Here is a 144,179-nt window from a genome sequence, read left to right as displayed (position 1 = left end):
TGACCATAGCAGCATCCCAGATGTCCTGTACCTTTTAAGTAATTTAATTGTGATGCAGCAACTTAGAGAGCCTCTGGGGAAGAAACCCCAATGAAATGATCACTGGGTTTTTATACCCTCACAGTCTGTGCACTCATGCTTCAAGCACCTCTTGATCCAATGGTGGTTTTGGTCTGGGGTTTTCCTGTTGTTCACTGGGTCCTGCAGAGTCTCTGTGTGACTGACCATCCTTGCCTGGCTGGTGTTGCAGGTCCCCAGGCCCTTTGCAGGCAGAGGGTCAGTGCTCCTTCCTGCTCCTTGCTTGTGGTTCCAGCCATGCAGGGCACAGTGAGCACGTCACACACCAAGCAATCTGAACTGGGTGTGCTGCTCAACAGTCCTCCTGCTAATGTACTGAAAGGAAAAAGAAAAAACTCTCAAGGCATTTAACCACTGCCTTTACATACAGGATTACTGCAAGTAACAAACATAACAAAATTAAGGCTACCAAGATTACCATAGGGCAGAATACAAATTCATAAATTCTTGTGCATAAATACTCAAGTGATTACAAATACAAAATCACCAAGGACTCTCAGAAGTCTTTTACTTATCAACTGATTGATCACCCACTCTTCATTTGATGTGAGAATTGTGTATCCAGTTTTCCTTACCTAAAACTTAAACAGCAAAACTTGAAACAGCAAAATAAGGAAATTGTAGGAAAGTATATGGCCTTCTCATTCTGGTGCTAACTTGGATTTTCTAGAGAATACCTTAATTAAAACTTAATCTCCAGGCTATATATTATATACCTGTATTTCAGATGGCATGTGCTGATACAATTGAGCAGCACAATTTTCTTTTCTGCTCTTACATGCTCTTTTTGCATCTAAAAAATATACTGTATCAACAGTACAGTTTGAATGCAAACAAAGGTTGACTTCCTTCATCTATTGGGATGCTGAAAAAGCCAGCTGTTAAATTATTTACAATAAAATAGCCATTTTAAAGTGGTATTTGCAAAAGCATAGTCAAGGGGCCTGGCATCACTGGGTGAGGGGTCACTGCCTGTTGGTTAATCACCCACAAATCCTGCACAAGTACTCAGGGTCTTCATCTAACCTATTCTGGTTTACAGGCAATATAGGAACGTTATATGCAGGCACACATGCTTTAAAATTCCTTTGTCTAAGTATTGGTCTATCTGGTTTTGGATACTTTTCCCAGCTTCCAGAGGAATAGGATACTGTCTCACAGAGGCTGGCATGTCTGCCTTAGTTTTAATGCACATGGGTGGTTCCCCACCTGTAGTGGTCTTACTCCAGAACTCTCATAATAACACAGCTTTCAATATTTCTAGTATCTTTTGCTCTTTTTTGAAGCTCTCAGTAACCACACCCAGTGCCATTATTGAATCCATTCCCTCTGGTGACACATGCAATTCTGCATCTAAGGCCTGTAGAAGGTCAACAAGCACACTGAGGAATCTTCTACTAATACAAACCTTCCCAGCACACTCTTATATCCTATCATTGCTAACACAGGCTTACTTAAATTTTTCCCTGCCCAGTGGCTCCATGTATGCATACTTTGTCTGTTAAACTTTGTCTGACCCTCTTGGGGCAAAGTTTAAGAGGATAATGTGGCTCCTGTATCTATCAGAAATTCAACAATGACACCCAATCCCCACATACTACTACTATATGTCCCTGTTGTTCTGGGTGTTCTCCACAAATTGTATATTTCTAATTGTATGGCTCCCTCAAATTCAGTAGAATTGCTGGCCTCTAGTCATTGTGACAATATATCCTTGCATAATTACTCCCCCACTTGGTTGGAAAGGCCATTCTCTTTGCCTATGTTCTAAATTTCCACAATAGTAACACTCCATTTCCACATTCCTTTTCTGTCTCTTTCTGCTTTCTGGTTTAGGTCCACTAATTGTATTTGGTTGTCTTCTCTTCCATTTTCTCCCCTGAAGATTTCCTGTCATGGCAACAGCCATCAGATTTTCCACTTTCTCCAATTTCCCTTTTCTCCTCTACTTGCTTTGCCCTCTGTTTTTTTCTTTCTCCCATCACACATGAATACTGCAACACATGAATTTTCTGTAGTGTTACTCCCTGCCACCTTGGCATATGCTCCTTAAATTACTTTTGGCTGTCGGGTGCTGCCTGACCTACAAAAACACTAATTGCAAGTGTACCATTAAAGTTTTGTGAAGCCATTGCCCCATATTCTAGCAAAACCTGTTGGAGGCAGCCCCCAAAATCTCTAGTTTTGTTGTCCATTCTCTGTCTGCAATTCCATTATTTTAGTCCAGTTAACTTTTCATTCCCCATGATCATATTGCTTCAACCAGGTTTTGAACTCTTGTCTGATATGCAGGCCTGTCCTCCACGGTATTATAATTCCAATTCAGGTCATTCACTGGCCAGGGGCTCCTGTTTCCTTCTGTTGGCAGTGCCCATTCTGCTTTGCTATTAATTACTTTTTCCCTTTCACCAGGCCAGAACAGTTCTTTCAAAAGCACCTGCATGTCCCCCACAGCTTGGGTCATGTCCAGTACATATATTACAGCTGAGCACATTTCTTGCTGCCTTCCCTCAGCCTTAGCATCTCACTTTCCTATAATGCCAAATCACTCGGACTCCACGGGTGTTTGATAAACAGGGAGTAGCCCCACAGGAGAAGTTAGATGGTGTTGAAGGAGTATTTAAAGGACAGGGCGGTGCCGAGGCAGAAAGAGCGCCGGCATTCCTGCTTTGGATTTGAATCCCGCGATCAGCAGGGCGGAACGCCAGGGTTTCTGCTTTGAGGCTCCGCCAGCGTCACCATCGGTTCGGCTTCCCTCTGCTGACTTCTCATCCGTGCACTGCTGCTCCAAACATAACAATAATCCATGTGATCTGGGAATCCATTTTCCAGACACTGCCGCAGGAAAGTTAATTTGTGTAGATCAAAAAGTGCCTTGCGCTGGCCATTGTTCTGCCGCTACAGGTTACAGCCGGCCGATGCTCCTGGCACAGCGCCACTGCCTGCTCTTGGAATAACAGCAATGCCGGACACGCTGTTAACCTGTGAGTGATTTAATCGCCGTGCACCTGCGGGCCTCTGGGGAAAGACCCTCCCAAAAAAGATCACTGGAGTTTTATTCCCTCACAGTTTGCACCCGCATTTCTCACAGCTCTTGGTCCAGCGCTGGGTTTCGGTCTGGGCTCTCCTCACTGTTCATCAGGTCCCTCGGGGCCTTGCGGTGACTTGGCCACCCCCTGGCTGGTGCTGCCGCTCCCCTAAGGGCCCTTGCCCATTCACAGCTCGGTGTCTGGATCCCCAGCCACTGTCCCCAGCCAAGCCACACCGAGATTATCTGCAAGGTGCGTTTTCAAACAGTATAAACCAGTATCCTATTTTAAAATATACAGTATATTCAAGAATATGTACTAAATGTATATATAGATACATATGTAGACACATATAGGCCATATACAAACTGATACAGAGCACATATATGTCAGTTAAACCAAATCCAACAAGGATTTGTCCCTATTCTGGATTAGCAGAATATTTACAAGGCTGCCCTAGTACTTTCCAGTGCTACACTGTTTTCCTAGCTAAAAGCCAACTTCCCCCCTTCCCTTTTCCTAGCAGATCTGTGACATCTTTTATTCTATCAAGATGTGAATAGCAGGTGGAAGAATATTATACTTTCAGATATGGACATATGAATCTGAAAATCCTTTACATTTCAACCTAATTCTAAAAGGGATCTAAAAAATAAGTGGTTCTATATAGCAAGAGAGATTGATATATCATATTATGATTCTGTTTTAGACTTGTGTCCTTTCTTTACACATGACACTGTACTTCATAGAATCTCAGGGCTGTCTTGCTTGGGAAAGATGTGTACAATGTCCAACTCTCAACACAGCACTGCCAAGTCGAGCACCAAATCATATCTCTAAGAAACATATTTACTGTTTTTTAAATATCTCTAGGGAGATATTCTTGTAGACATTCTGTTCATAAAAATGTAAAAGGAGTAATCTAAAAGCAGTGACATTAAGAGTCAAGGACAGATGCAGCTCCATTACCAGTTTTTGATCAGTTAGAGTAATTTTAAGCACCATTAAAATATGAACTTTTATAGGCTATATTTTGTCATTATCAACTGAATGTTCCAGTGTTGGTGCCTGCACCGGACAGAAAAGCATCTCACAACACAAGGATTTGTAGTTCTCAATTTGAGGCGGTGATTTAACCCCAAACACGAAGTCTGGCTTTTTACTGTAACAAAAATGTTTCACATTCTGAGGAGTAATTCACAATGATGAGGACACACAAGCACCACAACTTGAAAATCGTGAGCCTTTCTAGTGTTTTTGAGCTTCATGAGAAAAACTAGCACACGCAGCACACTGTGTATTTTGCACAGAAACGAACAGGTTAAATAATTTGTTTTTCCTTAATGTGATAAACTGCGTACAACCCCTAACCGATTCCCTTCTCACCTCCCTGTAAAACAGGATCTACCTCTAGGCTGAACTAAATCTATGGCTTTTTCCTAGTGCACACTTGTCCACGGGAGTCCTTTACCAGGACATTACGGCAGCAGCGAGTATCCCGCAGAGATCAGCGGACAGAAACGCTCACAGCCCCTAAACAAACCAAGGGCCACCTTTCCCTTCCAGGAGCTGAACCTAGGACCCCGAGCCTAGGACACCGAGCCCCGGCGCGGAGGCCGGGCCGCTCCGGCCCCTCACGCCGCGGCGGAGGCGGCGCCGGGCGGGGCGGTGCTGCCGGAAGCGCGGCGAGCTCCCGCCTCCCGCCGGGGTCGGGGGTCAGCAGCGCCCGCCGGCTGCGGGCGCCCATGGAGGGCTCGGAGGAGGAGGAGCCGGGGCCCGAGGGGCCGCTGCAGCAGCTGCTGAAGCGGCAGCGCAAGGAGAAGCGGGAGCTCCAGGGTGAGGAGCGCTGTGCCTGGTGCAGGGCGAGCGGGGAGCAGGCTGGGGAGCGGCGGAGGGAACACGCGGGGCCGGCTGGTCTCGGCGTCCCCTCTCCGCCTTCCCTCGCAGGACGCCCCGCTCGGCAGCGCGAGTAGCTCGGAGGGGCGGGAGGGACGGCGGCGGCTGTGGAGAAGGAGGGAGCAGCCCTGGCAGTGCCCTCGCAGGGGGACGAGGACGGCGGGAGCAAATGGTGCGTGCGGGCAGCGGTGCGGCAGCCGGGCTGCGCTCGGCGTGAGGGCGGCCTGCGGAGCTCGCCTTGCCCTGGCCTCGGGAGCCGGGATTTAATGCTGGGCTATTGGCGTGATGTTCGCGGTTTGGTACTTTGATTTCAAGTTGAAAAAGGTGTGGTCGTTTAAGGCATTTTAGATTGAAAAGCCTGCACAGGGGCTCTTCCTGCCCAGCCTGATATGTTTCTTCATTCCAAGTTTCTTCATTCTTCATTCATTCAGGCAGTTGACCTGAACTGAATTTTCATGTCCTGTCCATCCATAATGAATGGTCTTACGGTGCTTCAATATAAACTTGTAACACTTTGCGTCATTTGACCTACCCTATTACAATATATTCGTATAATTAAGGCGGTCTGATAGATGGATTCTGTTGAGTTTCATAGTTGTTACATCATTTTTGTTAAGCTTTTCTCATTGCTAGTGTATTGATACGGCCTTTTCCTTGTTTGGTTTTTTGGTATGTAATGAAATAGGCCCATCTGCAACCTCTTATCAGAGGGTTAAAGAAGAAAGGACTCAGGTTGCATACTGTCACTAAATCTATAGGAACTTACTGTTTTGAGAGACCTGTTTCTCCCTCAAATTTGGTTGAAATTGAAGAGGCTTAGGAACAGGCATTGCCAGAGGTGGCTGGGGTGCATGGCACCTTCACTGGGAGTGGCTGAGGAGCAGAGGGATTTTACACCTAGAGATGGGGTGATAATGGCAGTTCTCCGCTACCCAATGGTGGGAGGGGTGTCTGCAAGGCAGAGTCCCTTTCTTCCCAGTTGGGAGAGGCAGCTGGCTTACAGGTAGGTACGTTTGCCTACTAGTAAAATAGATTCCTGGTATGTGCATTGAGAACTGTTTACCAGAGAACAAAGCTGTTGGTGAGAATTAACACAAGGTGTATCTCAACCTCTGAAAATCTCAACACCTTCTCTGGTTCATGGTACTTGTCTCCACAATCCCCTCCTCCCTTTTCACTACCCTTACTCTCTCCTGTGTATTTGTGTGTGCCTTTTATGTTCTGGATTCATTTTTCCTGTATTATGTTAATTTTAAGGAACAATGCTGCTTTTCTGTCATAAGCAGCTTCATCTGTGGGGCTGAATGCTTAACATAGATCTTTCAGTGTAAGCCTCTTCCTGCCTTCCTTTGAAAAGTTTCATTATCATTGCCATCATCTTCAGCTCAATTGGGTTAGTCAAGGATGAAGGACAAGAAAATGTACAGGTGATGAATAGCAAGCAGGGTGTTAAATAATTGCTGATGTAACTCTAAAACAGTGAATACAGAAGTGGCAGAAGTAGGGGGAGTGTTCATTTAGGAACACATGAGAAAACTATGGGGGAATGTGGTTCTAGTTTCTACTGTCTAATGGATGGAGCCAGACTCATCAAAGAATGGAGGATGGACTAGAGACACGGGCTGAAGGGCAGCAAGAAAAATCTTCCTGGGAAGAATAGGGGAAAATATTTTCATAGCAAGAATCATTAAATTTTGGGAAAAAAGTTTCCCAGAAGGATTGCAGAATGCTGACCCCTGGAGACTGCACAGTCACCTGAATTAATTTCAGGTGCATCTGAATTGGCATAACCTGATGCAGCTTTGAATTCAGCTCCACTTTGAGAAGGAGGTAGAACTAGGTTTCCATTCAACACCATTTCGAACCAAAGTATTCTGTGATTTTAGAAGTGAAGCGTTGACTTACAGCCTAGAAATACTTAGGAGCTTTACTCAAGTTAAGATTTTTTTTTTTCGATACCCATTTTGCTCTTAGAAAGTTTGTCTTAATTAGGATGGGTAAACTCAGTTTTTAATTTTAGTCTGCTGTGTAATTTAAAAACTACGCATTTTCCTGTGTGATTTGATATTTTGATGCCCACATAATCTTTCTCAAGGCAACAGGCCAAAGTCTGCTGCATTGATGAAGTTCATATGTATTTTTATTAGTAACCTGGCATAAGTTTTTCTCTTCTTCAGAGAAAGAAAGAAAAGAAAAGGCAGTTTACATCTTTTAAGAAAAAATATAGCCATTTGGAAAATGTGAAGATAAGAACCAGCAGTCTCACAGCTAAACTATTATACTGATTTGTTGATGTTTGTAAATTAGTTTTTCTGGGTGACTTGCAGTCATTTTCTGCAATGATCATAGAGTACATATTAAGAAATAATGTTTTATTACACTGCTTCTCTAACAGCAAAAATTCAAGGCATGAAAAATGCTGTTCCCAAGAATGATAAGAAGAGACGAAAACAGCTGGCAGATGAAGTTGCTAAACTAGAGGCAGAACTTGAACAGAAGCACAAGGAGGAATTAAAGCAGCTGAAGGAAGCTTCACCTGAACAGAATAAGGTAGGTGCCCTAACTTCAGCTGAAGTTGTACAGGTACAATTTATGTTAGGGCTTTTTTAATTTTTAAAAATTATGGTGAAATAGTAATTCAAAGCAGTTATCCTCTTTTTCACAGTATTAGTAACTCTTTTTCAACTTAGGAACGTTTTAGCTGTTACAGTAAGTGGGCAGTGCTAGAAGGGGCATGTAACAGTGAGGGATTTCTGTTGTTGAGCTCTTTTGAGAGAGTGGCTTGGTTGCCAAAGAATCGCTGTAAAAGATATTTCAAAAGCAGGTTTAATATAAATTTGCAAAAGCATGACATAATTTGATGGCAAGATTTACTCTGGTACTGAATCCATGGATGAGGCATACAAGAAAACTCCTTACACAAATGCCAAGCTGTAACAGAAAGTAAATGTAGAGTGGGGGGAAAGATGCACCACCACAAGTAGTATTTTGTGTTGCTTTTAAGGCTACATGGGTAACTCAGTTATGTTAGAGAATTATTTTTTCAGGATACTGTTCTATTGCCTCTCTGGTTATCTTATGTAAACTACTCAAGTATTGAAACCTTCAGCAGGTGTTTGACTCATCCAGTGTGTTTTGTCTTGCAGTTTTGTCAACAGTGTGACTGATCTTTTTGTATAGCTCATACATTTACTGAGTTAAGTTTGTCATTTTCTTGAGAAGTTTCAACTCTCTGTCTTTTTCAACTCCTGGTTATGCTTTGATATAGAGGATGGACCCTTCTGCTTTAATTTTCACAGAACTTACTAATGGCTGTTTGGATACCTCATAGGCTGGCATGGTGAGGAAAGCTTTTCCTTTCAGCCAGGAAGCAGTGTTCACCAGTATGTTAGAGAACATACAGCTTAAATTTGAGGTGCACATAACTCTGTTGGGACTGTAGAAAGTAACAAAATGCAAGACAGTAGTTTGGGATGTGAAATACTTTGATGGCTTCTCTGCTATACAGGGATCTTTGTGGTTAAACTTCATAAAAATACCCTGGAAGAAAACTTAAAATTGTTTCAGAAGATGCATGTCTTCGTTATTGTTTATACTAATAAGAACATTTGACTTTTTTTCCCTTTTAGACAGATTCCATAGCTGATGGGGTTGCAAATATAGAGCTTGAAGGAGTAGAGCAGCAGATTCAGCATCATCGAATATCAAAAGCACAGAAGAGGCGGGTATGACTTCATGTTAAACATTTTGCAAATAACTGATTGATTATCTTCAGCTAAACTTAACTGTCATAGCCAAAGGTAAACGTTTTTACTGGGGACATTACCTGGGTAATTCTGTATTGATGCTGTACCTACTGGATGCTTTGAGAATCTCTTAAACTGCTGCCTAGACATATGTAATGATTTTATAAGTAATTGTACTTTTCTACCCTCAGCCGTGAGCCAGTAGAATAGGTCAGAAAATGGGAACCATAAAAAAAACTTGTAAAGCAAATTATTTTTTAAAGACTTTCACTAAAAATATTATTAAAGAAGTAAAGTAATTGAATTAAAATACTGTGTGGAAATTATGCAACTAGTGATACTTTATACATTTAACGAAAGAACATCAATACTGAAGAAAATCTGTAAAATATCAAGTTGCTAAGAAACACTACCTAATGTCCTGTTCTGTTAGGCTTAGATCTGGTTAAACATCACATGTTGTGATGGATTAACATTGTCATTGTACCTGCCTGAAATTGGGTCATGGCCAGGGGAACACTGCTTTATTGCATATTTCATCCCCTGTTACATGTCACTATGAACATGGCACCATGTCTAGGCAAACCAGGAACTCTGGTCTAGTTTTCCCATATTCTTATTGCCTAAACCTGTCTGGTCTTGATTTGTAGTGAATTTTAAGCATGAAAATGGAAAGATCATTCTTCATACTGCTTTCTTGTTTATTTGCTTATTTATTTTGGTTCTTGTTCCCATGTTAACATCAGCATGAACTTATGAAGCATTCTAGGAAAGTAATTTTTTTTTTTGTATTATTGCATCCCTACTAATATTCTCTACATGCATTCTTATCCATCCTTTAGGTTAGGAGCAGTCTTTTATGATGTAGAGTACCTGTCCTGAGGGAGTTTCAGTCTCATGGCATGAGCTCCATTATGCAGTTGTATACTTAACTGGTAGATCTCACACTTCTTATGAAAGAGCAGTATTTTCTGAGTTTAATTAAGAGTTCCCATACTTGAGTGTTGAAATAGTTGATCCTGAAGAAAGCATTATGATTAATAGACTATATAAGTGTTGTAAAGTGTTATTTTGCATGTTGATTTAATTAAGATTTCTCTTGTCATATAATTTTGGGTGTGGTTAACTGTGGAGGCAGTTGGGACGTATTAGTCACTTAGCATTTGCTAAATTTTGGGTTTAGGAGGTCCCCAAGATCAGTCTGAATCAGGTGGTACTGATTCAGACAAATATTTTATAGATAAGAACGTACTGAGAAAGCATTGGAAGAACTAGAAGCAAGCACTAAGCCAAGAACTGTACGGGCATATTCTAAATTTTAACATTTCATGCAATTTTTGTGTGTTTTTAATCTAAGGAGAAAAAAGCTGCTTTGGAGAAAGAAAGAGAAGAAAGAATAGCTGAAGCTGAAATACAAAATTTAACTGGTGCTAGACATCTTGAAAGTCAGAAACTTGCCTGCCTATTGGCAGCAAGGCACTTAGAGATTAAACAAATCCCTTCAGATGGCCATTGCATGTACAGAGCTATTGAAGATCAGCTCAAGGATCACCAAAATTCCTGGACTGTAGCAACTCTGAGGAACCAAACAGCAAAGTATATGCAAAGTCACTGTGATGACTTCTTGCCTTTTCTTACAAACCCTAATACTGGAGATATGTATAGCAGAGGTAAGATTTTAAAAACAATTATAACTGTTTCTGATAAATCTCAGTCTCAGTTACAGCTTAATTGGGACTTTTATGGTTTTTGTAACTTTGTTACTGTATTGTGTTCCATGGAACACAGAATTATGATCTGCTATGAAACTTGGTACACCTGGATCTCTAATTAAGTATATATTTTTAAATTAATCTAGGAAATATTATTCCCCATTGGAAAAAAAAAACAAAACAGAACAAAACAGAACTTGCTGATTACTAGATGATGTGAACTCATTCGGGGATGTGATTTTGTTATTATAAACAGCTTGTCTACCAGGTTGGAATTATTTTCTTGTCAAGTTTAATATTGGTGTTTTCAATGTACACTGGAAAGCTGTTAAAAATGGGTGTGAAATTCAATCAAATCTATTTTATAATAGTTTGAATAGATGCATTTTCTTATTCTGTCTTGTTTTTTTCACTGCAAAGTAGTTTGGGACCATTTTTTACAAATAGACTAAATTAAAAAATATTAAGAGTTTTAGTGTGAAGTAACGGTGTAGGCTGAGTAAAAACAGAGTTTATGTACCTCTTATTTGAGCAATATATGATTTATTCATTATGCCTTGAACACCACAAAAATGACTGCATGAATTTCATTAACTTAATGCTACATTTGTTTAATAGTCATTGCTGTGGATTTCATGTGGTCACTGGGTGCTGTCTTTCCCATGTTGACAGAGATTAACGTCACAGGTTAGGTGTGTCCCAGGAGAATACTGAATAAAATTCTGCACAGCAACAAGGAATTGTGCTTTTCTGTTATAAAGGAAATGAATGAGAAGTCATTCTGAGCAGTCTTCAGAAAATCTGAAGATTCTTCTTTCTTAAAATCTGTAAGGTTCAGAAGCTTGAGGGTTTGTAATTTACAAACTTTAAACTTGGTATCTGTAGAACATGATCTGAAAAGATTAGCTATTTACAGAGGGACTATTAAGAATAAATACTTCAGAGGTTAAAAACAAGGCAGCTAATCTGGAAATTTAAATAAACCTAGCCAACTGTTTACCTACATGCAGTTGCAAGATTTGAAAAACATACCTGACACCTGGCTAATTTAAGAACTAGATACACTACTTGCTGTCACATTCTTTTCTAAAGTTTCTAAACATCCTCTGAAACTTGACATGAAGGAAACTGTGTGCAATTTCATGTGTGTTGTTACCTGTTGTTCTCTGAATAAAAAATTAAAGTATTAGCTGTACTTCTTTTTTTACTCTTTTTTATCCCTCTCTTCAGTCTGAAATTTTCTTTTCAAAACAGAATGAGTCTGGGGGTTTTTTTTGACAACTGTTTTTCTCTGCTTTTCTTCAGTGAACTTATGTATTTTCCTTTATAATGTGTTTGTACTTTTCTGCCTCTACTTTGCACAATCAGTCTTTTTCCTCAGCTGCTTGTTCTTAACCAAGACAAGTACTAAATGTTGTCTTTTCCTGCAGAGGAATTTGAGAAATACTGTGACGATATTGCAAATACAGCTGCATGGGGAGGTCAGCTGGAAGTAAGTATTGTATTGATAATTTTTATTTGTGAAATTCTGAAGTGGGTGAACACACCTTAAAAAAGGGCTTCCTTAGAAAGAATACCTGAAGGCATAAGGAAACATAGTTGTAAATAGCTTACTAAGAACTTTTTCTTGTGGTTATAGGTTGTTTTCCCACCATCTTTCTGATGGTGCACCACTGTTCTGATGTATTTGACAACATCCAAGTTAGTGAATTCATTTGGTATAAATATCATTAGAAAGACTGACACAATGAGTGGGGTGTATTGTTAGCTTGCTGTCATGTAAACGAGAACTTGTGCTTCAAAAAATACATATGTATTTTAATTTGTTTAATTTTTTATGAGAAGAGTTAGCAAATTAATGAAACTAGCCCAATGTTGTATCCTCTAAACAATGATTAAGGCAATCTGTTTTCAATTAAGGTTTTAAAAGTTAAAATAATTTTGCTTATTTTAATAAAGCATAATTTCTGAAAATATTTCTAATGTTAAGCTTGAACCATCTGCTAAAATTAAATGCCTAGTCTTCCTGTCTCCTACCTACTTTGTCTTTAATCTTATTACTAAATTGTTTTTGCCTTAAAGCTAAGGGCTTTGTCACACATTTTACAAACACCCATTGAAGTAGTGCAGATGGATTCTCCTCCCATTGTTGTTGGTGAAGAATATTCAGGGAAAACAATAACACTTGTGTAAGTATGCAATTTTATCACTTAAATTTAGTGCACTTATTTATGTAACAGAGGGCTCAGCTTTGATTCTCATCTGCTCTTTTGTTTTCTGTTACACATCTGATGTTGAAACAGTGCTTGAGTAATGGTTGTGCAGATCAGAAATTGTTTGTGATTGACACACTTTGGAGAAATTGTAATTAGACAGTGTCTGATGTGTATCAGTCGCTGATTTAGAGAATGCTGCAAGGTCATTTTACCTGGTAAATACTTACAAAATAATAATGACATTGATACAAGATGGAGAAAACTTTTTTCCTTCTTCAGGGTATTTGTCAAACTGTGCCTGGAAGTCACCAGAAATAAAAATTGTCTTTATTAATACTCTTCTATGTAATGATCCTATATGTTTTTGTTGCTAAAACTTGGCTTTATTTCAGTTGTCTTCCAGTGCTGTTACTGTTTGGCATGATGTATACTTTTTGTTCAACTGAACGCTATTTCTGTAACTTTTTTTTTAGGTATATGAGGCATGCCTATGGATTAGGAGAACATTACAATTCTGTGAAAGTTCTAACAGACACTGCTCCAGAGAACAGCAGCTAGCATACAGAAGTTGCACATTCTCATGGATAACAGTTGCATCGTGATGTGTTGGGCTCCAGGAAATTCCCAGTAAGACTGGAAAGTAAATGGCATGGATTAGAAATTAAAAAAAAAAAACATACAAAATACAAGACCCTGCAAGGTTTGACTGTAAATCAGACATGGCTCTTGATTTATAACAAAACCAAACCAAAACCACACAACAATATTTTGAACTTATTGGTATTAATTATGTTTAGAAGATCTTCTGTAAAATGGTGGCTGTGTAGATCAGGTTTTTTACAATAGAGCTTCCTCCCAATACTGCAGAGAAAATATCAAGTAGTAAAAATTCGTTTTGGTTAATCTGCATTTCTGCTGAAAATTTAAGGTTACCTGAAAAATTTAAGGTCCCTGTTCCAATATTTCTGTCAGATTTTCATGATAATGGAAGAGTTCAGGCATTTGAAAGAACTGATTGTACTTTGCTTATGGAATATTATCTGCAGTGTTTCTGTAGTCCTATTAGGATCTAATTTCAACAATGTAGTATTGATTCCCTTCTTTATTTGGGCAGAGAAGATGAGGAGGTAAATCCAGCAGCAGAATATCTTGGCTTGGCTGAAGGAATTGCACAATCTTTTTAAAGACTTCCATGTAAGATTTTTACCAAGTTTCTGTGTAGGGGGTTTTTTGAGTTGGCAGTAGGAATTCAACTCTTGTGCATTGTTATTAATGACTGTACATTGTACTGTCAGTGCAAGTTAACTGCACTGTTCATTCTCCACAGTCTTTCAGCTGTGCATTTCGGTGAATCCGAAATCTCACAGAGCTCCTCAGTGTCCTCACCTGAGGTACTGAAACTCATCTGGACTTATAATTTCTGGATCTGCTGATCTAAGCACTTTGTCATGTAAAGTGTGATGTTTTATAATGCTTAAAACAACTGGTTGCACACAAGCTGTAGAAATAATCACCTTGGGTTTTATCAGTAACTAAAGTTGATCTGGAAAAGAGTTAAGTTTATTTTAATTGCTTCTTATGATGCACAGAGACTTGAAACGTTTTAATATGGCTTGACTTTTTACATTAGAAATGTAGATTGTTGTCTGTAAATGCGACTTCAAAATGAGGAGCATACTGAAACCAAAATTTTAATGCAAATGTTTTTTAACAAGTGATTTTGTTAATTTTTAAAAAGCCTTAGTCAATAAAAGTATTGTATTTTACTGCTGCTGAGTTGGTTTGGAGAAAAGTGGTTCGTGAAAAGATTAAACACCTTTGCCCTGGTTTGTGGATTATGACCTAACAGTGTGTATCTTGTAGTAGTTTAATAAAGCTAGCCTGCAGACTTACATTCCTGGAACTTAGAAAAGTCTGCTCTTACTTAAGAGGGAGATAAGTGATCACTTTATGGGTCAGATTATGTCTGAATTAAAGCACTTTGAGAGAGAGGGGGTAAAAAAAACAGATCATTACAGCAGGAGTTTTTGGACAGCAATTCTTTAGGCTGGTGCCTGCCAGGAAAACAAAGTATTAACCAGATCAGGAGTTTTTACATTCTTATTTATCTGTTATAGTGTAATAAATATAGCTGGTTTATGCACCAAACCAGCTGGCTACTGTAAAATTTGGTTTACTACCTTGATTGTATAAAATGATGGTTTTAATTTCAAACAAAAAATAGGATACAACAGCATGGAAAAAATGTTTCTATTCATAATTCCATTACAAATTTCACTAAAAATAATAAAAAATACTCTTCTCTGCTTTGCTTAGAATTGATGTGATATAAAATGTACATGCTGCATTTTATAGATACACAGTTCTTTGGTTTATTTGGGTTTCAGTTTTGTTTGATTAATTCAGAGAGAAAAGATGCCAGAATTGGGGAACACCTGTACCAAGAGTTTGTCATGTTGAAGATGTTTACAGTTTGTATAAAGTTAAGTAATTTAATATAGTGAGTGAAAGATCCTTGCTTATGCTGTATGGGACTTGCCAAAAAGTAATAAATTGGTTTATTTGTGGCAAATCTTGTTGGGGTGTTTTATTTTATACTCAAATGTTCACTTATTTCCTAGTATGAATAAGCTTACCCGTTTAAGTTTTAGCATCCTATTGTAATATGAATTCTAAAACAATTGATTGTATTCAGGCAGACAGTGCTTCACTCCATATGAAATTGTTTCTGAACTGAATTTATCCTTTGCATTTTAGCAGTTAAACTTGGGCTCTTCTGAAAAACTGTATTTGAAAATCCTGTTGAACTTCAGGGGTCTTCTCACAATTAAGCTTCTAACTTTTGTCAGATTTCATTTTTCTCTGCAGAATAACACTATTTACTTCGAGTGTGTTGCAGTAGCTTTCCTTGCTTTCATCTGTAATTCAGTTTCTTCAGCTGCTATTTCTTTTAAGGAAAAGGGTATTTTTTGGGGTATTTTTTTGCAAGATTAATTAAGATTAATTGCCAGCAGGAATACTCACATGAACAGGGGGGAAGCTGTCTAGTGGTCTGCAGTAAATTGTGTATAATATTCTGAAAGGGAAGAACATATTTGTTGTTGAAAACAGTGGTTACATGTGGCTCTTAGTGCTTGTCCTTGTACCCTTCACTTACTCTGCACCAGGCTCTGCTTTCCTGTCTAGCTGTGTGGGCTGCAGGCAGCCCCAGAAAGGGGGTTGGAGGTGGGTGGCAGCCAGAGGGAGTGTAGACCTGTCATAATTTATTTAAGCAGTAAATTAATTCATCTAATAATTTATTATTCAGATAGTAAATTAGTTCAAGGATTTTTTTTAAAGAAAGAAATTATATAAAATGCAATGAAGCAGTGATGTCCCTTGTGCACTTTTGTATAGTTCTCATAACTTGTTGTGTTTGTGTATATTAAAATATTGCAGAAAGCTAAAATGGAGCTTTTTTATGTTGAGGGTGGCAGAGCAGTGGGACAGGCTGCCCAGAGAGGTTGTGGAGTGTCGTGAACGGCGGAAGAATTGCAGCACACAATATGCGTGAACAGCAAATCTCAAAGTTTATTGATCGCTCACATGTATTTATATTGGTGTTAACGAAGCTTATACATATTGCAAAGCTGAGCTCATTATTGGTTAAAACACACATGAATCAACCACACCTACTTCTATGCTCTAATGATTATTTTATTTCTATGTTTACGTTCTTGTGGCTATTCTACCTAGGCTATCTTCATTTTTCTGGCAAAAGATTTTCTCCCCCATCTTCATGTTGCAGCAAAGGTCACCATGACCCTTGTCAGTGATTGGACACTGACTACTTAATCCCCAGCTTGTTTCCCCTAACCTTATCCAACAGTATCACATCAAAGTGGCCTTTCTCAGCTAGCCAATTATCCACAAAGCTCTCCACAGTGGAGTCTCCCTCTCTGGGGACATTCAAAACCCACCTGGTTCCTGTGTAACCTGCTCTGGGTGCCCCTGCCTTGGCGGGGTGCTTGGACTGGATGATCTCCAGGAGTCCCTTCCAGCCCTGGTGATTCTGTGAGACAGTGAAGAGGGAATTTGTTCCACAATCACTTGCTTTGAGGCAAAATTGTCAGTAGGAACACTTTTTGCCTCTTCTCCGTGCTCTGTTCTTTGCAACAGGCAATTGAACAGGGGCTGTGATGGGCTCCAGGAAAAAAAACCCAAAAAACAGTGCTGAAATTTTGGGTGTATGCCAAACACATCCCCTCTGCTCCTGTGACTGAAGGAGTGAGATGTGCTGGCAGCGGTGTGAGTGGGTACATCTGCTTCCTGTGGGATGGATGGTGGCTGACCCTCAGCTGGGTTATGCTTGAGTGTAATGTGAATTACAAGGGTGGGAGTTCTGGAGCTAAATGCACGGGTGGAGTCGATGTGGTTGGGAGGGGCCCTCCCTCCCTCTGTGAGTTCGGGCTGTGAGTTTTGCCCGGTTTCTCCCCCAGCAGCCCTCATTGCCTTGCAGCTGGCCGGCAGTGGCAGAGTGAGGACAGGCAGCGTCCCTCTCCCCTTTGCTGGGCGGCGCGGGCGGTGGCAGCGCGCACACACGGAGCTGTGCTCAGGGCAGTCCTGCTCTGGCCCTGCAGGGCTGTGCTGCCTTAATCAGTGCCATCTGCAGGGCTGCAGCTGCATTCCTGCCAAAGGAGCCAACCATGAATGGCCCGGAGATGGCCTGAAAGCTTTGGTGAGAGTGGGCATCAGAATGTCCCATCTGCATCATCGGGGTACTTTGGGCTGGCATCTGTCATAGGCCACAGAATTGTTGCAAGTTCAGCTTTCTATTTTTAGCCCTTGAAACACAGCCTGCCTCCCTCTGTCTGCCAGTGGATCTCCTGGGATGTATCTATGAATGATGTATTTATTTATGCCTGTGTTTATTACTTAGTCTATAAGAAGTTAAGCAGACTTAAAAATAGGATCTGAAACACAGAAGGCATTTTCTCTACTTTCCTTGGCTTCAGTGAGAATGCTAACCCACCAATTCCTTGTTCTGAGCAACTAATAAAAGCAACAGATGGTTGCTTTTATTGATTGATCACTAGAGGCATATGATAGATGTACTTTTGAATACAACTAAAATCCAATTGCCTCTGTATGTTAGAAACAGTTATATCATAAAAAGAATTATTCATGCACAAAAATATTTGGTAAAATTCAGAATAAACTGATGTAGTCTGTGTTGAAGATTAAATAAATACATCAAGGTGTTAATTGAAAAACTTTTTTCTATTTGCAAGTTAGAAAAATTGGAGTGTATAAACTTATATAGTAAGCAGATTAAAAAATATTCCCAGGAGCTGTATTTTCTACAAAGGCTCCCTGAACTTCATCAGTTCTGCAAATGTTTTGTCATGATGTGTTGTAGGAGTTAGATACGTTAAGAATCTGACGTGCTGTGTTTGTCCAGAAATGAAAACCTTCCAGATGTGAGTAATGCTGTTTTATTTTTTATTGCTATTTTTTTTTCTTTTCTTTTGAAGGATAGTAATATGAAAACATTTGAGCACAATCTCTTATTTGAAATTACTATGTAAATCATGAAGATGCACATTGGCAATTGCATTCTGGAAGGTATATGAATATTCTTTTGAGAAAGCTAAGGATGTGGAGATTTTAAACAGTTCTTCTACACACATATATACACACACATATATCCTCTAAAATCAAAATATGAATAAAACTTCAATAGTATTAATATGCAATAGTTTGTCATTAAATCCTAATAAGGCTCCATTGAGTGGGGAGTGAGGGACATCTAATGAGGAACCATTTTTCTTTTAGATGTTTGCAGAATATTGGAGCACAAAACAAAAACAAAAAACAAAACAGGGAAAATAGTTGTGAACTGAGGATGCCTGCATGAGATGCACAGAATTATTCAGTGTTGAGGAATATTCCAGGTGCTGCTGGCTGGGTGTGCTGCTGTTGTGCCCTGGCTGGGGGGAAGCAGCTGGAGCCCCAGGCAAACAGCTGTGAGTGTCCTTTTGCACTTTGGTGCTTTTCAACAGTTACACCATATTAATCAGCAGCCTCCAACACTCAGAGTTTGGTGAGCTCCTTGTGAGAGTGTTCTGTACCTTCACTGGCAGCTACATTGCATCTTCTTCACTGGCTGGAACTGCAGATTGCATCAATGGATTTTAAAAACTTAATTTTTGATCTCTGGTATATTTGTTGGTATTAGACATACTGTGCTTAATGTTGCTGATTCCATTGTAGTGCTTGCTGTCTGATCTGCTGCTTGTGTGTGTTATCCATCTGCTTCTGAACATTTTATCACAAGTTTTGCAAACAACTGAAGAATTAGAGTCAACTTGAAGATTTTTGAGAAAAAATACAGGGGGCAAGGGGCTGGAGAATGTAGTGCAAGAATGCTTTAAATCCAAATTGAAAAACTGCTGTTAGGTAAAAAACAATGAAGATACTATTAAGGAAGATTATTCTCCTGATCTTCCAAACGTTTACATTTTAGATTGTACATTTTAGTTGTGACAAGTTAAAATTTTGTTTGTTTTAAATAGAAAAGAAGGTGGATGTCAGACCTCTGCAAAACTTGAGTACATGCTGTCGCTTCTAAAAGAAACTTAACTTTCCTTATCTTAACAAGTGATATTCCCCCTCTTGTGGAAGGACACATTACAAAAACTATGATAAGGGTCTTTTTCTAGTTAGACCATTTGGGAATTATGTTATTTTTCATGAAACATTTTTGATGCTGTCATAATTATCCACATAATTGCTATGTGCTATCCTACTTGTGCCTGATTGAGAGCCTTCTGTCTACTACTCTTGCCACAGACATCACTGGAAATAAAAAGAAATGTGAAATAGCTTGTGTGGATACAGACTCCTCAGAAAGGACAGGCTGGGATGGTGAGGAGGAGAGGGATTGCTTGGTGCTCCTCTGTGGGACTGGTGATGGGGTCTGTTCATAGCTCATGGGTCAGGAGCAGAGAGGGGTGGCCTAAGTGCGCTTGTTACATACCAACAAACATATTTCATATTTTTATTAAGTTTGCTGATAGTGTGGGCATTTTGCACAGTTTGAGCTCCCTGCCCAACTTTTAATCTAAAAATAAGGTAAAGCAGACTAAATTTGAACATTTTTGCTTTGTAAATACAATTGAATATGAAATCTCATATTCAAAATCCTGTGTCTGAAATTCTGTATCTTTTTCCTGCAAGACTTCTTTATGCATTTGAAGAAGAGCACACAAGACAGGTTATTTGTACAACATAAGAAAGCAAGTCTCAGTAGAGGATTTCTGCTAGTCTCACTTCATGCCATGTGAGGTACGCATCACAACGATGCATGTACCATCAAAGTTTGTCTGATGCACAAACTAAGCTATTATTACTTTCACGGAGTGGCCTTTCCAAAACTCATTAAAAATATTACATGAGTATTGAAATAGTCTTTATAAATTTCAAATGCATCTGCAACAATTTGCAATCAGAAAACAAAAAAATACAATTTTGCTTAGCCCCATCCCTGTGTTCAAGACCAGGTTGGATGGAGCTCTGAGCAACCTGGTTCTGGTGCAACATGTCCCTGCCTGTGGCAGGGGGGTTGGAACAAAGTAAACTTTAAGGTCCCTTCCAACCCAAACCATTCTATGGCTCCATGATAATTTCAAGGGCTGAAATCTAATATGCATTCTAATAAGGGGTGAAAAAAATCTAATCCTATACTGCACACTGTAAAAATAGATGAGAACTACTGACTATTATATTAGAATCTAAGTAAACAGGGCAAGAACAGAATTAACTGCTAAAGGTATAAAGCTTAATTTTTGTTTATTAAAGCACTGTACATGTTAACTATATATTGTTCAGAGTAAACTAAATTTTACAGAGTTTTTAAATTTACTCTCAGTAAATTTTAATTGAAGAGCCTTAAAAATTATAAAAGTAACTTTGCTTCTAATTTTGCACATAGTACATCTCACAAACATTTCCTTTTGAAGTATTGAAGTGAGGGAATAGGTAATCCATAACTATACTGAGTAACTCAAATGATATTTTAAATTTTGGAACTAAGATTCTGCATGTTGCTCACATGCACATGGACATACAAAAAATACATGGACATAAAACATACATTCTACATATTTGGTACTTCAGTTCATTTTCTAAAGTAATGACATAGTTAAATTTCTGATATCAGGGCTGAATGTATCACTGGCACACAATGCACATGACATTCTGTTCATTCAGTTAATGGCTTCAAGGATAGTTTAACCAAGTGTATCTGGCACACAATGCACATGACATTCTGTTTGTCCAATTAATGGCTTCAAGGATGGTTTAACCAAGTATTTGAAGAACTGTACACCGAGATTAAAGATATGTATTGAATAACTTTTTATCTCTTAAATATAGTCACTTCTTTTTATAATCATAAAAAGCATAAATCAAAAAGCAAGGTGGTGGATGCAGGGTGGGAATATGGGTTTCAAAGCTGGGAAAAAAATAGTTGAGGAAGTTATTAGTGGCCTCAATAACATATTTTAAAACTGAGCAAGTACCTTCCAACAGTTTACAAAATACTAAAATTTGATCACATTTTTCTAAATGCAGTGTAAAACAAATGAGTAAACATGAAGCATGATTTTCAAAGAATATTTTAGTTTTAAAGGGATCTCTGGTGGTCCTCCAGACTGACATCCAGCTCACAGCAGCACTAGTTTCGGATAGAGCAAATTATTCTGTCTTTCATTTTATGAGCATCATCTTGTATGTGGAAAAAGGGGAGGGAAGGAAACTGAGAACTCCGTAGACACAGTCAGAGGAGAAATGCATGTTCTGTGTGTTTGCTTCAGGCTGCAGGTCCCTTGTTTCTGTGTCCATGCCAGTCAAAGGAGCCACCTCAGAAATTTTTTATCTGAAGGTTTCCCCAGTTTGAGCTGAGTTGTCCAGTTTCTTCAGGCTCAGTCTAGGTCATAATGAGGGAGATGTTTGCTTGGGGTTTTCTGATCACTTGGATTGATAGAGCCAGCTGACAGACTAGAACAGCTTTGAAGGTATTTCTGCCCATTCAGCCTATTTATAATACTGGTGTGTTGTATTCAGTGGAATTAACTCACCTTGTTCCTTTAGACAAGTCTTTCATTCCATCCTTATTGTTAACTCTGCCTTTCTTATATGAGCTATCATGCTTAGTGCTTTTCAGATAAATAATTTTATTGGAAAATAGCTAAAGAGTTACAGAGACTGTAATCTCCTTCTGCTAGGGATTGTTCGAGTTACTGAAGCATTGGTTATCAGTTGTTTCTTGAGACTCCCAGAGCTCTCAGCTGTGTACCCTGGTGGTTGTGAGCACATTCCTTGGCAAAGAAATCTGCTTACCATGTTTGGGCAGATGGGGAGCAACTCACCCTTCATTTTCTGGTTGAATTTCAGTTTGTCATTTTTGGTTTGCAATTTTCCATTTCCAAGGATCTTTTTTTCATTATCACACCTCCCTCTAGTTTAGCAGCATCTCCACATTCATTAAAGCAGTTTTTATTTCTTGCACCTCTGTTACAAGACTGAACTAATGACAAAGTTACTAATTCAAAGTTCATTACTAATGAACTTTGTCACACAGCATTAGCTATCTCTCTCAGCAGATGCCTTGAACTTTTATAATTCTCCCTGAGCCTTTCTACATCATGGAACAGTCCCAATGAGCATGGAGTGTTTCTGACACACTTTGTTATGTGGCACCAAATACTTTGCTAGTTGGATGTAAACTACACAAGTTATTACACAGAAATTGCTCATTTCATAGGCCTTTCACCTCTTTCAAAAAGACTTCTCCATCTCAGAGTAGGTAATAATTTCTTTGCATGTGCAATTCTTGTTGTGACTGCCAGGAAGAGTTCCACCCATACAATGATTTTTTTGCAAAATCTGGATTTCATCCATGAGTATCTGGTCTCAGGCCAGGGAGTTAATATCAAATAGTTTGCAGCAGAAACTCTCTGTTATAACTCATAGAGTACGTAATGAAAAGAGTGACTTAGAAATGGAATGTCCTAAATTCTTTGGCCATCTCCCTCAGCCATCCAGTCCTCAGAACACATTTGGATTTTTATTTACTTTCTGAAGTGCTGATAGCCCTAATTTTTCCCAAGATCCTCTTAAAGTTATAGAGTTTTGGGAGTAAAAGATTTGTGTGTTGGATAATGAACTTTCAACCCCATATGAAATGACATAATGCTCTTGAAAGAGACTGAGGTGGATATGCCTCATTCCAAATGTGGGTGACTTAAAGGGTCTCATTATGGAAAAATAAATGGAGCTTCATACTCATAATTACTTTAGCTGACATGTTTAGCTGAGCAGCAATAAAACATACATCATCTTAATATATATTGTTAACCTTGCCAATGATTTATACCATGCAAGATGAAATTACCTCACCCAGTTAGAGAGAATGAAGTCAGTAAAAAGCAGCTCAGGATAATTAATCTAGACAAAGTGGCAAGTAGGTTTTTCACTGCTTAATATATGCTATTATGAAATATTTAAATACTAAAAGACAACATGAAATTCCTTTCTTTTAACCATAATTGGTCATGCTGTGGATGTGTTCAAACAAAAAAGATATTTCAGATATTTCATAACAGTAAATAAACATGGTTTTATTTCATTTTGACAACTACATTAGAATGTGCAGATTTTAAGCTAAGATCTCCAGCCTTGACATTCTTCTGATGAATCATGGATGCAGAGCAACAAACAAGAGAACTTTGCTGTTTGGGGTGTGAGTCTGAATACACTTCTGCTTGGGAGAGAAAATTTTTCTTTAGGTGTGTTTCTTGCAGTCTTTTCTAATCTGAGAGAAGTCAGCCTGGTGATGACAGGAACAGGGAATCTTTGTAATAAGAGAAAATAAAATTTTGTACTCCTCTACCTTTTCTCCTTTTCTGTTTAAGATGATTATTCTTTACATAAAACATGCAGAATTTATACATCTTGGGATATTTTAAAGCACTTTAGCATAAAAGGAGATAATTATATTTTATTGTCTAACAATATCCTTCTTTTCAATTTGGCCCTCAGGGCACTTTTTGTAGCATCATTGTGCAAGATGGGCTTGTAAGGTTCATATACTTTTTAAGTATTCCATAATGAAAATCAGATGAGCAATTTCACACACAAAAAAAGAAAATAAAGTAGTAGTTCAAACCTAAGATTTAGAGAAAAAGAAAGTCCATATGTTTTTAAATCTTTTGTCATTGTTGTTTGTCATTTTGTAACTACTTGGAGCAATACTTAGTCCAAGATTTCAAATAGAACATGGTTGGCTCTTTAGTCATGGTTAGGCAGTTGCTTAAGGCCACCATCACTTATGTTCTGTATGCCAGTGAACACAGGAAAACAGAAATTTCTTCAAGGCAAAGGCCTGATTTAATAAGCTGGTTTCTTAAACCAGCTGCTTTCTTAAAGTTTCTGGTTACTCCTAGCTTTTGTTTATGACTGAGTTCTAAAGGACATGCTCCTATGCAAGCCTAATTTTTATGATGTGTTGTGAATTAAATTTCTATGCTGTCAGTGGAACACAGGTGCATCTTTGTGCTTCTTATACAGGCCACTGATTTGCTGTGGTAGATAAGGCCATAGAGGTTAAATGTTTTGTCATCAATATGATGAGTTGTACAGAAGGAAAGGGAATGGCATTATAAAAGGATGGGGGATGAGAAAATGAGATGGAACTGCAAATCTCTAGGAAGCGTTTGGATGCACAGTTTCCCGAGAAACAGGGAATCCTGGACCTGTTCAGCATGAACATAAATATCTATGGAAGTAAATTAATTTTAAAGTGGCCAAAGTATTTGGATTTTAAAACTGTTATTTTTCTGGTTCTGGATAATCTTAGAGAAGAGGATTTACAGTACTATTCATTGAATGAATATTTGATTGATTTCTTATACAGCTTAACTAAAGGCTTTATTCTGGTTTATAATTTATAGTTTTATAAAGCATTTTAAAGACATCAAATATGAATGCATTTTGGGTCCCAGTGTAGGCAATGGGAAGGAAGATTGAGGATGGTCAACACCTTGGAAACCCAAATCTCTTAAGAGCCATTTGAATGTGGAGCTACTCCCAGCCAGCAGTAACATCTGGATTTCACAACAGCTTAAATAACTTTCCAGATGGATGTTGCTTATGTTCCCATTTCCATAGACAGGGCTGACACTGTGAAAAAGGAGTGAGAAGCTTGAGGATCTGTTTACAGCATCTCTACAGTGCTTAACTTGTTCTTACTGGCAAGTCATCCATTTCATGGAGCTTGAGAGTTATGGAATTGTCATGGTTGGAAGGGATCTCCTGAGATCGTCCAGCATAACCCCCTGCCCAGGCAGTTTAAATCTCTTGGCACATGTCCTGGTTCTGGCCCAGAGCAGCAGGAGGTGGAGTGGCCAAGACTGTAATGTTACTCCATACCAACTTATGTCATTGCCAGGGGTGGGGGAAAGGGATTCTCTCTGTTTCCAAGATGGAGGACATTCTTTTCCAGTGGGAAAAAGCATGGTGTGGTGGGGAAGAGTCAGATGGCATTTGTTGTGTTTTTCTGTGTAAACTGTTTCTTTATCTTATACCTTTTGTTGCTGTTATTGTTTGTTTTCTTATCTCATTGCTGTTTCCAGTAAATTGTTGTTATCTTAACCCATGATTTTCATCTTTTATGCCTCCAATTCCCAGCTCCATCTCTGGAGCAGAAGGGGGAAGGGAAGAAGGGAAGGGTGAGCAATCAAGCGGTATGTGGTTTGGGAGAGTCCTGGTGGGGGCACTGGGGTGGGGAGTACCATTCCTAAACCACAACAGTATGTTAGCTGTAGATAGGAATCACATTTGGTTTCTGAAGATGCTACACTGAATGTTGAATAGAGAGTAATATGAAGAGTGTCTTGAATTCTGAAGGAGACATCACTAATCTGCTGGATGTGTCACACAGTGGGGAAAGCAGGCAGAAGGCTGCTGCAGCCCCTGCCAGGCTCTCTGCTGGACCCTGCTCTGCTGGACCCTTCATCCCTCATGTGCTCCTCTCATTTTAAAGTTTCTGAAGCAAGCTGAGGGCAGTTTGTCCGGCTCAGGAGGGCTGTACATTTGTACAGAATGGAAGTGAAGCTATGTATAAGTGTTTAGGAGTGCAGCATGAGGATTTTTAGGGGTTTGTGGGGATGGAAAAACTTCTGGGACAGCACTGAAGGGCTGAGTATGCAGAAAAAGGCAGAACTGATGTAACCTTATCCATACTGACTTTTGGCTCTGGTTTTTGAACTGAAACCTCCTCCAAACTTTGCTCAGTTTGCAGCCCAAAAGATGCCGGCAGTAAGAGAAAAATGAAGCAGTGTGGACAGTGAAGGGTCCAATTAATTTTCTGGCCCTCAGTTACTTATCAGCATGGATGTTTTCTATGAAGTTCAATCCTAGTTATAATATAATTTATACTGCAGTATAAATAATAAGTAAATTATAAATTAATTTCTTCTTCCTAAATTAAAAATAACCTAGGATAGCATTTTGATTTCAAAAAGCTTACGTTTTCTTCATCAACATTATTGTCCGCTCCCCACTCAGGGTTGCATGTGCCATGACAGATAACAATGGCCCTGTCCTAAAGATCTCTACATTTAAATATTTTGTCTTGAAGAAAAAATTTGAGTGTAAATTGTGTCCTTGGAAGCTTTTGGGCCTTCAAAGCCATTTAGAAAGAACCAACACCATACAGAACATCTGACAGAAAAAGAATTCAGCAGTATAGATTTGTGGAAAGTAATTTTGAAATGTTGGTGTTGCACTGGTGTTTCCTCAGAAAAAATGTGCAGCACCTCTTATTTTCAGAAGAAAAAGAATATAAGCTGAACTGTACACCTGCTAGAATAGAGACAATGCTGTGCTCCTACCCAGCCTAGTCATGGCTTGGACGCTGTTGCTGTGCCACAGAGCAAACAGGGAATGCACTCACTAGATCAATCAGATTGCTCTCTTTGGTATTGTTTACAATAATTGTTAATTAGTTTCCCAGGATAGTACCTCATTTGCGGTCAAAATAAAATGTACACCAGATGGAGAGAAAATGAATTCCAAAGCAGTAATCTATTTATATTCATAATTATTCCTTGGAACTCTAATGGTGGTGGTTTTGGCTGTTTAAACTCCAGCAACAGATAGATCAAGCAGATGACATTGCTTAAACATTATTCAGGATTTTATTGGATAAACCATAAACAATTGATATATGATTGCTTTTTGACTGGCTTCTTTCATGTGTATTAATTTGATATTGTAATTAACAATTTTTCATTTAGAGAATTTGAGTTCAAATTTAAAGTTGCAGAAAATATTTGGATGCGCCTAAAGTGTCATTTCTAATATGTTTCAGCATTTTTGCTATAAGTCCTGCTTTTCCTTAATTCTGAAATTGGCTTTTAAAATGTGATGTATGGATGTCTTGATTTAGAAACAAATACATTCTTAAAAATGAAGACAAAATACTAGGTATGGAATGTTTGTAGATTTTGTGTCAGTTTTTTTCTGGAACAACTTTAAACTTAAAGAATCTCTTAGACCTCATGGAAAATAGTAAAAAAGCATAAATTACTTTATCTTTAGAAATGATATATTTATATCCTGCCCATGTTTTTATTCCTGTGGGCTATTTCATTTGGAATCAAGATTATTGTTATATTCTTTTATGCTAAGAATCTGGTCATTCATGTCATTTCTCTCTCCCGTAAAATTAGAGGGTTTTGTTATTTCTCACCCTTTTGAAAGAATCATGTTGTTACAAAGACAAAACTGATTCAGGAAACATATTCCTAAGTATGTAATTAGTAAGTAATTTCAGTGGGAATCTCAATGTGCTTGAATTTAAGGATGTGCTTAGTAAGCTTCTTCAACTGATCCCAATTTACTTACTTTGGAATAATTCTAGTATGTCTATTACTTCTATAGTAAGTAACTTTAAGGATAAGTAAGTCAAAGTTCCATAAAGTGGTGCAGATTTTTTTTCCCTATGCAGATATTTTTTTGTGCTTAGAATAAAGGATTGCTGGAATGCAAGCTTTGGAGACTTTTGGCTCTGTGGTGGAGCCTATGGGGACTTGGGTCTTGATATTTTTGCTTTGAAAAATGAAACTGGCTGAGAGATGAACTTTTATACTGCTGTACAAACTGTGAGGGGTATCTTGGCTGTACTCTAAATATTCTGTCACCTTTCTGAATCTGAACACTTCAGTAAGAGGGTGTTTAAGGAACACTTAATTCAATTTTGGTTTTTATGTAGAATAAAAATGTAAAAATGACAAACTAAATTCACATCTCTGTCCCATTAAGATGATGTTAAGAAGGCTGTAGTTGGTGCCCAAATATATGGAGGTGACAAAACCAACAAAACCAGAGTTGGTCAGGGGACTTTATTTGTACTTTGCTTTTAAAGGTCTTTAGAAATCAACATTTTATGTGCAGATTGTATTCCCAAATAAAGAAGATCAGACTATTTTCATCACTGTCTAAAAATATAACATTAAATATTATATAAAAGACAATTATTTAAAATATGTAAGATCCTATGAAGGTTTTTTTTGACATTCACCTAATTTATGTAATATACATGATGCTTTTCTGTTGGGTATGGGATAAATGAAAATCCATCTCTGACAAGGAGAAAAGCATATTAATGAAGTTTATACAGTACTGTCACGGATCAAATATTCACATGGGCACTGGCACAATGTCTTGGCTGTGTAGGATTACAGGTTAAACATTTAGAAACACATACAGGTTAAACATTTAGAAACCTTGGGAAATAAATGTACGTAGATAATTCTGTAGACCACTAAAAATTATCTGTAATTTATGTAAAAAAATTGTTCTGTCCAGGTTTTATTGTTAAATGTACACATTCTAATTTATGCTGAAATGTTTGTTCTGTTTTCTTTTTCAAAAGCAGTTTTATTACAGCATGAAGTTTGACAGTGTTTCCTGTCTGATATTATATGGACATTGGTTTAAGTTGTTGATGTTTTAAATAACACAATTTACGAATACATGTAGAAATGAATAAGGCAACATCAAAATGGTAGATATTAATTATACTGGCACAGATGGAATAAGTCTTTGGTGGCACACAGGGGCCTCATTTATCAGCCACTGGGATCTAGCATGGCTTGAGGCAGCAGAAAGTCAAAGAAGAGTTGGACAATGGAATCATGGTGCAGCCAAGTGGGTGCTGTCTCTAACAGCTGCCCAAACCTTTGGGCTCCAGTGTAGGTTCTCTTCACTCCTTTGTAGTTCTTTCCAGCTGTGTAAAGGATGGTCATGAGACATCTCACTGCTTTAGCTTCTCATGAGCTGCTGAGTAAAATTTCTTTCTTCCATTTATGGATTGACAGAGAGCGTCTGAAATGTAAGAGAGGATCAGGATCGTGCACAGAGCTCCCATGGACACCAAAAACAACAAAATGATTGTTGTACCTGACAAAGTTGTGTCAGCACAGGGAGGTGAAATTAGTCTTGTTTCTCATTCAAAATGCATAAGTGAGCATGCCAAGTTTCTCCCTCTCATTCTGGTAACTAAGTTTTGTGTAGAAATAGTCCTGAGGTGTGTTTTGAAGCAAGTTGGGGTTTTTTTAATTACTGTATCTTGGAGGAAGTTTCCCCTCTCTCCAGTGAAATCCTACTGCAATTTCAGCTGTGGCAAAATTAACTCAAAGTAATTATAGTTTGAAACAACAAATCTATGCTATATATGCCTTATTTTATGCACTGTTCTGCCCAATGTCTAACTTAAAATACTGCGCATTTCTGAATGAATGATTCATTTGAGGGAAGTAATTCTAAACTGGGAAAGTGTGCAGCTGATCAGTCATTAAGGAACCCCCAGTGAATAATTACATCAATGCATCTGAGCACATGGGACAGGTTTTAACAGGGTGGAAGGGAAATGCTTGTATGGAATATGGGAGTCAGAACAAAGAAATCTTGCAAAAAAGGAGGAAAATTATTTGTAAACCAGTGTAAAAGAAGACAAAGGCAACACAAGAGCTAAAAAGTCTAAATTTTAGAAGTAGAAATGGAAAAGGAAATATGATGGGGAAGTAAAAAAAATGGTTTGTCATTTGCAAAGATCAGGAACTAAACTAAAGCAACTGCTAAGCACCTGACTCAGCAAACTATCCAGCCATATGCTCAAGTGCATTTTTACTTAACAAAGCACTCCACAGTCAATTAAGCAATCACTGGGTCAGGAGGAGTCTTTCCATAACAACTATGAGAATTTAATCTCTTAGATTTTATTCCTTTTTAATTTAGTAACATGTAGGTTTTGTGCTCCCACTGTTTATGGGATTAGACAAAATGAGGCTGAGACAACAAAGATTTTTATAGTTTCTATATAAAATTCTAAATGCATGTATAATGAAAAGCCCTCTCTTTCTGTTTACTTTACAAAAAGTATTTGAAAAAGTTGCATCAATTGCAAGGTTTCTGCTTTGGAAATATGGCTTAAAAATACAGAGTTTGAAGTATGTAGGAGAGAAAATTGGCATGAAATTACCTCAGTTGTCTGTACTCCCTCTCTGTAACAAGAAAGAGTGGTAACTTTATAAGATTTGGAGCTATCTAGGACAAATATTGATTATTTGGGAAAGTGTAGAGTTCTGCACCAGTTGTTCAGTAGCAGTGGTGCATTTCTCTTGCCCTGATGGGCATCCCTGCTCTCTCAGACAGCCCAGAATGGTCTGTGCCAGCCCTCTTTATCAGCTGCCCTCCACTCTCTAGTTGGTGCCATGCTCATATTCCTAGGAAAAGAAAATACTGTGTTGTGTGATGTAGATAATTGCCTTAGAGACCCAGGAAAGAGATCATGTTCAAAACTTTGAGATATTTACTGAGACTACCTAATTTACTATTATCTATTGGTAAATTGTCTAAACTAAGTAACAGCTGATAATTAAAAAAGCACATAACTACTGCCTTTTCTTCATCAAGGAGGTCATTAGCAATCACATCAGAAGAGGAAAAGAATATATATCCTAATTAGTGAGGCAGAACTATAAAGACAGAATGTGTTGTTCAAGGTCATCTAGAAGAGATGTTTTTTGCTGTAAATATAATTAGGACAAATTGTCCAACTCATGGAGTCGAGTATATGCAAGCATGATCATACATGGAATTAGTTTTTAAGATAATCAATTGTTTAAAATAGCACTGAGATGCATAAAATGAACAAGTCAACAATTTGGTTGACTTTTCTTCTCAATTCTGTAATATTGTGCAAATTAAAATGGACTGTGATTTGGGGACTTTGGAGCTGAGTAATGGGCATTTTAAATAAAATATATGGACTCATCTATATGGCCTAAATGATTGAGCAAACTTTTTTTTTTTTTTAGTTCATTTTAATGGATTCTTAAGCACCTGGCATGTGAGTCATGGTGTTCTCAGCTATCCAGCACCAGTGCACCAGTGAGTTGTTTTTGTTCCTACACTTCGGAAGAAATTGCGGGAAGGGCAGCAACATTCCTGATTTCAGGGCACTTGGCAAGTATACTGGGAGATTTAGTTTGAATTATTTGTATACTTTTGAAATTTGGAATTATTATATTTTTATAATCTATGGATGCATGTATGGGAAAGTTTAAAACACATTCTTTCAAACTGAAGTATTTTGTGTGTGTCTAGTCACTAAGTCCTAGGCAAGGATGAGAATTTTTGTTAAAGTAAGCAAGATAGTTCAGTGCAGCTGTTTGTTGTGTGACTTTTCTGTGGTTACTGTCTTGTAGTAGTGAAATCATTTAGAGAACTAATGTTCTTATGTGTCTGTATATCTTTCATGCCTATTTCTGGAACTAGTAAAAGCTGATGTTACAATTCATTATTATTATTAGTACAAACCTTTTTGTCTACTCTTTAATTTGGAAGCAATCGATTTCCTGTATACTCACTCATGATTATGAAGTCAGTGTGGCAAACAACAACTTTGGGGAGAAAAATCATTAAAATCACAAATTTAAGAGTAACCTCTTTTTTATTCAGTATCTAATATACATTCTTCATGTGAAAGTTTCTATTAAGCGTGCAGACTACTAGATAGTGGTGTCATAAAATATCTTTTCAGGTATTTTAAATTGCAATGAGGTAAGAAAAGACTGCATGGATATGTTAATACTTTTGAATTATTTCTTCTCACGAACTGTTTTAGCTTTCTCACAGGCTGCATGGAATTTGCTCAGCTGTGATCCTGGAATTCTGTCAGTTTGCTGTCTCTTGGGGCAGGAAGATATTAGCTACTTAAATAATAAATTTTAATTATTATACTTCATAGGCCTTCCTTTCTGAATGGCTGTACTTTCTGTCATATGTTGTAAAATCTATTACCATTGTGATTTATATTATGACAGCCTACAGTTCTGGATTAATATGCTGATTTATAAATACACTGTTAACTTAGTTTCCTCAGTGAGGTAATTAAGTATCTGTTTCAGCTGGATGAAATTAATTTAACGAGTGAAGTATATGGATACTCCAAAATTGCAGGTTTTTCTGATTAATGCTTTTACTGACTGATGTGTCACTCTAAAATACTTAACAACACCACCCTTTGCTGTAAGAGAGGATAGAAATGAGGCACTTAGAGGTTTTTGCATAGGGAGAGAAGAATGTGATAAGGTATTTTATCACATGATGCAAAAGAAAAGATTTCATCTGCTGAAGAGTCTGGAGGCAAGGTATTTCTGATTAACCAGATAGTGATATCCTCTCTCTTTAGATTGCCAGAACAAAAAACTTAGTATTGAAGAAATGTTATGTATTTTGTGATAATCTGTGATTTAGTATTCATTCCACTGCCATGAGATGATGTAACCCTCTATAGAGAGGAATGCAGTGAGGGGGTCAAGCACAAGAACGGTTTGTCCCTCCTGAGCAAGGTCCTGAGCACCTTGATCTGGCTTTGAAGTTATCCATTCTTTGGGGAAGTGTTTGGATGAGATGGCCTTCAGGTGTTCCCTCCCCTCTTAAATTATTCTATGCTTCTCAGGTTATCTGGAGATAAAGTCCTTCAGGAATGCTTCTTTCATGCTACTTCCCAAATCGTTCTCTCATGAGACAATCCGTAATAAGTGAGCACCTAAATGTTCTGTGGTTGATGACATTATGCTCTTCAGGTAAATGGTAACTTGAGGAGTTGCACTTCTTGAACATAGGTACATTTTAGACCTATCTGCTGTTTGTCTAACTCATAAGACTGTTGCACCTGAATTCCAGGGAAAACAGAACCCTCTCGTGGGAGGTGTTAAGGAAACTCCTGTCTGACCACCCAGGAGTGACTCAAACAGTCACAGTCCCATCACCTGAGCTGGGACCAAGGATCCTTCACAGAAGGAGGCCCCAGTGACCCCATGAGTGCCCTGCACGGTATGTGATTCCCTACACACTCCATACTCACATACTCCAACCAGGTTCTCCAACTGGCTCAACCCCAGGTTTCTCATATTAGTCTTAGAACTCTGGATCCTTAAAATAATTTAATCATGGTGCAACAGAATAACCTCTTGTGCTGAGAAGGGCCTGAATAAAGGACTCCCTGGGGCTTTTATAACCTTACCTTAGGTGTGCAATAGTTTGGGGTCTTCCTGTTGGTTCATTGGCTCCTGCTGTGTCTCAGTGCCAGGTCACCGGGCTGGTGTCACAGGTCCCCAGCCCTTTGCAGTTCATGGCCTCTTGCCACAGGCTCCTGCCACCCACAGCTCGATTTGCAGCTGGCTCTGCAGCTGCACCCTGAGCTGCCTGCATTGACTGTATTCTTCTACAGGAGCTCAGGTTTGGCCCTCCCAGCTGCATCTGTGCCCCAGTGTCCCACAGCCTCCGGTGGGCCAGGTCTCAGCACCATCACTTACAGATTAGGTCTCAGACGTGAGAATGGATATTCTTCAAGATGTGCTTAAAGGCTCAGTACACACTGCTTTGAAATGAAAGGATGCCCAGAGTGAGCAGCAGCTTTGACTCATTCTCTGGAGGCCAAGGCTGGAACTGAAACCAGTGAAGATCTGCTTCTGTGGTGTGGTTACTCCATTCCACAGGCTGCTGAGCACCCACCGGTCAATAAGATATGCAAGAGAAGGGGTCACTTGAGTTTGAATTTTTTGGTTTCCTAAGTTGAAAAGTTCTCCTTTATTTGTGTGGCTTATAGGCTGGCTTGTGCACTCAATAATCCGAAAATCTGGTTATTGGCTAAGTGAAATAATATGAAGAAACCAATGCCTGTGATTTAAATATTTTTTCAACATGCGTTTTTGATGTTGAAACCTTAAACAGCATTTCTCTTGCACAGACAAATCTGTGTCAAGGGGAAGGGGTTACCACAAAATATTTCTGTAAAACGCCAGCGTCTGTGTATATAGATTTATGTATTTTGGCTATCAGGACATTTTCTCTAGTGTAAGAGTTCTGTTTCTAGTCTGTTCTGTGGCACTTAACCCAGTTTAAAAGGAAAAAAATAAGCTCACTTTTACTAATTTGAAGGTAACTTTCAAACAGCTGCAAGTAACAACCTTAAAAGGAAATGAAAAATTACATTTCTTTACAGATATTTTCCATAAGAAGTGGACACTACTATGTTTCTTATTGTCATTTTAGATATGCTAAAATTACCCAATATAAGTTGCTAATATTTATTTTTTTAAATTTCATTAGCACCTGTATGGCAATTTATTAGCAGACAGCTAATCTTATCAGGATCAGAGGATCTCATCAGGAACAGAGTTTAAGAGGACGGTTGCACTATGCCTTTTTTTCTTTTTTTTTTTTTTTTGCCTATTCTACACTCCCTTCGCCATTCATTAGGTGTGCACAGAGCAGACTGATCCTGAGCATAAGGAGCTCCCATGGTTCAGTACCTTCCTAATCAAGCAGATGACCTCCTGTCTTAAATTTCTGACCAGTAAACACATTGAAATTTTTTTGATGCTACAGATATCTGATTTTCAACTAACTGTGTTAATGAATTATATAGTTAATATCATCCAATTCAACGGCACAGCGTCAGATGGGAGCAGCGCTCTCGCATCCTGCGGTAGCCGAAGGGAAATACCAGGCGAAGCCGCTCGATGTCAGTGTTGCTTCACCGAGTTTTGCTAGCACAGCGTCCTTAAAAGAGCTGAAAAGTCCATTTTACAGGGAAGATGTTTAAGTAGAGCCCAAGCCTTTTGAGCCATGCCTGGCTTCTGTGTTGCCTCGGTGTTACTGTCCCCATAGTCTTGTAAATTATCTGTATGATGAGGGGATGGAGATTATAGCTTTATGTGTTTTGTGAAGGGTGAGAATCGTATCTTTCTCAGTTTAGGTCCACATTCAAGTAATTGGTGTCGGAAATCAGTGGTTTTGAAGTTAATTATTACTGAAAATGCATTGCATCCAAGCATGGGAGATAAATTGGCAAGCTTTTGAGTTTGTGGATTTTGTCTGGCTTTCATACAGCAGAATTTCAGAGGAGGAAGATATTTAAATATCATTAATAAATGATTTGCATACTTACACATACGCTTCTTCTCTGCCTAGTGTTGTGGTTTAACCCAGGTTTATGTAATACATGTGGTTGATAACCTACTTTTTTACAAATTCTCAAAATTCAGGAACGCTGTTTTGACCTGTGGATTTCTATCACTATTTTTGTGTTGTTGCATTTGTCAGCACTCTGTTTTAAATCTAGTAGCTTGTATTATATTCCCATGTGCTATGTTCTGCAATATAAGAACTGCACGATTTGGTCTCTTTAAATTATTTCCTATTATCCTTTTTTTAAAACTTCACTTTCATTCCTATCCAGTTGTGCTTTGTCAAAATACTTTAAATTTTTCATAGGAAAAGATTGTCTAGGAATTTTAGCCATAGTTGCTAAGGACACAAGCTTTATGTGACCAAGATTGCCTGTCTTATTTTCCTAAGTTCTTCATTTAGTATCACCTTATTCCTTTAGCCATACTTAACTTATTTGACAGAAACAGAGCAGTACCAAAACTGAGTTCATAAAAATTTTTGGTCAGGATAGAGGACAATGATGAACAGCAATTAGTTTCTGCACAGAATAGAAAGGTGAGGAAAGCTCAATCATTATGTGTTCATTATATATTAACATCTAAATCTTAAGATCCAATATGTTTTTGCCAGTGGCCAGCCAGAAGATGTGTGTAGTTTTGGATTAATGATAGCACATCCTTCCCTTTACCCAGTGATGGTGGAAAGGAGAACTTCAGGAAGTGAGTTGGATGCTCTGGATGTTCTTGAGGGGAAAAAATTATGCATAGCAGCAGGAGCACAGGTTCAGTTAGTTCAAACTGGTTTAATGCTGGATGTTTGCAGATATTTAGTTCCTTCCTGATAAAACTTACGAAGATCAAGTCCCACTGCAGAAGCACAGAATGGACAAGGTTGGAAGGGAGCACAGTGGGTCATCTGGTCCCACCTCCCTGCTCGAGCAGGGCCATCCCAGAGCACACAGAACAGGATTGTGTCCAGATGGTTCTTGGATATCTCCAGTGAGGGAGACTCCACATGTTCAATTTTTCCATCTATGCCTGTCTGAGGTGTGAACAACATCATTTAAGTTCTATGAGTGTCTGTACACATAAGTGTAGTTTTTGAACTTGCCTGCCAGTTTATGTGACATCTAAAGTCAGTTCTCATGCAAGAATCCAAAGATTTCCTTCAAAGATTTTCGTGCTTCCTTATGAACTGGGGTTTAGGGCTTCTCTGTAAGAGTTTACCACAATTTTTTCCTTTTGGGGTCTAAATTGGACTAAGGGGTCAGATTATTATTTTTTTAACTCTTTGAGGCCAGGACTAGAGAATCAAACCCCTTTCTTCATATATCCACCATGTTTGTAAACTTCCCATGTATGTAAATGTTAGAGGAGCTGAGGTTACCCCATTTATTTTTGGAACTTGTTGCAAATCAGGATTTAAAAGCCCACCATATCTGATTCATGATGCCATAATTATCTCCTTCTATATACTATCTGTATTCTAATTTTTTACTTATGGTAATTATCTTTTTAGCATTTTACATAAATATTCTGCTAGAATTAAATTTTTATGCATTTCCAGAACAAACAAAGAAACTACTATGGTAATCACTTGAAGATAGGTTTTACTCATATGAGATCATCAAAAAAGCCAATTGTGAAGCATCTAATATTACAAAAGTATGTGAGAATACAGTGACTTAAATGTATAAAACCAAAGGTTTCTCATGCTTATCCTTTGTTGTTCCAGAAAATGAAGTTTTATTCACTTGTTTCAGAGCAAGAGAGGGTCTCAGAATCCTGATAGCTCAGGTACATCATGAAACAATTCAACCTGTGGAAAGCCTGCATGGTCTGGGAGTGTATAGACTAAAGATTTATAACAGCTAATGGGAAGGAGTTTAAACACTGTGTGTGTGATACAATGTGTTTCCATTAGGATACTGAAGTGTTCTAGAAAGTGGAGGGGATTTTATGTTTCTTTAAGATTCAAAGGCTGTAATATTTTGTAGTGAGGTACAGGATTGTTATACATACTTATATATCAGTTTTCCCTTAAAAATGTTGATTTCTCTGGGGGTTTGTAACTGAAATGTTGCTTTGTGTCACAGGTAACTAGGATTATTTATTAATTTCAGAGTTATAATGAAGAATGTATTTCAATAGTGATAGTATTATCAACTTCAGATTTATGGATAATGCAGTTTTTTACTTATCAAAAATTATTGTTGGGGTTAAACAAAGTTTCCACAAAAATTCTACAACAGCTGTAGGATGTTTGAACTCATGCATGCACACACTTACAGAAAGATACCATCTTTTGTTATTGGTAGGGGATAATATCTGTTGATAATGGAAATCCTAGGTGTTCAAATACTAATCTGGGAATGAGATAAACTTGTCCAGTTTAACTGACTCTGCAATTAGGAGGTGGGAAAATCTCAATTACAGACCTTTTCAAACATCGTCAGCATTTTGGTGCAAGAACTTTGAGGACTGGAGAATATGTTCTTGTGTGTTTAGCCATGGTTCTTTGGTTTCCCACTGTGGGTTTTTTTGCCTGTTCAGAATATCCAGAGCTTTTAGCAGACAATGATAAAAAAAAAAAAAAAAAAAGAGGCTCGGCTCTTTGGCTTTTTTACAAAAGTACCTATATTTGGGGATATTTTTGCACATGCATACTTATGTGTAGAAATGTATTTTGATTTTTATTTCATGGTAAATACTGTCATAGTTAGAAGTACTGAACATTTCGTCAAAACTAAGCAGCACCTGACTGCTGAGTACCTCTCATTGTAGCTCACATAGTGGATTCCTGTCCACTTCTATTGAAAGGAAAATATTTGTGTTGTGAAAACTTGGCAGGCATAAATGCCTCAATTATGAAATCCTTGAACTGCACTTTCAAGTTAAAAAAAACAAAGAAAACAAAAAATACAAACCACAAAAAGAATAAATGAAAATAATTGATGCTTAGAGGTTTATTCTACTGAACAGAAGTAAGATTACCTGTCTTTAAAAAGGTGTATGTTGTTAATGGGTGGGCAGGGCAAAGAGTAAGTATGCCAGGAATAGTTAAAAGTAAGGGTCTGTCTCATGCTAAGAAATTCTTTCTTTCTCTTCCTTTTTTCTTTTTATCTTTGCAATGCTATGGGACACAGTTGTGGACATCAACTGAATGTCACTCAGCAGAATGACTTGATGCTGATGATTTGTCTTTGTGCCAGTCTACCTGTTGCATTTGGAAGCAGTCTCATTTTTCTAAAATTGTTTTGGATGGAAAATGCTTCAGGGTTTTTTTGCTTTAATCTAAACATTAAAATGTAAATTAATTTCTATTTTTAAAAAAGGAAATATTTAAAAAATATATTGATTTTTATTGCTTACTACAGAACAGTGATTGGGAAGACACTTCACCCATATAATGGATCTTGCATTTCAACTTAAATTTCTTTGCCATCCAGAGATACAGAAAACTTAGAGGAAAGCTTACTGTGTCCTTGCTCCATAGCAGTCAAGGCATTTAAATGCCTGAACATTTAAAGCTCCTCTATGTCCCTATCACTTTGTGTCTGAGCACTTTGTATCGTACTCAAGGTGCATGACATTATTACAAGAACAAATGTTACTGGGTGAACAGTCTGTGCTGAGAGAGCCTTTGCTGAGTGGACAGCCAAGAGCAGAAAGGACTAGCTTTGAACAAGAATGATTCTCACAAGAATTTTTGGCACTGCCCATGTGAAGCTGATACCTTGCAGTCCCTCGCTGCGCTTTGAGCTTGTTACTCTGAAGTTTGAGGTTTCAGCCTACAGAGAGATTCTGTGTATGTTTCTGGTAAGGCTTATTGCTACCTGATGTTCTGCATTTGCTACATAAACAAGCTTTTTGTGTCATTTAGAAGACAAAATGCTGGTGGAGTAAGACAAGTCTTCTAGCACGAGCTTTACTGAGATCTTAATGCCTCCCGCCTGTGGCCAGAAAAGCTCCCCCAGGAGGGACAAGGCTGCTCTCCCAGGCTTGGCAGGGAGATGCCTGCTCTGCTGGGCACTTCTTGCTCAGATTAGCATAGCCCAGCCTATATCACACACACACCCAGTAATACCTCATTTTGCCACTGGAATGAGGCCAAAAGCACAAGCATTACAGGGATATAAAGCGGGAAGTTACTGGAAAGAATCACAAACTAACGTGAGACTAGACCAAATTTTTGCAAACAGCAGAAAATGGGATCTTTGCTATAGACAGTTCTTGCATTTAATGTAGCTGTTTATATGATTGAAGCACTTAAAAGTGTTTTCATTGAGTATAGTTACAGAACAGCTGCAGAAATCTTAAGTGCTTCTGTTCATTTTTTTTTCTTTGTAGTTTGGAACTGAAAAATCTCAGAAGAAAACTGGACACTGACAGAGATCAGGGTGATTCCTCAACAGTGCACACTTCTGACAGAGGCACTGCTTTTGTGGGGTAGGAATGATGACAGGGGCAAAAAGGAAGAGAAGTACAGTCTGGAGGAAGATCCAGGCTGTTCGCTTTGAAGATATCAAAGCCTGGTGTATGAGAAGGCTGCCTATCTTGACATGGGCGCCTGTCTACAACTGGAAGGAAAATTTGGTTCCTGATACTGTTTCTGGGATGATGCTAGCCATCCAACAGGTGACTCAAGGTACAGTTAACTCATTTCAAATTAATATTTTAAGTTTGTCTGGTCATATCTAATGTTGATTGAATCCAAATAAAAATACAAGGAAAAATATATAGTCTTAACTCATTTATAGAGTGGATGTGTAAATGTGGAAAGAAACTCATTGTGATACTTCAGTTAATTTCTGTGGAACTTTACTATTTATCCTTCGACATTTTTTCAAACACTGACTATGAAAGGTGAGAGAGCAGTAACTCCATTCATACAGGATATATATTATATACAATGTTTTATGAGTTAAGTGACCATCTTTTTCTCTATTTCACATGGAAAACAAAATATAACTCGATGATAATTGCACTATAAAGTATGCTGTTGTGGGATAAACACATGCATGATACTATTACCTGTAAAATTCCAAGGAATTTTAGGAAACAGCAGGAAGAGGTCACAGCTTTCTGTGCCTAAAGAGTGTTCCTGCCAGAGACATTATCCGGGGAGAGGATCTGTGGCATCCATAGCTTGTGTGCTGATTTAATTGCATTACCTACCACACCTCTTTTCAAGCAGCAATACAAAGCAGGGGTGGAGCTAGACTCCATTTTACAGCTTAAAAAAAAAAAACAAAAAGAGAGAAAAAAAGGCAGAAAAAAGGAAAAGCTTCCCAAACTCTGCACAATGAGCTGCAGAAACTTTAAGTTCCATCTTGCTTAGTAAAGTGATTCCTGTGAGGAAATAAATGCTTTTGTCAGATTTTGATGTGTCTTTGATAGTGTCACCTTCTTATGATAATCTCTTATATTTGTCTCAGACAAATCACAGCTTCTTATCTCAGATGGACTTTAACTCCTTCCTTCATGTGAATGACATCTATTGTTTTCTAACAGTCTTCCATATTAAGTGGGCTTAACTATCATTCATGTTGTTAAACACTCCTTTAATTGAATTATGCTGCAACTTGAAACAACTGATTTGTATAAGTATTTGTGCTTCTAGAGTAATTAGGAACATCTGCATTGGCATGATTTAACTTTGGGAACCTTAATACTGTAACTCTGCAATATATCTAATTTCACTGGTATGTGTGCAACAATTGTAATTAAAATGCTGCTAATAACAGTATGTTGAAATTCATCAAAAATGCTATGTTAAACAGCATTTCTGCAGTGCTGGTAGTTTTAGCCAGGCTTTTAATGTTTGACTCTTGTACCAAGAAGTTGTTTACTGTCACAGATAAATCTGTGAAGACAGAAAATCCAGGTTTGTGTTTTCTGGTTTATTTATAAGTACTCTAGAAACAATTTTATCCTTATTTTATGCTGTTCAAAAAGAAATACTTAGAAACTCCCAATCTGTTTTTTCTTTCTCTGCTTGCTGCTTCTCAAGATTTTGGAATGATTTTAGGGGATGAAATAGGAAGAGAGTTAGAGACAAAAGCATTTCATCATGTTTGTGGTGCTTTAATTTGAATGCAAATATAAGCCCTTTTACTAGTGTTGTAAGCATTCCAGTTACCAGCACTATCCTAATATTTTCAGATGGATGAAAACAAGTTCCATTTGTTATATAGCACAAAGCCAAAAAAACCCCAAATATTGGGAGGTCATATTGTGCCTGTTTTCTTCCACCCTCAAGATAAACCAAGAAATTTTGTAATGCAATGCAAGGCAGAAATTCTAAAAATAGTAGGAAAAAAAGGTAATTGGTGATAATTGATTTGTTGAGCATAGTGTCAACCTCAGCAACAGGTTTAGGCAAATCCAAGTATAAGGAAATAAACCTGAGTAATGGGAATATTTGGAAAATTGTACAGTTGTATTCATATGCAGCAGTTTTCTGAGTGATGAAAACTGCAAACTCCAGGGTGGAGAGCAGTCCAATAGCTTGAGAATAATTAAGAAAGGCCTTGCAAATGAGCTGTGTTTTTCATAATTTCCTTCTGTGGGATTTCTTACTCATCTGGTATTGATCATATTCAGACTATTCAGGTTGGCAACTGCTCTGATCTTGTGTAATGTGTTTGTGTTCCCACTTCTAATCTAAATTTTAGATAAAATTGCTGATTTCCCTTTGTATTGTAAGGAAGAAAAGATGAAAGTCACTGTCCTTACTGTGCTGTAGTGAAAGCAACAAAACTGGGCTGGGGAAAAGGAGACTGAGGGGTGTAACAAGATGGAAAGTGAAGGCATGGGACTATCATAATGTACTGCTGGGCATTTGTGATGAAAGACTCATTGCTGAAACCAAGCAGTCATTCTGAAAATGTTCCTGTAGTTGTTTCATTGTCTGCTAAAAATAATAAATAAATATTAATTCAGAAGTCCCAAAATTCAGGGATCTTTACCTTATGAGACAATACTTGTATTTTCTCTGTATGTATCCCCTAGTTTTAAAGTCCTTTATCTACTTCTACAGAATATGGAGAAAGAAATGTCAAAGATAATTATGTTTCTAAAAATTTTATGAAAATATCACGTAGGAAAAGACCCTACAAGTTCTAACAAAAAAAAGCCTTTTCAAATACACCAATTGGCACAAAGGTCTAGCTGGACTTGCACAGTCTCAGACAGCAAAGCCAGCCAGCCACAAGTCAAAACTAGTAAAAGAAATCAGGCTTCATCAGTTCCAGCTATTTAATATTAGTTCCAAGTATAATTTAATAATGCTGACAAAAATCCTTATTCTTACTTTGATACCTAAGGTTGAAAAAATAATCTTTAAATCTAAAATGAACATCATGATGCAGTCTTGAAGTTTGTTATACACCGTAATAGGAAGTTAAGAAATTTGAGCTTTTATGTTGTGGTAATCACTACATAATTTGTCTCCAAAACTTCTCAAAACTCTGTTATTGATAGACCAGAGCAATATGTCTCTAAATTAGCATAATAAATACCTAACTTTCTTGTTAGATTAACATTCATTGTCCTCTTCCCTTTCCCTTTAAAACTTATTAATACCCCATCAGCAGTCATTCTCTGAAGAGTCTTTCCATTTAATTTTGTATCCCTCATCCTTGCAAACAAATTCAACTGCTAGATCCATGTAGATGTCTCATAAGTGCCTAACCTTTTCCCTTTCCAAACTGAAATCATGCTAATAAAACAAAGGGTCTGCTGTGCAGGTAAGCAGTTCTCAGCAAGCTGCTTCTGTGTCCTTCACTGGTCAATGAAGACTTAGTTGATGGGAGTTAATGAACATTAAGTTATTAGAGAGCATCCAAAGGAGGGTAAGGAGGATGATTAAGGGCCTTGAGGGGAAGCCAGATGAGGAGCAGCAGAGGTCACTTAGTTTGTTCAGCCTGCAGAAGAGGAGACTGAGGGAAAACCTCAATATGCTTTGAGAGGAGGTGGAAAGGCAGGCACTGATCTGTTCTCTCTGGTGACCAGGGACAGGACTTGAGGAAACTGAGTCAGGAGGGGTTTAGGGTGCATATCAGGAAAAAGTTCTTCAGCCAGAGGGTTGCTGGGCACAGGAACAGGCTCCCCAGGGAACTGGTCACAGCACCAGCCTGTCAGAGTTCAAGAAGCATTTGGACAATGCTCTCTGGCACAGAGTGTGACTCTTGGGGTGCTCTGGGCAGGGCCAGGAGTTGATGGACTTGATGATCTTTATAGATCCCTTCCAACTTAGTTTATTCTGTGATTCTATGCTTGTGAGAGGTGGTGAATGACTGCATTTACATCACTTGTATTCTTTTCTTTCATTCACTTATTAAGTTGTCAATCTTGACTGACAAGTTTTCTCACTTGTGCTTTTCTGATTCTCTCCTGCATCCTTTGAGGAGGAGTGAGTGGCTGGATGGGTGCTTAACCGCTGGCTAGAATCAACCCACCACAGGCGTGATTCATCTGACTAAATCTAACCATCTGCTTTGTTAAGGTTGATTAATTATATTAATAAGTTTCCTCTGAGTGTAACAGGGAAGGGCTCAAGTGTAGACACTGATGAGGCAGACATCAAAGTTTAGTGTCTTAACCATTATATCCATGTCATTGTGGGTAATAAACAGATAAAGAGTTCATGTTTAACAGTTCATGGTTAAAGGCAGGTCTTACTCTTTTCTTTTCTTTTCTTTTCTTTTCTTTTCTTTTCTTTTCTTTTCTTTTCTTTTCTTTTCTTTTCTTTTCTTTTCTTTTCTTTTCTTTTCTTTTCTTTTCTTTTCTTTTCTTTTCTTTTCTTTTCTTTTCTTTTCTTTTCTTTTCTTTTCTTTTCTTCACCCATTGACCTGTCACAATAGAATTATTTGTGGGTTCTTTGTGTGACTCCTACCCATACTCATAAAAGAAGAATACTTCGATCAGCCTGGGTCTGAATTTTTCTTGGTTTCTTTACATGATAAAATTAAGATGCATTATGATGCAGTCTTTCCATGTAGCTAAATCTCACTAAACTGTCATCATGTTTTTTCTGTAGCCTTCTGAACATGTGCTATAGTCCCATCATAGCTCTTCAGAATGCATCTGCTTAGCTTATTTACCCAGTGGTAACTTTTATTGCACCAAGCAAATTATTCATCTTTACTTTCATGGCCTTTCATAGGTGATCTTTCCTGATATTATTTATTCATTACCAAGCTCTTGATCCATCTACCGATAATCCACTTGGCTATTCTTCTTCGTTCAGTCTTGTCTTTTCAAAAAACCAGCTTTTTACTCAGGATTTAAATTTTGCAGTGTATATTTTTTGGTAGTCATTCCTCAGTATTTTGCTATTTAGAATGTGGGATTTAGGGTTTGTTTTTTGCTTGTTTTGCTGTTTGTTTTTTCCTGGGCAGAATTATGCACACTGCTCACAAAGACTGGCATATAGAAACCATGTACCATGACCCATCAGTAAGCTTCCCTGAATGTCCCTGAATGCGACAGAATTAAAACCAAGTTTATTTGAAAAAGTTTATAAAAGAGACCCTCGGTCATGCAGATGAGTTAATTGCCAGAGGAATTACTACCCAAGTTAGTCTGCTTGAATATATACTTTATTTTTTGAATATATATTTTAGTGTATGTAACTTATTTATGTTCTCTATACAGGTAGGGGACACAAATGTGTCTGAAGTATTTTGGTAATGAAATGCTGTGAAAATTAAGTGCTCTGCATAACACCTGAAGTTGTTTTAATCTTTCTGGATGTAAATTACTAATGTAGGTACCTAACTTCAGACTATGTCAACCCTTCTCTCAGGCCTCTTCCAAGATCTCTCTTGAGGTTTTGATAATTATAAACCTCATCTTCAAGCTATTAATGACCAGACTGTCTCCTGCTTACACAAACATATGATTTAAATTCTTTTTTTTTGACAATTTTCTGGGTGATGATAATACTTATACCCTACACTTTTCTTTATAACAATTTAGAGCTCTTTACACTTACCAGTAATAGAAAAGTTTATAGGTAGGGAAATTAGACACACAAAAATGCTTTTGCTCAAAATAGAGAAATTACTTGTGCAATACTACACTGAGAGTTTATGGTGCAAAGAATTCAGGTTTCAGTAGTTTGCTACTGAAATGCATGTCTAACAGTGCAACTGAGTTAAACCCCTCCAAAAAACCTCAAACCTACAAGTGCTTTTACAGCCTTTAAAGAAATAAGCACAAAACAAAGGCATGGTACTTTCTACTGAAGTATTTGGTCTGAATCGAAGCCTCAGTGCAAAATTAGAACTTTGACTCAGTTTCCTGAAGAATGATGACTTTTCCATGAGGGAAATGGTGAAGCACGTGGATATATAACTGATATCAAACAGAGAAAATGAAACACATCCAGACTGAAGGCTGAGATAGGTAATTGCCATCTCAGGATTCTGAAAAACAAGGTAAGTGGCATTGTGGATCTGGTTACATGTACCCTAGATGATGCTGTCGAATTTGGAATTCTATTCTCTGTTGATAGTGAGTATAGTGTTGTACCCCAGTTACAAGTCTGTACTGCAGATGAGGGACTGGACCAGATGCAACCCATGGTGCTGTATTTCTCTTTAGTAATAATAATAATGAAAATACATGTCCATATAGAGCAATAAAGGACACCAGAGTGATGGATTCAGCTATGCATTTCTGAAGCAAGGCTGTAGGACAGATGATGGGTTTTACGTCAGATTTATGTATGGGTTCTAAAGACAAATCTGCTGCTCTCAGTTAAAGTTGGTTTTAATGGTGTGTTGGAAAATAATTAGCCTATTAGCCAGGGAAAAAAAAGTCTGCTGCATGAATTGGGAGGTGCAAAGAATCTGATGACCACTGGCGGTGCTGTCTGTTGTTCCATTATCACAAATACAGTGTTTCATTTTGGTTGCCTCTGTTCATAGATGATGATCTCAGTAGAAGAAAAGGCTAGGAGAAGGAGTAGAAAAACAGAGATTATATTTGGGAGAAAAATGGCTCAGGTTAATTAAAACATGAGAAGGTTTTTTCTTTATCAGGAAAGGCATTCAAATTACAAGACAGTTGCAGCACATAGAGAAATGAAAATAAAGTAACTTGAATCTGTTTAGAATTAAAATTGGGAGTAGTTCTAAAAATATTGTATTTAATTATTGGGTTCAGAAGATGGATCTCCTTATCACATAATCCCATTCATGGATGTGCTAAATTCAAACAATTGTGTTTGGCTGTCATAAGGGGGAGCAGATCACAAGGGAAGGTCTTGACAATTTTATGCTCCCTTTCAATTTTATGATATCTGAGCTGCTGCTTTTTTTTTTTTTTTTCAAAAAAAAAAAAAGAGAAGTTTGGAACTTCCGTATATATATGAAAAAGTTAAGACAAATGTGTGGAAGTTTCAAAATGAAAACACTGTCACTCTATTTCTGATTCAGTCTTTGCTTGCTAAGTTGTGGAATCATAAACATTTCTCTGTTTCTTTTGAAATAAATATTTTTCTGTATATTATATTGCATGTACTCAGTAGCTGCCCACTGGAAGCATGAGGGTATAAGATTTGGACTTTCAAACTTGCCAGATTGCAATGATGCTAGTGGTTGTAGTTTTAAAACAATACATTTTTTTTTTGTAGGCAGCTAGTACAGGGATATGATTAATGTAGAATTTATATATAATATTATACATTTGCTGCCTTTCCTGTGATCTATCATGAACAAGAAATGCTTTGGCTCAAGTGGATTTTGGTGGGCTGTTTTTTTGGAGGGTGGAGGGCCCTTGAGACGTATTTCCTCTAAAAGTTAAATATGTAGATGGCATCTGATGAAATCAGTATTGTTATTTCTGCCAACTTCTTTTCTTTTTCATTCTTCAAGCCCAAGAATAACTCACTGAGTCTTGGTGTGGTTTGTATGTTTTAATTAAACTTAATTTAATCTGGAGCTGGATTTATTGCTGAACAACTAATTCCTTAACACTGGCTGGAGATCCTGACATTAAAAAAAATTAACTATACTGCCTTCCTGCATTCCAGAACTGGTGCCCAGAGTTTTGGAAGGCATGATGCCAGGAACTTATATAATTTTTTTTCCTTAGCTTTTCATGGAGGAACCCCAGCTGTGTCTTCTCAAGAGTGATAGTTGCCAGGGGTTTATTTCAGGTTCTGATCATAAATGTAGGCATAAATATACTCTAAGCTCACTAACTGGAGCTAATAATTTTATTAAGGGGTAAAGCTGCCTTGTAAATATACATCTGGCTTACAAATAACACGTGTAGATGAAATAGAATAGGCACATTTGGAAACAGAGCCAGAAAAACCTCCTACAGAATGCATTGGAGAATCCATGTAGCTCATGATTTCTGGAAGAGTGTCCAGTTGAACCCTGTTATAGTTCTCTCATGCAAAGAATAATGATGTAAGCAGAATATGAAATTTAACATGTTAGTGAGAAAATGTGGGACAATGTTTCACACTTTACAACTCTCCAGTGGAGCAGCAAGGCACTTAGGCTGCTGTGCGTGCAATATTTTCTTTCTAATGTCTATAAAAATTCTTCCAAGTTACACATGTGCTGATGCAGACCTGTCTAACAGACTGCTAGAAATGTGAATTCAGCTTCTGGATGCCCTCTGACTCCCCTGGGGCCTCCTGTCCAGGTGCACTCTGGTATGCACACACTGCGTGCCCACATGAGCTGGGGGGATCCCTGGGCTCTGGGGTGCCTGAGCACCATGGACAGAGACTGAGCAACCCAGGGAACATTGATCCTCAAAGGAAGGAATGACACCATACATAATCTTCCCAATCAGAAAACTGTTCGTGTTCAGATCCTTGGGCATTGGTTTCCCAAAATGGATGCCCTTTTCATGGATTTCAGCAAGTCCAGCTCATCTGGATTAAGGCCTGAAATCACTCATGACAGGCTTTTGTTTCTCCACAGCATTGATGCTTCTCAGAAGATCACCTCATAGTTACCTGCTTGCCAGAAACTTCTGAAGGCTTCATTCTCTGCTTATTCTTACTGAAATACAGAGATTTTTACCTATAATCCACATTCAAAATCCTTCTTTTTTCTGGAGGTGGCCGAATTCTTCCAGTATCACAGCTGGCTAGTGGATAATAGAACTCCCTGTGAAGCAGTTTATAAAATCTTTGTGGTGTTCAGATATGGTGCTGAATTTATCCTAAAGGGATCTTAACATTTCATCTCAGATTGTCTGTCTGAGACAGTAGCTGATAGCTTTTTTTTGAGGAGCTCTATTGAAAGAAAAGAAAACACTAGGAGTTTTTTAATGCTCTGTTTTGTATGTATCTATTACATATAGAAGGGTCAAGCTGTCTTGAACAGTGAAATCATAAGCTGGTCATGCCATCCCCTTATTTCTTGTACCATAATGCTTGCATATTTTCCTTTTGAACATTAAGATACAATTGTCAGTATCTGGAGATCTGTAAAGTGGCAGAATAGCACAGTGTTTTCTCAAATCCACCTTTGAAGTGCTTTTCCATGGTACATTGGGAGAGCTGCATTTCAGAATCTGTGAAACACTGTGAGTTTGGGTGCTATGGCTAACACAGCTGAAGTGCTTAACTCTCACCAGGCTGAAGGAGACAGCTGCATGGGAAGGACCTGCACTGAAGGATCCTTCAAAAACAGAGGGGGGTTGCCAAATCAACATTGTGTGGTCTCTGAAAGATTTATGGTTCATTTTTGAGGGCCTGTCCTTCTATTTTGTCTTTACATTCTTCATTTGCCTCAGGCTTTGAATGACAGAAGAACCAAGGAATGATTTTAAGCTCTTGGTACTTTGTCACCAAATAAGTGAGACAGAAGGCACAATCCACTTGTGCAGCCCCAGCAAATGTGCATTGAGAGAACTGATACTGAGCTGCACAGTTTTTGGAGGTTAATGATACTGTTTCCAAAAGATCATTTTGTGTTAAGAGCTTTTACAAAGCCATTGTTAAAGAACCCTCCAGAACTTGCAGGTTTGTGTAGGAAAACTTTTCTGAAATATAATATTAATTGTTTTCCTGTGGTGGAAAAAACTTTTCTTGTTTTTTCTTCAATAGAAGTTAGCTATCCTGGAGTTAGAAATTAAATTCTGGGATATGAGTCATTGGTTAGTTTGATTTGTTAGTTCTCCAGGAAGTAGTGATAGAAGACTGATTAAATATGTGTCAATTCTACATTTTAGGGCATCCTCAGAAAATACCCTTCTTACTACATAATAGAGCTTTTTGAGAAGAGGGAGAAGAAATGGAGAAAATCTATTTTTCTGAAGCATTAGAGAGTGCCCACAATAAAAATGCAGAGAGCATTTTTGAGTGGGATAAGATGAATTTGTGTCATTTAGGGTTTCATAAACCTGGGGTCTGACCATCTTAGAATAGACACACTTAAGAGTAAAAGGTTACACTTACAGAAAGTTATTTGAATATACACTCTATCAGAAAAACTTTTAAAATGTATATAGCTTTTTACAGTAAATATTAAATGATACTAATGTTGTTACTCCTCAAATTAATTATAGGCTTAATACTTTTCCTGCTTCCTAATTTAATTTCTGGTTTGCACCTAGTATGTCCAAAAGATGTGGTAGAGTTTTCCTGAGAACAGATGTATGTATCATGAACATATTTCCAGATGCAGAGAACTGTTAACTAGTTGACTATTCTCTGGTGATTCATAGCTCTTCCTATGGAAAATATTTTTTATTGCTGTAGCTTTGGCACTAATCTAATTAGCAGAAACTTCCAACTCAAGCTGAGACCTTTCTCCTGCGGCAGGAGATGGCCTTGTTTCTCTTTGTATCAAGTTTGTTATTTTGCAGTTGCTTGCAATGACACCGAGTGTTCAACATTTCTTGCTTTTCAGCCTGATATGCCAGAGGACTGGAAAGCACCTGGTGCTAATCACAGGTCATGGTTTTCAGTGAAAGTGTGTCCCACAATGTTATCTTATGATAAGGAAGTAGTTAAAACAAACAATATTAATGTACTGTATCTAAACTTACTGTTCAATATTTGTTTGCATTTCTTTTCATGGAATTTATATTCTTATATGAAAAGCTTAATGTCACTGCCATGGGGGTTTCTCCATATTACCAGTGAAGATTATGGGAGATCCTTACTTTATGATCTATTTTCTTTAAGTATTACTCTATGGAATGAAAAAAAAGAAAATAATGTTTCCTGTATTTTGACAGGAAAGTTCTTGCGCAAACAGAATGCATTGCAGTGAAGTTTAATATGAAAATTAATTAAATAAGCGTAAATATACTACTGATTACATCTTGAAAAGTATTTGAACCTTTAGAGCATTTTATGCCTAATAAGAAAACCTGAAGTTTTTACTGATTCTATTTTATAATGCCCCTCTGCTCTTACATACTTCAGTAAGTGCTACACATGCTTCAGTAATGGGAGTAAAAACCCAACAAACAGAGCCAGGACTCAAGTCAAAGGCTGGTAGTTTTAGCTCTGGCCTGATTGCCACAACCTCACCATGAAAAAGAATGACATACTACTTCTAGAAACTTAATACAAAATGTGAAAAGTCCAGGCATGAAATGGAGAAAAACAAGGGCCAAATTTAAGCTCAGATTATCTGCCTGTAAACAAGTGATATTTATCAGCAGCAGATAATCTGGATTTATAACTATAACCAGGATCAAAAGGCTCTTCCCAAAAACCTTCTAAAGTACATATCTGGCTCAACATTAAGTACGGAACCTTGTGTATTCCCTTGTGCTTGGGAAGCACACAGACAGGTCACTCCATTTCAATTATGTTGTTATAATTAAAATGAGACTGAAATTATACTGATTTTTCTGATTCCTTCACTTTTTGGATAGTCAAATAATTACCCTAGCATAATGCTTTGTTGCAAGCCTGGAATATGTGTGTGAATAGTATTCAACTAGTAAATTAATTCCAAATTTTCTCTTTCTGTTTGGTTTTGTTCACTTTCAAAATGGTTAAAATGGAGGAGCTTTCCAGTGTTAAACAAGATTTAAAAATTTCTTTCTCCTATTCTCTATTCCCCCCCCTCCTCCATGCTCAATTTTATCTGGATTGGGTCACATAGTTCTCTCCTATGCTGTTTTTATTCTCCTCAGGCACACCCTTCTGTGTTGCTCTTGGTTCAGAATCTTCTTTTACCTCTATTGATCATGTGAACATGGACAGTACACTATAATTTCAAAGAGCTTTCTGGATTATGATACTGCTGTGCTAAGAGAAAAATACAGAAGTGACTCAGTAGATGCACTCATTATAAGGCTGAAGAGCAACCAAGTCCATTTCTGTTTAAAAGAAATTTAAAACTAAACAGATTTAAAAATATCTGTTCTCCAAGTCATAATTGATAGTGCTACTTTGCTGAGCACAATGTGGATGAAAATGATCCATGTAAGGTTCACCTCAGCAAAATCTTCACTGTGAGGTTTTTCTAAGAACAGATGAACTGCTTCTCTGAGAACTTGATACTTCTGACCTTTTTGTATTTTCTTGCCTCCCCCCTACCACCACGTGTGCTTTGTTACAGACTCAAATGAAAATGTAAGAAGGAGATTTTGAATAAAAATGTTCAGAATTGCCTCTGAAAACCCATGAACAAAGACACTCTTTGGCACTCTCCATATTATCAAAGCCCCATAACACCAACAATTCAGGCAAATAATGCTTTCTGGAGCAGTTAGGAAAGCTCAGTGAGAAGAATGAATCCTACAGGTTTAGTTTTCTTTGGGGATTTCACATGTACACAGAAGGCAACTCCATTGCACAGATCTGAATCTCCTGTCACAGACCACAGGTGCTCGTTCTCCCAGAGCAGGCACCTCTGCCCTAGGCTGGTGAGTGCACTCAGGTTGAAGGTGGACTTGAGAAAGGCATCTTGTGTGTTACACAGGCCAGTCCTTTCTTCCAGACTGCATGATGAGGTATTCACCAAAATTTATGGAGCAACTGTGCAAGGCAAGTGCTCCTGCTCTTGGTTTCCAGAAGTAAGAGCTGTGAAATGGTTGTGGAGCCTGCTGATCTGGAGGAAGTCTGGGGAGTCTCCTTCTGACGACTTGCAAGGAGCCAGTGCAGTCTGATTTGCTGTCTTAGGTATCTCAAGTTGAAAAGCAACCAAATCTGCTGCTTTGCAGGAATGTTTCTGTTGAAAGATGAGTTCCTGTCCAAGACTTTCTAAGAAAAGGATGGATGCTGTCCTCTGTAGCTAAGCAATGAAGGTAATTAGTAAGTCTATAAAGTTAAACCTGAACCAATTCTGTTCGTTCTCCATCTCAACGTGAAAGTCAAATACTTTCTGTTTCTGAACTGACAGATTTACATGATGGAAGAAATGTTAATGTCTAGAGGCTTATAAACCCCAGGCACCTAAAGAAGATGAACTCTGGAATAGTTTTTTTGTTTAAGAAATTAGAAGAAAGCAGACTGAAGGGGCTCTATCCAAACCAAAATTACAGGTTTTGAAATATTTGTAAGAAATAACCATCCCACCGCCTGGAGACTGCCTGGCAGTCTCAAACCCACGTTTGTGAGGGTGGGGGTAAGACATTGCTGCCTCCTCCTGTGAGGCCTGGCTATTAAAAGAGGCTTGGAACCACTAATGGAGACAACTTGGAAACATGGTAGGATATGTGGATTTGGATGATGAAATGAAATAACCTTCCATAGTTATTTCTGACCCTTATTGTACAGTACTTCACATACACTCTAGGTTTTAATAAAGGAAGGTGAGTTTTTCCTGCTCTTAATAAAATTGTAGACATTTCCTCATAAAAATAAAAAACAACAAAGCAAACAGAACAGTTTTATTGTCATACAGTGAAGTAATTATCTTTAATTTTCTATAGGGCTGGCCTTTGCTATTTTATCTTCAGTCCATCCAGTTTTTGGTTTATATGGATCTTTTTTCCCTGTCATTATTTATGCCATATTTGGAATGGGACGTCATGTTGCAACAGGTAAGTGTCTGTCTGCTAAAGTCATTTTCAAAAATAAAGAACCGCATACTGAAATTTATTTTTGTTTAAAGGTCAATGGAAGGACAAATATCTATCATTAAACAGAAATAAGATGTTTTTGTGCTTCTCTTTACAACCATTTTTTGTCAGTTTAAGTACTTTAAAGAGCCTCATTAAGAATATACTGGAGTTACTCCTGCCATTATAATTTAATATTGCCCTAACACTTCCTTTGTAAATGTAATTTAGTAAGAGCTTTGTATTTTAAGTTTGCTTTAGAAATCTGCTTCAGGCTAAGAGTTTAACACAGGGCTCTGCCAACAAGATGTATGTAAATGGAAATGAAAAAGTTCGACTGCCTCTTAAACCACAGAAAAGACACATTACTTCTCACCTGTCTAAAACACAAATCCTGCATTTCTCAGGAAAAGAAAAACAAAAATGACCTTCTGAGCCCATTACCTGCTATTGCATTGACTCTCCCAATAAGGACTCTTACCTCTTGCAGAGCAGTTGGGCAGACAGTGAAAGATGCTGCCTGGCTACTCTGCTGGTAGTTGTGAGTTACTTGCTTACCCTCAGCAGAGCCTCACCAGCTGAAGAATTGAATGGCTTTGTGCACCTAATAGGTTGATGAATGCTCTGTTTCTGAGCCCAAAGAAATCAAAATTATAGAGGGCAGCTGGAAATAATACTCATTAGATTGAACCACAAATCCTTTACTGTGCAGAAGTGGGCACTTGATGGCCCCTGAAGTTTGCAAGAAGGGTGAGATGGGCCCAGCAGCCACACACAGCATGGCTGGGTAAAGGGAAGCAGCCCCTGGGGCTGCCAGAAGATTTAAGCAGGGAGGGGTATCTCTTCCTTGAAGAGGAGAAAATCTCCTGAAAGGACAAAGGATGGTTCTGGGTAATTGCACTCAAAATGAACTTCGCAGAGTCTGATTGCACACATGTATGCGTGTTCTACTAAGAAGTTAGCAACACATTTTGAGCACCCTTTTTGATCAAAAGTACTTGGTTGCATTATTAAAAAATACAAATCTGAACAGCTGTAAATTGGCTTAGAGAAAAAGGAAAGTTGAAAGTTTGTTTTCCCTAGATGTACAGAGAGTATTTGAGCCTTTTGATGTCCAAAAAGGATCTGTAGATGTGTTAGTATCCTAATGTTGTAATGACTGTATTCAACTCATGTCAAAAGGGAAGCATTCCAAGAAAAGGTGGAAATTTAGAATCTGGAAAATAAATTTTACTCCTGAATACAGATAGATTAAAACTTTAGCCTATATTAAAAAGCTGTTTCAAAGCAAAAAAAAAATTAGAAATGTATTGTCAGAAGTTTGTTGGTGTATGATTATTAGGAAGACAAGAATCTATTATGTGTAGGAAAGATGGGTAAGCTCCTGGCTGCCATAAATTCTAGTAATGAAAACAGTTGATAAAATAGGTAAGTATGCTGTTAAGTCTGATGTTTTATCCTTGGGAGGGAATAGTGTTCAGAGAATGCCTTGCTGAGTTAATGTCTGCAAATTTCTGCATGGTCCTTGGTGTGGAAATTCCACATTCCATTCATAATTCTATTTCAAAATTTAATCTCAATAAAAAAAAAAAGGCAACAAAAGAGTTTTCTTGCACATATGGATTTTTTTAAATTAATAAATTTGAGTGACATATATTGTTGATCTTTTCAGAAGAAAGGTCTCATGCACTTGTTCCCCCAGCCTGGGTTAAGGCATTGTGGTGAGTGTATAGGAGCCACACTGCCTGCCTCAGCTGCTCCATAATTCCTTATGGACTTTGGAGACAACCTCTTCACTTACCAGAATTTTCTGTAAGATCTGTGATGCTCTCCATATGTACACAGGCTGTAAAAGTGTTCTTTGTTAGTGAAGGCAGTCATGTTAGTATGAAATGGGAAATCCATCAATGGCCCTGTTCAGTTAACTTTTATTCACTTGAAATGCCTTTTCTTTGAAAAGGCTGATCTACTTGAAGAGATTTCGCACCTGAGCAACAAACACATACAGCTTTTCTTGACTTTTGTTAACATAATTGATTTTGAACCATTCTCTGAGACACTTTCATCTGCCATAAACAACACATACACATCTTTGATTTAGGATAAAATTTCATGTAAGCTGTTTTCAAATTTAATTTTATGCAAACAACTTACAACAATAGAATGGCCGGGTTTGGAATGAATCTTAAAGGTCTTCTAGTTCCAACCCCTCTGCCATGGTCAGGGACATCTTCCACTAGATCAAGTTGCTCAGAGTCCCATCCAACCTGGCCTTGAACACTTCCAGGGATGGGGCAAAAAAAGCTATGTATAATCAGACCCTATTGGAGAGGCGTTAATGTGACTTCTGTAAAGGAAAATCATACCTCACTACCTTCTAGACTACTGTATGAATGTCAACAAGTGCATGGAGAAGGGATATACTTTGAATATAAGATATCAGAATGGTCAAACAGCTACTGATAAGGCTCCACACCAAAGGTTACTAAAGAAATTAAGTTGTCCTTGTGATAGAAGAAAAGTCCTTTTATTAATTATTAGCAGGTTGAAAGATATGGAGCAAAAGGCTGGACCTCATGGTCACTTTTTGGGGTGGTGGAATCCCTGGTGGGTTCCTGAGGAATTCATGCTGTGAGCTTTACTCTCTGAAGGCCAAGGTGAGGGCAGGACTGTGTACACCAGGTCCTGCAGCAGTAGAAAAAGGGTGAGTTCAGAGAGAAATTGTTTTAGAAGACTTTTAAAGTATAGATTAAAGAAAACAGTACAGCAGATACTGAACTTCTGCAACCTGCTCTCAGACAGCATTGCAAAAGGAGACATTACAGGCAGGTTCAGACAAACCTTTGACAAATCAATGAATGCTAGTCCACAAACAAAATTAAAAAAAAGCCAGCTAAGGAAATACTTCACTAACACAACAGCTATGGATGCTGGCAAAAAGAGCAATGGCCCAGAGAAAATGGGCCAGGCTTGTGTGCTTTCCCCAGGTAACACATCTGACTATCACAGCTGGAGGCAGAGTACTGGGCAAGATGGGCCATTGTTCTGACATAGCAAGATACTCCTGTGCTCTAATAGATCTGCATGTTTATGTCTTTTAATGCTGAATTGTCATCCTCATTTATGTTTGTGTCATTAAATGGGCTTTATCTCTTTCAGCAAATAAATGTTTTTCTCATAATTTTCCTCCATATATTAGAGTGCTAGGTACTATTTAATGGGCTAGGTACTATATGTGTAGTGAGAATTAATTGCCCTAGACATTTGAATGGTGAACACTTGGGATTCTCAGACAAATAGCTGCTTGATCACATCCAGGGTGAGTTAAAAGCATTTCTGATAACTTGAAATAACTTGAATTAATTTAAAATTGTTGTATTTGAATGTCTTTTGTAAACCTGTCTTAACAAATGTGCTAAAAAAAGGATTTTCATTTAATTTGCCTGTATAAATGGTATTTTATGGGAAGAAATGTGTGTTACATGGAAAAATTACTTTAAAATTGTTCTTATGATGACAGGAATGTAAAAAATGCCACTTTTACTTATAATGGCCATTTTGAAAAAGAGATCATGAGTGATGAGTACAGACAGATATACAATTATTGATGACTAATGTGTGGCTTTTTTTACAGGAACTTTTGCTTTAACTTCCTTAATATCTGCCAATGCAGTTGAGCGTCTTGTTCCTTCAGTCAGAACTAATTTCACAGCAAACAATAATTCAGGAATTTTGTCAGAATTTGAAATGCAGAGGATTGGAGTTGCAGCAGCAGTTTCATTTCTAGGTGGAATCATTCAGGTTGGTGGTGATCCCATTTTCTGTATGCTACTGATGTACTGCCTTTTTTACAGCTATGACATTTATAAGAGTTTTTATACTTCTCTGAGAAAAACTAATGAAAACATCTGCTTCAATGGTCACAAATGATGAAATTAATGCACTTTAAGAATTTGCTATTCCTTTGTTGAGATGTAGTAATTATCTGTATACATTCTCTCAGTGTTTTACAATATGAAGCAAAACCACCTTCAGTCAGCTTTACCATAATACTCACTTGCAGTTGGTGTCCCTTTTCCTTCTTCAGAAACAAACATGAATCAGCTCCTGGTAAGCACTGGCATATTCCTGAGGCTTTCTGTTGCCCTTGGCTTGAAAAGCAATACAATATCCAATAATTAAAAACAGTAGGGAAAGTTTTAAATTCTCTTTAGATTCACACACCCATCATTAAAGTGAAATAGTAAAACAGATGTCTTCAAATGATTCTCTAAAGTTTATTTAAATGATCAGAGGTCTTTTAAATTTCTTCTTTTTTCCTATTCTGGCTAAAGGGGCCAGGTTTCTTCGTCCATTGCCAGTTGCTTAGGTTTTCAATGAAGGCTTCCCTCTCTCCTTGTAAATATTAAAATAGAAGTTATGTTCCAGCATGTGACATTGCAACACCTCCTAGGTAGCTGGGCTCCTGAAACAAACCCAGACCCCTCCACCTGGTGCTTTGGATCCCTCTCCCATGCAGAGGATGAGCAAAGGGGCCCAGAATGAGATCTTTGGTGGCCTACGTGCTTGGCAGGAGCTGGGGCGTGTACTCTTGTTAGTCAGTAGGAAATATCAAGAAACATTGTTATTTCTGTTGTGTTCTTATAATTCTTTTATTGGCTTATGATGAGAATTCTTTTATTGGATTATGAATTGGGGTAGGAGCATGAGGGACAGCCTACAGGCAGCAGAGCTGATGCAGATTGTGCCTGGCTGTGCCTGCATGTGCTGTTCCAATGTGCAGCCCAGCACTGGGTTGGAGGCCAGAGTAAAACACTTATTTCCTAAAGAAATGCCTTGAAGCTGCTAATATTGCAATATGCAGGTGAAAGTCCTGATCAAGGCTGAGATTAAACTTTGGCATCTTCCCAGGTGTTGTTAAGTGTGGGAATCTATGTCTCTCATCAAGATTCCAGTCTCCCAACTAACAGTTGCTGCAAACCCCCGATAAGCTGACAGGGCACATCTTGCTCTTAATGGGTAGCTGAATCAGCCACCTTCTTCTATTTATCAGATTAGATTAGAAATTAACTCGTGGCCTGAAATTAATGTGTGTTCTGGGACAAGATGAATAGTATGATGCGTTTTGAGGCAGCAGCTTTTCATTGAAGACATCCTGCAATACAAAAAGTTGGATTTTCTGTGTACTTGATATCTGGAATGGTGCTGCTCTGGGAAGGGAGTAGACCTGGGTTATGTTATCTAAATAAGACTTATGTTATCTAAAATAAGACTTTAATTTTTCTGAAAAACAGTCAAAATGCAGTTCTCTAATCAGCCACTAATTGCACAAAAACAACAGATGCTGTGACTAATCCCTACCTTGGGCATCTTTCAGACAAAGGATGAAAAGTCCTTGCCAAAACAGCTGTTTCTTTCTTGGAAAGAGTAGGTAAAGAGCTGTGCACCCTTGGCCTAAAAAGCAATTTGATGTTATTTTTCCAGTAGCCTGGCGAAGTACTCCAATCAGCAAGTAATGTTAAAATAAGAGAGAAAACATAAAAATTAGTGAGTAATGGAGGGAAGGTGGGGCAAGGGGGGAGCTGTTTTTGAGATGAACTGCTGTTGGCTAGCTTGTGTTTATTGCAGACCACAACTGTGCATTTGTGTGTGAGGCAAATTCTGAGCAGCCTCTGTGAATTTCAGTGTCATCTAGACATTAAATAAATTAGCACTATTTTCTTATCATAAGACAAGGATAGGTAGAGATTTTCACAATTCAAATTAGGGGCTTAGCTGCTTAAGTTTTTCTCCAAGTAATAAATTGCAGAGTCCTGAGCGACTTCTGAAATCTAATGTTTGAGGAAGAGTTCATAAAAGAGAAAGAATATTTAATTATATTAAGAGGCATTCTGATGAAGTTAAAATAGTATTAAAATAGAAAATAAGTAAACATAAAATAAAAACTGCCATTACCAAACCCATTTAATATAATGAATTCATTACTTCATTTTAAAAAGCAGAATGGAAGACATATGAATTTTTTTTATGTTTGTGTAGCTGCTACTCTATAAAAATAAACAGGGTGTGGAAAACAAATCAAACTAATAGAAATCTTCCCTGATATCAAATATTTTGGAGGTATTGATGAGGAGAGAAAATGATGGAACATAGCAGACATATATGGAGTAATTTTGTAATTAAAATTGGATGTTGCCTTTATAACTTTAAAAAAATCCTCATAAGAGTTTTTGGGTAAGATTTTTTCCCTATTAATATATGTGCAAGAATGCTTGCATAAATATATGTGCCTCTAAAATAATCTCAGCATACTAAAATGAAATTCAAGATTAAGATTTGCTGAATAAATAGAGGAAAGCTCCTTGCAGATCAAACTGAGGAAAAAATATCCTAGGAAAAACCTGAATTCTCTTAAGACCACAGTGTTATAGACTTCAGTTGGGCTATTCTTCTCTAGAGGAGAAATAGCTGCTTATTGCATTCCAGTCTTGTAACATTTTTTATGAGCAAGTTTTTCATCTACAGTATTTTAAAAACTAACTTGTAATTAGTTGCTGATATACAGTGTTGGATATAAAAATATTTCTGGTTTTCAGGAGAACAAATTTACACAGTCTATTATCAATTTTCTTAATAAAAAAGAAGCACATTTGAATAAGAAGGGCATTTTTTTAAGGCAATATTCTTGTCCAAATCTCTATTACCATGTAAGAAAAATGAAGCTGCAGTATTCGGTTACCCATAGCTCTGCATGAGGTAAAAACATGAGTCTATTATACAGTGATAGTCAGGGAAAAAGTTCATTTTTCTTTTATAGTGGAAATACCTTATTGCAGGCTCTTACTCTGTATTTTGAAAAATACAAGTTTTCAAAAGGGAGTTCGGATTCTCACAATTATGGTAAAGCATACTATGTGTTAGTACAGAAAGACCATAGAAAAGACTTTTTCAGGTCCTGGAAGGAGGAAGGTTCACTGTGCACACCATGAGAATCTACCAGGCACTCTCAAGACACCAGAACGAACATAGGAGCTGCAGCTCAAAGAACCAAAAGCTGGTGGTTTACCAGTCAGATGTCTATTGAAACAGGCCATGGAGATTTTAAACTGGCAACTCAGCTGAGCTGAACTGTGTCTGACTGCTGTCTCCAGAGGGTCCATAGAAGTCTTCACTTTTGCTCCCTTGGAATTGGGAGATGACCAATATAATGTACTAAATGAGAGGCTCACAGCCTGCGCTCCAAGAGATGCTCCCATGTCTGGCCTCATCTCCCTAGCCCATGCAGCAAATGATCAGAAAGGGCCCCACCACTTTGTCTGCTCTAACACTGGAAAACCCCTTCCAGAACAGTGGAGTGTTGAAGGGTTTAAAACTCACTCTCCAAAGCTGAATCTGTGCAGCAGGCAACACGATGTCAGTCTTCCAATTTCTGGGGACTGAAAGTTCGACATTAGTGATTTCCAAAGAGCTGTTAAGTGATAAAAATTTTTACTGGCCATGGAGTTAAATTGACTACATGTTGAATGGAATTCTAATAATAATAATAACAGACTGAGCATGTTGTCATGGGAAGAAAGTATTGAAAGTGGACAAGAACCAAAGGTTCTGAATAATGAACATAGAGGGCTTTGCTTTTTGCAATTGCTTACTTTTCTTCTCCTGGCTAAATTCCCATTCTCTTCTACTTGTCAGAGTAAACTTATGGAGCAGTAAAGACAGCTGCAACAAAGTCCCTTTGTATTGTCTCTCTTCCATTTTGAAATTTATTTATTTTTTCCATTTTTTTTTTTTTGGGAATCACACCTTCCCCCACTTCTGTCTAATCACTTCATTGTATACATTTTTTCTGTGGTCTTTTCTCCTTTACTGTGCATTAACTCAAGGCTGCCTTCCCTCACTTTATCTTATATTGCTTTTTCTTTTCTCTGAAAGGTCTTGATTTTATTTATATGAATTTATTCAAGAATTTATACCTTGTGAAAGCAAAATTCATCTCAAGAAACTTACTTCTTAATGAACTTTTTTACATGGTATTGTGTACTGGAAGTGCCACGCAAATAAGCAATAGCCAAGTGCCTTTCAAACCACTTTTATATTGTATATATTCCTTTCCTGAAATCTGCATTTATCCTCTAGGAACTAAGTTCTTAAAAATTAAAAATTCTAGATACAATTCTAAAATATATTAATTTTTTTTTCTTTTACAGGTTAAGAAAATCTCAGTATTATGATAAATAATAAAAGGAAAAAAATTTTGCTTGTTGTTGTTCCAGCGCTTTAGTGGCACTTTTCTCTGTAGTTTGTCTGCATCAGGGACAAAAAGAAACCATAAAATATACCAGAAAATAAAGTGGAAGACCTGCAAAAATGAGCATCACAACTAATAGCCAAAATAAAGCAGATTGTTAGACATTTCTTTAAGAATATTGAACTTTCTACACTTTGGTCAGTGTTACTGGGTGAAAGGTTTTATGACATAATGCAATATAATGTAATTGAGTGCTGTCAGCTTAGCTAAGTTTCAAATGGTGTTTATTCAAAATGCAGTGGCAGCCAAGCTTAAATGGCTCTTGCCCAGCATGGAGGGTTAATTGTAGAGTCAATCTGGGCCTGTGTAAATGCTAATAATAATTTAACTGTCAGGAAAATTCACATGCAAATAGATTTGGGAGGCTTGTTTCAAAACCTTTTCCTCCTCACGATCCAAGCAGTTTCTGTCCATTACTCATGTTGCAGGGACAACATGAAGTTCCCATATCAGCTTGTGCTAAAAATTACACCCTCCACCCAGAATGTTTCCTCTTCTGGTTGCTTCATTTTTAGATCCTCTCCATGGAAGATGTATGGGTGCCCATCATATTTATTTAGCTACCATATAAATAAAGAGTAGGATGTTCATGCTCATGAAGTACTGCCTTTGTCTCTGGAAGTCCTGAGCTGCCTTCTGCAGGAAGGAAAGGGCACCAAGTGTTGCTTGTTCAGTTGAGTGGCTACAGAAATTGTCTAACTGAAACCACAGCCATGGTGTGCATGTATTTTACATAGCCCACGGTTCCATGCAATCAATAAAAACTGTGTTTGAAATGTGTTCTTTTAGTTAGTACCTGTGAAGCATCCTCTTAAAATGCTGAAGATTAAACAAAAAAAAAAGTAAAAAACCAAAGTAGATCTGAGAGTGATGCTAAAATGTCTAAGCTCAGCAATCATTTTGCTGTAGATCACAATAATAACTTTCTCTGAAATGCTACTAGTAACTAATACTTCTCTGTGATATTATGTAGTATACAGAATTGTCTTTGTGGTTTTGATTCCATAGCTAAATAAACATCCATTTTCTTGGAAACTAAGCTATTACACAGTTAGAAATTTCACATTCAGACAATAGAAACCAATTTTAGAAAACAAACAAAAATTCCTAAGGGAAGGGAGAATTGAATTCTTATTGAACTTTGCTACTGTGAACAATGCTTTAAATATAGTAGTAGACACACTGTTAGAACAAACAGCTAAACAAAATATCTGAAATTAGTAATTATCAGTTTTAGGCCTGACTAACTAAATTACTACTCATTGAGGGTACACAGCAATTATCATTATTGGAGTCCAATCTTGAATGGCAATCAATGTTCCAATTGCTCATAGTAAAGAGCAATTTACATGCTATTAGTAGGAAGTAGAAGAAAAATCTCAGATTTAATCTCTCAAATGGAAGAGGATATTGCTCACTAGAGGTTTGTGGTTAATTAAAAGCCACTTATTTTGATATTTTTGTTTCTTTTGTACTATGCCCAAAGCTCTCTGCATACAGGTGAGTTTTATGGTGAGAACATGAATGGTGTTCAGGCATAAAGAAAGATAACATCTGAAAATAACAGTTTAAGCTTCAGAAAAAAAACCCCAAACAAACAAACAAAAAAACCCCAAAAACCCAAACAACAACAACAACAAAAAAAACCCCCAAAAAAAACAACAACAAAAAAACCCCCCAAAAAGCAAGGGAGACTGCGATATATTCGATATTTAGTATGGTAAACACAAAATGAACCTCTTAGAAAGTATTGTAACAAACAACTCTGTGCCAAGAGCATGCAACTTATCAGGGAGAAGAGCAGCAAATGCAAAAGACTGCAGAAGTTAGAAACTCCAAAACTCATTGTGAGGGGAGATAATGTCAATGTAACTTAATGTGGATCAGAAAAGCATGAAATGTTGTGTAAGCCACAGTAGCAGCTGTAGTCATGTAGCAACTTCGTTCAAAGAATTAAGAGTTATCAAATCTCATACTTTGGAGGGAAAGAATGTTCGAAGCACAGGATAAGGGGAGAAAACAGTTGAACACAATACCTAAAATAGTTACAGATCCTGCTGTAGTTTAAATTTCTGGATTAGGGGTCTCACCACAAGAGTCTCTATAGCACCTCATAAATTTGATACCTGTTGAAATTACTAATTTTGAGAATACTGATAGTGACATTATGGTAATCAGTAAGCTGGACCAAGATATGGCTCTGGGCCCATTTAGGCTGCATAGCAGTGGAACAAGTCTCAGAACCAGCCTCACTTTTTGAGTTTCTGTACTTGTAGTGTTCAGTTGATATTTTTATGGTGTTTATTGTGCTTACATATTTGAGCAGGAGAGAATATTTAGAGTTTCTCTGAGTCTGTTTTTATTACTAAACTAGTATTAGAGTCTGGTAAACTAGTGAGTAAAATAGTGCAGGTAAACCCACAGAACTTCAGTGGGTTCCATTTTCAGATTGATTTGTCTTCCAAAGGACTTTTGCTTTGTATCTTTAGCTCATTTATCTTATAACTTATTAAAAGGACTCTGACTCATTTTCCTATCACCAAGAAGCTGCTGATCCTCCTGCCTTTGCCTTTTAGGTAGTGATGTTCATGCTGCAGTTGGGCAGTGCCACTTTCTTGTTAACAGAACCTGTCATAAGTGCCATGACAACAGGAGCAGCTAGCCACGTCGTGACTTCGCAAGTGAAGTATCTGCTGGGAATGAAAATGCCATATATATCAGGACCACTGGCATTTTTTCATGTGAGTTCAGTGAAAGAGATGAGATTTACTTCATTAGATAAAATTTTATTATATGCACTATTTGTCTCTGTGGAAGAGTAGGGAATTTGTTATGCACATGTGTGAATGAACAGAAGATGAATCTTCATCTTGCTTTAACTGTTTGTAAGACGAGATTTGGAAAACCTGATAGAGAACTAGCAGGGATGGGTACAGTAATTAATTTAAACTATGTTTCTTAGGGTATCAATAATCCCTTTTATTATCCTGAGCCATTATACACTCATATAGGGAGGGTAATCTCTCTCTGGGTCAGCATGTGGAAGGAATATAAATTTAAACGTATTTTCTTCATATGCTGCTGAATGAAATCTGACCATTGTTGTGGTAAAAGGAAAATGACCCATGATTTGTGCATCTCCTAAAATTACTCTAGATATGTTATTTATTATTTTATGACACGATACTACTTTGCCATAAACACAGCAAGTGGACGGCTTGAAGGTAATTTTTATAAAATGCAAGCTGCATTTCATGCAGTATTGTTGCAAATGAGGGGTAAGGCTGCTTAAAGCATCACCATCAGGGATATTGGTAAAAAGCAGGTATGAGTTTAATATGAACTTATGGAAGTGTGACTTTAACAGAATTCAGTGACAAGGTTCATTCTCTTACTGCAAGGATGAAGTATTCATAGGGAAATTACATTAGTAACAATTTAGAATAGATTGCATGGAGACCGAGGATGAAAAAGGGTAGGGGCACAAAGGGTATGGACACAAAAAATAAGGTGTGCAAAAGGGTTTAACAGAAATTCATCACTGAGTAATTTAACATTTAATAAGTAATTCAATGGGAATTTTTATAAATATAACCGTGACTTAATTACAGTTTCATGATAACAACATTCACACCATAATAATTTCACATGCACACAGGTGGAGATATATGCATGTCTGTCTGTGAGTGTAAAGGTGCTTATCAAAAATTCCCCTCAGCTTCAGGGAAATACTCATGGCAAATGGCTGAGTGTTTCTCACCAGGCAGGGGTTGCACCTCGAGGAGTCTGGGTGCATGTGTGTGTGTGTGTTTATCAGCTCAGGGGTTGTACCTCGAGGAGTCTGGGTGCATGTGTGTGTGTGTCAGCCTAGGGGTTGCACCTCAAGGAGTCTGTGTGCAGGTGTGTGTGTGTGTGTGTATCAGCTCAGGGGTTGCACCTCAAGGAGTCTGGGTGCATGTGTGTGTGTGTGTATCAGCCCAGGGGTTGTACCTCGAGGAGTCTGGGTGCATGTGTGTGTGTGTGTGTGTGTATCAGCCCAGGGGTTGTACCTCAAGGAGTCTGTGTGCAGGTGTGTGTGTGTGTGTGTGTGTGTGTGTGTGTGTGTGTGTATCAGCTCAGGGGTTGTACCTCAAGGAGTCTGTGTGCAGGTGTGTGTGTGTGTGTATTAGCACAGGGGTTGCACCTCGAGGAGTCTGTGTACATGTGTGTGTGTGTGTGTGTGTGTGTGTATCAGCCCAGGGGCTGTACCTCGAGGAGTCTGGGTGCATGTGTGTGTGTGTGTGTGTGTGTGTGTCAGCACAGGGGTTGTACCTCAAGGAGTCTGTGTGCATGTGTGTGTGTGTGTGTGTGTGTGTGTGTATGTGTGTGTATCAGCACAGGGGTTGTACCTCGAGGAGTCTGGGTGCAGGTGTGTGTGTGTGTGTGTATCAGCACAGGGGTTGCACCTCGAGGAGTCTTGGTACAGGTGTGTGTGTGTGTATCAGCACAGGGGTTGTACCTCAAGGAGTCTGGGTGCAGGTGTGTGTGTGTGTGTGTATCAGCTCAGGGGTTGCACCTCAAGGAGTCTGGGTGCAGGTGTGTGCGTGTGTGTGTATCAGCCCAGGGGTTGTACCTCAAGGAGTCTGGGTGCATGTGTGTGTGTGTGTGTATCAGCTCAGGTCTCGCTGTGATGGTCTTTTGAGTATCGCAAACTTGAGGATTCCCAAGCTCTGAGACGTGCCCCACAGAGAAGGAGAGCTCAGAAGAGCTCAGAAGGCCTCACTTAGGACTGTTGTGTGCAGGGTCACAAGGTGATTTGCTTTAGTCATAGTTGGTTTCCAACCTGGCCATAACCCACGCTGGCAACTACCGGAGTTTCCAAAACATTTGGAAATTGTTTCCAAAATTTCGGCAACAATGGTGCTGTTCTACTTGGGCTCCAGCTGAGGCAGGGAATGTTCCAAGGCTGTCAGGGGATGACTGACCACCCTTTGTTCCCCACCTCAGCCCCACAGTGGGTGTTGCTGTTACAGCACCTGGTCTGCTCAGGGACACGTCCCCACCTGGCTGGTTTGGGCAGGGCCAGGAGGTGATGCCCCACCACCAGTGCCATGCTTACAGCCCTTGGAATGTACATATTTTTGGCCCATACCTTAAAGAGCAAAGCTGAATAATCTTATTACAGAGTCACAAACATATTCTTGATGGTAACTTATTCCAGCAAGCCCTGAGTTTCAGTGCTGTGAGCATAATCTTTTGGCATTATTAATGTTACAACAGTGCCTGTCAAAATGATATTTTGCTCATAATAAAACTGTATTTACTTGCTGAGGTGATATCTACATTGCACTGATAGTGAGACTTCATCTAGGCAGCCAATAAATTAGGACACCTTATTTAAAAGCACTGACTATGTCTTTGTACCCTACTATGTGCTTTATTTTTTCTTATTATTTGGAAAATTTGTTAATGTGAAATCTTGATTAGAAGATGTTGCTTTTTAGAATATTTTTTCATAGTCTTTTATAAATTTGATAGCTTTTCATATGGATAATACATTTCTTAAGTTTTTTGCAGGAACAATTCATTAATGAAAATTAGGAGCATGTAATAAGCACAAGTAATTTATCCATTTATCTTGTACAGATATACCTAAAAGTGTCATAGCTATTTTTATGAGTGATCAGTTGGCTTATTAGACTATTAAAAATGGTTCTTCTTTTTTTTCATTATTTAAAAACCTTTTCATAAATGATTCTTAATATAAAATGTGAAAAGTCTCCTTTTTGTGGCGTTTCCATGGAGACTATACTTACATATAGGAATATTGTCATCTTGTAGAGATGACTGGTGTTAAGTACTGCAGCCAAGGCATAATCAAAATACACATTATGAGCAATAATAAAGAACAGCAGTGATATGAAGAAATATTTCCACCTTGGTGTGCTGATGATATCATAAATGAGGTCATTCAAATGCTTTGAAAGAAATCTATTCCCTTATCCCTTGTATTTTTAATGCATTTGAAAAAAGTTCTTTGCCTTTCTCTTCTCTTTTGAAATCAAACCCCTTTGAAGATATTCCAGAGAAAAACTCCTGTTTTTTTTTAAGATACTGAATTGCTCTGTAAGTTGTGTGAAAGTAAATGACCAAAAAAAAATCTACTCTGTACAACTTGAAAGAATGATAAAAAAGGGGCAATTTTACTATTTAAATCTTTTAATATTTCTGGTGTCTGTTCAGACTTATGAATTGCCTTAAGAAGGTCCAATATCTCAATATCTCTGTCAAAATACCAGAGCTAGACTTAAACAATATTTTTCTTCTGTGGTTGTAGTTTCATGTGAAAATTATATTAATTAGATATAAGGTATTTTGCGCATGTATCTAGAGAGTGAAAGGCAACTTTGGCGTGTCTCTCTGGACACATTTTTCACTTCAAATTCTCAAAATCCAATGACTGGTGCTTTTGTTAAATTTTTTTTCTTTGTCCACTCCAAAACACCTCCCACTCACAAAACCAATTGCTTTGCCTCAGGCAGCCTTTGGGTTGGCAAAGCAAGAATAAGAATGTTTAATAAAGTGTGATAGGAGAGTTGCAAGCATAGCAAGCCAGTGAAATGAATTCTTTATAGCATGTGAGATCATGGTTAAATACATAGGAAGGAACTTTGCATATGGAGAACAAATCTTGTACACTGGCCCTGAGCCTGTGGTATTTCTGTGTTTACACACAGGTTATGTAACAATAAATTTTGTTTTCCCTGTACATAGCTTGTCACATTTCAATTGAACTCCATAGTGCAGCATTAGCTGGTATTTTGCAAATTGAAAAGGAAAAGTGAAGGTGAAGAAGAAAAACAATGAGGGAATAATGCATGTGAGATCTAACTTTACAAGGGAAAAGTGTCATCAAGTTTTACTCAGCATCTGAAAATGAAAGAACATACTTGTACTTGCCCCTTATTTGTGTATAGATATATTTCTCTTTCCACATGTTTCTGAGAAAATAAAACACTGCAAAATGAGCTGTAATGTAAGAAACTTGCTTTGCAAAATGGGGTCTTCTGTGGCTGTGTTGCAAAATCCTAGTGTGGTTTTGCTGCAAATCTGAAAAAAAAAAAACCCCAAACATTCGCATTCTGCTATCAGTTCTTTCTTTTCACCCTTTTTTCCCCCAGCTATCTCTACAGTTTACTGTATTTGCCTGTACATTTTCCCTCCAGTGTGACATATCTAAAAAATATCAGAATGAAATTTTTTTGAAAATGAAATTAATTACTCTTAAAAGGTATTGTCTTAAATTACATGTTCCTTTAATTCCTTTGTTTGCTTCAGCCTCTATACATATTTTAGAGCTAATTTTTTTGGGTTTCACGTAGGCATTAAAAAAAACAACTCAGAGCATTTCATTAATACATCCAAATACACACCCATTCTAGAATATAAATCATTCCAATGTTCAATATCACCTCAAAACTGATGGTTTCCCATGAGAAAAGGAACATTCAGTGTCAATATATATATGTGCAAAGCTCAAATAGGTTTTGTTTCACTTAGGTCAAAATTTGCATTGATTAGAAAAAAGGCCACTGATTGCTCATAATATTCTTACATAGGTTCTATTAAGAATATTTACACAAAACTAGCAATGAAACTAAAAACACAAGAGACAAACAGCTCGATTAATATATCATTGCTGATTTTTAAAATATTTTAAATTATAGAATGAAAAAGATTTAAAAAAATATTTTAAATTATATAATGACAAAGATTGCTTCATACACTGCAATATCAAGATAAATTCTGCTGCATAATTTCCAAATTACATTTCTGATTAAAATATTTGTAAATACTTCTTTTGAATCAGATGCCAATGCTGTTGGAAGCTTGAGGTTTATGTATTTAGATTAGGATTTATAGTTTGATCTTGGATGAGTACAAGAATACAGACAGAATACAATGTAAAATGTACAGTTTAAAGAGATGTCTGTGGTATGTAATTACATTCCTGCTAAGAGCCACATGCTCTTTCTTTCTCTTGAAAGGGTCTCCTCATTTCACTGGTCATACCATGAATTGAGTGGTTTTAGGTTTTCAGAAAAGGGTTACCCAGGAACCAACTAGTCAGAAGAGTGGAAGCTCCTTAGTCTAATGCAGTAATTAATTTAATACTAATGCATTACTGCCAGAATTGTTTTGGTGTGCTACAGACGCTTTGGGGATAGGGCTGTTTGGGCTACTGAATTTGAATGGGCTACAGAGTATTTATTGGTAGTTCCATTATTTTTCATTTATTGGCTGATGTAGACTGCATACAGAAGGGTATGACTTCAAAGAAACACCAAAGGATGTACTAGGCAGTTCATATAAAGATTTTGTTGCAAAATCTGAAAAACCTATGGCAGAGGTTTACAAGATTTGGCCATATATTTTTAAAATTAAATGGAAATGCCTTTTTTATTCAATTTGAAAGACAAAAATTCTTGAAGCCTGTGTATATTTCTTCACTAAAATTTTATTTATTCACTCAGTATTTTGTCTCACTTTGTCCCGGAAAATTAGATTTGATGCCATGAATACAGATAGCTAATGCTGACACTTTAATAGCCAGCATTCATTTCAAAATAAATCCCATCTTTCTGACTTCAGCAAGTAGGAATCAAACAATTTCTTCCCTTTTCTTGCCTCTTCATTTTAGATCTAGCTCAGTCTTTGGTGAGTTCGTGGGCTCAGTTTTCAGATTGCCTCCTTTTGTGTTAATTAATCACAGCTTCTGTTTGGGCACAGAGCCAAGTCCTGTGTCCTCTTGAAAATGCATTCTTGGAAAATTATGGGTACAGATCTAGTCCCAAGCCACTCAAGACACAATCCACATATTTTCTGATTACAGTGGGGCAATATGTGGCTAAAAACTGTGGTTTAATTGCCATTCTTCAGATTTGAGACATATCTAGATCATATTACTTAACAAGTTGACTTTAAAATATTTTCCTGGTTTCTGAGAAATGTTTGTACTGGGTAATATTGTGCATCCTTTATTGAAACTCCAAGGGCTACATTGGCTCTTTATGAGGAAAGTTACCTTTCTAAAACCATATTTAGGTTGGGTTTTTTTCTTAAACCATATTTAAGTTGGGTTTTTTTCCCTTTCTAGATTATGAAAATATCTTCAGAGAGAAAAAAATCAGGAAATCATTTCAATTGACTCATTCTTCAATATGAGCATCACTTCTTTAATGAGTGACAGAATCAGAACAGTAGAAATAAATTCTATCATCATATTGACTACCTTTCTGCTAAAACAGAGTTCTTTCCTAAGATAATTTTTCTAGTATTTTTCCCTGTCCAATATAAATTTATGAATTTGACCTCCAAACTGTCAAAACTTGTTAGCATTTTACATGTATTTGAGAATAAGTTCTCTGGAGCAGAAAATTATTAATCTTTATTTTGACAAAACTACAAGTGTCACTTTTGATTTAGTTTAGTGGTCGTCTTAGTCATTGCCAGAGAAAACACCTACTTTTTAGTACTGCTATTATTATTTCAAGCTTCACTTGCTTTATTTTATTATCCTTTATGTTGGGGTTTAAAAAAAAAATTATTTGTGATGGTGTCTAAATCTACATCCTAATCTTCCCTTCTGTTCTCTCCATGGTTTATATTTCAGTATGCACAATAGTTCCCAGAATTTAAATGCAGAACTCAAGGGACTGAGCCTATCTTGTTTTTTCTCTTACAGCTTTAGTAAACATGTGTATTGTATCCATTTTTATGGCTTGCTGTTCTTTCAGGCAATATTGCTTTTCTTCATGAGGTCCAAAATTAAATTGTGATGAGATCTCATGATTTCTTTATCAGGATAGATGGTCTCTCTAACTTTCTTCACCCCTTCTTTTACAGCAAACTTGTAATTTTTTCATTGCTTTCTGTTAATGTACTACCATACTGAATTATGCCTTATTTCCTGAACCCACAAATTCAGTACACAGCAAAAATTACAGTTCACTGTGTCATCTGTACTGGTGCAAAGGGAACTGCATTGTCCTGAGCCTGTTACTTACAAGATGGTATTAATCACCCAAGAGCTCTGTTTCTCCTCACCATTGGTCATTCTGTTCCTGTTCTGTATTTCTGTTCTGCATGTTCCTTATAATTCAGCAGCATATTTCCTTTATTCATCACAGATCCAACCACATTTTTCTAACCTGTTTTACAGCTGATTGCAGCACATATTAACTGCTGAAAAACTGAGCTCCATAGCTCTGGCCTGGTGTCCTCTTTCCCTCTTAACTCTGCAGTGAGTGGAAAAGGAACAAACAGGGCTAAGCAGATAACTTCAGTTGTTTAAATAACCAGTAGCATATGTATGCAAGCTTGGCAACTATTTAGTGTGTGCAGCACCTGGACCTGACCAAAGCATGCTCCATGGAGCACTGTGTAAGGAGCAAGGGCAACCAAAGGGGGGGCTGAGGATGCCCTGCTGAAATTACTCTGGGAAAAAGTTACCCTGGAAAAATGACCCAGAGGCTGCAGAGGATGCCCTAAAGGGGATGCTCATCTTGAAGGTTCCTGTTGCATCTCTTCCCATCCAGCCACTACTACATTTTTCTTTCCCTTTTCTTTTTTTCTCTCCTTCTCTTTTCTCCTCTTTTCTGTCTTTTCTTTTTCTTTTTCAGAAATAACTTACTATACTAGCATTGGTGGATGTTAAATACTATGGCCACTACAAATAAACCTTTGTGCAAGAAACTTTTCTCAACATTTTTATGTGACACTCATTTACCTCACTGAACTTAATGAGACTGAAAAAGGAAACATATCACATTTATTTGAATTTTATAGCTTGCTTCTACTAATAGAAATTTGTAAATTAATATATACGAATATTAATTGCATTTCTTTTTAAGTTTTCAAAAGTCCATAAGAGTGGTAAATTGATGATTTTCTTCTTTGTAAAATCTAAAATACAGGCCAAAAACTTGTCCAATGACTCAGCTCCTGCAGTGTTGATTCAGGTCTCACTCATTATCTGTCTGAAGTTGTGAGAAGATGCCACGGCATGTGATCCAGAATATATTTTTTGATCTGTGATATTGTTATTTGCTGTTCACTGTAGATTTATGCCTATGTGTTTGAGAATATCAGATCAGTTCAATTGGAGGCATTACTTCTCTCCTTGCTGAGCATTGTGGTACTTGTTCTTGTTAAAGAACTGAATGAGAAATTTCACAGAAATATAAAAGTTGTTCTTCCCATCGATCTGCTTTTGGTAAGTACAAAATTATATATCAGGCTTTTTCTTACAAAGCTTTCAGTGGCTCAATCTGCTGAAGTTTACTGTGCTGTCTGTAGTTACCCACACCCACACCTGCCACTTATTAAACAGCTGATTTTCATGGCTGTAAGTTAATTGTAAAAACAGGAAACAGTTTGGCTTAATAATTAAGAAAGAAATTACATAAGCTCCCAATTTGTATAATATTTTTCATATGTTTACTACTTTTTACATAATCACAAGAACATAAAGCCTAGAATGTTAAAGAAGTTTCAAATAGAAAATAAAAAGTAACTGGCATATTGTATCTCCAAGCAAGTCTTGTGCTGGGTAGCTGTGCCTTAGATGTTGCTTGTGATTTATCTATAGCAAAGTTAAATAGCTATGCTATTGCTTTCTGTCAATTTACTAACATGTCTTCTTTTAACAGTTTTTAGTTTTCTTTTAAGTAAATTAAAATTAGCAGTTGCATTATAAACCCCTGCTTTAAGGATTAAGCTGTAGTCAAATGATCAGCACCAGATCACCATTAGAAAGTTTCTGTTTTTCTCTAAAGCTCTAAAAGAAAATGCAAAGTATGAAGGACAGCTCGTTTTCAGAGTGCATTACTGCAATTACTCTTCTGTTGCTGGAAACAAAAATATTTACAAAGGCAAAATACTGGAAAAGGAGGTAGTGTGGTCCTGGTCTCAGTGTTACCTTTTTAAAAATATTGGATAAAATGTACCAGCAAACTAAGGATTGCAGCCTGGAGCCCTGTTCTATTGGGAACAGTGTGTTCATCTCATTTGAAATACAGGAAATTAGATGGAATCTCCTCAGGGTCAAACTTTATACTCCCTCTGCAAGATTTCTACCTGCTAGAACATGAAAACAAGAGGCAGACACATCTTCTGCTGTGTTCTGTGCTGAAGTCAACACTGCTAGTCTGGATTAGATGTGCTCAAAGAACATCAGCTGGATCAGATTGTCAGGAACACCTAAATTATGAATTCATGCTTTAAGCTGCTTAGATGAATGGCAGTGCTCTGGGGCAGGTGCTGAACAGAGGGACTTTGAACACTGATTGCCAAGGATCCTGAGGCTTTATAGAGAGCCATACAAAGCTCTTTCATTAACACAGAATGTACAAACTGCACTATAGTCTCACACCACTATTGTGTCCAAATCTTAGCTTCTTTTGACTCTCACACATTTGCAAAAAAAAAAACCAAAACAAAAACAAAAAACAAAAAACAAACAAAAAAAACCAACAAAAAAAAAAACCCCACCATGATAATACTTTCCTGTCTTACTGGATTGATCTAAGGATAAATGTATGAACAGTGCCATATGCTTAGGTATGGCAATAATAGGGACCATGTCAGAAGCAACAGAAATGTAACATCTTTTTCTGTTTGAATCAATAGATAATTGCTACATCCATTGCTTGCTACTATGCTGATATGGAATACGTCTACGGGATAGAAGTTGTGGGAAATATTCCTAAAGGGTAATGTGGGTTTATTAGCTTGTGGTTTTTAAACACTTCTATTTCTGAGAACAGTCTCTGAAAAGGTCAAAGGAGTTTCTGAAATAAGAAATGGTAAAAATCGATTTTGTTTTTTTCTGTCTCCTGAAACACTCTCTTACAACTCAATCCCATGTTAACAAGTTATATGTGCATAGATATCATCAAAAAATGCATCCCTATGCATTTTCATAGCTTTTTATTGCTTTATGGAATAAAAAGTAGGTACTAAGTACTTTATGATGTATGACAGGATGGCAGGACGCTCTTTACGAGATTATTGCAACCTGCTTTTTGAGGGTTGGGTTGGGTTATTGTAGCAGAATATTCTCCACCCATATAGTAATTTTAGAAAATGCAGTTTCTGAGAAAATGTGAAAGATTTAATTATGCTTAATCTAGAAAAGAACATTTTTACTGTAGTTAATTATACACTTTCCTCCATGACCTTGAAAAGAAGGCAAAAAAATTTCAATATAATTTTCTAGAAAGAGAAATTAGATTAAATGTCAGAGAAAATGTTCACATGCTACAGGTTGGTATGGAAGAGCACAGCTGTTGTGTACACTCCTGCTTGGATATAGGAGGGTTTCTCTAAATTTCACAAAGTACGAGTCCAAGAGAGCATGAGTGCATGTGTGGCAGCTTGCAACGAAAGAGATGAAATAAGGGACATTTCTGAGAAAGAATACAAAGAATACAGTTTCTAAGTATTTAGAGCATGCTATGAATCTGAGACTAAAACATGGCTAAGTGTGACCCTTCTATGTGTAATGAACAAGTCAACTGTATTTGTGCAAATTTAATCAGGAATTTATTTTCTGTCTAACCTCATATAAGTAGTGTTGAAAAACAGAAGCAGAGCCTGAATAATTCCTGCATATTTTTAGGAATTTATCCAAAATATCTAACTGCCTTGTCAGTGGAGAGCATCAGAAACTTTAAGAGCACAATTTGGTTTTCAGATGGTGTGATTTGTGCTCTGGAAAGACCAAAGTCTTTTCGAAGAGTTCAGAGACAATCTGTGGTGATTTGGTTCATAACTTGAGTAGTTTTATTGCAATCCCCATTAGATGGAATAAATGTCTGTATTGTCAGTAACCTATGGGAATACAAAATTTTTAAAGATTTTAATTTAACTTTACAGGAAAGCCAACTATATTAAAAAAGGAGAAAACATACAGTAGTCTCTTCTCTGAATATTACAAAATTAGTGAATGATTGCTAATTTTATTTATCAGTTGTGGAGTTATTTTATCAACATCTCTTTATAATTTCTCAAATTGAAGTTTTCAAATTGAATACTCCATCTGAAACTGTTTCATCTTCTACAAATTCTCTTCTGCTGTTCCCAACAGAGAGATCTTATTAATCTAAAATATTGCAAAATGTCACCTTACAAGTTTACAAGTAATACAAAAATTAGCTGTTCCTGCAGAGATTGTTTCTGTGGTATTCACATAAATTGCAAGTATATAGAGACTACGTATCAAGTTTTTCAAAAATTACTGTCTTTATTTTTTATAGGTTGCCATCACCAAAAGCACCACCCATGAGTGTCCTGCCTGAAGTAGTCACTGAAGCTTTTGGAGTGGCACTGGTTGGTTATGTAGCCTCACTAGCTCTTGCTCAGGGCTCTGCTAAAAAGTTTAAATACACTGTGGATGACAACCAGGTAAAGCTCTTTCTCCTTAGTGTCACTGAGCCTTGAAATCACCATTCAGGAAAAATGTTCTAGATGAATATCCAGTAGGAAAAGTTATGTTCCATATAGCATCCTAACAGCTTCTAGTGTTTACAGTAACACCCAAGTTTTGTTTAAATTATCTCTGCAGAATTCCCTCATTGGTTGAACTGCTCTTTTGGGGAAGATCATCCTTCAGGATAATTTTGTAATGCTACATTCAGTGCAGCATTTGGGTATTAATGCATTTTTCACTCCTCTAACATGAGACAGCTTCTCCTCTGGCAGTTGAGCTCATATAGACAAGTTGTGATGTTAAATCAGCCACCATAAATGAAACAAAGCAATTCTGAAACAAAACCAGGTACTTATAGTCCCAGGACTTACCTGATGTTATAATAACAAATTATTTATTTATGCAAAGTAGAAGTCTCACCTGAAATAAAAGTTTATTTGTATCTAAGAAGCTGGGTGAGTTCAGAGAGTGCTGCCAGATTTACAGCCAAAGGAGATTTTTGTTCCGAGTTCCATTTTGCAGAGGACATGCTTAAATAAAAGTGGGCAGTCTCTACACTACCACAGTGCTTGTCGTGGTGGGTGGGTAACTCCAAGCCTGCTGCAAATCCATGGAGATGCTAATTCAAGCACTGTGGGAAGAAAGGCTCAATTTCAGATAACTGGCGCTAGTACTGTGTAATGAAAATGTTGCCTCCACCTTTATGTTTGTTAAGTGGTTTGGGATAAATGGCATAGGGTTGAATGAAGAACAGTTGTTTTGCAGCTGGAGGTCTATTTGAACACTCTATCTTGACAGGCTGGTCTTGCTACATCAGGTCCTGCCCTTTACAACTTGTATGCCATTGGAAAACACAGTGGGAACATTCTTGGCTATACAGGTCTTTAAAATATTTCTCAGTTTGAATGCATTGGGCCATGAATTTCCATTGATGCTTCAGAGCCATCTATGGAGCAGAGGGAGAATGCTTTGAGCTTAGTGCAGCTCAGACTTCAGGGAGACACACTGCTTTGTTTCAAGGCACTCCATGGAATGCAGCAACCTCTGTGTCCTTCTGCACCTTTGGAAGTCTTGTACCTTACACAGGTTCATTACTGAAGTCTTGGAAACTCTGTCTATGTCCACATCCAATAATGGATCACAAGAGCAAAACCTCCATGAGAGGAGAGCAGTGAGGTGGTGTGGCTGCACTGCCTTCAAGAACAGTCACAGTGCTGGGCACGGGGGCCTGTGGGGGTGTGAGGCTGCAGGGTGAGCTTTAAGGGAGTGCTGCTCTGTGCTGTGAACACAAACTCATGAGCTGCTGTTTTCCTGGCTGGATACAGCACCATTTTCCTACACATTTTCCTCAGCAGACAACTTGCTCCTTAAAGTCTGTGATGCTGGGTGGCCATGGTGTAACACTTCCTTAGAAAACACTGCTCTTAGGCTGCACATACACAGTGGCTTCTCCACCTTTTCTTCTATGAATCCTTTGTTCAGACATGTCTGCATTTTGACTGTGAACAAACATCAAATACATTTGTGATGAAGGGCAGCGTGCATAAAGTATGGCTACCACACCACTACACTTTCACTAAAACATGCTCTAAAGGAAAAGAAATCAGTGGCTGTCTTTTTCCGGTGAGCCATGCACCAGAAATGATCTGGACAGTTTCCAGACACCAGTACTTGGGGCTCTGGCCAGTTAAAAAGCAGACATGGATCAAGATGGAAATATTTTGGTTGAACTTAATCTTCAAAGCTTAACAATAGCATTTATTCTTGGAACAAAATGTCCCTCCTGCTTTTGATGAATCTGGTTCAACAGCTCTATCATTCAAATTACTTCTGAGTTGGGAGAAGACCTATTCTGTTGGGAAACCCTTTGTCATGTACCTGTGGGATTTTTTCCCTCAAAAATATGTCCATCCTTTATTATTGCTAATATTTGCATAGGAGACTCCTTTGTCGGCAAGAGGCATTGAAATGACAGCACAATAGGAAAAAACATCTTCTATTTAACAACTTTGCAGGAATTTTTGGCTCATGGCCTCAGCAACGTGATTCCTTCATTTTTCTTTTGCATACCAAGTGCTGCAGCGATGGGACGGACGGCACTTTTATACAGCACGGGCGCCAAAACACAGGTAATGAGTTTGAAAAACACAGGCTGTGAAAAACACAGGCTTAGAGTGAAGTATGTCAGAGAATTAAAGCTGTGATTCTGCTCACTGCAATTTGTACTGATTTATCCATTGTATTTCTCTAGCCTCCCTTTTCCTCTTTCCTGGGTATGCCTCTGCCCTGTCATTTTTAACAATCTGCATGAAATTGCATCTGATCAGTGATGTCTTCCTAGGAAAGATAATGGTTCCATTTATTAATTTTTACCTGTTTCATTCAATATGACATATAAGGTCTGTGGCAGCAAGGAAGTTAGGAGTTGTATTTTCAGGCTGCAGGAAACTGCATAAAAGCCCTTTCAGTTTATGTGAATTTGTCAGCATTGTAACAAAAGTGCCCTCTAATGGTGTTTAATGGATTTAATGCTACAGTCTAAACCGAAGTTTAGGAAAAAAAATCACATTTCATTTATCTGATTTAATTTATCTTCTATCTGATTTCCAAAATAAAATGAAAGTAACCTTTAGAGCTGTTTGTTAAAAAAACACAGTCTCCCAGCTTCTGCCTTGTGACATGGTGTGCTTGTCCTATCCCTCAGTGTACACTGAACCCACAGAGATGACATTTAGATTTTTGAGGATGTTTGTTGCTATTTCCTACTGAGGAAACTGAACTCACAAGCTGTTGTTACAGTAGCTCAGGAAAGAGGGGACTGTAGTTGCTGAGAATGATAACTGTGACCCTGTCAGCCTGTCATCTGTCCAAAATGTGCTTGGGAACAGGAGAGGTGGCAAACCACCTGGGGCACCCCTACAGCATTGCCTCTTCCTCTGAAAGAGGAAGGGGGGCCCTTCAGGGGCAGCCTGCCAGATCAATTCATGTCCTTTGCTAGTCTCCCAGGTAGCAAGTGACAGGACAAGAGGAAACACCAACAGGCTGATCCAGGGAAGGTTTAGATTAGATATCAGGAAACTTTTCTTCACAGAAGGGGTTGTAAAGCATTGGAACAGACTGTCCAGAGTAATGGCAGACTCACCATCCTGGGAAGTTTTCAGACATTTTGTGAATGTGGCACTTGAGGACATGGTTTAATGGTGAACATGGTGGTGGTGCTGGGTTGATGGTTGAACTTGATGACCTTAAAGGTCTCTTAACCTTAACAGTTCTATGATTCAATGATTCTAATTTCATTTTATAGCTGTTTCTCTTGCCTTGTCTTGTATAAAGGACAATTAACTGCAAGGAAAAAGTTCATGAGGGACAAGACTAAATACAATCCATAGGTAGTTTCTCCTCAACCATGCCTTGCAATTATTTCTCATGCAGATGCCACAATATTAAGGAATTATACAGAACTTTACTCCAATAATCTACATCTTAAATAATTGCTAATTGGCCCACAGAGGACTTTGAACTCACTTAATCATAATGAATAATCTAACAAATAATAATCTTGAAAAGTATTTATATGAAAATATTTTAGCTACCACTTGGCTATTAGTTATTTCATGTATTTTAATTGAATTTTATGTCATACAATGAGCTGTCATCCTCACAGACATTCTCTTCTGTAATCTGTTAATGTCCTGAATGTACAATTTACAGTTGTACTGCATCATGCTGGCTTTTCCATGGAAGATTTGAGGTAACTTTTAGACCTATAACCTTGAGGCATATGGGGTACTTGAGCACCCTGGCTCTGGTACATGAAGGGAAGGACCCTGATAAAAGGTTATTCAATACATGAAATGGAAAAAGAAACCACTATAATTGATTTCAAGGCAGCAAATACACAATAAAACCCTGCTTAGTTTACCCATTGGTTTCACAGTATAGCAGTGCCTGTGTCTAGGAGTGTGGTTATGAGTTAGCACTATGAGAGTATTTTATTATGCATAACAATCTCTCCCTTGCCTTCCTGGAAAGCAACATATCAGCTTAATGCTTTTCTTTGTGGCTGTCCAGATGAAGAGATGACAAGATCATCACTTGTAAATATTGGTCAGGTCATAGGCAGAAAGAGGCCTTTCCTTAACTTAGAGGGAAGTCAGTTTGGCAGAGCACATGGAAGAAATGCAAAGAGCCTTTCAGGGGCACAGAGGAGTCCTTTTTTCTCAAATGGCTATACCTGGATTGCAGTTTTGTCCTCAGTGATATATTTTCCTGGGAGAAAAGAGAAGTGAGGAAATCTATCATGGACTAGAAATGTCCTTCAAATAGAATCAACACTTTTTTTCTTGCTCTTCAGGAAGGCAGAAAGAGGGAAAAGTTCCTTGTGACTTTACCAGCAGATTTTCTGTCCCTTTTTATGTAAACACTCTGTCTATCCTTCTTGATGGTATTTTTAAGTACACCATGACTTTAATTTTCTAGTGTTTTAACAACTTGTCTGGTTTTGTTTTTAACAACTTGTCTCTTAAAATGAAACCTAATTATTTTAGTAAAGAAACATATTATCAATATAAAAATAAAGTGAGCATCTGTCTACTTATCGTCAAAAACCTTCTGTGAATCTGAACTGTATATTTATAAGAGCAGAAGTACTCAGTGAGCACTCACAGCAGAATAGGACAGTGCAATTTTACTGTCATTTTCCATCAGATTAATACCATATATACTGTGAAGAAATATGTAATTATTAGTCCATATATTTTTTCTGAATTTATATTACTTGCATTAGTCATAATCTTTAATGTACTTTTAAAATGGTAACTACATTTTCTTGAGTAAATACACTGATATTAAAACGAAATTGTTAGTGGTTTCTGGTTTAAAAATAGTTTTCTTTTAGTGTTAATCCCAACAAAAGAAGTCAGAAGTCTTCTCTTGTGGAAAAAATGATAGCATACATAATTCTTGCTTAGTGCTATGACAGATCTGTTATTTAGTACAACATGGGGTGCATGGCTATAAATAAGTTGCAGAATGACAGTGGGTGCTGAGAAACTTCTGGGATGAGACATTGCACACACACGTTCCACTCAATACCCAAATGTGAAAGTGTTGCTCTGATCTGTGTCAGGGTGCTGGCAGCAGGGCCAAGCACAGATGTTGAGATCTCTCAATATCTCATCACTGTAGTTGATTAAAGGTAATAATCAGAGATTAAAATTGAAATTATATGCATCTGGAATCCACAGATACATTAATAGCTAACACCTTCAATACCTGATTCTTGACTTTGTCTACAATATTTTAAAATTAGTCCTTTTCACAATTTCTTTTGTTGTTTTTGTTATTAGACTGAATGATCTGCAACTCCTGTTTATTGTTTTAGGTGGCTTGCCTTGTCTCTTGTGTATTAATTCTTGTGGTGATCTACACAATTGGACCTCTGCTGTACTGGCTTCCTATGGTAGGCTACTTAACTTTTTTTAAGATTAAGATGTCAAACATTTTCTAAGGACAGTTTCTTTCAGGGAAAGACAGTGCAACCTTTAAAACAGCTCTATTTAATTTCAGTGGCCAAAAGAATAGTAAGGGTATGATAAATCTCAAAATCATAAAGTACAGAGGTGACAGCATAAGACATATAGATTTTAGACATATATAGTTACATATACAGGCTATCACATCAGAGTATAGAAGTGAATTTCTCTTCTACTTACTTTTGGCAAGTAGCTTACAAAAAATATACACCCAGGTCGCTGTGGATTTGTAAATTGACAAAGTGTCGTAGAAATTAATGAAGATTAATGATATTTCTCCTGATATGCACATGATACACAATTTTGCTTTTCAAATAAATATGGCACAAATTATTTTAAATAGTGATATAAGTTTAATGACAAAAAGATTACAAAGTATTCTTGTATCTCTGTCGTACATCTATGCTAATACTCTTTAAAGCAGTGTGGCATCTTTTCACATAAGCTATATCTAGCTTTTGGTATTACAAATTAATAGTTAATTTTAACTAGAGGCATGTCAAAGCTGCTAAATACAGCTCCAAAATTATCCACGACTCTGCTATGTATGTACATGAAGTTTTAACTCAACTATGTTTTAAACTTGCTTTGTGCCATTGTTTACATGGTGTCATGCAAGTTCTCACTTTTCAAACACAGATCCTTTTATAGCTTATTTTAACCATGCAAAGTAAGGACACTTGAAGAAGGGTACACAATATGTCCTGGGTTTTTTGCTATAATTCTTCTCTACTTTCATTTGTTTTGATATGGATTATAGGTAAATTTTGACCAGTTTCCTGTAGGTTTTTCCACCCATATTTTAAAAATACTTTTTGGTTTTTGCTTTCTTGATAATTTATTTCTCTTCTAATATGCTTTTTCAGCCCCATCTATGCACTGTAAGTCCATTGGTTTGTACTCCATTATTTTTGGCTCTAGATGATTTCTTCATCCATCTCCTCCTCCTTCCTGAGTCAAAGAACAAAAAAAATATTTTTTTTGCTTCAAAATTAATGGACCTTTGGCCTAGAGGCCTTCTCTAGGGGAAGGGAAGGAAGTGAGGAAAGTGAGTTACAATTCTTCACTGCATAGAAGTTGAGTGACGATTTGCTTTTGAGTCCTTCAGACTGTGACAGAATGCATTTGGTCTGATGAGGCATGGAAGAGTCTTGAGTAGTCCTGAGGTTTCTGTCATTTTTCTCTCAGTTAGGTAGCCTGTAGATTGCCTTCACAAATGAAATGGGGATAGGCTGGTTGTTGCTGTTAGCAGCTGTCACAAGGACACCTGTGCTTATCCCATTTTCTAAACACCTACCAGGATTTTTTGTAATTTAATTATGATATTGACTGCTAAATAAAAGAAACAGCATTTGTTTTCACTAACAACTATGCAAATGGCTTTTGTGTTTATGTCTTTGCAGTGTGTGTTAGCAAGCATTATTGTTGTGGGCTTGAAGGGGATGCTAATGCAGTTCCGTGACTTAAAAAAATATTGGAATGTGGATAAAATAGACTGGGTAAGTAAAACTTAATCAAAGGAGGTTTTCCTGAGACCATTTGGCAAACATCTGTTAACTAAACTTTAACAGTTCTGTGGCCCTAGAAGAAATAAGTGCAAGATATTATTAGTAGTACTTTTTGTGCACCATCAGCTCAGAATAACAGCAACTGTAATATCAGTTGTATTAAAAAATAACATTTTAACAAATGATAAAGAATCAAACCGATGCTAGAGATGTGTATACAGACAGATCAAGTTAATATGAGCAAATATCTGTCTAATTTTTATGTCTTTCCCTATCTGTTTAACATGCTTTTGTTATTGTAGCATTATTGAAGAGATTTTGGTAGCATCCTATCTTCAGGGAATAGGGAATGACCACACAGGTCAAACAGAACTGGAAGCACTAGTGGTGCAGGAAGATAAATACTGAGGGGTGCTGTAGGTAAATTGCCTTAATTCTTTCAGATTTTGCAGAAATCTATTCTATCTACTATTTGAACACAGTGAAAGATTCTGCACTATAAGAGGAGGAATACATCTGAAAAAGAAGATAGGTGAAGAGATAGAGTATGAAAATTTAGTTTAATGCAAAGTCTAAATAGTCTGAGAGAATTTGCAAGAATTCCATAGTAAAGATGAATCCTGGATATAAGAAGATTCCTGGATTTCTCTTCTGTGGGAGACTTTGGGTGCAATGGCCCATTAGTGGAACCAAAATTTCTGCTGATGTCCTGCATATTTGAGTTAACAATATTCAGAAAGGTATTTTGGCCACATAGTCCTTGTCTGTGGTGGGAAATACAGGTAATTGGAGTTGATATGACTCTTTTGAATCCACCAGTTACTTAGCATTCTATAGCAGTAATGGTTAAAGTCTAGAAAGAATAAAACTTTTTTTTTTTGTTAGACTACTGCACTTTAGTAAGGGAAACAGAGCTCAGTAAGCAACATCAAGTTTGTCTGTGAGATTTTTTGCACTTGGTTGCAGAAAACTACAGGTTAGAACACTTGTTTTTGGAGGTTTCTTTTGTATTATCCAGAAGAAAAATTCTGTATTTCCTGAAATATTTTCTTCCTCAAGCAGTAAAATTCTGAAAATATTTTCTATCTCTTTGTATTTGATCTTCAGCTTAACCCATATTACCAATGACAGAAATTATGGATGATGTGGATCAAAAATTATTTTGGGAACAATAGACTTAAAAACATTTAAGTCATTAACATTTAAACATTGGTAGTTATGGGAGATAGATATATCTTCTCCATCAGTTCATTGAAATAATAAGTAGCTACATTTTCCAGCAGGATATTTTGGAATCTCACTAGATTTGACGTGTCTTCACAGATAGACTAACCTGATTGATTTTTGCTTTCCTGGTTTTGGCAGAAAAGGTTGTGTGAGTAGTTAGTTATTACATCTCTGACATCTGTCATCATTTCTAAGAGAGGTTATAGAACGGGGGAGTTTGCTGGGTTCATCTTTTTGACTAAACATACTTGAGCAATGATTTATCTTCAAGTAGTTTTACCATCAGTCCTTAGCTTGACAGGATAAATCATCTTGCCTTAAATAGCATAGTTTAAAGAAAGGCTATAAACATTGATCTTGCATTGCTGCCTGCTCTGAGGAGCCCCACCAAGGCCAGTGATTTGTGTAACTACACTGGTTATTTTTGGCCTGAAAGGATTCACCCCAGTAATTGACAGAACATTAGAAATGAATCATTCTATCACCCAGGTTATCCAAAGTGTTCTGAAGATAGAAACCCTAACAAAACATTTGGAAATAATTAGCAGTTGTCCTTTCTGGAACTGATTCTTTAAAGGGTGTGTGTCATGTAGAATTGAAGTCAGGTTTGTTTTGGTTATAGGTCTGGCAAATGATTGTGCATGGAAACGGAATATTATGGAGTTTGTTACCTTGTTCCTTCACACTTCTTTAAGCATCTCATTAGACACAAATGGGATGAATATATTTATTTGTTGATTAGTTCTCTATAAACATGATCCTTTTAAATGTAGAAGGTATGATATTGTTCAGGGGTTGGAGTTGAGGAAATTCATTGGTTCCTCGAATCACAGGATATTCTGTGTTTCTATGAAATGTCTTCTTTCAGCCATGGGTGGCTTTTTCTTTCAGATTTACATCCTGCCTCTCAAATCACATTTGATTACTTTTCAGCTACTACCCCATTGTCTTTATTCCAGAGGTTTCTTTCCTGCCATTTGAACTTCAAATGTCTCCTGCTTCAGTTAAGGTCTTCTGTCAGTCCCTACACCTTGGCTGGATGACTTCAACACTCTCAGATTAATAACTGCATTATTCCACTATATATGTTATATGCATAACTGAGAGTGATTAGTCTTGATCTTATTTTCTGCTTTTTTTGAGAAAAGCCAGGAAGTTAATCTGACCTTGTCTGTAAATACATCTCACTTCTCAGGTCCTCAGGTCAAAAGATGATTTCCTTGTCCTTCCTGTAAGCCTAATTTCTTATGCAGGCCAACTTTACTAGCTTGCTGTTTTTATTCTCCAGCTTGATAGGGCTGGTGATACCTGTGATATTCTCCTAGTATTACTAAAAAGGCCAGTGAAGTTCTTGTTAACTTTTGATTTTAAGGCTCAGGATCACAGATAAGCTGCCTTTTAAGACAGGCAAAAATACTGCCTGGCAATGGACTGCTGAAGAAAAATGTTCTCTTTGCTGTTAACAGTTGGACTTGAAAGTAACCAGAGATGGGAGGAAAATATTTCAGAAGGTGATGTTCTAAGTGAAAAATTATAACAGAATAAGGATCACTTTCATGAGTTAATTATATACCAGGGATTTGAGAAGTTCAGCAATGAAATAGTCTGGCATTTAAAGAGAAAAAAAATGTTTTAAAGTTACATATATGTCTTGACCAGAAAATGACCACAGCTGAGACAAAGCCAGGTTGCATGCCTGACTTTTAAAGCAGAAAGAATGGCCAGAATTTATGGTAAAAATGACACATTCCCAACATGGTGTTGTGATGAGAGGCAGGTATGGATGCATGAATCATAATTGTACGCACATATATTAATATTAAAGGACGTAAGGAATGCTACTAATTCAGCAATTAAAGTAGATCCAAGAATGAGGGTCTCATTTTTGACAAGTATCCTCCAAGATCTTGCCATTGTGAAATTCTGGGACACGTATCCAATAACCTGTCAATCTATTTTGTCAAAACATTTAGAGAAAAGGCCCTAGAAAGGATCTTCCTTGAAATCTGGAGCTCATTAGTGCATTTTCTTGGGGTTTTTTAGAACTTCAGATACTATCCTCAGGAGGAAGATGACCTCTTAAATTTGTTCATCACACATGGGTCCTGATTCGTGAGAGAGCTCTGAGAGCTCTCAGGGCTCTGCTATGCTTTACAAAGAGAGAGCTCTGCTCTGCTTTCCTCTACAAAGTAGGAAACCATCTCTTCTATGAGAATTATTTTACATCAATGATTCTATCTTATGGCATCCTAGGGAGATTTTCTGTTTTTCCTGCCTTAGTGAATATGCTAGTGTGAGTTATATTACTTGTGCTGTAGGTGGTATCAAAGAACTACAGTACCACTTTAGGATCATTTAGGATCATTTATATTGGGAAAGACCTTTAAAGAACCATCTAATCCAACTGTTAATCCAACACTGCCAAATCTACTCCTAAACCAGGTCCCTAAGTGCATTAGGTAGCTCCCACCCTATGGCTGTGGTGGGCTTCACTTGAATGCCAGGTTTTCATGAAGGGTGTGCTGAGGATGAATGCACACATTAGTCATTTGTCTGCAGAAGGATGTGGGACCATGGCCATGTCACTCAGTCCTTTGAGCCCGAGCCTCCTCCAGGACTCCAGCATCTACTGCTGAGACAGTTTTGGAATGAGCAGGACTTTAATGGGTTTCTTTTGGCTATATGCTGGAGGGCCTCTGTTTGAGCAGCTCATCACAGCCTCACATTACAGACAGCACAGAACTGGTCAGCTGAGACATGTTCATCTCTTCCTCCATTAAGCTACAGCATAACCAGGTAGGAGTTAGATGAACTGCATCCTAAATTTTATCCATTCTGATAACCAAATCCATTGATTATGGTAGGAGACTAGACAGCTGTATTGCAAGGAACCCTACCCATTCAGGCAACAGCTGATCATCTCCTCAGTTTGTAATGAAACAAGGCAAGTGCATAATCTGCTTTTAAACTGGTACATAAACACTTATTATCACCGTACCTTAGCATTGCATGGCTTAGCCCTAGGTTCAGAAAGTATTCTGCAACTTGTTTATATGATTTTTTTCCTACCAAATGCAGATTTTACTGTCATCAATGGTGGAAGATTAGACTTCATGAAATGGAAAGTCTAGAGGAGGCAGCTGCTATACACAGTCACTGTACCTCAGTGCTTCTGATACTTTCTGATACATACAGGGGTTGACAAAAATCTATTTCTTCTGCTTGTTCATTTTCTCCCTCTTTAGAGTTTTTCTTTAAATTAGTACAGTACTTTGAAGGTGGATTTTGTTTTGGTTTTTGATATTAGCATGTGCCTATAACATATTATTGCTAAGATCTGAAGATTGCTTAGATTCTATCTGTACTGGGGTATGCAATAACCATATTGAAATAAGCTGCCAAGGATAACTTTGATAGTTTTATCACTTCTATGTTGAACTTTGCAATAACCATGAATTAAAAAAAAAGAAAAGTCTATCAGATGAACATCCTTCTACAAGTTTGATGCTACCCTAATTAAAGTAGAACTGTTTCCAGGCCAATGCAAAGCACTGAAAGGGTGGTTGATTAATGAGAGTATGATTGTTTTGGCTCAGCCTCTACAACAATGGCAGTCTCTGATTACAGTTAAGATGTAAGGTACTAGGCTGCTGGAGAGGCACTTAACTAGCTTCCTCAGTAGTCAGCAGTACTTAAACATTTCTGGCTTTGATACTTCCTATGCAGATTTTGTATTGAGTTTTTCTGCTGTTTTCTTCTGAGACATAAGAAGTTTGCAGGCTTGCAGCAGTGATTTAGTCAGTTGTGATGAGGTTCAGGTCTGCAGCTGAACTGGATTGCACTGGAGTGGATTCAGGTATTGTCAAGGATTCAGCCTTATTCAGATAGTCTAATTCTTGATCTCACTGATTTTCAGGTTTTCAGTATTTCTGTTAGCCTTTTCACATCCAGGTGAGCTTCTTTATAAATGTGTATTGGATTTATAAATCTTAGCATTACTTTCTTATTCATTAATCAGACCTCAATATCTGTTGTTCATAAAGGTGGTCTTTGCAAATATATGCACAACACTTCACATAAGATGTCATGTCAAAATACAACTAGTGATTAGGGACAGTTTCAGAGGATGAACTACCTCCTTACCTAGCAGCCCTCCTGTTGAAGAAACTGAAAAGTCTTTTGCAGTAGTTAGGAATCTTGAAGACGAGGGAGGAAAAGGTTTCTCAACAGTCTCGTAACACTCTGTCCTCTGTGAAGCACAAGTTAGCATCGTATGAATTACACTTAATAATTCATAAAATAACAGTTCTGAAATCTGCTCAAGCAAAATCCCTGTGCTTGGGCTGAAAGTATTCTATTGTCTCTGGCTTTCGTGAGTTAAGTGAAGGAATCAGAAAAGATAATCTTAAAAATGACTGTGCCATTGAAATGTGATCTGTTATTGTGCAAACATGAACAAGCAGCACTGTAATTCTTGAAACGGGCACCTGTGGGGATCAGTATATCCAGAGAAATGAAAATACTTTCCAGTCTTTTTTAACACCTTTTATATAAAGATTAGATGGCAATCTTGGCTTAAGGCTCCCTCAAGGAAAGAAAGATGTGCTTTATTATACCATTTAGGTTGGTATAAGAAATCGAGTAATTTGTACTTTTCTTTTAATTGTAAAATCTGCATGTCTCATAGCTATACACATCATTGTAGTATGGAAAGAAAACTAATCATTTCTGGTAAGAAAATAATTAAGGAAAAATTGAAATGTGAAAGATTTGTAAAGTTTTTCAAAATTTCTTTTTAAAGTGACCTTAATTTCAGATATGCTTCTGAGTATTTTTTAAATTTGTATTTAAAATTAATCCAAAATTTTAGTAATCAAATATTGAAAGATGGGGAGGTAATATGAAATCTCACCATTTCCATTGGAAGGAATTAATTCCCCAGTAATTTTTATTTGTAATAGAGTTGTTTTAGTCAGCTGTACTCTGATAAATGCCACTTTTAATCAGCCTCCTTGCCAATCATAATTCCCACTTGTATGATTAGTGGAAGAAAAGCTCTCTGTATGTGACCTCATTAGGGCACCTCTTTATGGGAAAGGAAAGGAGGATTTAAAATCTATGCAGCTAAGAAGGTGATGAGAATTTGCAATGTGAAAAATAAAATACAGGTTTCCAAAACAACTGAGTTTATTCTGACTTAAGCTGTTAGCAGAAGTACAAATGCTATTTTAAGTAACCCTGGAAGGAACCTCTGTGAGCACTGGGAAGAGTTGTGCCATGCTGCATGTGGTCCCCCATGGGGAGGCATTACTTTAATTGCTAATTCAGTCTTCAGTATTGCCAGTTCAAAGATCCAAATGTTCACATCTGAGAAACTAGCTTCATTTTAAAAATCTTTATTTCTGATTCATAAAATGCACATTACCATAAAATTTGAAACTAATAACTTCTTTTTGCTCCTCTCCTTAAAGAGCATCTGGGTTAGTACCTATGTGTTTACAATATGCTTTGCTGCTAACGTGGGACTGTTGTACGGCGTTGTGTGCACTATAGCAATCGTGATTTTCCGCTTTCCCAGGTAAGAAACAATTTATTGAAATGTTCCACTAGCACTTCATTATGTATTCCTTCTGCATATTGCTTCACAGTCAGGATAGACAGACGGTATACTAAATTTAACAACTAAACTTCAGGTTTTTAGTTGCAGAAAATTGCAAGATAAGACAATTCAAAAGTAAAAGTCACATCTGTCCATTTACCACAGACTAAGGAATCTCTAAAACATTTTATAAAATGGTATTGTTTTGTGATTTCTCTTATTATTACACATCTGTAGGATTCATTATGTGAAGGTAGCATAAAATCAACTGGAAGATTAATAATATTTTTTTCCATTAGATATTTATTTGCTCCTTAAGAAAAAAGTATGTCTGGCAAGCTTTAGTAACTAAGAGCCTTTATAAACTCCTATGTTTACCATGTTGCACAGGAATTGGTAGTTGACAATTGCACTGCTAATATAGATTAATGAAACATAACTGTACAACTATTCTAATGTCTAACAAAATGTGTAAGTTCTGTGCATGGCTTAGAAAAGTCAGGACAAATAAACTAGAGCCATCAGAAGTTTGTTTTGTTTTGTTTTGTTTTGTTTTTTTAATTAATATTTTTTAGTTGCTACTTTGGATCATGAGTCAAGGGAAATATAGCTGAGGTTCATGATTGATTTGTGCTACAGAATTAATCCACAGCTCACCAGTCCTGGAAATGACTTGCTGCTTGCATGCAGTTGTTTGCATGAACACTGAATCCCAGTGAAATTAAGCACAATATAGACAGCTCGATTAAATGCTTGTTAAAGTTAATGGTGTTAGACATTTGTGCACAGCTTTATTCTCATAGAATAAGTTAAAGAACCAGCATGAAAATAGTTCAAAATTTCAAGGCAGTTAAAAATAATGGGAGATTGCTTCTGCTTGAATTAACTGATACTTTTGTGATAACATTGTGCTACTCAGCAAACTAAAATTTTGATAAATTCTGTAGTAAAGCAAAAGGCAAGTTTTCATGTTGTTTTTGTCCTGAGCCTGGATGTTAGAGGCTCTCCAAAAGCAGAAAGTGATGGACATTTAACACAAAAGAGCCAGATGTAGAGGAGATCTCAGTCTGAACCTGCTCTTATTAATGTAAATAAGACTCTTCCCACTGATCTCTGTGTTCAGTAAAGCTGCACATGATTGTCCACAACATCTAAAGGCATGGAACAAGATTGCAGCCTTAAAACTGGCATGGCATAGATGGGGTTAACAAGAAAATGAGTAGTAAGCCGTGCAGTCATGAGTAGAATTGTTAGCAGAAGCGAAGCAAGGAAAATACCATAGATTATTTATTGTAAAGTTTCTGTTCAGATGTCAGAGTGCTGGATGTGGTACATGTCATGTATCAGACTGTATTAAAAGCAGCAGCAGCTACAGCTCCATTTATGCAGAGATGAGAGAACAGCTGATGTTTGCAAGGCTCATTTATCTGGCCCCAATACCTGCAAATACTCCTTGTACGTTGGTGCATCTGTCTCAGAGGATAGATAGTTCCATAGTCTTCTTCAGTTAAATGTGTTCCTGTAAATGACATGTTGAATCAGAAGATCCTAACACTGAGCTCCCTTTCCAAAGCGATTTTCTCTTTCCTCTCTGTAGAGAGCATAGGAATACTGATGCTTTCCAGTAAGTCCCCCATTTTGATAGCTAGAGTGCAATGTTCTGCTTCATCATGTAAAGATGTGTCAATTTCAATGACAAATAAAATATCTTGGTTTTTCATGACCCACAACTATTCTACATATTTATTTTCCCTTTCCTCACAATATCATTTTTGCAGGTTAAAAATATTAATTAAACTTCTTTACTTTTGAAGATATAGATTATATATGAGCTACCTTGACTTGAAAGTAGCTCTGGCCAGCAAACAAAAATTAAAATTAAGATATTCTTCATAAGCAAATTAGAGAATTTAATTATTCATATATTCAAAGTGATCTCACAATTCTAAAATGAGCTTTTTACTGTTTAAGAGGATGATTATCAGAAAAGATAAGGTCTGTAATCACAAGAATACTCCCAGATTGCATTTTTGGACCTTTAAACTGCTATGCTGTAGCTTGGGGTGTGTGTCTTTTTTGTTTCTGCTCAAGACTACTAATGATTAACTGTACAGATTTTTCCCTATATATTGATCACAGAGCAAAGACACTGAATTTGAAAAATATGAAAGAGGTGGAATACAAATACAAAGCAGAAGATAATTGTGTAAGTTAATTTCTTTTTTAACTTTCTGTTTGTGTGTGTGTTTCATGAATTCAGATTTGTTTGTTTTCTCTAGTTAGTTACCAGATCGTAATCGGGGAGTCAAGGGAATGCTTTTATGATATGACCACTTGAAATCTAAAGCCAGGATAATATAATAATATAGCTGGCCATCAGAAACTGGAATATTTTCATGGTTCTGCTGCTTGTCTGCAAAGTGAAGTTAGGCAAGTCCTCTTAGATTTATCTATCTTAGTTTATTTGTCATTTATAGTTATGAATTGCTCTTTCTCAGTGTTTCCTAATTCCTAAATTTAAAGAACTATCTTGCCAGGAATGGCAAGGGCAATCTCAGCAGACAATAGCAGTCTCTGTATTATTATCACTTTTCCTGAAAGTCCTTTGGTATTTTTATCATCTCCAATCTATTTTGTGAAACTGTTTCTCTCACCAACCCCTCGTGACCAGATTGTTCCAGAGGACATCATAAGGCTGGGCAAAGAGGGGCAGCACCACAAAATTGTTACAGACTGCTTCACAAATTTCATCACCCTGTGCATATGAAAAATGGGTGAAAGGATCTCTCCCAAAGACTGCGCCTTTTAAATCTGGCTTCTTACAAACTTAAACCAACCAGTCAGATTATTTTGGTTATTTTCATTGCAATTATCATCAAAGTTGCTTTTTGCTCAGGTCTGTGGTAAGAAGAGAAGGGTAATGACCCAGAGAGGTGAACTCCCTCCTCCAAGATGAAATGGCAGGTCAGCAGCCAAGAGAGAAGTAGAACCATGTGTCTTAGCACAGAGCCCCATCACCAGGACATCCTGCCTTTTACACTGTGGCAGTTTCTCCCACGTCCTTTTTCCCTTCTTAGTGCTGATAGAGGGTCTTATGTATCAGTAAACTACATGCTCAGCAGGTAGTGCTTCACCATTAAGCAGATCTTCTTTAAAGAATTTATTATTTCTGGCAAACGTCTTCCATCAGAGCTGTCTTGGGCTAAAAATCTGAACTTCCAAGGGCTCAAGGGAATTTACTGTTTTGGCATGCTGAGAAATGTTAGAATGTGAAAGGTACATAAGAATGGGGAGGACTCTGAAATGTGAATGAAAAACATTGTTGTTGAGGCTGGATCAGCTGTCAATTATTATATCACTTTTCATTCTTAATAAAAATGTTGGAGTAACTTTGTCAGAGATGGGTAACAAAAATTTGATTTACCTGCTGTTTTTCATATTGGTCCATGAAGCACTTTGTACAAATTCCTATACATTTTTTTTTAACCTTAAAAAGCTGGTCCCCTGCTTTTTTCCCCCCTAATTCAGTAAGATTAATGCCAGTAACCTAATAACAAACTAGTGTCTGCAGACAGTGGGGAAAATAACATTATGTTAGAGAAGCAAATTGCTCAAGAGCTATTACACAAAAAAAAGAAGGAAAATATGCCTTTAATTGAATTTAGAGTCACTGGGTTGCAGCAGGCATTTAGGGTAATTTTTAATGTATGAATGTTAGACTGATCCAAGTTTCCCTGGCAAGTAACTGATTAGACATAAACAACAGGACTTTTAAACATGAAAATATGCAAGCTTAATGATCTACCCTGCCATTAAGGATTTATAGGGGTTATTTCATCAATAAGAGAAAAGACACTTTAATGTGGAAAAAATCAAAGGGTATTTAGAAAGTTATGTGAAACACATTTCATCCCAGGCGTCTGCTGGCACTGAACTCGCACCCGAGCAGAGGCAGTGCTGCGCAGAGTGCGCAGGGCAATCGCCCCGGGCCTTCCGAGGGGTGGCAGGAACAGACACCTGAGATGAATTTCCTGCTTTCTTAGCAAGGACAAAACAAAGAGGAAGTTCTGTTGTTTTCTGAACAGTTCTTGTCAACAAAGAGTCAAACCAGAGCGAGGAATAACTGGCTGGTCAAATTTAGGCATAGTTGACCTTGTCCATTCAGGACGAAAATTATACCCAAGTCTGCCATTTGCTTGATCTGGCCTTATGATTTGAGCCTTTCAAGTTTTGGACTTTGTGCTTATGGAAGCTTGATCATCACAGGATTTGATCTTTGCACATCAGTCTTCCTTTTCTCTTATCTTTTATCTTCTACTTTGCCATGGCACTGTGTCCACTTGTCTCTACACCAAGCTGTCTATAGCATCATTTTTGTGGGAATCTGTGGGATGTCAGAGCATTTCTCCATTCAAGCATATACCATGCTTTGTTTTGCCCTTAGTTTAGAGCTCTATTCCATACAAACAGATACATTTTAACTGCCAGTTGAGTTTTGCCATGTATCTGACTGTGGCAAAACTCATTTGTGGTATTTTCTGCAATCACATCCATAGGTAAATTGCGCAAAGTCCCTACACATAGTCTGGGGTTCTTTGCCTCAGTTGGGATGTTTGAAATGTTTCCTTTATTTCATGGTCACTGTGGTGGTGTCTGAGAGATCATCTCATTCCCAGAAGTCTGAATAGCAGTCTATAATAAGGAGATAGTTTATGTGGTTTGTGGTTCCATTTCTGTTTTGCTTGAAAGTCTGTTGGGAAAACTGCATATCTTCAATGCAATCCCAAACAATTTTTAACTACCTAAAAAATGGTCCGTGTCAGCTCCACTTACTTGTGTTTGACTGTGACCTTGTTACATGATTTTTGTTAGGAAGAAAGAGAGTATTTTTTTGACCTTTTTCTCTTGAAAATTCTTGATTTTTGCTTCCATTGTCACACAACCTGTGGAAGATTGGGAGTTCAGTAGAAGCAGCTTCTACAGAAGTTCCCCTACCAAACCAGTCTTTAAGCATGTCTTACTGCTGTCCAATATATTTATATATAAATATTAATTTTCTTACTGTCTTTAAGCATGTCTTACTGCTGTCCAATATATTTATATATAAATATTAATTTTCTTACTGGCTTTTGAAGATGTTTTATATGTACACCTTGAGAGAAATAGCACTTGTTTTGTGCAAAATGTCTCCCTCTTGTACCTGGGGGTTTCGGAACATTATCTGGTGTCTTTCCAAAATTGTTCTGCTGTGTAACATTTATGTTTTGAGCTGCACAGTCTGACTGAAGGTGCTGGTAAGCTGGTTGTAGTTTATTTAGTGAATAATAACTCAAGGGCAATGAAGAGTTCTTGTGAAGATTATTGTGTCGGTTGTAGAAATATGCTGGTAAAGCTTTAAATGTGCCACTCAAGGTTGATCTGTATCCATGAAATATTTTCATGGAGAACTGTCTCTGTAATAAGGTCATCTTCAGATGAGCAAGATGAATATTGCCAGCTTTCCCCAGACCACCTGCAGTGTTTGCCCTAAATCCTTGTGTACTTTTTGCAAGATGCGTTTGTCTAATAAAATATATTCCCTGTCTGCAAATGTTACCTTGCCTATGCTTGGGGATCACACCAACTGAAATAATGCTATTATAATTGTTAGCTAATAGTTCTTAGTATTATGCCTCATAATGTGTATGCTTGTTTTCACGCTAAATAATATTATAGATAATTTTCATTATATATTACTTGTGTTTCCATTCTTCAGTTATGTGTGAAGGCTGATCAATAGAATTATCTATTCTCACAATCCAAAGCTCCTCCTAGGTTAATTCTCAGGTATTTTCAGTTTTTTTAAAGAAATGAGTCCGGGGTTTGTTCTCTAAATCCAAGAGGAACTTTTCAGCATTATGTTTATTTCATTCCCCAGGAATCACTAAAACAGGTAAAAATAGTTTCAGTCAACAGCCCGTTAGTCTTTTTGAATGCCAGAAAATTTCACGCTGACCTGTTAAAGATAATCCAGAAGGATGGCATGAGCAGCCAGGTATGTGATATTGTAAACAAGGTGGGATGTGCTTTACGCTTCAGTAATCACCATGACTGGCTTGAAGATTGTGTTTGCTTTCTTTGCATTTCTTAGAGAATGCAATCAGATACTGAAACAGGTATAAAAAAGCAACATTAGAAATTATTCATTTAGGATAAAGCTAATTCTAATCTTAATCAGATTCAATATGGACTATTTTTGTATTATTACTTGAAAATAATATCTCTTTGATTTCTGCATGTGATCCTGTAAGAGACATTAAAGTACTTATCCAAAACTCAAAAATTTCTAGAAGAACTTACATAATCTCAGCTGATATAAGGCTGAGACTTTAGAAAGACAATGAGTAGTTACAAATATGCTTGAATAAAATGTGATTTTTTTTTTCCTGGAGATAAGTCCCTGAGAGATGGACACTTCATTTCTAACTATAAATAATTTGGGGAGCATTAGGAAGAAAGTGGCTGCCTTTTTTCTCAATGGTATTGCTTCTTTTTCCTCTTTTGCAGTGATTGTTTTAGAAAAATAAACAGTATACAAATTAGGTATATCACATTTTTGGAGAATATCCCTGTAAGTACAGTATTTTCCAAGTTCATCTGCACATAACTACTGCAACTTCCTGCAACACTTCCTAAAAGGGAAAAGATAAATTATCATTTTTCTATCAGTGCCATGAAGACATTCCAATATGATACAATGCTTACTGTAGACAATTTCATCCAGTTTGGCAAATTGGGCTGAGAAAATCCAAGCTGTGTCTTAGATGGGTTGTTAAGACAGCAACACGTGTCTCCCACCTCTGCTGTTCCTTGACAAGGAGTTGTGCTACCCGTATGTACTCAGATGGGTGGAAATTCAGCTCAGAAAATGTGGTGCTTTTTTCCCTTGGTTTTGCTAGGCTGACTGATTTGGATTAGTATGATAAAAAGCCTCCAAACAGAGAGAAATTAGGATTTTCATGGAATTAATTTGAGTCAATTTAATAAGTTAATTTGTACGTTACTTATAAAGGAGATTTTATCCTTTGTTTCTTCTGTAAGGTACTCAGCAGTACAGCTGCCTGAAAGACTGTGCCTTTTTTTAAAATTTTTTGTTGTTGTTGAGTAAATGTCTTTCTGCAGCACATAATGGGTGTGAAAAAAAATGCAGTTTCACTTTTGTTTCTCTGCTTTGTGTCTGGTTTTAACTCATGTTTCTACTGAGAACTTACATATTGAAATAACCATTATAAAAAATTATCCAGATAAATGTAATTTTTTAATAATTTACACGTCAAAAATGTTCTTACTAAAATATTAGCATAGCAGATGAGATTGCAGCAAGTAGAAAATAAATCAAAAGTTAATCTTATAAAATCACTGCCAAGATTTTTTCTTGCCAAGAACATTTTTCCCATCTTTTGGCCACTTCTTAACCACCTCCTGCTTCCCCAAAAGCATTGTGTCCAAAATATGCTTTCTAGTGAATCTAAGCTTGAAAGAGGTTGAGCCAGCTAAAAAAAAATGCAAATATCAGTTTGAGTATGTATCTCACTATTCTTCTAAAGTTATACCAGAAAATATTATACATCCAACAGGTTATTGCATAGGACATGATATTGGAGAGAATGAGTCAACTTTAGTACTGAGAAACAGAATTCTTATGTATTGCATTGATTTTCTCTCTTTACTGTGCAATGGACTGGTTTTCCTTGGTATGTTAATAATTTGCTGCTTTTATTTCAGTGTGAGCAGAACACATTGCTCTGTTCATTTTCCAATGGAAGTTGCCATGGTGAGTTTATTATCTACAAATGGTGTTAAAACCAAGATGGATGTAAGTGTGCAAAATAGTTCCACATTTTTCTATATATTTCTAGGTGCACACAAGTTTTGTGGAAATAAATATTTTCAGTTAGACTAAACATTCAATGAAGCATGAATGCTAAACAGTCTTAAATTATGCTAACCTTGCCCTAATAAGTCCTGTAACTCATTCTGGTTTTGACAGACTTTCTAAGATTTCAAAATCAGGGAACCCCTAGAAAGTGCCTTTTTTAAGGAGTGGAAGGTTGGTACTAGATGATTTAAGGTCCCTTCCAAACCAGACCATCCTCTGATTCTGTGTCCCTGCTTATTGCACTGGAATGAGTGTGTGTAAAGAGACAGGTACATAGTGGGGGAAACCCTTCCCATATTGTTGCCTGGACTCATCTTCAGACCAGGCTGAAGAGATTGTTTTGCTAAGCTCTGGTCTTGGGGGTTTTTTGCATGCAGAGTATATTAGTATGAAAAAGTAAAAATAAGATTAGAACCATGTTAAATCTTTGGGATCTTTAAAGCCACATAGGAGAAAATCTCAGAAAATGTCAACTGAATTGTTAGTGACACGATAACCACCAATATTATACAGTATATCAATACAATATATAATAAAAACCCCTAGAGGTTTTCTTTCAATTAAGGATTAAGCTGGAAACCCCACTCTTTCCACATTTTGTAGCACTTAAATCAAACCAGAGCACATACAATCCCATGGGAGAGCTGCAGCAACCTTTTGCAGTGGATACTTTATACAGATGACTTCATTGCGGGTAGAATTAAAACAGTGTTTATTTAAAACACTTATAAGCATTAAAGCCACAGTAGAAAACCTGATTTGGGGGCTGTTATCTGAATGTTTGCATTTGTTAACTAGACTCAGGACATTTTTATGGTACTACATTGTTTAGTTAACTTGGGGGTGACAGAGTGCTTTGCTGTAGTATAACAACCTACGAAAATGGTTATTGAAGATTATATTGTATTTTATTGACTATATTGTAAAATATTATGTTTGAGATCTTACCAGTACATATTTCAATCATCTTGAGGATGAACTGGTTTCTCATATACAAAAGTGACAGAAAGCACAAGACCTCTTTTCTGAATGCCTAAGACCTGCCTTGAGGACTTAAATGCTGTCATTACTTATATCAACCAGTCTATGGTGATTCTTCATGGGGTCTTTTCAACAACAAACAGAGAAAAAAGAAAAATCCATTTAAAAAGAAAAGCAAAATGTGGAGCTTAAATTTTCAAGGATGGGAGCATAAGGACACAATCCTTAAGCCTTATGGCAGTTGTCCAGGAAAACATGGAAAAAAATGTATGCCTTCATCAGAATCTTTCCTTTCTCCCTATGGGGAATACTGTCTGTATCAGCACCAAGTGAAACAGCTGTTCTGGCTCATGCCACTGATCCAAAGAGGGTGCAGGTCTTTACCTATCCCCCCATTTAGAGGCCAGGCAGCCTCTACTGCAATTCAGGATGCAGCAGGGAATTATTACGCTGAGCCTGGGACATCACATGAACCCCTTCTGTGTTTCTATCACAGTAATTTTCAGGAGGTTCCCTCTAAAATCCTATCTTTTTGTTTGTATGTATCTATTAATGTACGCTGCACAGAACAGAGACAGTAAATGTCTGGACATGCAACTCCAAAAGTCTTTGCTCTCAGACTACTGTCGGAAAGGAATTACCACCATTATAAATTTACATCATGGGGAGATTCCAAGTCTCCTCAATAGTTTAAAATCTTTACCTCTGCTCTGCCAAAGCCATTCAGCTTAACTCATCTTTACAATCAGAATTCCTTTCCTTCATATTTTTTTTTCAGTTGCGAGCATTATGAACAAACATTTGTTCACAGAACAATGTAAATAAGATGTGCAGTATTTCCTAGTTTTCACTTTATGAAAGCCAGGAATCATTTATCTATGTGCTAGCTCAGGATGCATTTAGAACAGAGTATGTTTTGATTAAACACAAGATGGCCTGAGGTTGAAGAATGAGTATAAGAACTTTGCAAATCTTGCCAACACAATTTTCTTCTCCAGCATGAATGTGTAGTTGTGTATTAAAAAATTACCCAATCAACAACCAGTATAGTAAAACCTTAGGAAAATTAATTAATCCACTTTACATCTATTTCTTCCTTACGGGTGAATATTAAGTTAAGCCATAGGCAGGTGTTTAGGGCCTATGGAATTCAGTGTCATATCAGAACTTAAAAAAAAATAGATAAATTGTCTGTCTATACCATGAAAAATCTTCCAAAGAAGCCAACTCAATGAGAAAATCAAGTTTGAAGAAGCAGCTGCTTAATTCTTGAGACACTATTGCTGCCTAAAACATCTCCATTAATATATTCTGTCTGTCATCACTTTGCATTGCCTTAAAGGTTCTTCAATTTGTTCTTCTAAAATATGGCACTTGCTTTCCTGATACCCCAGAACATAGCAATGACAATTTTATTGTGATAGTTTGGGCTTATTTTGTTGAGCTATCATCATTCTTATACCCATTTCTTGAGTATTCTCCTTTTAATTAAAGGTTTTCATTTATCAAATGTGTAGGTGAGTTGGTGCAGCCATGTCACAGTGAGCGACATGTTTTGATATTAGACTGCAGTGGACTGAATTTCTTTGACTACACTGGAGTCTCCGTGCTTCTTCAGGTATTCATGACACTAGAAACAATCTGTAGATGTTATAATTATACATATGAGTTATTGGGGCCAACTACTAGTCACTCCACCTATGTCACTGGATAAATCTTTCAACCATAGAAAAGATGAACACAGACTTGGCATTGAATTGTACTGTGTTTATATACAAAAAATTACATTAAAATATTTCTATTGGGTAACAGAGCAAATCTATGCTAATCTAATATTCTATTGGTTAACAGAGAAAAATCTATGTATCTATATGTAATGAAGAGGAGTTTTGGAACTCTTCCCTTTTTTGTAAGTTGGTTTTTCGTCATATTTGACCCTGCCACATCAGTTGTAGGGATGAGTAAATTTACTGCTTTAAAATTTCAGCTCTAATTCTGTGATTTTATTTGTATATTCTACTGTTTGCTAAGCCAGAGGTCAAAACATGATCTCCATCCTTTCTCCTGTGGGCAACACATGTTGCAGACTGGGTTCAGGCAGTGCAGGAGTTCCAAGATGCTCCCAGAAGAATAAACCCAGCATTCACTGGTTACTGTGGTGAATGGAACTACGTCCAGATGGTGGCTGGCCACAATTGGCGCTCCCTTGGGGCCAGTCCTGTTTAATATTTTTGGGGATGATTTGGACAAGGGGATCGAGTGCACCATCAGTCAGTTTGCAGAAGAGACCAAGCTGGGTGGGAGTGTTGATCTGCTGGAGGGCAGGAAGGCTCTGCAGAGGGATCTCTGCAGGCTGGATCAATGGACCAAGGCCAGTTGTGGGAGGTTCAACAAAGCAAAGTGCTGGGTCCTGCACTCGGGTCACAACAACCCCAGGTGGTGCCACAGGCGGGGCAGAGTGGATGGAAAGACATGGGTTAGTGGTGGACTTGGCAATGCCAAGTCAGTGCTTGGACTTGATGATCTTAAAGGTCCTTTCCAATCGAAACAAGTTTATGAGTCTATAGTTTCACATAACAAGTAGTTCTATATAATGGATAAAAAATTATGTTCAAAGCTGTTTCTTAAGCTTCCATCAGATCTGGAGTTTAAAAGTTGTGTAGTGAGTACAGAGTTAAGTGGGTATGAAAGACTTGGTTTGCATAATTTTTCTGAGTAAGATAAAGGGCTAGATTTGAACTTGGGTCTTGGCCCAGATCTCTTGTTGCCCGAACAATTTTCTCAATTTACTGCAGTGATTGCACAGTGAAGTAAGTGCTGCCTTAAAATGTTTTAAATTAAAACTACACATACAGGCAAGGATATAATGAAAAAAAACCTGGAAAAATAAGGTTAGTGGGAGTGACTATTAACTATTAGTACTTTTCCTATCCTTTCGTACTGGGAAGAGTTCATCAGAGATAGAAACTGACCTGGATTGCTCTGGTCTGAACTCAAATCATGTAGGACTGTTAATTGTTGAACAATAGTCACTGATAGTCTAATATCCGTTTGAAATATTGGGCATCCAATATTGTATTAGTTTAAAAATTTGTGAAACTGATTTTCAAAAGGTCTTAGAGACCTCCAAATTACAAATTATGTCAAAGAAGTGTTTCACAAATTTGAGAGAGGTAAGTCTGGCATGGGCTGTGAAGTGCACAGGTTGGTAGTGCAGCCTCTGGACAAACGGTTGGTCCAAAACCAAGTTACTCCTCCTCCTACCAAAATGACCACACTCAACATGTCCTTGTTACACTCCTTCCCAAAATATCATCACTGATGTCAGAGATGGAGGATTTTTTAACTGACTAAGATTTTTGCTTTGTTTTAAAAATAGAATATTCTGATGGGGTTCTCACTGAATCTCCTCCCAGAATTTTTCTACTTCACATGGATTATTTAAACATTTTTTGAAGCAGTAACTGCTTTGGATATTCCTCATTTGGCAGGAAAATGCCCTACTCTGCTTTTAGAGTTATTTTCACTTTTTTGTTGTTTTGTTTTGGTTTGGTTTTGTTTTCTATCTTATTAATATTTTTTATCTGGGGAGTTGAACACTTTCAAAGAAATAATAAAGAACAACTTACTGCTCAATGCAGCATGATAGCTATGTTGCTTTTTTGATATAAGTCTCAAAGTTTCCTAGGTCTGAGTCCTGTATTTGTGGACCGGAAGTAAGCATTTGGTAAGGACAAGGGAAAACACGCTGAAAAAAGAGAAATGGAAATAATACCCCTAAAAATACAGTCAGAAGTTGCAAAATTATTACTCAAATTCCGTTTTAATTCTCAGCAGAGCTGTAGAGTACTGTGAAGCAGTGGCAAGAAATAAATGTGGTTTGGTGATGTTTGCATTATAGAAGGGCTCGCTCTGGTGGCTGCTGGCAGTACAGCTGCTGCAGCAGCACTCCGGGCTCTGCCTACCTTGAATATGGGCTTTTTGTGAACTTTCTTCTCTGTTGGTATTTTAAACAGGTTTTTTTTTTAAATTTCCTGTTTTCAAATATAGATTTACGTGGACTGTAAAAACAGATACATCGATGTGTTGCTAGCACACTGCAAAGGCAAGTATCAGCTTACAGTAAAAATTTAACATGATCATTTATATATCTTCACTACCTTCTCAGTGCTCATGTGTTTGTTTTACTGCAGGTTCCTTGATAAAAGCAATGCAGTACGGTGGAAATCTTGACTCTGAAAATCCTGTATTTTTTGAATCTATTTCTTCAGCAATTGATGCCATTCAGATTCACAGGGTAAGACTTACAAGCAGGAGTAGGTGAAGCCTGGAGGGCTTCTTGGATGCTCACAGCAATTTGTTAAAGTCTGGGAAAGTCTTATTTACCCAGTGAACCTTTTATGTAGAAATCTTTTATCTGACTGTAATCTACAACTAGTCCTCAGGCTGAGGAATGCAGTTTTCCATTTTTTGCTGCTAGCACTATCTTCCCATTACCACATCTCCTTTTGCAACAACATCTCCATCTTCTATGATAGATCCAGAGGTGCTGTGTTGTGGTGCTTTAATCTGGGCTCATTCTCTACTGGAAAGATTTATGTCATCTAGAAACACCTAACACAGCCTCTCAGTGAGACAAATTAACTCACAGCCAGTTCTGCATTACTGAAACAACACTCCTGTTTCTCAGCCTGGGATGCTTGAAGCTCTTCACACATCAGAGCACTGGTCTGACTGAAATGGTTCTGTATCCCCAGCTGGTTTGGTTTGAGTTAGAAATCTTGTCTCTGCCCTGCATTGTACCTCGCTGTGTTGGCTCACAGGTGGAAAGAGGGGAATTGCATGAGGTAGAACAGACAGCAAGAGGGAGAAGGGAGGCTTGAGCATCTATTTACTTGTTTAATGATTCCTGCATTCCTTTTTAAAAAGATTGTAAACCTGGACTATCCTCTTGAACTATGTGATCCATTTCCACTATCATGGAAGTGCAAGTGAGTGTCCATTAAAAGCAGTGTGCTTTCCCATGGTTTTATTTATGATTCAAACTTGGCTAGAGCTTGGCTCAGAGCCTTCTCCAAGAGACATTAAACTCATCATGGTCTGCGGTTTGGTCGTTTGTCTTTTGTTCTTCACTTTGTATTTAACTAATTAAATCAGACTTGCCTATGGACAAAACCACTTTCCATTGATTTATCCAGATTAAGGTGAATTGGCATAGTTGGTCTAGTGAATTGACCAGAAAAACATGTTCTTTTCAGTGCTTTTCAACATTTTTCATTATGTTGTCCTACAAAAAATAATTTATTGAAATGGTAACTGCAGGGCAAAAATAATGGGGTTGGCTATTGTATATTTTGTCTGGGTCTGATTAGATGGATTAGAATGATTGGTGTGTTATAAAATGTCTGCTTTTTATATTGACATTATTAACTTTCCTAACATTCTCGTAGGATAGTTATGTACCAGCATTCCCATTTTATGGAAGTGAAACATGGATAGGCCAGGACAAATGTTCATGATGAAAAGGGGGAGTTAAAACTCAAAGTGCACTTTTTAAGGAACTGATTGCTCGTTTCTATCAGAGCTGCTAGGCAAGTCAAACCTCTGCATAGTGGCTTAGCAGTTTAGTCTGAAAGGCTTACATGCAAACTCAAATTTTAAATGTAATCATGAACAGTGTACATATACTGCTGGTGCTTCTTCAGAATATTAACAGTATGTGCTTCAGGGATATTTATGTATTCATTGTGTTCAACCCCTGAAGATAAGGTGGACAGGAGTGAAAAGGCAGGGTGACTGCAATAGCAGCAGCACACTGTAGCTACCAGTCTATGTACTCCTCCTGTGCCTTTTTAAGGTGCTGAGGTCAGTAGGACTCTTCAGTGTTAACATGACAGAATAGGCAGAATAGGATAGAAAAAAATATGAGGAAGGAGTTGGAGACTAAGAGAAAGTGATTTGTTCTGATTCACATTTCAGCTTCACCATATAGCAGGAAATAGTCTTTTACTGTCAGAAAGGTAGAGGTAAGAGGGCTTTGTGGTCCATTTTCATCTCTGCTGCTGTTCAGAAAAGACATTCTTATCTACATGCTCCTATGAAAATGTGTTGTTCTCATTTTTATAAATTGGTAGGATACTTGCCTATTACTTTATGCAGTTAATCTTAAATAACTTTTTTTAATCACAAATAACTTTTTAAAATATTAGTGGCATTTTCAAGCTAGCACTCCTTCATATCCTAATTTTACATTATATTCTAGGAAAACATTATAATACTTTTTTTGTTCTGTTTCTCTCATTTTAGAATTACAGCAAGTTCAGTGAACAGAGTGAAGTGTGATGCCCACCCATTGAGCATAGCAAGTTTCATCTGCTCATATTCAAAATGAACTACAACATGGCTTCTCCGTCACTTTTTCTCCAGTGGATCTCACAGATGATCTTTTGTATACCATATATATTTAGTACATTCAGTAATGACAGATCTACCTTTCAGAGAGAAAATCTTTCAGCTGTGATCACTCAGAGAATTTTTATGCAATTTTATAGTGGTTTTATAAAATATTTTTATATACGTTTAGATACAAATTATTAGAAAGCAGACACGAGGTACTGTGTTTACCAGTTAGGTGCATTCATTTAGTATCTTCTATTGTAACATTAGTTGTAATATGCATCTGTAGTTTTGTGTATGGAATAGAGACATGAATTCTTAAAAGAGTTTATTATAATTGATACAGTATCTGCAGCAAGGCATATACCAATGCATACATTTTCTAATGGCTTTACTTACTCTTTCCTCTGTTCAAGACAGCCATTTGCAGTAACAGCATCATATCACAGCTATCATATGCTTTCACTTTTTGTATTGGTTTTGTATGCTTTTTAATGCATGCTCAGATCAGTGAGAGAACTCACAAGTCTATGCAGAAAAGGCACATACATGTTGACTAAGAACACTGGATTGCCTCCCTCTGTATTTGTTGTCTTGTGCTATTATGGTTTGCTACATCTTCAAAGCCACAGGTATTCTTTAGCTCAGTCTGAAGAGGAAAATTTGGTAATATTTTTCCAAAATTATTCTTTTTTCCAGCATTTTTCCACATTATTTCCAGTCTGCATTTCCACTTTGAGCTGTGATTTGTTTGGTGTTGAAATCTTCAGCTGAGGCAGCTGAAAGGTGACGGTAGTGACACATGAGGTGTGTGCCACACTTCAGCCACAATCCTGGTGTGATGTGCAGTATACTGTGTGTGAGCACACAAAGCGGGTGGTGGAACTCACAGGTTGAGTATTTGGTTTGTATTTATGGGTTGTCAGCAATTGTATTAGATCATACTATCACACAGCTATCATGTTATTTGGCAACATATTAAGGCCTTCCAGTACCTGAAGGGAGCCTACAAGAAACATGGAGAGAGACTATTTGCAAGAGCATGTAGTGATAGGACAAGGGGAATGGCTTAAAACTGGAAGACAGTAGGCTTAGACTAGATATTAGAAAAATATTAGATAATTAGAAAAATTCTTCACTGTGACAATGCTGAGGCACTGGAACAGTTTGCCCAGAGAACTTATGGATGCCCTGACTCTGGAAGTGTCCAAAGTGAGGTTGGATGGAGCTTTTAGCAGCTTGTTCTAGTGGAAGGTGTCCCTGCACATGGCAGGGTGATGGAACCAGGTGATCTTTGGCGGCCTTTAAAACCTAGGCCATTCTATGATTCTATGTATGATTTTTCTCCTCTTACCTTTGTTCCCTTATGTGAACACCAGCAGTAAAATGTGAGTTGAGCAAAAAGGAATCAACAAATGAGAAAAGAAGTAGGGGATTTTGGTTTTTTCACCAGCTTAAAAAATCTATGGAAGGTATAGGTATAATGAATATGGCACAGCTGTAACAGCCATCATACACTACAGAGAGGAGGGAAGTACAAGGAGGCTTTGTGCAGCTGACACATATAGGCAAAATCTAACTCTAAGCATTCTATTTTCAGCAGCAGTTACATTTGTATGCTTGTCTGGACCCTCCCTGCCCTCTCAGCCCAAAGCTGATGCCTGCAGGAGATGAAGTGGCTCATGGAGTGACTTCTGCATCTCTGCATAGTTAAGACATTAATATGCTTTTCCTCAAGTCTTGGTCACTCCACACTAGTAGTTGATAATGGGAGAGAGCCATGGGGTTTCTTGCCCTTTAAATTATGAGTGACTCTTGTGGTTATTCCCTCCTTTGTCCCACAGAGGACTAGAAATGTTCTGTACAAGTTCTTTTGAGACTGCTTTGGTAATTACTATGCAAAAAGCTGATAAGTGAGAAACTCATTATATGCAGGAGAAATAAATTCTGTATATTGTCCCAATCACATTAATTTCAGATGCTATAGTTGACTGCAAATGGCTCATTACATCACTGGACTCAGTAACAGGCTATAACATTTGATTAATAATTTCTTGAAACAGTTTTAGTAATTTATTAACACTTTAGAAACTATTTACAATGTACTTTAATCGCAGAAGCATCAATTTTATGTCACAGCTGAATGGAGATTTCTACTTAACTGCAAACTGAATAAATGAATAAATGGTATCTTTTCTACTAGGTTCAGCATTTGTTCTTTGTCAGCTGAATGTTTTTTCTGAAAATTTATAGATTAGTTGATTAATGAAATTGTAAAAAATAGGGTCTTTAGCAAAGATAACATCACTTTTCAGGAGACTTTCACTTTTATTCTGAATGATCTTGTAAATGGAACAACACAGATGCTTTTAAAATTCCTTGTAGTATTAGCCTTTTAAGAAACCTTCTGCATTTAATAATCAATTTTGTAGTGCTTATCAAAATAGCTTCTAATTTTTATTGATTTCAATAGAAATAATTTTTGATCAGTTTAATGGCTGGTTTAGAGATGAACATTTATCTCCCATTAGCTCCAACCTTCCAACACTGGGATTTGGTGTAATACTTCTGTAATCTATTTTGCTATATATAATTAGTCTAAATAACTTTCTGTTTCTGAGAGTATGCATTGTTAATTATATTCCCTGTCTGGCAAGTGGCATCACTTAGGATAGTTGTTTCTCAGCAGAACAGTGTTTAAGGGGCATGTGAAGATAGTTGCTCTTTCAATTTCTTCTACAATACCTGTACTGAGTTTAAGCTCTGTCAAAATAGAACTGCTCTATACAGCTATGGGCAGTGAGGGATGGAGCGTCATTTCTTTTTTACCATTGACTTGGAAGAAAAAATTTCAAATTACAAACCACTGACACGGTTTCCATTTCTCCACCACCCACCCTTCTGAGCTACTGATGTTTACTAAAACCTGTGACTGCACCTTGCCTGTTTTCAAATGGCCAGGAGGCCATTGCCATCAGACCTCGTGGACTGCCAGGTCATGGCTGGTCTGCTGGTGCGATGGGAGTTGCTTCATGTCCTCCCCAAGTTGCTCTTTGCAAATCCCTATTGATGGTGTGTTTGTGCCACTGACAGACTCAACTGACAACTGCTTAATTCTTTGGTGAAGATTTAAGGAAACACCTTAAAGTTTCTGGATTAAGCTTTGGAGGCAATCCCCACTATCAATTTCTACCCTTCTCTCAATGCTTTTTTATATAGATTGTCCACTGGCTTTCATCTGTCTCTCAGAATTATTATGTAAATACATGGAAGCTCAACCCAAAACATCACAGTTAGCTTCGCTGGAATGGAATAAAATTAAATAGAATAGAGTAACATTGGAAAGAAACCAACAGGGATCATCTAGTCCAACTGCTGTTACTATAAAAGAATATCATAATTACAATAAACCATACTTATTCTTCTGATCTAGAAGGGCCAAGGGAGCCAAACTCATTCTGTAGCAAATAGCCTGCACAAAGTCTGTGTGTCCTTATGGCTGGGCAGGCCTGGCCACACTATCCCAATGGAGTTGGGAATTACAGTCAGGAACAATAAAGAGGTTTAGTTATTTGTGCCCTGCTGCTGCAGACATTAATCTTTGTACCTTCAGCTTTGTTTGCTTGAACATCCCTAGGGACTTTTCAGAATAATGCAAGGTTTTATCAAGTGTGGTTACATCTGTGAGCTTATGCAGTGTTAGCAGTAAGAGCAAACTGTGGAGTTTCTCTGTCCTCAGTGATTTCTAAAGCAAGAGAGAGACAGCACCTGCCAGCACAGGCTTGAGGAAGTCTCTCATTTGCAAACAGGTTTCAAGTAATGAAACTAATGAGTTTATTACTCTTGGTAAGCAATTCTGAAAATCTAACCATTCATTTTGCTTCCTGTATGTATACTTACATGCTCAGATTTTATATTGCAAAATTCAGTGTGTATGAGTCACCAAGCTTTTGCAAATCATTGCTTCAATTCTGCAGATTTGGTGTATTCTGCACTTCATAGGAGAACTTAAATACAACGGGTTTTTTTGCAGAGGTGGTCCAAAGTTATCAGAGATTATATATTTACTTGATGTGTTTAGGAATTTTTAGTTATTTTTAGGAACTTATTCTACATTTTAAATAGTATATCATGTGAGTAAAGACTTTTTCTCAACATTTAAGATTTGATAACCAGAGTATATTAAAATGGTGATCTGATCATATGCTCTTATAGAATTTGTTTCACACATTCCAAAACAAAGCAAACAATGAGGAAAAAAAGAGAGAGCAAACTGATGTTAAAGAATGAGTATAAAGGCAATTAAAAATTAGGCATAAAATATGTAATAAGGAAAAGACTGTTAACATTACATTTATGCAAATTAAATGTTTCTAATTCTTGTCATATGTCTTTCATTTTAAAGGTTATTTGCCCTGATTCTATGATTCAAGTGTCACAAGGTCTGGCTGTAGCTGCTTTGACATAATTTATTTGACAGCTCTGTGTCATAAATATATAATGTAACAAGGAAAGGTATCTTCACTGTTGAATGAAAACATTAATGTGTCAATACTGTGTATGAATACTGTTTGACATTTACTAGTTTCAAAAATAAAATACACAGTATGCCTTGAAAATATGGTATTCCTATTTTTGGAAGATACTTTCTTTGTCTACAGGAACTCATAAATAAATGAAGGAGCGCAGTTCCAGAGTGCATGCTAAATGGTGCCTTCATCATTAAGATAGATTTTACTAAAGATCACATAATCTGTATGTTTCCATATGTTTTATAATGCATTTAAATATTTTTTCTTTTTACAATGCCATGTATTAGCATATGCAAGAATAAATTTGTACTGAAATAAATTGGAATATGAGACAATTTGCATGTAGAAGGAGGAAAAAGCCCTCATTATTTCAATTCTCTTTTTTTACATTCTGTACTAGCCACTTTGTTAGGAGATATGCTGCCTTCTCCAACCTCAAAACGTATTAGATCTTAACAATGAAAAAAGAGAATTTGCCTTACATTCAGAAGTTTTATTTCCTCACAGCTCTTACAGGAGTATGGCATGTAACACATTTTTACCTCTGTGAGAAATACAGAAATCTTGGTCCAATTTCTCCAGTATTGCCTCTTTGCATGCACAGTCATTTGAATATGTCTTTTTTTAATTGTCATTTGCATCTACAGATGGTGCACCTCATATCCAACTGGCACATACTGACGGCACTGCTTATGTACAGTCTGTGGCTTATCCCAGTACAGAGGAAATGATGGGCAAACCTTCCCACCACCTCCCAATAACTGTAATGACATTAATGAAAAATGGATTGACATATCTTTAAAACTTTGGCCTTGAGTGTAGCAGCTTAATTTTTCAAGCCTGGTAATTTATGAAAGCATTTGCTTCTACAAAAATGAATGCAACTGCTACATTTTTTTGATTTTACAGTGGTATGAAAAAGTATAAACAATTTACAGTTCCACAAACTCCTAGATGCTAGACAGCTAAATAATCTTGATGACATAGGCTATTTTCTAGAGCTAGGCTATTTTTTCGAGCTCTCCTTTCCAATTAAACTCGGACAATAGCAAGGAAACATCCAAGTTATCTTTCTTTGGGGTGAGAGAACAGAAAATATTATAATTTTTATTCCCAGAATGAGCATGTAGAAGCTGAAGATCAGCTCTCACCAGGAACTTGAAAGGTAACTTGAAGTGCAACTCCTTCCCTACTGGGAATCCTTTCACTCCACAGCAGTTCTGAAGAGCATGACATGCAAAAGCAGAGAAATATCTGCTTTTTCTCATGTGTTTTCCAATCAAGAGGTCTTTTGTGCTGGATAAATTCAGGTGATTAATATTTAAGAAGAACCAAGAGAGTGGCTCATGTTGGTGCTCTGAGTGACTCAATGATGAAAAGTGTTCTCATTCCCATTGTGCTTTGACTGTGATATTGTTGCAGTTTTAAAACACAGCAAAATTGTAGGAATTCTTGAAAACTCTACAATGCTGAATTAAGCTGTACACTGTACATTCACTTATATCCCACAAAACATATCCAACTAATTTGGACACACTGTTTTATATTTCATTTGAGAGGCAAAATTATCTGCTCCCTTAATTGTTACTTGCAAGTAATAGTTGTGAGATTTTGGGGAAGGTGCTTTTTTGCACATTTGCTCTGATTTGTAGGCTCAGATAGTATAGTAAAAAATGTGTGCTGCTCATTGGGTCTGGAAATAAAGTCTCTCTGAGTTCACAGCAACAGTATTGGAATTGTGAGTTGATACTACAGAATGTGTAGTTTATATTCCAGTATAAATTAATAATTTCAAAAACCCTCAGCATTTTGCTTCAAGTTCCTTTTTCTCTTCTCTCTTTCTCTGTGACCATTTTTACATCTCAGGATTTTCATTATTTTCTGGTTTAGCTTGGTTCCTATAGCCAAAATCTTAATTCAGAATACTTCCATGAAGGAAGATATGTTTTGAAAGAACAAGAGAAATTCTAACTTATTTGTTACAAAAAAAAAAAAAAAAAAAAAAAAAAAAAAAGCAGCACTTTTTTAGTTCTGGAGTGCTTCCAGATTTGAAGCATGTTTTGGAATATTACATTTGCAATATGCAATTTGTGATCATTTTGATCTGTTTTTTAGTAATAAAATTGTGTTTAAATCTGCTGATCACAGCTCAGGTTTGGTGCTGGTCTGACTCCGCTATCACCCTGATTTCAGAGGTCTCCAGTATACCTCATCTTCAGTTCCCAATCCCATGAAACAGAGACAGTGTTGTAGGTGCCCTGTGATGCTCTGCAGACCTGGGGATGGCTCACTTTGCTGCTTCCTTCTGCCTCTCTCCTGGCAGGAGACAAGCTCCTCTACAGACTGCAGAGCACTAGTGGCTGCAGAAGTGATCAAAATACAAGTGAAATGCTGCAGATGCAGACCTGGAGACCAGGGCTAAGATGCTGGTGGGCTGTGAAACTGTCATGCATGGGACTGGGCGGAGAAAGGTGCTGGGGTAGACAGCAGGATATGGGAAGAGGACATACAGGAGAAAAAGAATCAAGTGAACACGACTGTGATGCTGTACATGAATGAAAAAGCTAAGACCAAAGATGCAGCTGGGATGTCAGGCTGCATGGAGGTGCTGGATGAAAGGGAGGCAGACCACAAAAATCTGAACAAACTCCTATGGGCAGGCCCTTGATCACTACACAAGGTCTTTTTCTTCCAAAGTGCAGTTTGCTTCACACAAGGATAATTTCCTCTCAAGTGCGATTGATCCTGTTAATGTGGTTTCAGCAGCATTTCAATTACTTCATACCAGTAAGAGTTTGGTTTTTTTTCTGAGTCAGACATCTTTTTCAGAAAAAAATGCAGCATTTATAGGTGTTTCATTCATATAAGTATGAAGTACACATATTACAAAGCTCACGTCTGCCTCTTTTCAGCCTCACAGACTACATCTTTGCAGAGAGACAGGTGGTTCATAAGGACTAGCAGGTGTACCCCAAGTACTGCCACCTCCATCTTATGGGCAGCCCTTGCAAACATTGTGCTCAAAGCACTCAAATCATTTCTCCATCATTTTCACCGTTCAGATACTTCACCAGGATCCACCTGGGGTACTGGCAGCTGCATTCATGTTATGCATCAAAGAAAATTTAGCACAGGACTAGAAGTGTGCAACAAAAAGAAAGCTAAATGGGAAACATTTTCAGTTGAAAGACTAATTCCAAGTTAGGATAACAGTTTTAGAATAACCAGTTCATTAGGGCTAATCAACAGTTTGCTATGGGCAATGTTGGTAGATTTCTTGGGGCACCCTGTATGCTGTGCCTTCTCGAGTGCCTCCACTCTGTCTGTGCAGGGAAAGGCCAAACCAGGCAGGGCAGTAGTACCCTCAGTACTCATGAGAGCTGCACTGAGATGCACTGCCCTGGAGATGTGCAGACACTACACAGAGGACCACTGTGACCCACTGAGCACCAGGCAACCAAGCGTTAGCACAGGCAGAGACACTATTGCACCTTCTATCAGGAGAGTGACATCCATGTGGCTTTGGACAGCTGCTGAATCTGTCTTTGTAAACATGGTCCTCAGCTTAGAATGGCATCATCCTGCCTGCCTGGGCTGCACGCACCTAGGTGCGGTCTGACAGCCTGAACCAAGTGTTTCCAGATCACCAAAATCTACAGTGCCCAAGTCTGGACTTACCTCAGGAAGGTACCTTAATTCTTCCTGTGGACATTATCTGGCTGCATACAAAAGAGGGCAATAAGATTCACTGGTGACAAAGGCAAAGACAGCAGAGGGCATAATCTGGCAATCTAAGTTCCTGGGGTCTGGTCTTCATAATGGTGGCTTAACATTAAATACATATATTGTCCTAGGAAGAGGGAATGGTGCCCAGAAGCTCTCCACTCCTATGACTTCCCCAGCCACAAAAATACAGTGTCTCCTTTTGCCAGGCAGCCCAGTTAAGGCTTAAACCCTTTTTGGCATAGTTTTGTTGTAAGGTACACTCACCAACCAGTAGAAAGGTTTTTACCCTGAAGGTAGAATGACAGATGTGAATTTTGCCAGCCTGAGAAGGAAGTTGTTTCTGCATTTCTCAACTCATACAGCAAAACCTGGGCTATTGTATTGAAGGAGCTGCCCTAGGTTATCCATGAAAAGAGGACTAGCAATATGTTAGCTCTCTGCCAACACTGGAAAGACCAATGAGAAGCACCTCTATATTTCTGCAAGCGATAAGGGAAATGCCTCACTGCTTGGTCTGGGCAGCTGTGGACAACTCTGGTGCCACCAGAGCCACAAGTCTGGACGCTAGGTAGAAGAAAATGAAGTGTTCTAATACCTGAAGTCATAAGCACTGCCTAAACCTTTTACTAGGTGTTGGAGGTATTTCCTCTGCCCACACAGTTGTCAAAAAGGATGGGGAAAAAAAAAAAAGTGATGTTTAACTCTGCAGTATGTATAGTGTTTCTGCAGCAGTGATTTCTCCCCCATGGAACACAGCAGGTAAGTCTTGGTGACAGTCAAGCTTAAGCTTTTTTTTCCCTTCAATTTCCTAGCATTTGCAAATATGAGATAGGTCCTTAATGTTATATTAACATAGATTTTTATGTGTCAATTAACAGATAAATTCATTATGAAAACTCATTTAGGAAAGGACTGACACCAGACAAAGCCTTGAGGCAGCTGTGGAGTGCTGGGATGAAACATCTGCTCCATCAAATTGCACTCAGATGCTCCCATTTCTCGGCTGTTCACCCCTGCTCCACAGCATTTCAAGCAGCCACTTACCTCCTCGGGACATACAAGTTCGGACACAGACCCACATAAAGGCCAAATGTCTCCATCAATTCTTCCAGGCATAACCAGCTAAAGAAAGTTGTCAAGTTATGCAAGCCTCTGACATAATGAAAGAAAAAAATTCTGTACAAGCTATATGCCATGTTCACTTTTCATGTAAGATTTGCTTTTGTTGACTTATTTACTCAGTATTGAATTTGACAACCATCTCAAATATTGAATCTACTTCTGAAACCCACCTATTTTCTATGTTATGGACCTCATTTGCTATTTTAGCTAATGCAAGAATGCCTTCCATTACTAGCTGTGTTGCTTCTCATGACATAATAGAAATTGACTCAGAAAGTAGCATATGCTGTTATCACCCATAATAGATCAGCCACATCTCAAGGACTGGAAGCCAAAATTACCATTTGGCATGTCTGTAAATTCAAATATAACGTCTGTCCCAAGTTGGAAATTAATGGAATTTTATCTATTTTATAGATATATATCAAAGCTTTCACTACTGCCACAGGAGATTTTTCATTTAGTATTTGTGTTAAAGAAATTCTCCGTGGGTGTTTAATGTTGTTGAAGAGCTCATCAGGCTGCAATTTGTAAAACACATCTCCTTCTGCCTCCCTGCAGATTGTTTCCTCCACTCTGAGGTTCAGCGCTTCCAGAAACAGAGAGCTAGGAGAAGCTCCCAAGAAGCTGCTTCTCTGTCTCCCTGTCCCAAGGCAGGACTCACTAAACCATTTCCAACAGTTATTTTTCAACAAAATAGAAGGCAATACTAAAATATTTTACACTTATACACATCCCTTCATATATATGTAGTGTACCTCAAAAATTCTTCCCTGTTGGTTGGAATTATTCACCTTTAGTTTTTAAAGGGCCAATAATACAGAAAAGCCAATTATTGAGGATTATCTGAACACTTTCAGAACAGAAAGCTCCTGACAGCGGTCAGATTTCCATGCACATACATGGCAGGATCAGACCTTTCATGAGCAGCTCAATTCTTACCTGTAGCTGGGGTGCATTTTCAACCAGCACACAAGCTCTGGTGGGGACTTTTCACCCAATTGTACAGACTTTTTTTCATTCTCTGCCACTCATGTTTTAGATCAGGATTTCTTTTCAACAGCTATAGTTTCTAAAAGGGACAAATTATGCGTCCAGTTCTGCAAACCTGCCTGCAATGAACGCCTTTAGAAATCAGTGGAGCTTTCACATGGCAGATGGCTCCCTAGGATTGAGCTCTACATAATTTTGCGATATTTTAGCTGGGGATATTTTAGTGGCTTTTTCCCTATGCATGACAGCATGATTTGCTAGCTGCTAGAAAATGTCATCAGACCCTTTCTCATTCTACAATCAACCCCTTAGATTTGTTTTGAACGAGCAAAAATATTTTCCTTCCCCGTTGTGCAGGACACTCCAATCCTATGAAAAATATTTCCAGATAAAAACAGTGACAGTAGAAGGGTAGAAAGGTAAACCAGACATGTTGTAATTCAAAATAGATGTAAAGCCAAAAGAAGGGGGAAGGGGTTTTGCTAAAAGCCTTTAAACACATGTTCTATTATTGAAAATGCTTCCATCCCCTAAAATCCTTCTGGAGGACTTTCTAATTATTTCATTTGTGGTGTCTACTGATATCTCTAACAAAGCAATAAATGCAATATGATAAATTCACCAAGTTCAGCTTTTTTGCATTTGTTCAAAAAGGATGAATTCAACAATCGTTGCATGTCAGTCCACATCTAGACTGCCTCCTTCAAAAACACAGAAAAAGCAAAAAGGAAGTTGCTTCAAACCTCTCTCTATTTTGCCAACATTTGCCCCAGTCTCAGAACTAATTAATTCACTATATCCCTGGCCAGTCCTATATCTGCACACAGAGATTAAAGTGGAATATTTTACACTGGTTTTGCCAATAGACTTTGCAGGGAATATACCCCTTCAAGCTGGTCACACAACTGTTAGGGGTAACATACATATTCTAACCACTACTATAGTGCTTAAAATGGACTTGGCATGTCCAACTGATGTTTGAATTCAAAAAACCTGTCAGTGACTGAAGTAAAGGTTACCTGGCTCCCTGGGCAGTCCACAGAATGAAACAGGAGCCCTATTTAGATAGTTTACATTTCCCACTGTGTCATTCCCCTGGAAGATATACACAGCTATGACTTATCATCTCTGGATAGTAAGACTGATTCTACTGTCCATTTTTTACATTTTTTTAAAATAAAAGCACGTATGTCTCTACTCTGAAGCAAAGCAGATATTCTGAATACATCTCACTTAATCCTAGATTTCACAGTCTGTACTATCATTTACAGCACACACAAATACACAACTCCTTTTGTAGTTTTCTCCATTCTGATCTTGTGACTAATTATTCCTCTCCAATGTTTCCACTTGTTTTCAATAAGGCATTCCTTCTTCTTTGACCCTTCGGTATGATAGCTACTCAACAAAACTAAAATTAATGTGGCTTCCTTGTTTCCTTCTTTATATAACAGTGCAATCAATAATATCATCTGACTTCTGGAGACAGGAACTGTTAGTTAACCTTCCTTGCTGCTCTTGGCTGAACATTAGGGCACTGCAGCATGTAAGACATTGTAAATTACAGAAAAATAGTTGCTATCTTCAAAAATATGGTGATACACCAGTCATTTTAACAGCAGGATATTTTGATTCATTGTTCACATTCACTGTTCACATAATAAACACTTCAGGACTTGAGTCTGAGCTATTGAAGAGGGGGGTTTTGTTCAAAATAATTCTTAGCCATTGTACCAATGGTATTCTGAGTCAGACACTTGATCAGAAAGGTCTGGAGCCTTGGGAGACTATTCAGACTCCCACCTGAGATCTCCATGCAAATTTCATGTGATGTTCTACCTGGGCATGGAAATACAAATGGAAAAAAAACTCACTAGTCATGGTAAGGGATCATGTTTTGGTTTTTTTTTTTTTTTTTTAATGATATTTTATCAGATGAACAAGAAAAAGTTATAAGAAAGGAGAATGAATAACAAAGAATTAGCTTTGGCAGTTGAGAATCATGAATGTGTTTTGCAGCTGGTAACCAACACAGCCAAGGAGGAAGAGTGCTCATTATTGAACCAGCGATAACAAGTCAGTACATGGGGAGTTAATAAGACCACATTTAGAAAATTAGGGAAATGGGACCTTAAGGAAGCACTCTAAGGCATAACTTGCAAAGCCATTTTTACTAATCAAAGAGGCATTGCAAACTTGGCTGACATTTGCTTTAATGAAAGACTTTCATTTTTGTCCAGCTCCTCCACAGAGTACAAAACTGCGTAGCTGAACTCTAAACTGTCTGGTATTTTGTGTTGAAGGTCTGAACCTCTTTGTAAACAGAGAAATCAATGGATTATGCATTCCCATTTTGCAAACTCTGTTCAGCCAGTGTAGTTCAGCTCTTGCTTACAGCCACAGACTTGTAGGCCTATGTTAGTTCATGAGGATGAAACAGGAATTAATTTTGCTATAAGATTACTAGATCCAGTTTAGCATTCTTTGTACAAACTTACTGAACCAGACCAGTAACTTCCTTTATACATTCACTTCAAAACATTCCCATTTCCTCAATATACAAGCACTCCTCTCTATTTTGGAGGAATGTGTTTCTTGTCATCTAAGTAGAAATCTACACATACACATGCACAATATTCCAGAAACAGGCAATCTCTTGGTCTTCTTTTATAGTCTGAAAGAGAAATTATATATTGGATTATAACTTAAAAACTTATATATCCATTTGAGTTTTTCTCTTCCAGGGTCCTTAAAAAGTTTAGTTAGTCTAACTTACATCAGAATTCAATCACAAAGGAGAGAAAATAAGGAATATTTACTATGAGAGATAATGTTTTTTTAAATTGCCATAGTTTTTATTACATTTTTTTTGTGGAGTCACATCTGGAATGAAGGCAATACTGTTGTCTTCTCCAATCTGAGATTTGAGGGCAAGTAGGTCTTACCATGGCAAAAAAGGCAGAGCATCCCTGAGATCAATTTATCTACCATCAAAAAACATGATCAAAAAAGAGCTGGATTTATGGATTGAACCCTTAAGAGTTGATGTGCTGAGATATTCCCTGCCTTGCCTCATGAAGTCTGATAGCACCCAACAGCACCACAAACCAGAGCTCGCTAAAGAGGGGCTAAGTATGTAAAAACAATTATTATTAAAAATAATTCTTAAATTTTCTTATGGAAAAACCCCTTTATTTTCATTCTCTGAGAAAGGATTGAGCAGGTGAAATAAACTGTTTTGATTAAAAAAGCCTCTTGTTCCAGCTTTACTGATTTGGTACCTGACACACGAAAGTGAAGTGCTTTTTGTCCACTGGTAACAGTAAAAATACTTAGTTGTTATTTGAATTTTTGCACTATTACTTAAAGGGATGAACATTTTAAAATTATTTTAGAAAAATTTCATGTTAATTGCAAAATAGTTTTTCACTGGGGAAAATATCTTGATAGAATATTGCCAATTTATCCTGATGCAAATGAGAATGAAATCCCTTCCATTTTGCTAGAGAATAACAATGATGCAAATGAAATTATAATCTGCCAGGGAAAAGCAAGTTTAGTTTATGGGAGATAAGAGCCTCAGTGGCTGTTCAGCTGAAAACCTTTAACATCCTTCCAAAGGCTCAGTCTGAGCTGCATCCAATGTTTTAGCTGCAAGATGCAGATTTTAATTTTACAGATTTTAATTTTAATTACCAAATACAGATTTTAATTCAGAGGATGGAACTGTCTTGACCAAAATTTCTGTAGTGTTGTGTTTTCAAGCTGTTATCCACTCCAGGAAATGCTAACACAGGCAGACTGGGAATGGCTGACACCCTTTTAATACTTTGATGCTGTTCCATTAACACTGAGCTGAGCTTTTTTTTTTATTATTATCCATTAACAATATAAAGCAACTCAATTAATTAATCCATGTCTTTCATGGACTGTCACTATTGAAAAAAGGTGAGTTTTGGTCAATATTTTGCACATAATTTTTACTAACACTTGAACAACAGACATGTAAAGTTTCTCTACTTCTTTGGCAGTGATTTTGAAGAATACACACCTATGCTTGAACTCTATTACCAGGAATGAATGCAAAATAAAAATGCTCTTAATCTAAGAACAAAAACAATGTTCTATTTACACAAGATGCTTATAACAATAATATTGTTTATGTAAACAAGGCTATCATTATTGATTCCAATAATTTGTTGGTATTTAGGGAGATTTCTGCTGAAAACACTTTGCAGTCAACTTGCATTTGAAAATGTTTTAAAAAGTTGAACTAAAACTGAATAATGAACTCTATGGGTATTTCACTGCCTAGCCAGACTTGTGACTCGCTGTCTGAGAGACACAGAAAGCAATCTTATGAAACAGCTTCCTGATAAAATTTCAATTTTGTTATTCTCAAATCCTTGATTTTGAGCAAATGTACCATGAAAAAAACCAAAAAATTGATTTATTCTTTAATTGGTTCCTTTTACTATCCTATTCAAATGCATTGAATATCATGCTATATGTAAACGAGAATTTAATATAACATAAAGTCCAAACAAAATATCTAGAATTATAACTGGAATCCCAAGAATTTTTACAATTTGAAATAGAATAATTTTTATTTTGCTAGACTGATATTATTGACATTAGACTACAATAACACTAGATAGATTGCCAAAATATATTGCTTCAACCAGCACGTACTGAAAGATTTTTTTATTTAATGAGAAATACCAGAATTTCATCTCTCCCCTTAATTCAAAGGAAAAAAAAAGAGAAATTATTACTCAAAAATTTCAATGGCACTGTGTAATAATAGAAATTAAAAACTATGAAAGTGAACGCTGGGAAATCTTGGTCTATGAGGCTGCATGAAGACTGATATTTCTTATTATATTAATAAATTTGTATATGTGCATATGTTAAATAAAACCAAGGATTTTGGCTTGACAGTTAAAATATTTGGGGGTTTATTTTTGAGGGTTCAGGTTTGTATTGTCTTAACTGGTTAGGTATATTTATCACTTTTATGAGGGCACATAATTTATACCTACTCTTCACTTGACCTGAGCCAGTAAAGAAAATGGATTACCATCAGTTCAAGTCAGTTTATACAAAGACCCTTTTCACTGACAATGCACTGCTCCAGCACAATAACTTAACAAAAGCCCCACATAAAAGACTTTGTAGTGTATTTTTAGGATACTTTGTATAATTTTGATCTACTTCAGTATATTTTGCATACCTTCTCTGTGTTGATATTATTTGAATTTTCAAGTACAATGGACTTTGTATAAAACTACAGAGGAATGAAATAGGGAATTAAAGAAAAAAAAGAAGAATCCCTTCAATGCTTTCATTTGTGGTCAGTCACCACTATACACCCTCTCACTTCTTTTGAGATTTGTAGCCAAGCCGAGATCTATGGCCATCTGTTTTTAATCTCTATTCAGGATGATAGCCTGTGGATCAATGAACTCTAGTCACAGTCTATAGAGAAACTGCAAATCTTTTGGGGATAATTTCCAGAGGATAATAATATTCACAAGAGACATCTTTTGCCTCCCTTATCTCCAACTACAGTTTTTCATAAAAGAATGGTATCATAGCTGCCTGTTCCACCAATTGCTTCTATCATGATGCATTATTGCCAGTGAACTAAACAATTGAAGTCATAAATCTTTGAGCTTTTAGCTCTGCTACCACTGCCCAAAGGAGATTTTGTGAGACACAAGTGAGCTAAAGAGAGTCAAGTGACTAAATGCAGGAGGGTGAAATGGGACAGAAAAGCTCTCTTAATATATTGTCTGGATTTTCTTGCAAGAAAACATAGCATGAAATAAAGTTCCTTCACAAGTTTGAAATTAAGCACAGTGCACTTGCTTCAGTTAAGCCCACCAGACACCAACCATACTGACAGAAACAAGTAACTCTACTGACTGTACATTACACTGAGAAACACATAGGAGGAGAAAATAATAACTACTTATTCCTGTCCTGGTGCCCATTGACTTGGCATCTGCTGAGGATAAAATGCACAAATGCATATGCTAAGAAGGGTTAATCTCACTGGCTCTTGCACAGTTCAGTGCTGAGCACTCCCCTACACTCACACTTCTGTGCATGACCGGCAGCCATCCTGCCAAAGCCAGAAAACACATGGCTTTGTAAATCCTTGATAGGGTCTGCACTGCTGCTGCTTCTCCCCTCCTCATCCTGAGGAAAAAGTGGAGAGACCATCTGGGACTGAAGGAGGTACAGGTTCCCCAGTCCCAAACTGAATTAACTACCAGACTGGTGGACAGCACAATACTCTTGCCAGAGCTGGCTGAAATCACTGACTCTAAAGGGTCATTACCACATATGCAGGTCCATTCTCTGCAGAGGGGCATGAAGGCATGATAAATCAGACTACCAAACTGCTCCAAAGAAAAAGTAAATAAGCAGCAGTCCTTAACCCTTAGCTCTCCCAAATGTGCTTTGTTATTTCTTTCAGACAGCTGTCCGAAATGAAATTGGCATAAATTCAGGACATTCTTTCTGATCTGAGATTCAGGCCTCTTATCTGAATTGCACTTAAAAATCACATCTTTGGTGATGTGAATATCCATCTTTTCAAATTATTGTTCTGTATGTCATGTAAGTTGCAGCATTCTTATCTCTCTTGAGAAAAAAAATAAGCTATTTTTTTTCAGCTTCTTGCTACATTTTTTTAGGATGTTGAGATTCTACATTTTAAATATGAACAGCTGAATTCTCCCCTTAGATACATAAATGCAATTCCCACTGAAATCAATTAAAGCTGTCTTGAAATCTCACAGAGTACCCTTAACTTTATATCCATTTATATCTTGAAAGTAATTGGACATATATAATGTGAATTGTCTAATGGAAAGATGAATCACCCCCAGCTCACTATCTGGAAGGAGACTTTGGATACTTGATACAAAACTTTTCACTTCCTGTAAATTTTCAGAACCACAGCTTCTCTCCACACCTCCATTTGTATAAAATATTTCAATTTCATGGTGCTAATCCTCTTTTTTGTGAGCTTTATTTCAAGATCTTGCCAAGAAAGGAAGAACTGTGGGGAAAAAAATTAGTTCTTAACTGAGTCTACTCTCATATAAAATATTTCTACTCTACAATATGGGCAACATTTTAAACCAAAACAGACTTTATGAGAAAGCTGCAAGGCTATGGCATTAACCTGAGAAGTATTTACAAGGAAAATGACTGGGAAAATTTACAAGGAAAGTGATGGAAATTCCAGTTGTTCCAGACTAGTTCTTACCCCACCCAAGTCAACAGATTTTTTACCACTGATTTTTGTGCTGGACAGTTTCACTCTGCTCAAGGGCTGGGACTTTTCTCATGCCAGTGGAATCTTCAGAGCATGTGATAAAAAAAATGGAATGGAATTTTCTTGAAAATGTGAGTCCATATCAAGAGTCCATAGTAACACTGATAAGCATGTTGCTTATTCTAGAACAACTTCTTAATTCCAAACCATTTCTAGTTTCCATTAAAAATAATTATAGCATTATACAAAGTATTCCATATTAATCGCAAAATTTTTTTTTGACACAATTTCTGAGATAATAGTTTCACTGTTGAAATACAAGCATTTTCTTGGTTTTAACATCTTTAATTGTGATTTAAATAAAGTTAGGCTAGGGTGGAAAATCTACTTTTAAAAACATAGCTGGCTGGAAGATGTAGGTACAGGTCAGAAGCTATCAGAAGCCTTTTTAGATACCCTATGTGAAGCACCATTCTTGGGAATGGGCGTGTGAGGATAACTGGGAGGCAGCATCTGGAGCCAAGGATCAGGAGAAACAGCTTTTCTGTCTTCGTTCTGTTTCTACCACAGAGCTAGTTAGCTATAGCTTTACATACGACATTGCAATACTTAAGAAATTCCTGACGATAATTTTAATTGAAGAGCCATAAAGTTTTAATCATGAGGTAATCTGAAAGAAACAGCATATTTTCATAGAGTAATAGGCTCTTGCTGGTGGCAGACAAGGCATTTACAGAAATGAAATTTATCTTCAAAGCAGAAGATATCGATCATACACTATTACAATCACAGCACTGTTTCTTACACCGGCTGATGGACGGTGAAGCAATGATCTTGACTGATGGATGTCAGTACACAAGAGAAACAGTGGTGTAATGCTTTTTTTCAATAGTAGACCTCTGAACAGTTCAAGTTATAATTGCCCCTTCTGGGGACCAGAAAACTAGGACAATTTTGAAATGAGAAAATAATGGGTAATTCATCCATAGAACAAATTTTCCATTTGAAATACCATGATTAGTCTATTTCTCAATCAATGGGCTTGTAAGTACTCAATTACAGTAATTTTAAATTATTTCAATTTTTTTTTCTGGAAATAAAACTATTTCACTAATAAAGTATAATATAAAAAAGAATACTTTTTTTTTGCATTCAGCCCGAGAGTTTCACCCAAGATCCATGAAGTGTTTCTATGAACACAGAGTACTCCTGCTGCAATCACCTGCTCCTGTATTTTTGGGTGTTGACTTCATTTGTCCACAAATTACCTACTGGGACTTCTGGTTCCCCTCTCCTGTGGCTATAAGAATCTCAATTATCTCTTAACATCAGTGATGAATTTTTTGTGTATCTTAAGAGGTCGGGGATCTCCTTTCTAAACTCTTCTTGGGATACAGCCCTGCCTAATCCTACTTGGTCATCCATTTGCTCTTTAAAAACATCTCCACAGTTCATTCATCCTTTCTCAACATATAAAGTATGTGAAAATAAAATTTTTTTAAGAGAGGTGAGAAAACCCAGGTTTCTTTTATATTAGCCATTTTGTGCTGAAAGCTGTAGGTAGGATATCTTATTCCATAAAAATGGTAAGACTTCTAGCTATGGCTTCCTTATCCCTTTCATTTCTTTTCCATTTCATTTTATGTCTTGCTCCTGAGAACTTGTTACATCTCACAAATCATGGCATCTGCTCTAAATATTGTGATTTATTAGCTTTCTAAAGTTCTGGGCCTTTCTGCCCTAATGATGATACAATATATTGGGTAAAAATGATTAACCATTTTTATCCTTATTTCTACTTCTTTAATTAATTTACTGGGGATTTAGAAGCTGTGAAAAAAAATAGAATTCCTGTGGCCTGTGGATAAAAAATAAAATTCCTGTGGATATTATGGTGAGTTGGGAGCCCTACAAAACACATGAGAAATTACCCTCATATCTATTTTCACAAGTTTCTTTGGTTGGCTTCAAGTCCTCTGTACTTTCACAGAAAAACAGACACAGAAATGTATAAAGCATTCTTAAGTTTGGAAAAAAAATATTTTGCAAAACAGGGTGTGTGACAGGTCTGGCACTGTCTGCCAAATGTAGATTTGTGCTGTGGGTACCTAATCAAACAGTGCTGCTAAACTCAGTGCTTATACTCCCTTAAGAAGTGATGGAAAAAGGATAAGGGGTTTTGAAGACCTCCACAGACAGGTCTTTTCTGGCAAGTTGAGGCATTTAAATGACTCCTCCTCTCTGCAGGCCTGAATGGGTATCTCGGTTTTTGATCACTGATCATACAGGACGTGAGATGACATGAGATGATGCAGTCTGTGTTCCCATCTCTGGTGACCCCCTTGCTCAAATACTGCATCCCTCTTGCTCCTGCTGGAAGGAGGGCAGGACAAGGGCAGGGACTTTTGCCTTTCACTAGGCATTTTCTTGGCTCACATCTTGCTCTCTGGTTCTACTCTGGTATCAACCCCAGCTGGGATGGGCTTCTGTTGTTGGTGGCAGACAAGGTGTGCGGTACAGGGATGGATCGAAGTTTGGGCATGAAATGAGGAGCTGGGATACAGATGAGAATGAAAATGGAACTTGCATTCTATTTTTACACCTGTCTTTGCCGCCTTGCTCGGTAGGATTGGCCATGTCGGTATTTCGGGGCCCCGTGGAGCGGCTGGAGCGAGCTCTCCCACTGCCCGGCTCTGCGGGCTATCCCTCAGCAGCGGCACGGACGCTGCTCCGGCCCGGGGGCTCGGGGGGCTGCCCAGCCCCGGAATGCCGCGGTGACCACCCGTGTCCGGCTGCTCCTACGGCAGGGCGGTGAGCGAGGGTGCGGCATGGCCCTCTCTGCTCCCCCGGGGCGGCCCCGGCCCGGCCGCGACCCTGCGGGCCCTGAACGGGGCACGGACTCTGAACGGGACACGGACCCTGAAGGGGGCACGGACCCTGAACGGGGCACGGACCCTGAGCGGGACACGGACCCTGAACGGGGCACCGACCCTGAGCGGGGCACGGGCCCTGAGGGGCACAGACCCTGAACGGGGCACGGACCCTGAACGGGGCACGGACCCTGAGCGGGGCACGGACCCTGAACGGGGCACCGACCCTGAGCGGGGCCCTGAACGGGGCACAGACCCTGAACGGGGCACGGACCCTGAACGGGGCACGGACCCTGAGCGGGGCACGGGGTCTGAGCGGGGCACGGACTCTTCCTGGCGCCGCTGGGAGCCGCCCCCCGCCCCGCGCTGCGGGCCCGCTTCGCCCTTCGTTTGAAAATAAAACCGTCATCAAAATAATTCGTATGAGTCAGCTATTAAACCACTTAATTCGCAAATCCGTGCCATGGGTGATTTAGAAAGGACAATTAAAAAGCCAGGGGACGCTCTCTGTGTTTTTTTATTGTGAGCTTTATCAGCCGGGAATGCTGCCTGCCATCCGCTGCACTAAAAAAAAAACCTCGATACACAAATTGCAACGGTGTTTTATCGGTGCCTGCTTGGTTTCCCCTCCTCTGGCCCAGACTGCCAGAAAATGTTTTCTTGGATATAATTAATTATTTTATTTTATATTTTAATTTTTTATTTTATTGCAATTTTATATTTTATTTTAGTTAAATTTATTTTCTTTTGCTCTGACTGTAGATTGAAAAATCTGGATTGAAAATAATCAGAAAGAGAATGGCAACGGGACAATCACCTAGTGTGAGATCAGCCCTGACTTGCTGTGAGCTTAACCACGCTTCTCCTGGGCAAAGTAAAGAGCAGCAGGGATTGGGAATGAGCCAGCTTCATCACAACTCTGTTATTATGCTAGCAGCCCTGGAACATAACCCTCCTCAGGACTGGGACCAAGGGTTCAGTCTCACCTTGCCTGTCAAAGCCAAAGAGGATAGGACTTGCAATTAAAGCAGACCCAATTCTGCTTTAATGTCTATTAATTCTGGAGTAACAAAGCAAGAGTAGAGTGATGAAAACAAGAGTCACAGCAGGATTAACAAATTAATTTTTTATTCTCATGTTGTCCTCCTGGCTGCTCAAAACCAAGCTAATACCATGCTAATGTTCCTTATAATAGACACTGCATGAAACTTGCCTGTTCACACCCTGCAGTATCTGAACAAGAACCTGGCCCAGATCGTATGTTCTACGTCTCCATCTGTGCTGGTGGGTCAAACCGCTCTGTGAAAAGAGCTCTCCAATAGCTCCTGTATTCAGCTAAACTAGTGAGAATCTGAAGTGCCAGGGATTTGGATTGAATTCAGCTTTCCTTTTGATTCAAAAAAATCCAGACAAACTCACAACTGAAAACCTTCCTGTCTTTCCCAGGTTAAAAGGAAGGGTGAGCTGGAGTGGGAAGGCCTTTGCTCTCTCTGCTGGAGCAGAGCAGGGCATGGCGCTAGAGCAGCAGGAGCGGAAGATGCCTCTTGTGCCTGCAGTGAAACTTAGCAGACAGAAGTTGCCCCAAAAGAGGGGATCTAATCCACAACAGAGGTCCCTGGCTGTGCTGTGTCCAGTGTGTGAGCCCTTGTGAAAGTACTTTTTCTCTTGTTCTTCACTCCAGACAATTCATGATGCTCCCTGTATAGCATTAATGGAGTTGTGTTTCCTTGCATTTTCCACAACTGCCTGTTTTTCTACTTATCTCCCCTTTTCCGTTTCCTGTTGGCACTGCATCCTCACTCCTAACTTCTTACACACATGCACTGGATTTTTTCACTTGCTGGAGGAGGTGCTGCACAATGAGATCCATGTAGTGAGAGTTCAATTGCTACATGTTGGAGCACGGCATATGCTAGCCAGTTTTCTCACCCACACCCCTCTCCGTGGGATTTCTCAGCACATTTGCTTCCCAGCTCCTGCACTCAACATGTGCTGCAAAGTGTAGTGGAATATCTGGGTCTGAGGCCCTGCAGTGTACAGGAGGACTCTTCCTGACTTGTATTAATATTGCTGCCAGTGAAATCTGTGGCATTTTGATTGCTTTGGAGCTCCAGTGCTGAAACGTCTTGCTTTCTCCCTACCCATATGACTCTCCTTTCAGCTTTTCGTCTTCACATGAGAGAGGGCAAAAAAAATCTTTTGATGTTTTTTGAGACTATTGCAAGATATTCTCATGAAAACACCATTTCATTTGCTCAGGCTCTTGTTCATACAGACTTTCATGACTTCCAGGATTGACTATTTTAATTTGTTCCTGGTGGTGTTCCAGATTGTTTGCTAAACTGGCTGCAGATGGTTTTGAATGTTGCTGCTGCCAGAATTGTTACTAGGACTTGATCTGCAGATCATATTTCTCTAGTCTCACGTTCCCTCTACCCTGGTGCCTGTTAAGCAGCATATGGCTTTAAAATTCTTTGCTGACTTTTAAAGCTTGCACTGGCCCTGATTCTTTTTACCTTCCTGGCCTTATAACGCTTTAGACTTTGGCTTAGGCTCATGGTTTATCTGATGTAATGGCCACTGACAGTTCAGAGCCAGCATCCAAAGACCAGGGTCGAGTATTGCTTTGGGTTTTGCTCCTTGTCATACTTTTCTTTCAGTGAAATGAAGGAAGTGAGTAGATTTTCTGGTTCTCTTGCCTAATATTCTAATGATTATTCCAAGCTTTCACTAAGCTTTTCTACATAGACTTACACACAGATGCAGACACACACAAAGTCAACATATAGCCAATACGCTCCTCCTTTAAAATTCAGAAGTGCAAACGAAAGAGGCTTGATTCCCAGCTGATGTACAAGAGAACTGGTCTAATTAATTCTGGAGAGCCACTTCCTGATGACACTGGGTGAAGAGGGATATGTCCTTGTATGTGCATGGCATGGAAAAATTTAGGAACATCATCTCTTATTTGCCTGCCCTTCAAATACTTTGATTACTGGAAGCTAAGGAGAGTCACTCTTAGCTGTCTATCAACTTTGTGTTGCCTCAGCTGAAAAGGAGGTATGCAAGAGCATTGCCTTGCATGGGTATATTTCATCACACAATGTTTGTTTCTCCCCCTAACTAGTGAGACCCTGCTGCTGGATTTGATCCCTGCCAGATGCAGAACAAAGGACAATAGAAGGGGGCTGGGTTCTTTTCATCTCTCACTGAATGTGCTCATAGAATTTTTATTAATGGTGGTACAGCCCAAATGCACAATGGGTAAAATTTTGTATTGACTGAAATCTATGGGAATTTTCTTGGTGGCTTTATTAGAACAGGGTGGCTTTATTAGAACTGGCTTTAAGGAACAAGGTGTGGAAGCAGAGTTGGCTTGTATTGCAAGGTCAGCAAGTGCGTGTAAAGGGTTCTTGTTGTCAGTAACTTAAGTGAGGGTTGCTGTGGGGGTCACCAAGGTGCAATCAGGGGTTGCCATAGGTTTAGATCCCCTTCCAGAAAGCCACTCTGCAAGCCCAACCACTGGTATTTATTCTTCAAGGGTTAGTTCAGGAAGAGTTCCTGTCCTCTTGCTATCTTTGAGCCCCTCTGGACACTGAGATGTTTGTCTCCATGTGGAAAGAATTTACAGTGCTCCCTTCTGCTCCCACCTCAATCTGCAAGACCACACCAGGACCACTCCAGTGTATCCCAGTCCTTTACCTTCACTGACTGCAGTGAAGTTATATCTGAAAAGATATGTACAAGTTTCTTTGTCCTGACTAGTTCTGAGTTGATAGATTTCTTTTTCTTCTTAGTCTGTGTCTTGGTGAGGTCCTATAGAATTTGTACTTATTCCTTTTCATTCTTTCAACAAAGTAGAAAGTAGAACACAGGTTCTGCTTTCCCTATGGAAAAACATTCCAGACTTTTTTGCTTCTTTCACTTCTTTCAGAATTGACCATAGCTGCACATTACATAAATTTCTAGAAATGAAAATTAAAAAAAAAAAAAAAAAGGGGGGGGGGGGAAGGAGGATTTTGACTAGGGAAAAAAGTGGTAAAAAGAGGAAAAAATGGGGAAAATTTAGAAGATTTTGAACACTTACATCCATCACCATTTAGTCTGAATGTATTCTGTGTGCTTTGCATTTGTGTGTTCTGTGTTTGTTATCAAAAAAAGGGGGGAGGAAAGGGAAGAAAGTATGGACGTATCAGCACTTCTTCATAAAAATCCTTTTCTCAAGAGAGTTGTATATTTTATGAAAGAAAAAGTCGAAATTCAGTTTAGTTTTTGGATCATAGAATATATTAAATATATTCCTGTGTGATAAATTTGTCAAGGGAGAATTGTAGTACTCTATAAAAAGTTAAGAGTGCCCTAGTAAGGTTAGAAAGTATTGGAAAGCAACTGTAGCTATAAGGCGGGGAACACAAGACAAAGGACATGGAAACTCATTAAAGTTCATGACAATTTGCTGCCATGATATTGAGGCCAGATGACTTATGAAGTCTCCAGGTATACAACCAGGTCAGTGATAAGTAGAAATCAGGAGTTACTTTTCTCCTGTGTGTGCATTTTAAGCCTAGTGTGCGAACATGACACACAGGACTGCAGTCAGCTTTTTAAACAAGATGTTGAGCAATTAGAAGAAAATAGTTCTGGAAAATAAGGAAAAAGAGTAAACAAAATTATCTGAGAGCTCGAGAAGTTACTATCCCTTCACTGACTGGAAGGACAGTGTGTTTATTCAAGTGAAAAGGTGGATGCTGAAGTAATCTCTAATCAAACAGATACGGCCACGGCAAGAGTTATTATGGCTGGAAGCTCTGGCCATATGAAGATGAAGCCAGAAGAAAACATGAAATAGGCCCTGAGCAGAAATGGCAAGAAAATACTGCAACACAATACCAAAAAAAAAACCAAACCCAGCGATACTGCCTAAACAAGCCTAAATGCTTTTTTTTTGGGAGACTTGTTCACACAAGTTTTACTTTAGTCACACACATTACTGAGTTCACTCACTGCATGGACACTGGATAAAATGCTGTGTTCTGAGATGTCCAGGAGAACAGACTGAAAGAGATGTTGGCTCATCCTTACCTTAAACTTTAGCAAACTGTGAGGTGACTTTTTGGGTCAGACTAGGTTTACATCTTGCTTCACACAGAAAGGTAGAACAACAACCCCAAGACATTACTTGTCTTTGCATTTTAAGGGGGAGAGCAAGAAATATCAATATTTTTACAGAACTAGTTAAAATGCATTTCAGCAGATGCTTTCAATTCCTTTGACTGAAGTTAAATTTCTTAAAAACTCCAAATAAAATTGTTTCATTTTGATTTATTTACTTGAACATTCTCAGTTCAGTACTCAGAGGGACTTTGATTCCTCACAGAAATTGGAGTTCAAATGCAGCATCCCCATTTTTCCTTTGTGGTTTGGGGTCCCCAGATCAGTTGGACCTGTTCTGGTGTTTCAGCTTCAGGAATGTCTGTGGTGTAACTCAGACAAGGAAACTTTTGCAGAAAAGAACTGGAGCATGTATTATCTGAACTAAAACTGCCATGAGACATTTCTTTGACTTTTGTGGCCATGAGGTAAGGTCTAACTGATCTGGTCTGAAGTGTTTTAACCAGCCAAGTGTTTTTCTTGGAATCAGTGTTGCCCAGTGAAGATTCAGAAACTTCAAGGAATATTATTGTTTCCTTGCAGTAAAGTTCAGTTTTGCAGAAAATGCATTTTATATGAGAAAGCATTTGTGGAAATTTCCTGACTAGTTTTATTTAAGGACTAGAGAACCACCTCTTAATTGAAAGGGGGATAGTGCCAAATATTAACACCCCCAGGGACAGCAAAACTGATTAAATATGTGTCTAATGTTCTGTTTTTAATCCAAAGGAAACTGCTTCGATGGCATACATGTTATTTTAAGTTTTTTTCATTTTCCTGAAAAAGTGTATAAGTGAAACAGCATGTTCTTTATGCTGGGGTCCCATTCCCTCGGGTTACTCTCATTGTGCTCACAGCACATAAGTGCTGCTCTTTCCTCTGAGCCAGCACTGTGAAACAACAGCGAGCAAAACACTGCACTGGTCCTTGTGTGTGCCTGACTAACTGCTGGGTCGTGAGCTGCAGGGATTGGAGACCTGAGCTTTCTTAAAATTGTTCTGCATTGATGTGTCCCTTCCTGAAGTTGCAGCTCGTATGAACAGCCCCACTTGATGATTAAAATGAGTGGTGGAACACTAAACATGGCAAAGTTTTCATCTCTTTTCAAAATCACAGATTCACAGATTGCTGAAGTTGGCAGGACCTCTGGAGGCCATCTGGTTTAGTTCACCCCACTCAAGCAGGGCCACCCAGAGCCAGTTGCCCAGGACTGTGTCTAAATAGCTTTTGAAAGTCTTGAAAGAGGGAGACTTCACAGCCTCCCTGGGCAACTTGTGTTAGTGCTTGGTCATCTTGACATTAAAAGAGTGTTTCCTGCCATTCAGAGGGAACCTCCTATGCTTCACTTTGTGCCTTTTCTTCTGGTCCTGTCACTGGGCACTGCTGAAAAGATCCTATAGCCATTGATAAGGTTCTCCTTGAGCGTTCTCTTCTGGGTGAGCAGTCCCAGCTCTCTCAGCCTTTCCTCATAGGACAGATGCTCCAGATGCTTAAACATCTTCATGGCCCTTTGTTGCACTGTCTCCAGTATGTCCATGTCTCTGTCATACTGAGGAATCCAGAACTGGGCAAAGCACTCCAGGTGTGGCTTCACCTCTCTAAGTAGAGAGGTTGGATCACCTCCCTCGACCTGTTGGTAATGGTTTGCTGAATGCAGCCCAGGCTGCATGTGTCATTTTAGTCAGGAGGGCAAATTATTGCCTCATGTTCATCTTGGTGTCCACTGGGACCCAAGGTCCCTTTCACAGCACTCATTTCTAGCAGGGTTGCTCCCAGAATACAATAGTGCATGGAGTTATTCCTTCCCAGGTGCAGCACTTTGAACCTATCCTTGCTGAACTTTGTGAGGACTTCCTTATAAAACTAGGTGTTACCTGATAATAATCTTTGCTATTCAGACACAAATTACATTAAAATATATATATTACATTTAAAATAATTTAAATGAAATCATTTTGATCTTTTATCAACACTTACTGTTATGTATTCACCAGCAGCACTGTCAGAGTCATTAAAGTATCCTACCTCCTGCCATACCAGATCCACCTTCTCCAGAAAATATCCATGTTGTTGATCTATATGCTTTAGCAATGATGAAAATTTAATGAGGTGGAGCTATTGAGACTACCTTTAACTCTGAAATAACATTACCAAAGCTTCCAAACCTCTGCTGCCAAGAGAAGAAAGAAAACATCTTGATTTTTATCCCTTGACTTACTACCATTGCTGCACATGCTGAGAGCACAATGTTCCATCTCTGAGAAAAACCACCTCTCTGAAGTACAGACCTTTAACTTACAGTGATCAGATGGTCTGTTGCAATACAGCCAGGTGACTTAAGGAGATACGGATCACAGTCAAGGTTGCCTTGGTAGCTCTAGCTTTTCAATGATTTTAAGTCTCTAGGATGAGTTGTTGCAATGTTACTGGAATATCATCTGTTTTAGTGCTTATTAAGCTGCATCAAACTGCATGATTTTTCTTGAAAAACATTGCATATTTATTGGTATGTGTATATACAGTTTTTAAAATTAAATTTGTAACGTGAGCAGCTGATGTAAATCGAGGTGCAGTGCCACATACTTTATGGTACTTACTTCCTGGAAGGGCTGATGAATAATTGTGATTCTGGCAAATACATTTGCTTAGGTGACTCTAAGGCTGAAAAATGTCTTTCTAATCTGGTGCTAAATACCATTTAAGGAAAAAAGGTCTCATCCAAAAGTCATGTGAAAATGTAGGCAAAGGTTAAATCAAATCTGAATGTCTTTTACAGGACAGAAATCGAGAGCTGAGGTCACATTAAACCACAATCCAAAATTGTATAGAGCATCCTGAGAAAAAGCTGAAATTCTGAGAAAAACTCATCCACCCATAACAAGCAGGTTCTTCTCATCAGTGAACACAACACCAGAGGAAGAGAAAAGACCAACAAAATATTACTTTACTTTGACCACTAATTTGTGGATGGCTAACTGGAGATGACTGTGTAACAGCAAGCAACAAATGCTCAGTGTTTATATCAAGTGAAATGGTCAAAGACAAGCCAAATCATTTACAGCAGGCTTTCAGTGTGGCAAAGTGTTTCAGAGGGGTTTTGCCAGTACACAGCTAAGCTCTGCTGGAGATGTTGCATTTAACTGATTCTTCATGACTGATCCTGGGCTCTGGATGCAGTAGAACCAGGTCTTGCCTGTGTAAAAGTATTAAGTTTCTGGCTGCTGCTGTCTCTCAGATGGTTTGGAACATGGAGTTGGAAACCCCTTTTGGGAATGCCAAATACAATCTCTAGAAAATAAATGCATTAAATATTTCCTTTCATATAGGTACCTTTAAAATATGATATAGAGCTATTAAATTTTGAAGTCACAATAAATCCAAATTGGGAAAGGTGGGAAAACTTTTGAATAGCAACGTTACAAAAAGATAAGCCTAAGAGTTCAGTGTGTACAGGTAGGAGTTCATCTCTTATCTGCAATGCCAAAGACATGCCTAAGGGAGGAAGCAGAAGAATTGTGGTGATTGGCACTTGTTTCCAGATCTGCTCCTGGATTAGATTAGGAGTGCTGTATTTGTGACAAGGGTTTCCTGGCCAGAAGTATGTGTGCATGAACCACCCAGGTGGCCTACATATGAACTGGAAGTGCATCCCAACCTCAGCATGTCTGATGTGCTCTGCATGTGCTGTGCAGCTGTGCACAGACAGTCAGTCAGATGGATCCAGTACACGCCGCATTTACACTGTCATCTGCACAGTCTATAAACTACCAGGGGAATCAGACAAATGACACATGTACACAGTGTACGATTTCTGGCTGCTTTTGGATTTCCTACATCCTAAGATTCATTATGGAGGTAAAAGGGGACATGCCTGGGACAACCCAGACACATGGGGAATGTTCTTTCTTATGTATGATTTACCCAAAGGTGATTTTTTAGAAGTTGTAAAATACCTATTGTGCATTTATGGAGTGGGACACGGTATTGTATGAGCAAAACCAATGCTTTTTTCACCCAATGAAAGAAAGCAAGTGTTTAATACATGACTCCTGGACCAAGCTGAGAATGAAATCATATCAAAGCAAAAATGCACCATTCAAGCAATGCAGCATAGCTCCCAGATGCATAAACCTTTGGAGTAAAATAAAACCACATGATCCCCATTCATAAAAGCAGCCTTTGGTGGCATTTGCTCTGCCTTTGGCTTGCAAACATTCAAGTGTGAAAGCTTTTGTTCATGAGGATATCTGCAGGGATGTGAATACTCCTACACATGCACTGCTGATATTAAAAAGTGTATAGGTATACAAACCCCTGTGTAAATAGGCATCTCCTATAGTGATTCTCTTGAAAGCTTCTCTTCATTTTAGGAGTCAGGAAGCAGGTACTGTATGGTTTTGATGAGCAAAGGCAGACTTGGAAGAACAGAGCAGATAAGGAGTTCATGTAAACTGCTATTATACAGAAGTATTTGAAGAAATGCATGAAAATTAATCCTGTACTTTGGTAGAGCAGTGTCTGGGAAAGGGAATATAAAGGAGATGATGCGTTGCTTGTAGTGATAGGTGTGCACAGTTTTCAGCTGTTTGTAAGGTAACATTTTATTGTTCACAAGGAGAGAGGCTTGAAAGATTTACAGAAAGGAAATTCACAATAAAATGAAGCGAGTATTTTTGCCAATAGCAGAACCTCTTGCAGAATGTTTCTTTCCCTTGTCATTTCAATTCAAGACCTAAATGTTATTCACTGACACACAAACTAACAATGACATTTTAAAGCTTGCACAGTGCACATGCATCCAGCTCCCCTAGGAAAAGCCAGGCAAACACCTGATGCCTGCTGGGAATTTTGCTGTGGGTGCCAGACAGCTGCTGCCCATCAATGTTTCCAGGTGTGCTTATTCGGTTGGGAGGTCGCTGCAGCTGCAGACACAATCATAGCAGGGACTCAGGCAGGCTGGAGAGACAGAGGACATGCTCAGATTTTGCTGCTTGGGCTGCCTTGGTTTTGCCCTGATTTAGAGCACCTGGCTTGTTTCAGGATGCAGATGTTTGCTCTGTTGCCCAAGAACCAGCACTTCATTCCCTTTATAATGAGCACTGTGACCTGGGGGAGTTATTAAATCTCTGGTTCAAAAGAGTCTAGTTTTTCTCTCTTTTTGTTTCTCAGCTGACAGTCTAAAGTTCACAAACAGATTAGTGGAAGGAATATATAGAAATTAAAAACTTAATTTTCAAACTCCTCTGAGTCAAATCTAATTGACAATTTGAATTATAGCCTGCGCTGTTCTTTGTTTCATTTTTCTTTGGGGAAATCCCTGCTTATAGTTTTGCTTTGTCCTTTACTATAATTTTACAAGCCTATATTTAAAAATTATTCTGAAGCAACTTCTAGAGGCTGAAGCAATTTTAGGACTACTGCAGTGCTGGTGTGAGACCATGCAATATTCAAAATTGAAAAGATTATACCTTACTCAGGAGACTAGGTACCTTTTTTAAGACCACCAATTTAATTAAAAAACACAGGCTCTATATTAGCAGCAAGCTTACGGATCACCATATGCCAGTCAAACATAATGAAATACATGCAAATGCTAGATGGTGTATTCTTTTGTCTCTGAAATTAGCTATTTCAGTGAACAGTCTCTGTGCTGTATGTGGGGATATAATTTTTTTTCTTTATATTTAAAAAAGTAGTGCCTATCTGAGTACATACCTTTTGAATGATATGAAAGGTAAGAAATAATCTATTGTCAACAATGCTTTCTTTACAGCTTAAGGCTTGGAATTCTTGTCTTCCATCATGAATGTCTGCATCATGCACGACATTGACATCACATTGAGGTGTCCTCTTTCCTATAAACATATTTCTGCCTTTGGAGGTTATTTGCATTGAAGGGGAAAAAAGTCATGAAATTGAAGCCCTGGAGAAAATCACTTATGCTCAAGAAACACATTTCAGCCTTTCTGTCTGAACAGGTTTGTTTTCAATTCCAACTTCATTCTTCATCACTGTCACCCATCCACTCGGCCATTTGTATTTGAGGAGTCGGGACAGGAGAACGTTTGCTCTTTGTGTTGCTGCCACAGTGAAGAGCCCTAGCAGAACCTGCAGAGCTGTAATATAACAGCTCCACTGACTGTCTCTGAGAACCTTAATAAAAACAAACTAGTTTCAAGTAAGGGACAACCTCACAACTGATAAATGTGCAAATAGAGCAAAATATATTGGGAAGAAAATCTAGAGTGTGAACCTGATGTGAAGACAACTGCAAAAACAATCTTTCTGATTAAACATCTGATAAGAAAATAGAGTCTTAAGACTTAAGTTCTTCAGGATGTCACCAGTATATGACACTAAATTTATACCAAATGGAAGGAGTTCTGAAGTTCTTTTCTTCTACAGAAAATTGTTATGTTACTGTTGCAAGGCCTTTGTAAAATTCTTTTACTGTAATTTTCAGTACATTATCTGAAAATAGTATCTGTCTAAAGATACTATTTCTATCAGTACAGAATTATCAGAAGTTCCATAATGACCAAAATAATGTAGTGTAGAAGGGTCTCATGAGGAAATTACTTTTTAAATTAATAGATCAGATTTTTTTTTCCTTTGTGAATATGACCATGCTTTGCTTAGTTATTCCATTTGCTGCTGCTCTCAGCTTACCCTGAAGACGTGCCATCATATTCTGAATGAAGTCTGTTCTTTCAAATACATTCTGGTAACAGTGATAATCAAAGTATTTCCACAGACCAAAAGGTGCTTATTAAAGAAAGGCTTAAATCCTAGACCTGATGAGACTTTGTTTTTCAAAAGTCACTTTTCATACCTATTTTTAAGTCTTTTTCTAAGGTATTTTCTCTAATTATTATTATAATTCAAAATAACTATTTTGATTAGCATGAAGCTAGAATGTCACAGTTATTAAGTGTCTTCAATTTCTTCATGTCTGTAATCCCACATATACAGAAAGATTATTTCACAAGTGCTATCCCTTTTTTTTTTTTTTGGTAGCTAAAATTTAGATTCTATTCTTGCTAAGTTATATAGAAAAAGAGAAAATACATCCAAGAAAGGGTAGTGATAAAATACGTGTTTTTACTATAGTTGAGCCACAGGATGTCACTGTTCCTCTTTCACAAGAAACAAATTTCAGCTGTGAAAGTAGACCAGATTCTTCTTAAAATTACAGAAATGCACAAAAATGACATAAAAAGCACAGAAATTAAGTCAGACATTTCTTTTTGTATGTGTGAGTCAATCTAGGCAATGTGTTGCCTATGTAGAATAACAATTTAATATTCAATTCAGTCTCATCATGTACCAAGATTGATATATTTTTGGTACATCCCTCCAGACAGAACTGACACATATCAATATGTCCCATATTGCATAAAGAGTCAGGCTGAGCTGAATAGAGTTCAGGCGAAAGTTAATGTAAGACATTAAAACTTCTTGTAGCCTTCCCTAGTTAGCGCTGAATTTCTAAAATTTAGCACCCTTTGCAACCACAAAGCTGGATCTTGACAAACACATGCTGCTTCTAGAGGTTTAATATGATCCCTCCATAAGATCCTTGGTTGCCTTCATATATAGAGTTCCCCATCCTCGATGTCCCAGGAGGAAGGTGGAAATTAGCTCAGAGAGGCTTTCAGATGTCAGTGTGCTTCAGGCAGTGTTTATCATCTGAGGGCATTGCAGAATAAAAAGTCCTTTCCACATGGTCATCCTGATGCCTTTCTTCACACACTTCCATGTGTCTGTCTAAAGATACTATTTCTATCAGTAGAGAATCATCAGAAGTCCCATAATGACCAAAATAATGTAGTGTAAAAGGGTCTCATGAGGAAATTACCTTTTAAATCAATATATCAAGTCTATTTTATCCAAGTCTTTTCTCATTGCAGTACATGGAGCAGCTCCCTCATTCACTTCAAATCTCCTCCAAAAATACCTTGTTCAAAACTCTAGTAATATTGATCTGCCAGTTCACGCAAGTCCAAATCCAGTTTTTTAAATTACCATTGGCTATTAATTCCACTTTCAGACTTGTATTTTCTTAGGGAGTTATCTTGTTTTTTTCTGAATTATTTTTCTATACTGAGTGCATTGCACACAATACATGATGAAGGAAGTGGATTAGTGGCAGAGGTTTTAAGAAATATTGTGTGTGGAAGGTGACTGCTCCCTGTTTTTTGTGGAATGGCTTGTGTGAAATGGAGGCATTCTGGCATATTTTACTCACCTTTCTAGTTTCTATACTCTTCTTCTCACAGCTTTGGTAAAATGGACTCTTCTATTTTCATTCCTTTTGTGGGATGACATGTAAAATATATGGAAAATGTGTAGGAAGACTTTTCACAATCACCAGTTTCATCTCTGCAGCCCACTGAGATCTCGAACTGAATCACACCCCATCTTCTACATGTCTGAAATAATTTCCATACTGTTCTTTAAAATGGCAGCCAGGAGTCAGTGAGAGGCGGGTGCAGAGACATGAAACAGAAGAGAATGCAGTACCTGCAGAAATCTTTTTCTGAAATCAACAACTAGATCATCTGGCACCTCTGTCTGAAATCTAGATTTTCCTATCAGTGAAGAACTCCTAAAAATAATTATGCTTTTAGTGTTCGTTATAAACAATGAGGGTACTTTGCATGAATTTGTCTTCATAAATACTCTTCCAAAAAAATAGAGGAGGTAGCAGTTTGGGGTGAGGGATTGTGTGGTGGTTAGCAAGACATATGGTGTGCAGCATAAGGACCTTACTGGATACAACTCAAGGCAGTAGCAAAATTCCCACCCACACCACCAGATCCAAACCTGGCCCATAAACACTTTCTTTATTTGACAAACCATAGTATAAATGACTTTCTGTGTTATAAACGGACTCTATAATTCTCCCTAAGTAAGGGTAATTATGAATGCCACTGAGCTCTCCCATGCCAATGGTATCTCATTGCCATAGGAGCTAATACACTTTAAATGTGGGGAAAATGTATGAAGATTAAGAAGGGTTTGCAGGACCTAAGCTTAATATACGATGACAAGCATTTCCCAGAAATATTTCAATATTTTGGGGGATATTTAGCTGAATAGGAGGTAATCATAGGTTGAATACCAGGCTTACTGTATTTAATCTATTGATGCAAGTTGGCTGGACGACACATTTGTTCCTTGAGCTTCCTGTTTCCACAAAAAGGAGGAGGAAAATTGCCTCCAAACACTAAATCTGTGCTCCCTTGGGTCAGCCCATGCTACTCTTGCAGAGTAACTGGGTGTCTGACAGAAGTGTGGCAGATGCATCTCAAGTAGCTTCAGGAGGGCTAAAGTGTAAGTAGCAGCACGGAAGATATGGAAGCACAGATATCAGCACAGGCTACCAGATAAACTCTCCTCTTGTGTGACAAAGTTCAACTCAGGGTCTCCACTGCAGTGTTCCTGGGACTGCTGAAACATGCCATCTTTGCTGCAGTCATACCCTGTGGTGCAGTAATAAATTGTTCTGTGACAGCACTTTCATTGGAGCTTTTTTCCATATACACTGCTGGCAGAATATGCAAACAAACACACCAACAGTCCTAATTCACAACAGACACAGTTATGGCAGCAATATTTTGTGCCTTTTTCAGACCATTTGTCAAATTCTACTTTGCTTTGAATGAAAGCAGAATTTTCTCCAGAAGAAAAGATAAAGGAGATCCCATTTGGTTGAAGACGAAACACCGTAGGGAGAGTGAGGGGGTTACAAAACTCTCCAGTGTCTTTTTTCCAGCTGTATTGATTTTTTTTTCTATTTCATTTTAAATGAATAAAAATAATTTGTAGGCCTTAGGGACCCTCAGGGATACTGAAGCCTGCAGCAAATTTAAGCATACTTACCACTTCAAAGTCAACTGGGCTTTCTCTTATATCAGATTAGTTAGCATTGCAGGGGGAAAAATTCCAGGGTATTTCTCACTGGAGATGAGTGTGGAGAAAACGTGCTTGACTTCCGGCAGAAATAAGGTGGTTTTGAAATGTTACCTTTTTTAATATAGGGCTGTTCCCTTTAATACTTCCTCAGTCCTCTCTTGTCCAGACAGTCACAGCTTCAGTCAATATGGCCTGCACCATTCAAAATCACCATCAAAATCCCAAATCTGAGCAAATGGGCGCTCTGAGGGGTTTCAGATCCAATGAGTTCTGGCTTTGGTGACCATAGGGATGTATGGAAAGCTGTTCTGGTTTGAAGGGACAATTACTACAAATTTGTTTGATGTATGGCTGGACTAGAAGATCCCATTGGAGATGTGTGCCCAGCAGTGCAATGTGTCAGATGACTGTGTATTTGAGGTCATAGTCAGTAAGCAAGTATCCAAAGCACAAACTTAGTGCTTTCAATGTTGTTGGGGAAGCAAATTAAGAGCTTGGATGGAAAATCCTAAATTTGACTCATAGTCTAGCCAAGAGTGATGGCTGAAAAGAAACAGATTTCATGGGGTTTTAAGTGTCAGAAACTGGAGGGCCAGACCCCGTTTCTTGGAGCTGGAGTATTGGTACCAACCCATGTGAGGCCACAGGTGCTTGATTGCTGCCTCCCTGGGGAGTTCTGCCAGAACTTCAGGGACAGAAATTTGTTTGGTGCTGATGGCATCTCAGCAACTCCCGGTGCCAGGCACTTAGTATCCTCAGTATCTCAGGCACCTCCAAGGTAAAGCAGCAAGTGATGGGAGTAGATATAGATGCCAAGTCCCTTCTTGACCCTACCTTTACCTAAAAATTTCATAAATAATTTTTCCCAGCTCCTTTTTCTCCAGTATCAAGAGTATGTTGGATCAGTAACTGATGGAAAATGAGAAGAAGAGAAGAGAAGAGAAGAGAAGAGAAGAGAAGAGAAGAGAAGAGAAGAGAAGAGAAGAGAAGAGAAGAGAAGAGAAGAGAAGAGAAGAGAAAGAGAAAAAAAAAAACCAACCCTGCTTCCTGTTTAAATCTTTCTAATCACCTGAAAGGTGGCATTTCTGTTGTGCTGAATGAGGTCAGTTCTCAACTGGGTACAAATAGCAAGAGAACAAAACCCATGATGAAGCCACATCAACAGTTTTGCATGTTTCTCTCCCATCAGAAGTACACAGGCTATGTTTTTTAAGACCAGAACTTCACAGGCTTCTTGAAATAAAGAGGGTGCAAAAGAGAAGGGAATAATATCATTGGCTGGATACTAATGTCCTTCTTGCTTAAGCTAGCAGGTCTCATTATGGTTTTGCATCTTTCAGCTTACTCTGACCAAAGTCCAGCACTCAGTGATATTGTGCTTATTTATTTTGTGGGCTACATCTCCATAGGCTTATAAAACAAGGACTGGATAATGCTTATTCAGAGATTTACTATATTTCATTTTCCATTACAAATGTACAAGAAAATACATCTAAGTATTTCAGATTTCTTTGTAATAAAACTAAAGTAAAATCAATCCAAACCCCAACTAATTTCAACCATCAGCAAAACATATTCTTTATGCACCCTTTCAAGGCCTTTCCTGCAACAATCCCCAAGTCTTTAAAGGCAAGCACTGTACTGGGAAGATCATTAATGCATTTTTTTTGACCAAGTGGAGGAAGAAAGTTCAAAGAAGAAGGCTTCCCACAGAGAACAAACTATCCTGTGAACATCTGAGCTACTGGAGTCAGAGTTTCTACTAAGCTATGTCTTATGGTTGAGTTTGGTATCTAAGAAGGTGCTATTTTGATTGACATTTTGGGGAAAATTGTTTCTTGCTTGTTGGTTTTTTCCCCCTCCCCCCCCCCCAGTAATGATAGAACCATGAAGGCTCTGTCAAGAATAGATTCTTTGGTTGTTTTCACATGGGTGTCTCATAGAGGCTCTCTCCTTAACTTCTCATATTTTTTAAAGATGTTAATTACCTTTGAATCTCTGCATCTGTGTCAAATTTGATTGAATCAATCCAGAAAGATCAAACCCTTTGTGTCTGTGTGGGAAGCTGGATTTGCAAAACACCTGGAGACTATTTTTAGGAAACCAGATTCTTTAATAATCTCCCTTTCTAAGTGATAAGAGATGACCATTCTTTGCTGATGGTGGCTAAGGCAGTATCCCACAGTTGTGGGATCCCTCCTCTACACAAGCATGGTATGAATATGACATAGCCTGATGAGCTATCCAGATACAAAATGAGAGAGGTGACTTGCAAGTAGGATCATTTTACACAGAAAGCCAGATTTGCTGTCACTCACATTGCTCTTTGCCCAGTTGTGGCACCAAAGCTGACTTCAAAGGTAGCTCTGTCAGTGATCCCATCACCAGTGATTCCCTGGACTCAATGGTTTCCTTTCCTGTAGGGCAAACTGCTAAGTGACTCAGACTGTGCAAGATCCCTCCTTGTCACCTACTTGTTACCTTTGCTCCTCACTCATCTCAAGACTGTCTTTGTAAAAAAAACCTACTGAGTTTCCAAACAATCGAGCAGAAGTTTTCTCTTCCCAGCCTCCCCTGCCCAAATGTCTGTTTTAGAAATCTAAGGGCAAGGTTGGCCTGGAGACATCTGGCTTCCCTCATGGTGCAGCACCACCTGATGGCTAAAATTTGACAACACTATGGAAGATCCAGCAGTTTATTCCTTTTCATGGGAAACATAAAAAAAAAAAAAAAAAAAAAAAAAAAAAAAAAAAAAAAAAAGATAAAGTGGCAAGTGAGCAAATAGAAGGAGGAGGTAAACTCCAGGAGGATCACCTCAGGCTGAGCATTGCAATTCTCTGCTTTTTAAACCACATCCAGCCCAGAGTGACTTGTTTTGAAGCACTTAAAAATGCAACTGAGTGGAAATTGCTGAACAAAACATGTTATAATGAACGTGGGAGTTTCACTGAAGTGAGAGGCATGTTGCACACTGTTTTGTCTACTGACTAATGCCACAGTCTAAGGGACAGGCATCACATCAAACAGAGGAATGCAAGAAAACAGTGGCAACCCCCACTCACCCCAGCTGTGCTCTCTTGGCTCTGTACTGAACGTGGTGATCGTAGTCTGGCAGAGCTGTTGTAGAAAATGAGATCTGGAACACTTAAAAACATTTTGGAGTGAATTCTGTTTATTAAACACCACTGAGACCTTTTATATCAATTTTCAATCCTTTCAATAACTTGTTTTCCAACAGCAGTAAATCACCCACCTCTTCTTCAGATCCTAATTAGGCCATCAATTAGGTAAATCACATCTGCTTGTCCTTTTTACCACAGTTCCCTGTGTACAGCAGCTCTGGATATTTTAGAGTATACATCCATGTTGGCAAGGCAAGATTGG

General features: G+C 37.9%; 2 protein-coding genes and 1 long non-coding RNA gene across 5 annotated transcripts; 2 read left to right on the top strand and 1 right to left on the bottom strand.

Moving 5' to 3' along the window:
- Positions 1 to 421: 421 nt before the first annotated feature.
- Positions 422 to 4,775, bottom strand: LOC143695477 (uncharacterized). Its single transcript, XR_013184698.1, has 2 exons — positions 4,579 to 4,775; positions 422 to 3,352 (listed from the first exon to the last, which is right to left on the bottom strand). It is a non-coding gene; the product is annotated as an uncharacterized LOC143695477 (long non-coding RNA).
- A 12-nt stretch (positions 4,776 to 4,787) lies between these two features.
- Positions 4,788 to 15,249, top strand: OTUD6B (OTU deubiquitinase 6B). Of its 2 annotated transcripts, none has more exons than XM_054633462.2 (7): positions 4,788 to 4,943; positions 7,399 to 7,553; positions 8,633 to 8,728; positions 10,107 to 10,419; positions 11,892 to 11,953; positions 12,544 to 12,650; positions 13,151 to 15,249. In XM_054633462.2, exons 1-7 carry the CDS (start codon positions 4,853 to 4,855, stop codon positions 13,233 to 13,235), a joined length of 909 nt encoding a protein of 302 aa, XP_054489437.2. In that variant the 5' UTR covers positions 4,788 to 4,852; the 3' UTR covers positions 13,236 to 15,249. The 2 variants fall into 2 exon arrangements, with proteins under 2 accessions (XP_054489437.2, XP_077044192.1); XM_077188077.1 differs by lacking the exon at positions 4,788 to 4,943 and adding an exon at positions 5,045 to 5,175.
- A 24,176-nt stretch (positions 15,250 to 39,425) lies between these two features.
- SLC26A7 (solute carrier family 26 member 7) lies at positions 39,426 to 109,811 on the top strand. 2 transcript variants are annotated; one of them, XM_054642287.2, is made up of 18 exons: positions 39,426 to 39,893; positions 53,123 to 53,233; positions 56,886 to 57,052; positions 64,136 to 64,300; positions 72,661 to 72,813; positions 74,229 to 74,311; positions 75,857 to 76,004; positions 78,045 to 78,158; positions 81,413 to 81,490; positions 82,967 to 83,062; positions 89,770 to 89,876; positions 92,037 to 92,103; positions 95,815 to 95,931; positions 97,662 to 97,710; positions 100,314 to 100,414; positions 102,847 to 102,901; positions 102,990 to 103,093; positions 105,103 to 109,811. In XM_054642287.2, the coding sequence occupies exons 1-18, from the start codon at positions 39,701 to 39,703 to the stop codon at positions 105,136 to 105,138; spliced, it is 1,944 nt and encodes a 647-aa protein (XP_054498262.2). In that variant the 5' UTR covers positions 39,426 to 39,700; the 3' UTR covers positions 105,139 to 109,811. The 2 variants fall into 2 exon arrangements, with proteins under 2 accessions (XP_054498262.2, XP_077044187.1); XM_077188072.1 differs by lacking the exon at positions 64,136 to 64,300.
- Positions 109,812 to 144,179: the final 34,368 nt, after the last annotated feature.

Source organism: Agelaius phoeniceus, chromosome 1 (genome assembly GCF_051311805.1).
Source record: "Agelaius phoeniceus isolate bAgePho1 chromosome 1, bAgePho1.hap1, whole genome shotgun sequence".
NCBI classification, from domain to species: domain Eukaryota; kingdom Metazoa; phylum Chordata; class Aves; order Passeriformes; family Icteridae; genus Agelaius; species Agelaius phoeniceus.
The sequence above is the reverse complement of the archived record's forward strand: the minus strand, read 5'-3'. Positions and strand labels throughout refer to the sequence as shown.

Coding starts and splice junctions, on each gene's coding strand:
- SLC26A7 (XM_054642287.2), top strand. CDS start 39,701: ATGATGACAGGGGCAAAAAGGAAGAGAAGTACAGTCTGGAGGAAGATC. Junction 89,877..92,036: donor GTGATTTTCCGCTTTCCCAG/GTAAGAAACAAT, acceptor TATTGATCACAG/AGCAAAGACACTGAATTTGA. Junction 92,104..95,814: donor ACAAAGCAGAAGATAATTGT/GTAAGTTAATTT, acceptor TTCATTCCCCAG/GAATCACTAAAACAGGTAAA.
- OTUD6B (XM_054633462.2), top strand. CDS start 4,853: ATGGAGGGCTCGGAGGAGGAGGAGCCGGGGCCCGAGGGGCCGCTGCAG. Junction 8,729..10,106: donor CAAAAGCACAGAAGAGGCGG/GTATGACTTCAT, acceptor TTTTAATCTAAG/GAGAAAAAAGCTGCTTTGGA. Junction 11,954..12,543: donor CATGGGGAGGTCAGCTGGAA/GTAAGTATTGTA, acceptor TTTGCCTTAAAG/CTAAGGGCTTTGTCACACAT.